This window comes from Dasypus novemcinctus, chromosome 3 (genome assembly GCF_030445035.2).
Source record: "Dasypus novemcinctus isolate mDasNov1 chromosome 3, mDasNov1.1.hap2, whole genome shotgun sequence".
NCBI lineage: Eukaryota > Metazoa > Chordata > Mammalia > Cingulata > Dasypodidae > Dasypus > Dasypus novemcinctus.
Window position 1 is genome coordinate 116,507,936 of NC_080675.1, and position 134,115 is coordinate 116,642,050.

General features: G+C 49.3%; 5 protein-coding genes across 7 annotated transcripts; 2 read left to right on the forward strand and 3 right to left on the reverse strand.

Annotated features, from left to right (window-relative positions):
• Positions 1-22,493: 22,493 nt before the first annotated feature.
• DUOX2 (dual oxidase 2) lies at positions 22,494-42,310 on the reverse strand. The gene is made up of 34 exons (XM_058294105.2): positions 42,102-42,310; positions 41,543-41,697; positions 41,299-41,388; positions 40,875-41,039; positions 40,129-40,316; positions 39,765-39,966; positions 39,505-39,671; positions 38,582-38,642; positions 38,332-38,428; positions 37,797-37,887; positions 37,394-37,496; positions 36,617-36,780; positions 35,977-36,152; positions 35,630-35,748; positions 34,701-34,838; positions 34,380-34,493; positions 34,041-34,243; positions 33,586-33,765; positions 32,451-32,676; positions 32,270-32,363; positions 30,056-30,237; positions 29,469-29,538; positions 28,985-29,068; positions 28,275-28,453; positions 27,854-28,084; positions 27,607-27,706; positions 26,917-26,966; positions 26,534-26,661; positions 26,117-26,270; positions 24,777-25,009; positions 24,393-24,551; positions 23,935-24,090; positions 23,708-23,836; positions 22,494-23,446 (listed from the first exon to the last, which is right to left on the reverse strand). The coding sequence occupies exons 1-34, from the start codon at positions 42,218-42,220 to the stop codon at positions 23,324-23,326; spliced, it is 4,830 nt and encodes a 1,609-aa protein (XP_058150088.1). The 5' UTR covers positions 42,221-42,310; the 3' UTR covers positions 22,494-23,323.
• Positions 42,311-42,352: 42 nt separating this feature from the next.
• Positions 42,353-45,987, forward strand: DUOXA2 (dual oxidase maturation factor 2). The gene is made up of 6 exons (XM_004466766.5): positions 42,353-42,764; positions 43,724-43,781; positions 43,987-44,121; positions 44,331-44,544; positions 45,077-45,291; positions 45,675-45,987. Exons 1-6 carry the CDS (start codon positions 42,618-42,620, stop codon positions 45,860-45,862), a joined length of 957 nt encoding a protein of 318 aa, XP_004466823.1. The 5' UTR covers positions 42,353-42,617; the 3' UTR covers positions 45,863-45,987.
• A 419-nt stretch (positions 45,988-46,406) lies between these two features.
• DUOXA1 (dual oxidase maturation factor 1) lies at positions 46,407-57,471 on the reverse strand. 2 transcript variants are annotated; one of them, XM_004466764.5, is made up of 7 exons: positions 56,909-57,471; positions 50,143-50,319; positions 49,759-49,816; positions 49,028-49,162; positions 48,534-48,747; positions 48,068-48,285; positions 46,407-47,406 (listed from the first exon to the last, which is right to left on the reverse strand). In XM_004466764.5, the coding sequence occupies exons 2-7, from the start codon at positions 50,287-50,289 to the stop codon at positions 47,150-47,152; spliced, it is 1,029 nt and encodes a 342-aa protein (XP_004466821.2). In that variant the 5' UTR covers positions 50,290-50,319; positions 56,909-57,471; the 3' UTR covers positions 46,407-47,149. The 2 variants fall into 2 exon arrangements, with proteins under 2 accessions (XP_004466821.2, XP_012383799.2); XM_012528345.4 differs by having other exon boundaries at positions 56,918-57,451.
• A 321-nt stretch (positions 57,472-57,792) lies between these two features.
• Positions 57,793-88,244, forward strand: DUOX1 (dual oxidase 1). Its single transcript, XM_058294106.1, has 34 exons — positions 57,793-57,937; positions 59,691-59,797; positions 61,650-61,733; positions 61,886-62,050; positions 62,907-63,094; positions 63,255-63,456; positions 63,550-63,716; positions 64,151-64,211; positions 64,324-64,420; positions 65,264-65,354; positions 66,244-66,346; positions 66,574-66,746; positions 67,789-67,964; positions 68,180-68,298; positions 68,877-69,014; positions 69,691-69,804; positions 70,545-70,744; positions 71,402-71,587; positions 73,663-73,888; positions 74,159-74,252; positions 74,491-74,666; positions 76,489-76,558; positions 76,954-77,079; positions 77,651-77,829; positions 78,020-78,250; positions 78,860-78,959; positions 79,222-79,271; positions 80,643-80,770; positions 83,877-84,030; positions 84,425-84,657; positions 84,918-85,076; positions 86,279-86,434; positions 86,692-86,820; positions 87,474-88,244. Exons 2-34 carry the CDS (start codon positions 59,740-59,742, stop codon positions 87,594-87,596), a joined length of 4,656 nt encoding a protein of 1,551 aa, XP_058150089.1. The 5' UTR covers positions 57,793-57,937; positions 59,691-59,739; the 3' UTR covers positions 87,597-88,244.
• Positions 88,245-89,666: 1,422 nt separating this feature from the next.
• Positions 89,667-109,746, reverse strand: SHF (Src homology 2 domain containing F). 2 transcript variants are annotated; one of them, XM_058294107.2, is made up of 7 exons: positions 109,249-109,746; positions 100,392-100,533; positions 97,551-97,757; positions 96,078-96,218; positions 94,755-94,926; positions 94,487-94,606; positions 89,667-90,428 (listed from the first exon to the last, which is right to left on the reverse strand). In XM_058294107.2, exons 1-7 carry the CDS (start codon positions 109,744-109,746, stop codon positions 90,242-90,244), a joined length of 1,467 nt encoding a protein of 488 aa, XP_058150090.1. In that variant the 3' UTR covers positions 89,667-90,241. The 2 variants fall into 2 exon arrangements, with proteins under 2 accessions (XP_058150090.1, XP_058150091.1); XM_058294108.2 differs by lacking the exon at positions 96,078-96,218.
• Between the last annotated feature and the right edge of the window lie 24,369 nt (positions 109,747-134,115).

Consider the following 134,115-nt stretch of genomic DNA (forward strand, 5'->3'; position numbering starts at 1 on the left):
AAAAATAAAACTCTATTAAAGTTTCCTCTCCATGTTTGTTTAAATGCCACGATGATGTTGAGGAAACTGGGTCATTTGTCCTCTATATACTGTTTTATAAATGATTATTTTCATTTAATAAATTAATAAATTTCTGTGTTAATAATTATATGTGTTGTTTTAAATTCACCATATCCCGTTGTATGGATGAACTATCATTTATAAAGAAAATCACAATATTTTGTGTATTTGTAGTTAAGATTTTATGAAAACCAAAGTTGTGATACCATCCTGTACATACATTTTCATACTCCAGACTTATTATTTTCTGAAGTTATGTTTTAGAATGAACATAACAGGGTTGAAGGGTGTGCCCACTTTAAAGGCAGTTTCGTTGGACAAGAAAATGTTGACATTGAGACTATCTAAGAAAATCTGAGATTGGAGTTTGCCTCGGCCCAAGTACAGTATGGGAGGGTTCTGGGGCCTGGAAAGCAATCAGGGGGCTTCTGAGGAGGGGACCCTGAAGCTGCAGGCTCTCTGGCTTCAGGCCAGCCTTGGGAGAGCTGGGTTTGGGGCCTCACCACCCATAAACTTGGGCATGTCACTTTACTACTCAAGGTCGCAGTTTCCTTATTATTGTAAAATTGTTGGTCCCTTCCAGCTCCAGGACTATTGTCAGGATCATGACAACAAGTAGCCCCTGTAAAGGACTGCGGCTGAGTTACTGTGGAGCACCAGATCCTGTCAGTGAACTTGCACTGGAAGTGCCCCTTACCCCACCTCAACACCAGGGCACTCTGGGCATTATTCACTAAACTTTAATGAATCACTATGGAGAAGCAGGCAAGTGTGTGTAAAATGTTCCGTTTTGGCTCTAGCCTCTCTTAAGTAAGTGCAAACTCATATGACATAAAATGAATTAGATTAGTTATTAAGACGCAAGTCTTAGACTCTCAGACCTCAAGAGACTTGGCTATATTTATGTGTGTGTGTGTGTATACATACATACATGCATACATGCATATATATATATATAAATAAATATATAATGCTCTGCTTGTATATTTAACAAAATAGAGTTTTGAGAGCACTTGTATGTTTGTGCTGTTTGGTTTCACAATCACCAAAGCAAATTAACTCCCTTGTCACACATCACGTGGGGTTGGATAGGGGTGTCAGCACCGATAAGATCAAGAGTTGATGATTCTAAGGAACTTCTTGACAAATTATTACCAGGAAGCAGGAGGCCAACACATGACCTGAGAGAGAAGATGAGGAAAACGATGAAGAAACTAGTAATCAGGGCGTGAAGAAAGTGACTTATTTATGGCCTTTGGGAACCTGGAGCTGCTGGTTCTGGGAAGCTTTCGGATAGCACAGAGAGAGAGAGGCTGCAGCCGGAGCTGTCCTGCGCCACCCGTGGGCTGGGCGTCCCCTGCCACCACACGCTAAGCCCCCACACTTTGCTGCACGCTCATGAAACCTGGGACTGAGGGAGACCATGGCTCTATTCACTGGTCCCCAAAGCCACGCTGCCTTCTCAGAATGGGGTTCCATGGGAGTGATGCTTCCAAGGGGAGGACAGGCTTTGCTAGGAGGTTGGCTGGGGAAGACTTTCTTTCGTCCAGTTTACGTCTTGTCCTCGGCCAGTGACTGACTGGAGGAAAAGTGCTCCTGCATTAGGAAGAAATGGTAAAGAAAAGGCCGGTGGGATATTTCGATGCCTTGAACTTCCTATTTCTTTATGACCTCTGGCAACTCACTTAACCTCTTCAAGTCTCAGGTTTCTTATCCTTAAAATGGGAAAAGTAAGACCCCCCTCAGGACTGAAGGAAATGATTCTGAAGTTCTTAGCATGGTGAATGGCATTACGGTGGGTGCCCCCACCGTACCCTCACCAAGCCTCGGCTATTCATCTGTTAAATGAGAGGGTGGATGGCCCTGCCTCAGTTTCCTGGGGCTGCCGTATGAAGTGCCACAAACTGGATGGCCTAGGAGGCTCAGAAATGTATCATCTCCCAGCATGTGAAACCACGGGGTCAGCAGTGGCACCCTCCATCTGGAAGCTATAGGGCAGAATCCCTCCTCGCCTCTTCTGGCTCCTGGCACTTGCCAGCAGTCCTTGGCGTTGCTTGGCCTCCAGGTACACGGCAGCAATCTCTGCCGCCTCCACCTTCTCGCAGCCTTCTCCCCAGGTCCGTCTGTGTCTTCTCCCTGTCTTTTTAAAATACCCGTCATATTGAATTAGGGTCTAGCTAATGCAGTTTGGCCTCATCTGAACTCAGCACGTCTTTAAAGCCCCTGCTTCCAAATAGGGCGCGTCCATGGGACTGGGGTTTAGGACTGGAATATAGCATTTCGTTATTGGGGGGGAGCGGGTAAAATTCAACCCATAACAATCCCCAAGACTTTTCTGCCTCTGAGCCCTGAGTCTGCAAAGTAAGGTTCCCAGGTTTGCAGAGAGACCTCAGCCTGTCCATGACCCAGCATCCCCAGGTCTTCCCAAAAAACCTGTGAGGGCCAGAGAGATGACCCCGGACCTGGAGGCCAGTCAAGGAGGAGGAGTGGGGAACCAGGTAACTGCACTCAGGCGCTGCCTTTTACCTGCCGGCCCTGCTCTGCCCCCCAGTGACCACCTAGAGGAGGCCCTGCCCAGGAGCCCTGAGCGGTCATTCCTCCCTGATATGAAATCCCAGAGGCCAAGGGCATGCCTTGTGCCCCCATTAGGGAGGTATCCCCCAGTGGCTGGCACACGCCTGGCACTCGTACAAGGAGCTCTGGAAAGGACTGGGGCCTGATAAGCAGCCAGTCCTCGCTCTCAACTTGGAGCCATTCCCACTCGGCCCGTCAGTCTGAGCTACCCCAGAGCAGCCAGGAGCCCTCAGCAAGATGATCTAAATATCTGGAGATTTGTAGCAGAGAAGGGGAAACCAAATCCAAAGGCCCAGGAGGGGCATGTCTGGAGACCACAGCAGAAAGGGCTCACCTGGGCTAGAGCCCGCAGCCCCGGAGACCTCTCAGAGACAGCCTGGAGTCTAGGAAGACGGGGCAACCAAGCTAGATCTCACCGAGGGACAAGGAGTGGGGCCGGCTCCAGACCTCCTTGGCTTCAAGGGCGGTTGTGGGGGACTCGACCTTGTGCTAAGAAGCACACTGGACCCAGAAGCAGAATGAGAGAGGCTTAGCCCTTCACTAACTTCAGGAGAGCAATTCAGTTTGTGTGTTTTGAGGCATACATAAAGCGGGCCCAGTCAAACCTCTCTTTCAGTATTGTTGTCATCTATACAATAGACCCTACTTTTCTGTGAAAAAGAAATGTGGGAACAATCCTAACAGCTAACTCCTGTTCTGAGATCACTGTGTACCTTAACTCGTTTAATCCTCACAAGAATCCTATGAAGTCAGTACCATCAGCCCCATTTTAAAGCTGAGAAAACCGAGGTACAGAGAGAGTGAATAATTTGCTCCAGATCCCACACACACACACGCTCACAGGCTTGAATATGTGTAGGAAAAAAAATGCCCAGAAGAACCGACACTAAACTATAAATTGTAGTTAACTCTGGAGAAAAGATTTTTGGAGGTCTTGTGTTGTTTGGGGAGGAGAGAAACAGGGGGACTTTTGTTTTTTTACTGTATAAATTCCTGTACTGTTTGAAACTTTTATTTTAACCATGTTCATGTATCACGTTTGTGATTTAAGGAAAGTAATATGGACATCACAACTCACTGCAGCTTTCAGGCTCGAATGCAGAAGAATCCTGAGTGCCCTTTAAAAGCAGTGACGCAGGCCCCAAAGGCAGAGGGCTTTTCATCTCCCGAAAGCCTTTGGTAGCAGCCACATATTTCCCAGGAACAGGGGGTGGAGGTGGTGGTGGTGGTGAGGGCGTGGGGAAGCCTTTCTCCTGCTAAAAACTCACATCTTGTACCACCGAGGCACAAATAATTACAACCACCACTACCCTCCACCCATAGCTGACCACTGGACAGCCTGGGCAGGGCCATCTGTTCTATCATGAACCTCACAGGCCAGTTGTGATTTCTCAAGGACTGTGGGGGGACAGCAAAGCACACCCCGTTCTTGTGTAATCACTCCATTTTTTAATTAGACCATCAATTTTATCTGACGACCAGCAAAGTAACTGCCCACAGTGGGACTGTTCTTGGTGTCTCCCTTTCGTTCTTGTGTGTCTGCATCTTTTGGTCCTTAGCCATGCTTCGTGGGCTCCATTCACTGAGGGGTGGTTTTTAAATCAAGTCAATGACTCTTCTGTTTCCTGGGAAAGTCAGCTCCTCCTCATTTATGGCTGTGATTAATAGGTCTGCTCTTTATTCATGCCTTGTACTTGCCTTTGTTACTTCCTCCTTTTGCTTTCTTTCCCCCTGCATGTAGTTTCTGTAGAGGACTTTATATGTTCCAGGTCATTTAAGATTTAGTCAGAAAAGGATGTTACGTGGGACGTGGACGTGGCTCAACTGATAGAGCATCCACCTGTCATACAGGAGGTCCAGGTTCAAACCCAGGGCCTCTTGACGCATGTTGTGAGCTGGCCCACACTCAGTGCTGAGCACAAGGAGTGCCCTGCCACGCAGGGGTGTCCCCCGCTTAGGAGAGCCCCACGCTCAAGGAGTGTGCCCCGCAAGGAGAGTCGCCCCAAGCAAAAAAAAAAGGTGCAGCCTGCCCAGGAGTGGTGCCACGTACATGGAGAGCTGACGCAGCAGGATGACGCAACAAAAAGAGACACAGATTCCTGGTGCCGCTGACAAGAGTACAGGCGGACACAGAAGAACGCACAGCAAATGGACACAGAGCAGACAACTGGGGGGGAGAGGGTTGGGGAGAGAAATAAATAAAAAGATAAAAAGTAAATCTTAAAAAAAAATGTTATATCACCTTTCAAGCTTTTTAAAAAAAAATTTTTAGCAGGTACCAGGGATTGAACCCAGGACCTCATACATGGGATGGAGGCACTCAACCACTGAGCTATACCCACTCCAGTCCAGCTTTTAAAACTGGTGTTTCACCATAAGAAGTGTATATGGGATATTTTTCATCAATCCTACTATTAATTTCTATTAACAATTAAATCATCTTTTAATCTTGTTTCAGAGAAATATGGGATTTAAGTGTTTCTTCCCTATCTGAAAAACCTTGCTGAAACTCCCCTCTTTACTCCCCAGAAGTTCTCACCACCGTGTAGCTGATACACCCTTTAACTGGATCTCATGCCATCACACGTGGCCTCAGTCTTCCAAATCAGTTCCCTGCATTTACGTCCCTGTTGTTTCTAATGATTACTTCTGCAGCCGAGGACCTCTGTAGATGAATTTGTTCAAGGCTTCCATTTCTTGGAATATTCCTCCAAAGAGGAAACTCAACAATGTTTCTTACCTTTTGTTCCTGATTCCTTTTCCTTCAGGTCATGAGAGTTTTTCCTTCATGCTTTTCTCTTTTCCAAAGTTTAAGAGGTGAGGGTCAAAGAAATTTTATTCTAGCCTCTTAAGATATCTCTTCCTAGACCCCTCCCCCCCCGCCACTCCCTGCCCATTCACCAAGCATTACACCCACGTTTATATGGACCTATTTTATCTCATCTCTGAATTTTCAGAGTTGGCAAGTGGACGTGTAGGAAAGTGTCGTGGAGGATCATATTGTTCTCTGAGCTTTGCAAACATCGTCTCATTTTACCCTCACGTTCAGGAGGAAATTAGGTTCAGAGCAGTGATGAAACCTGAATGATGATAACTGGCACCCCAGGATTTGAGCTCCAGGCTGGTGGCTCCAAAGACCATTCCCTCAACCACAGTGACACTGTGTTTTCTTCATGATATTTTTGGTCACTGCATTTACTTTGTACCTTGTTTAGCTGCTAAGCCCATCATTTCTTTTTGTTTCCTTGGGTCTTTTTTGTTTTTGCTTTTGTTTTTGTTTTGCTTTATGAATGACTCTGTTTAATTTGGCTTTCTTTAGGTTTTCTATGGTCGTATTCTTGGCATTGCTAGTTATTTGCTTTCCTCTCCTCTATAGAGGAGTTTTAACTCAGCTGAAAACTAATAAGTCTTTACCTCACCTCAAGACCCATCTTCCTAGAGGCCTCCACTGTTAACAACTCGGAATATAACCTTGCAAATATGCCCCAAATACTATACTAGATGTACACATAGTTAGATTTAATAATCATATCTTGGTTATACTTCCATGCCAGTGTATCGCTCATTCTTTTTTATGGTAATATATCCTTCCATTGTATGGATACATCACATATCATTTAGCATTCTCCTATTAGTGGACATGCAGTTTCTTCCAATATTTTCCTATAATAAATACAATGAATTTCCTTACATATATTTGTCACATAAGTGCAAATATTTCTGTAGGAGTTTCAGAAGTAGGACTGCTATGCTGAAAGGATATTCACACAATTTTCAAGCATCATCCATCTGTTCCCTTAGGGAAAAGGGCAAAATATTTCCTCTTTTCTTTCTTTTCAGAGCAAATGCCATCTAATCAATGGAATATTTGTTTGTAATACTTTAGCATTTCTCCCACTGTTTCTTCCTTCTTCGGGTTCCTTTTAATCACCTTTTTTCTTTTGGCAGGAAAACACTGATTTTTTAAAATTTTGATTTAGCACTGTCATAATAAAAGAACCATAAAAATTTTAATTTGATAGCAGTCACTGTAAACATATCAATTTTGATTTTTTTTCTGTGCTGGTCTTCAATCCTTGCACATGTGCAGTTATAATTTTTAAATATCTTTACTTGTATCTCTGATTAGAAAAGCAATATATATTTGTTATTTAAAAACCACAGAAATGTGTAATACATTTCTTTTCTTTTCTTTTTTTTAGGTACTGGGGGCTGGGGATTGAACCTGGGACCTCATGTGTGGGAAGCCGGCGCTCAACCCCTGAGCCCCTTCAGCTTCCCTGAGGTGATTTTTCCATTTGTTGAGGTTGGAGCTCAACTGCCTGAGTCACACCCTTTCCTGAGAAAGGGTTCTACTTTTGGTTCTACTTCACCCCCAAAGATAAACACTGTTAATAATTTATAAATAAATATTTTCATAATAGGGATAAAAATAGCTACAATTTACTTTCAATTGATGATAAATCTTAGTTGTTTTATATGTTTACAAAATATTTTTTGTTTGGACTGTAATCCATTTTAATGTTTATTTTTCCCTCTGGTTATAAATATTTTGTGGTTTTGAACCATACATAACAGAAAGAAGAAAATAAGGTCAACCGTAATATCATTACTGTTACCATTATGTGTATTTTCATATATAAATGTACATCTTTGTCCATATTTCTGATTATTTTCCCAGGAGCAAAGGGCTTATACATTTTATGACTTAGGTGTGTTGCCAAACCTCCTGAGTATAAGATCGTCATCTAATCACTTTCATTGAAAGTGATTACATAACATTCCATTTGATTGTGTAATTTACTTAACTTGTCCCTCATTGTGGACATCCAGATGATGACCGCTGCCTCGCAGGGTTGCTGAGAGAATTAAATGAGTGAGCATATTAGAGAACTAATATGCCTGATTCAGGGGAGACACCATTACTATTTGCTTTCTTACCCCCTCCTTCCACTACCCCAGGCACTGGGATTCCTGCCCCCACAGAACTCAGGCCTAACTGCCTCCTCCTCACAACAGACCATCCCCCAAAGCCCGGGACTTCCTAAGGCAACAACCTTCCCGGATCCCTGCCCAGGAGAGACTGGTTTCCCAGAAAGTGAAGTGCTGAGATGACAACCTTGATGGGGGTCCCTGAAACTGAGGAGATAACCATATCCCACTAGGTATTGGCAGCTCCGAGGGTAATAGGAATCCAGTGACAGCCTTTCCTGCTGTAGGAAGGTCTGGCTGTGCAAGGGAAACAGCTCATGTCTTGGCCAGTAGAATGTGAACTCCAGCCCAGAGATAAGTTTGTACATCAGAGGTCCAGACCCCTTTATCTTTCAAGGTTTAGCTCACATTCTCTCCCCTCGAGGGATCTTTCCTCAGCTCCTTTGGCCCTTGCAGCTCTCCCAGTCATCAAGACATTTAGTCTATCACTTATGGTGTAATGCATTTTATTCATCAAATAACCCTTGAGAATGTACTCTGTGCCTGGCACTGCGCAAGACAATATAGAACCAGCAGTGAACATGAAAGGCAGGAGCTGACAGCCGACCAGGAAAGAGGGATGTTGAACAAGCACTGTGCTTGTCAGTGTGATGAGTTCTTGCACTTTCTCCCAGAGCTGGATTGATTTCACCTTCCAGGGGCCTGGGGGCGTGTCTTGCATTCCTTCTGAGCCCTGGAGGACCTATTATGATCTGTTTTCACAGCAGTTGCTCAATAAATATCATTTGAGTGGCTAACAATGATACACAGTGTGAAAATGCTTGACTGCTTCTTGGTCCCTTTCCCTTCCTAGAACTTTAGAATCAGCAGCATGGAAAGACCATAGATTCTGAGATTTTGTGGAACCTGGGTTCAGTGCCTGATTTTGCCAGTTACTAACTACATGCTTGTGAGCAATTTGCTCTCTGAACTTCAGGTGTCTTCTTTGTATAACCGGAACAATAATACCTCCTTCAAAGAGTTATCCTGAGACAATATATGCAAATGTGTTATAGAATATAACATATAGTAAATCTTTAAATATTAGTTCCCTTCCACTGGTCAATTTAACCTTGGATGAGCTACCAAGAAAGCAGTTTTCCAAATGTAGTGTCCATTGATTTGAGGTAGTAAGTGCAGAAGGGTACTGTGAAATTTTAAGTCTGAAAGAGACCTTAGCCAATCCCTTTATTTTCTTGGTGAGAATTTTGTTTCCTACCTGCTAAAACAAATGGGTATCTTAAACAATGGGAATTTATTGCCTCACAGTTTTGAGGCTAAGAGAAGCCCAAAACTGAGGTATCAGCAAGGTGATGCTTTCTCCCCAAAGACTGTGCCATTCTGGGGCTGACTACCAGCCATCCTTGGTCCTTTGCTTTTCCATCACATGGTAATGCACGTGGCGGCACCTTCTCCTTTCTCTTCTGGGTTCTGTGGATTTTCAGCTGCTGGCTGCTCCCCATGACTTTGCTTTCTCTGTCCAATTTCCCTTGCTTATCAGGACTTCAGCCGTATTAGATTGAGGTCCCCCCTCATCAGTTTGAGCACACCTTAACTAATAACATCTTCAGAGGTCCTGTTTACAAGTGGGTTCACCCCCACAGGACCAGGGGTTGAGACCTGAGCATGCCTTTTGTGGGGGACATCATTCAATCCCCAACAGTGAGGAAATTGGGGCCCAGAGAATTCGGGGAACTTCTCCACGGACACACAGTGATTTTGGTAGGAGGAAACAGAATCCCGGTCCCCTAATTCCAGCAACAGGTACACTTTGGGCAGCTTCTCCAAGAATCTCACTGCCAGCCTCTCACTCTCAAGAAAGGGAGTGCCTCTGTGTATCACTTCCTGTGAAGTTGCTGTCTAGGGAAGATAAGGATTCTTGTGATATCCGTTGGAGAGATTCCCAAGCCCTATACAGCTTCCTAGAGACTGGGCAGAGGCAGGTGATCAGCTCAGCTCATCACATTCCTTTCAAGGCAGGGCCAGGATGGAGCGTGTTCCAGAAGATCTGGAGACTTAGGGCCCAGGGGAGGCAGACAGGCCTCTTTCTCCCCCAACCCCTTTCCTGAACCAGACCCTGGTAGGACATAGAGTGAGTGCATAGGGGTTTGGGGAGATGAGAAGGGGTGTCAGCACAGGGGATAGTCCTGAACTAGGAACCACATCACTTAACATTACTCAAGCCCCGACCTCAGATGGGGCTCTGCCTTCTAAAGCCTCAACTTCTCTTAATAATAAAGTATTTATTACTGCTATTATTATATCACTACATGCCAGGCACAGCTAAAGGCTCTTTATATATTATCTTTGCCTGAACACTCACAAGGCAGGATAAAGATGTGGTGAAGAGCATGGTCTCTGACTAGAGCTTTCTGGGTTCAAATCCAGTGCTGTCACTTACAATGTTGAGTAATTTGGGGGAAGTTGTTTAAGCCTCTTTGTGCTTCAGTTTCTTCATCTGCAAAAATGAGGATAATGATAGTCTGTTCTAAGGATTAAATGAATTAATTTTTCTAAGGCACCTACAATAACCCTGGGCACACAGCGAGCTCTGTGAGCATTAGCTATTATAACCTTATTGTTGCCTTCTCAGGGGCCTTCTGTTAATCAGCTTATTTAAAGGATCCCACTCAGTCACTCACTATCATATTATTTTGTTTTATTGTCTTCAAAGCACTTTATCATGATCTGGAATTACCTTTTTTAAAAAACTTTATTGTCCATTTGCTCCTACCAGCATATAAACTCCATAGGAGCTGGGTCTGTGCCTGGGACATCTGTCAAATTGAATTGAACTATATCATTGTATCGTCCCAAACCCCATAAAGCAGACACTTGTGTTCTCCCCATTTTGTGGAGGAGCAGTTTCCTTTGTTTGTTCAAGGTCACCTGGCTAACAAAGAACAAAACTCAATTCGACTCAAGAGCCCTCATTCTTAGACACTATGCTGGATTAGACCCTCCTATTTAAAAATTCTTAGCAGGTGGGTGGGAAGGCTGACACATCTTGTCAACTTTTTCCTCTCTCTGTTGAGGCAGAAGCTGGGGCTTGGAAGTTGGGAAAAGAGGCGATGATCCAGCCTTTGCTCCTCTCAAATCCATGCCATCCAATCTCAAAGCCTTTCTCATCTTTTCCATCCCCTATCCCATTGCTGTTCAATCCCCCTCTGATTTCTTCTCCATCCCATTCCATCCTCACACATAGCCCTATCAGTAAGACAGGGTTTGAGTTGGGCTCTGTCTCTGGGCTAGAGATCAACATCTGTGAGTCAGGACGGAGAAGGCATGCTTTCTTTTACTCTGTCAATATAAAATCTCCCATAAATTTCCTCTGAGTCATTCTTCTTCCACAGTCCCCTTTCTGTGAGGCATTTTTGCAGTGACCTTGTTTACAAATTTTCCAGCGTCTCACCTCTACCCCATATCCATTTGGCCAATGGGCACACTCATTTCTTAACTCAAAGGACACATCACCCAATGGCTGCCTCATCTGGTCACAAAGTCCTGGAGAAGGGTGGGGCCAGTTGAGGGAACTGGTGAATGCCCAAGCCATAAGATGCGTATACTCTCTCTGTAAGTCTTTGACTTTTATCCCAGATATAACTGGCTTTCTGGGAATCTGAGAAGGGTTAGACAGAGCAACAGGTCACATGAGTATGTGCCTAGGGCTGACATCTAGAACTAGGCTGGGGTGTGGGGTTAGGGCTGAGAATAGGGAGGCTGAGCCAGACGTGGACTTGGCAGTGCCTGGGGTTTGGGCAAAAATTGTCTGGAGATACATCTTCAGTGATCAAGGAGTCTTTAGGAAACCTCACTCACATTCTGCCATAGCAGGGAGGGCAGGGCTGAAGGGAGAGGATTATGGATGATCATGGCAACCAGGTTAATGACATTCTCTAGTCTAGCAAGAATAGATGAATTACGATGAGACAGATAAACATTTTGAAGACACTGATGGGCCAGATTTGGGGATTCAACTAAGACTGAGATGTAAGGGGCTGGAGGTTGGGACTGATGAAAGGTTCTACACCTGGTGAGTGGCAGAAGGGCTGGAAACCACTAGGCGTGATGCTGTTAATAAATGGGAGAATTGATAGTCATCACGCATTACAATTGTAGAGTATATTTTCACACATTTTCTCATCTGTATAATTGTCTGGATTGGTATCATTATCTAAGTTTCCAGTATCCACACAGACATTTTAAAACATGAGGAAACTGCTCAGAGAAGTTAAGAGAGTTTCCTCAGTAGCTAGTTAGGGGTAAGGTTGGCTCTGGAATATACGTCTTTTGGCTCCTGATCTAGTGCTCTTCCAGCTCTTTCAGAGATGTACTTTCAATATAGAGGGTTGGGAACCAGAGACTTTTGATCTGGCCAAAGAGATAAGGTAGGGCCACTTTACCCTCCCTCCTTACAGGAGAGGAGCCTGTTGTAGAAATGTGGAAATGGCCTGAAAATCTCCCTACCACACAGATCCTGCTGGCTGGGGAAACACAAGACCCAGGAATTCTACCCCAGGTATATATATATCCATGAGAAATGAGTACATAATGTTGACCAGAAGACATGTACAAGGGAATCACGTGATGTCGTCAATATGGCAATGTAAAATATCCCCTACAAAAGTCTCCCCTCAGAATCACCTGATGAAAGGACAGGTCCCACTTGCTTGAGACTCTGGAGTAAAATCGAGACTGGAAAAGTACTCCACAATTGCTGAATCAAAGAAAAAGAAAATAAAACACCAAAATCAGGTAGGAGATTTATGTCCCGGTTCAGCAGTCTGGACCCCTCCCCCTCATTTGTCCTATTCCGCTTGGGAGTCGCACAGAGGCAGCACGGCCTGGGTCCCTTCTGCCATGGATGCAGACCACAGAGCCACTCACACCCGCCAGTTAGGACTTGGGCACAGGGACCCAAATCCACAGCGACTCGGCAGCACACAAGCGAATGAGCACATACAGAAGTGCCCCTAGGGGGAAAGAAAGAGACTGCAGCAAAACTGTTGACAAGAGGTGCACACACTCAATCCACTTCTCTGTTTGCTGGAACAGCTAAATGCAAATGGACCTTTCTGGAACTGCCCTATCTGGCTCCCCAGGGTCTAATGGGGAAGAAACCTGTGTCAGAAAAGCCTCATGGGGAAAAAACAACAACTGTGGGAAACCAAACTTAAGTAGGACAGGATGAACCCCAGAACTGAAAAGTGTAATGTAAAGGGACAACTGAGTGAGGGGGAAAACTTAAACAAATCGTAGAAGCTGGAAAGAAAATTCTGCACAATTGAACAGAATAGATCAAAATTCCTGGGGAAGGAACAGAGGAAAGGAAGTTTTCTCCTGGAAGTGAAACAATTGTATTCAAAAGGGCAATTTTAAAAATTGAACTGCATATCCAGGGTAAGAATAAGGTGCAGAAGAGCTAAGAAAATCTGAACAAACATGGGCTACTTTAATGGTCCAAAATATGTTGGATCAAGCATCAAAGAAGAGCCTTAACACAAAGCCAATCAACAATAAAACCCTAGGAAAAGTGGAGAAACTGACCATCAGAGTTAACACATCAAAATAATCAGGTGCCCTGGCATCAGCAAAAGATGTACAAGCCATACTAAGAAATGGGAATATATGACTCAGTCAAGGGAGCAAATTAAAATGTCAGAAGAGACAAAGAATTGGAACAATTTATTAGAGAAGCCCTAATAAATCTCTAAATCAGTTCAAGAAGATGATAGAAAATCTGGATAGAAATAAACCAATGGTCAATATAGAACTGAAAAAGATTAAGAAGACACTGTGTGAGCATAAAGAAGAATTAGGGGGTTTATGGGGAAACATAACAGAGGGGCCCAGTGTAGCTCAGTGGTTGAGTGCCAGCTTTCCACATATGGCGTCCTGGGTTCAATCCCTGATACCTCCTTAAAAAAAAGTGACAATCAAAATCATATAGTCTGAAGAACAGAAAGAGAAAAGAGTAGAAAAAATTGAGTGGTGGCTCAGGGGCTTCCATGGGAGCATGAAGCATACAGATAAACATATCATGGGTGTTCCAGAAAGAGAAGAGAAGGGAAAAGGGACTGAAAGAATACTTGGAAATAATGGCTGAAAATTGCTCAACTTTTATGAAAGTCACAAATATATATGTCCAAATATATATATGTCCAAACAGAATAAATCCTAATGGACCTACTCTGAGACACATATTAATCAGAATGCGAAAGGCCAAAGATAAAGAGAGAATCCCAAGAGCAGCAAGAGAAAAGTGATTTGTCACATGCAAGGGATCCTCAATAAGACTGGTTTCTCATCAGACACCATAGAGACAAGACGGCAGAGAGATGATACAATCAAGATACTGAAGGAGAAAAACTGCCAGACAAAAACTCTTTATCTAGCAAAACTGTCCTTTAAAAATCAGGGAGAGTTTAAAATATTCACAGATAACCAGAAATGGAGAGTTAGTCAATAAAAGACCTGCAAGTCTCTTGTAGAGACTTGCCTGAGGAGTGTTCTTCAGATTAAAAGGAAAACAGGAGAGAGTGGCTTGGAGTAGTGGGAGAAGTGAAGATCAACAGTAACAGTAAATAAGGGTAAATGCAAAACCCATTGTAACAGTATCCTCACTATAGAACTCTACTCTTCAAAGTTCTCTAAGAGTCACAATACAATTAAATAAGAAAAGGTTGTATAATGGACATGCAAATATAAAGAGGTAATGTGGGGCAAAATCAACAAAGAGGGGAAAGAAGGGATATGGGAACTGAAAATGCATATGCTATGAAGGTAAGTTGGTATCTTTTCAAATTAGTAGGTTATAGAAGAAGGTTGTGTAATACAAACCCCAGGATAACCATAAAGAAAGTATTTTAAAAATATGCAGAAATAGCCACAAGAGAAGGGGTCATAATCAGTGAGCTTTGGATAGTGTTGACGTTATCCTAAATGAAAAATCCCGTATTGTGTCTAAACCTGACCAGACTTTTATGACTAATCACAGTGCTGCATGCATTGAAAGGCATACTTTAACTTGTGTTGTATTTTATTATTTGCTGTGATTGATTTTCCGCTAGAGTAAGCATGTGCAAAAAAAATTACATGATGAATTTTCCACCAACAGCCTGGGCTCAGGCACTTCTACAACTGAAGTCAAAGATCACTTAGATGATATCCACAAAGAATCAGAAGACTTATTTTTCCTTCCAACATGTGATATGTTGCTTTCCATTCATAAATCTCGCACTGCATCTCGTAACAGACATTCTGTGAATGTCTTGGTGAAAGCCCTTCTCCAAACAGAGTATGCACCACTTCCCCACACTGTGAACTAGTAACAAGTGACTTGTTTTCTTGTAAGTAAATGTCTTAATACTTATGTGTCCATGCAAATTGTGGTCCATTGTAAATACCAATTACAGTGGTAGTATAGAGAGTAAGAAACAGTTTAACAGGAAAAAAAAAAGCTTTAAGTACAAAAATTTAAGAGATTTTATGTTTTAAATGACATTTAGTGCAGTATTTAACATTCTTGGTCACAAAGCTATTTAAGTGGACTGTATTTCAGCTATGTACCATGTTTTATGTGATTAAATTATCATTGTTTGTCCTTTATGTAGTCTCTTCTACAATATAACATATTGACATTGTATTTACTTCTTATATTGCCTTATTTTGCTGCTGAATTTTGGGCGACTTGTACTCTGTAGAAAGTTAATTGGAATACCTATTTAAGAAGATAGTTGTAAATATATTTATCTCCTTTAATATGCCCTTAAAATGTATGTTGGTTTAGCATTGTTTTGTGGTTAAGAAAAATTCTTGACTTTGAAATAATTTCTACTTAAAAGTTGTGGATGAAGACCCTATCCCCCACAAAGGAGTTCCCATTTCCTTGTCTAAAGATTTTTTTGAAAAATTGTTCTGTGACTGATTTACTAACAGTAACTGCTATTTTGTGTCTATGGTAACAGATTGACTTGTGAAACAGTGGATGGTATCGTTGTGCTCTCTTTGTGGATTGTTTTCCCCGCAGGTCATATTCATACCTTCTGATGAAGTATACAACACCAGCAACATCATAATGGCCCTGTAGCCTTGAAGAGTCTGTTAAGATAACTAAAAGGTTGCCCTCTAAGAGGAACCAAGCTAAAAGCCCATAGTTAAATGAAAATTATGTGCAAAAGCCAATATATATGTGTACAGAAACATAAACAAGAAATAGGTGAGTCAGATATATCACAAAAGATCAACTATACAGAAAAGGAGGCTGCAATGAAGGAAAAGAGAAACCAACACCTGCAAAAAAAAAAAAAAAAAGAAAAGATATGACAGATAAAAACCAAAGGACAAAATGACTGAAGTAAGTACTGCTTTTACATAGTACACTCATGCTATTATTAATGAATTGTTTTTTCAAATTTATTTATTTTTATTAAAAAACATACAAAACACAAGAGGTTCCCATATATCGCACTCCCCACCCCCACCCCATCATTTTTGTAAATTGTATTTTTTTGAAGATATATACATTACACAAAAAAATGTTACATTAAAAAATATAAGGGGTTCCCATATATCCCCCTGCCCCCCACCCCACTCCTCCCACACCAACAACCTTCTCCATTGTTGTAACACACTCATTGCAAGCAGTGAACACATTTTGGAGCACTGCTGCACCACATGGATAATAGTTTACCCTGTAGTTCACACTCTCCCCCAGTACATTCAGTGGGTTATGGCAGGATATATAAAGTCCAGCATCTGACCCTGCAATATCATTTAGGACAACCCGAAGTCCCAAAAATGCTCCCACATCACATCTCTTTTTCCCTCTCCCTGCCCTTAGTAATTACTGTGGCCACTTTTTCCACCTCAATGCTACAGTTTCTTCTGTTACTAATCACAGTAGTTTTATAGTAGAATATCAGTAAATCCTCTCTAATCCATATTTTATTCCTCCATTCTGTGGACCCTGGGATGGTGATGTCTATTCCACCTCTAGATCAAGAGGGGGCTTAGATTCCACATGGATGATGGATGAAATTCCTCTGCTTGCAGTTGTAGGCACTCTTGGTTCCCTGGCATGGTGGTTGACCATCTTCATCTCCCTGTTAGCTGACCTGGGTAAGTCCAGTGAACCAGAGAGTAGAAGTCGCAACTCTGCTGAGGCTCAGGGCCCAGCTGGCACATGGGCAGTCCAGAGATTCTAGTCTCCTGAGTATGCACCATCCCTAGTTTCAACCACAGATTCAGTAAAAGTGACAGAAGAGGCATGTGTAGGAAGGTCACATCTAAGTCCAGCTCCATCACACTTAGGAGCACATATTAATGAATTGTTAATGGATTAAATTCCCCAATCAAAAGATATAGAATGGCAGAATGGATAAAAACTTTACCTAACTATATGTTGTTTACAAGAGACTCACCTTAGACCCCAAAACATAAATAGGTAGAAAGTAAAGGATGGAGGGAAGAGGATGTGGCTCAACTGATAGAGCATCTGCCCACCGTATAGCGGTCCAGGGTTGAAACCCAGGGCCTCCTGGCCCACGCGTAAGCTGGCCCACGCACAAGCTGGCCCATGCACAGTGCTGCCGCACACAAGGAGTGCCATGCCACGCAGGGTGTCCCCTGCATAGCGGAGCCCTACGCACAAGGAAGGCACCCTGCAAGGAGAGCTGCCCCACATGAAAAAAGCGCAGCCCACCCAGGAGGGGCGCCACACACACGGAGAGCTGACACAGCAAGATGATGCAACAAAAAGAGACAGAGATTCCCAGTGTCACCAAGAATGCAAGCAGACACAGAAGAACACACAGCGAAAGGACACAAGAGAGCAGGCAATGGGGGTGGGGGTGGGGGGAAGGGGAGAGAAATAAATAAAATAAATCTTTAAAAAAAAAAAGAAAGTAAAGGATGGAAAAAAGATAAACCTTGCAAATAGTAACCAAAAAAGAGCTGGGGTAGCTTAACTAATATCAGCCAAAATAAACTTTAATTCAAAAACTGTTACAAGAGACAAAGAAGGACACTATATATTAACAAAAGGGTCAATCCACCAAGAAGAAATAACAATCATAATAAGTATTTATGCACCTAACCACAGTGCCCTAAAATGCATGAGGAAAATACCAGCAAAACTGAAGGGAAAAATAGACACCTCTAAAATAATAGTTCAATACATCACTCTTATCAATATATAGAACATCTAGACAGACCAATAAGGAAACAGAGAACTTTAATAATATGATAAATGAACTAGACCTAACAGATATATACAGAAAATTGTACCCCAAAGGGCAGATATACATTCTTCTCAAGTGCATATGGATCATTCTTCAGAATAGAACACACATTGAATCATAAAACAAGTCTCCATAAACTTAAAAAGATTGAAATTATACAAAGCATCTTTTTTGGTCACAGTGGAATGACTGAAAATCAATAACAGGTGGAGAACTGGAAAATCCACAAATATATATGAAAGTTAAATAACACACTCTTAAACTATGAGTCAAATAAGAAATTACAAGGGAAATCAGTAAACATCTGAAATGAATGAAAAGAACACAACATATCAGAACTTATGGGATGCAGCAAAGGCAGTGTTGAGAAGGAAATTTATAGTTCTAAATGCTTATATTTGGAAAAAAAAAGACAAGAAAGGCTCCACACCCCTTAGCATTCCCATTTATGAGGTCCCAGGTTCAATCCCTGGTAACTCCTAAAAACAAAAACAAAACAAACAAACAACAACAACTCTCATTGACGAGTGGATGTACCTCAGTGGGTGCCTGCTTCCCATGTACGAGGTCTTGGGTTTAATCTCTGGTACCTCCTAGTGAAAAAAAAAAAGAGAGAAATAAATACAAATAAATAAAATCAGAAATGAAAAGGGGGCGGGACATTACTACTATGAACAATTGCATGCCAACAAATTAGACAACCTAGATGAAATGGACAAATTCCTAGAAGCATTTGAACAACCTATACTGACTCTAGAAGAAATAGAAAATCTCAACAGACAAATTATAAGTAGAGATTGAATCAGTCATGAAAACCTCCTGAAACAAAGAAAAGCACAGGACCAGATGGCTTCACACAGGAATTATACCAAACATTCCAAGAAGAATTAATACCAGTTCTGTTCAAACTCTTCCAAAAAATTTGAAGAGGAAGGAATACCCCCTAACTCATTCTATGAGGCCAGCATCACCCTAGTACCAAAGCCAAATAAAGATACTATAAGAAAGGAAAATTACAAAGCAATTTCTCTTATGAATACTGATGCAAATATCCTCAACAAAATACTAGCAAATTGAATCCAACAACATATAAAAATAATTATATGCCATGATCAAGTGGGATTTATCCCAGGTATGCAAGGATAGTTCAACCTAAGAAAATCAATTACTATAATACACCAGAGAAAATCAATTAAAGTAATATACAAAGGGAAAAAACACATGATCATCTCAATTGAGGCAGAAAAGACATTTGACAAAATCCAACGTAAATTATTGATAAAATCACTTAGAAAAATAGGAAAAGAACATGATAAACATGATAAAGGGTATATATGAAATACCCATTGCTATCATCATAATCAATGGTGAAAGACTGAAAGTTTTCCCTCTAAGATCTGGAAACAAGACAAGGATGCCCATTTTCATGACTGTTACTCAACATTGTATCAGACATTCTAGCTAGAGCAATTAGGCAAGAAAAAGAAAAAAGACATGCAAGTTGGAAAGGAAGAAATAAAATTTTCACTATTTACAGATGACATGATCCTATATATAGAAAGTTCCAACAAACCTATGATATACATAGCTGCATTAGAGCTGAAACAAATTCAGCAAAATGGCGGGAAATGAGATCAATATGCAAAAATTGGTAGTGTTTCTATGCACTAATAACGAGCAATCTGAGGAGGAAAGTTTTTTTTTAAAAAATCCATTTACAATGGCAACTAAAAGAATCAAATATCTAGGAATAAATTTACCCAAGGACATAAAGGACACATACATGGAAAACTACAAAATTTGCTAAAAGAAATCAAAGATCTAAATATATGAAAGGACATTCCATGCTCATGGATTGGAAGATTAAACATTGTTAAGATGTCAGTTCTATCCAAATTGATTTACAGATTCAACATGATCCTGATCAAAATTCCAACAGCCTACTTTGCAGAAATGGAAAAGTCAATCATCAAATTTATTTGGAAGGATAAGGGGCCTAAAATAGCCAAAAACATCTTGAAAAAGAAGAATGAAGTTAGAAGATTCACACTTCCTGACTTTAAAAACTTATTACAAAGCTACAGTGGTCAAAGCAGCATGGTACTGACATAAGGATAGACATATAGACCAATGGAGTCAAATTGAGAGTTCATAAATAGACCCTCACATCTATGGCCAATTGACTTTTGACAAGGCTGCCAAGTACACTCAATTGGGTAAGAAAACTTTCTTCAACAAACAGTGCTCAGAGAATTGGATGTCCATATGCAAAAGAAAGAATGACACCATATCATTAATTACCAAGATGGATCAAGACCTAGATATAACAAATAGGACTATAAACCTCCTAGAAGATGGGAAACAGATGTGGCTCAAGCATTTGGGCTCCCATCTACCATATAGGGGTCTAGGTTTCGATGCCCAGAGCCTCCTGGTGAAGGCAAGCTGGCCTGAGTGGCGAGCTGGCCCATGCAGAGTGTCAGCCCATATGGGAGTGCTGCCTGGCATGGAAATGCTGCCCTTCATGGGAATGCCGCCCCATACGGGAGTGCTGCCCCACACAGAAGTGCCTCACTGCACAGGAGTGCAAGCCGACGTGGAGAGCTGGCGCAGCAAGAAGATGCAACAAGAGACACAGAGCAGAGACAATAAGAGATGTAGCAGAACAGGGAGCTGACGTGGCGTAAGAGAATAATCGCCTCTCTCCCACTCTGGAAAGCCTCAGGATCAGTTCCTGGAGCCGTCTAATGAGAATACAAGCAGACACAGAAGAACACAGCAAATGTACACACAAAGCAGACAATGGGGGGTGGGGAGAAATAAAGATTTTTTAAAACTTTTTAAAAACAAAAGTATCTAGAAGAAAACATAGGGAAGCTTCTTCAGGATCTTTTATTAGACTTTATACCCAAAGCACAAGGAATGAAAGAAAAAATAGATAAATGGTACCTCATTAAAATTTAAAACTTTCATTCATCTAAGGACTTTATCATGAAAGTGAAAAGACAAACTACTCAGCAGGAGAAAATATTTGTAAACCACCTATCTGCTAAAGGCTTAATATCCAGAATATATGAAGAAATCCTACAACTCAACAATAAAAAAAAAAAACAATTTAAAAGTGGGCAAAAACTTGGATAGACATTTCTCTAAAGAGCATATACAAATGGATAAAAAGCACATAAAAGATGCTCAACATCATTAACTGTTAGGGAAATGCATATTAAAGCTACAATGAGACACCATTTCACATGCACTAGAATGACTACTATTAAAAAACATAAAATTACAATTGTTAGAGAGCATGTGGAGAAATAGGAACACTCATTCATTGCTGGTAGGAATGTGAAATGGTGCAGCTGCCGTGGAAGACAGTGTGGCAGTTCCTCAGAAAGCTAAGTATAGAACTATCGTATACAGCAATCCCACTCCTAGGATGTGGTAGTTTGAGATTATTTATGAATTCTCAAAAGACAGATTATGTTTGTAAACTAATCTATTCCTACAGGTGTGACACCTTTTGATTTATTAGATTCAGCTTGGATGTCTTTGAGTAAATTGTGTCAAGGTTAGGGCTTTGATTCGAGCACATTAGTAGGGCATGACTCTTGTTGAGTCCCTGCCCCCTTGGCGGGCTGATGTAAATGGACACTCACTCAAGAAAAAGACACAGAAGAGAGAGAATTTAATCAATTTTCGCCCCAGAGACCTAGGGAGAGATGAGTCCTTCATCTGGTAGTTTGTAGCTGAAGAGAACAGAGCAGCTGAGTGGCTGATAAGGTGTGGAAAGAAGTGAGCCCTATGCCAGACTGATAGGAAGCCCTGAGAGACGAGCCCTATGGCAGCCTACAGCTGAGATGGTAAGAAGCTGGGCCCATGGAGCCTTAAGAGGAGGAAGGAAGGAGAGGCCAGGCAGAGATCACCGACCATCTTGCTTCAGCATGTGGAAACTGAATTTGGTGAGAAAGTAACCCTGAGTTGGACTCTTTAGGGCCTTGGGATTGTAAGCTTTTAACCCCAAATAAATACCCTTTATAAAAGCCAACAGATTTCTGATACTTTGCATCAGCACCCCTTTGGCTGACTAATACAAAGTATTTACCCAAAAGAATAGAAAGAAGGGATTCAGATTTTTGCACACCAGTGTTTGTAGCTACATTATTCACAATTGCCAAAAAGATGGAAGCAACCCCAAGTATCCATGATTCCAGGAATGGATAAAATGTGCTCTATGCATACAATGAAACATTATTCAGCCATAAAAATGAAGTCTTGATTCATGCAACAAGGATGAACCTTGAAGACATAATGTTGAACAAAATAAGCCAGACGCAAAGGACGGATATTGTATGATTTCACTGATATGAAATAATTAGAATAAGCAAACTCATAGAGTCAGAATGTAGAACATAGGTTACCAGGGGTTGGGTTGGGGGTAGGGAATGGGGAGTTAATGCTTAAATTTCACAGAATTCCTACTTGGGCTGATTGTAAAGTTTTGGTAAAGGATGGTGGTGATGGCTGCACAACATGGTGAATGTAATAAGCAGCACTGAAGTGTGTAGGTGAATACGGTTAAAAGGGAAAATTTAAGGTTGTATGTATGTTACTAGACTAAAAACTGAAAGAAAAAATGATAAGTACAAGAATGTTCATAGCAGCTTTATTCATAATCATCAAAAAGTAGAAAACTCAAATGTCCATAAACAAGAATGGATAAACAAATTGTGGTATATCAATACAAAGGGCAACAACTCAGCAATACAAAGGAATGAACTACTGATACACACAGCAACATGGATGGATCACCAAGGCATTATACTGAGTGAAAAAAGCTTGTCTCGTAAGGATATATTCAGTATGACTCAGCCTAATCTGGAGTGATCCAAGTCAGATCTGTGGCTGCTTCTCAGGATTGGGGAAGACTGACAGGGAAGGGGCACAAGGCTGTTCCTGGGTGATGGAAATGTTCTATATGTTGACCTGGGTGGTGCTACCATGTACACAGTTATTTTAAGATTTGTACACATTACTGTCATATAAATTAAAAATATTTTTAAAGCTCAGCTTTTTAGGAAACAGCTGAAGATGGGAGAGGAAGGGTCCCTCATGTATAGGTGACTTTCCAGGTTGGTTCCTGCATAAGGAAGATGAACAACCATCCTAATTTGCCTGGGACTTGGCTTTTCCAGGACATGAAACTTTCTGTGTTCAATCCAGAGAGTCCCAGGCAAACTGGGACAGCTGGTCGCCCAGCTCCTGTGGAAGTGGGAAATCGAGAGGGAGTATCCGGATGTCTCGCAGAAGGGTTGGTTTCCCTCAGTCCCATGAGCCCAGGGGCTGCTCCCAAAGGCCTGGAGAGGAATCTGGCAGGGAGCAGGTAGTTGGCATTGCCGGCCGACACCAGGAATGTCAGGGCACCATGTTTCTTGCCTGGTGCCCTCCTGGCGGGGGAATCGCGAATCAGGGAGGGTGGCTCAGAAGTTCTCATAGTGGTGCATGAAATGAGCGCGGTCCTGCCGGTTGATGAGCTGACAGGCCTTCTCTACATTCTTGGTCATTCCTGGAGGACCACAGCTGAACACCCCAATCTTTCGCACCTGTCAGGGTGGGAGCAGAGAAGTCTGCAGGCTTGAGAGACTCACTCCCCGGGAAGAAGTGGCTTTTCAAGCTTGGCTGGAGTGACCAGGGCATCGACCCCAGGTCCTGAGAAGGTAGCTTGAGCTGCGAGGTCTTCCCTGAAGCTCTCCTTCAATACTTAACCCTACCCTAGGCTGTGGGTGGGTTCCACAGCACTTGAGGGCTAGGGTATCCTGACAGGGGAAGGCCAGAATCCCAGGGTGGGTGGGGGCAGTGCTGACCTGTGGGTGAACCTCCTGCAGGGAGTTGAAGAAGGGCTCAAAGGGAGGGCGGCCAAAGTGGGTGACAGAGCGCAGGCCCGTGAACAGGCTCCGGTTTAGAACCTTCTGGAAGTGCCGCTCACAAATGTACTGGGGAAGGAGGGGGCAGGGAAGTCACAACCAGGCACAGCCAGTGGCGTCAGCCCAGACAGTGGCCCACCTGCCCTGCCAGGCTGGCGCTGACATACCAGCATGGTGGTCCTGAGGTCGAACTTCTCAGCCAGCTGGGTGATGTAGATATGCACAGACACCAGGTCCTGGTGGTCGTTCTCCTCCACCTCCCTGATGATGTCAGCCAGCCACTCGAACTGCCGCTGCGTCCGCGTCACCCAGATGAAGTAGATCTGGGGAGACATGGCTGGAGCTTGGGACCCAGCTCAGCTTAAGCTCCCTCCACCCCTGAGAGGTGGGGAAGCTGCAGTCTATCGGCAGACACCAAGCCTCTAATACGACCTAACAGCCTGAACCAAGGTTCCAACTGACAGATCCCAGCAGAGGCCCTTCTGGCTACACCCCTACCTGCCTCAGACATCTGGAATCTGGCCTTCCCAAACCTTAGGGAGCAAGGGACTTTTTCTGCTGTGATGTGGGCATGCAATCAGGCCACTGGTCCCATTCCTTAGAAGAACAGGGGAGGGGCACTCACCTTCTTACAGAGCATTTGGCTGCCCAAAGATGACTTGAAGACCAGGTCTTTGAGGATGGAGGCAAAGGGGGTGACCCCAATGCCCCCTCCCACCAGCACTGACACCTCAAACTTATGCCACTCCTGATGACCTTCTCCAAATGGTCCATCGAGGTACAGCTGCCAAGGGAAGGAAGAGATGAGATGATCCTGGCCCCACCCCAGTTCTGAGGCCCAAAATGGAAGGGACAGGAGGGAGAGGTTATCTGAGGGGCATCCTAGCTACTTCTGAGACATTCCAGTCTCTCAGCCTAGCCATGGGGTGGATGGAGTTAGGATGGGGGAGGGCAGGGACCCTTTATCAATGCCAGAGGCCCCAAACTGTTATTCCCAGAGATGGGGCACCTTTGGGTATTGGGCACAGCCATTGCCCATCGCGAGTGAATAGATCTGCCTGAGGCGGGTGGTCCAGGGTCCTGCCACCCGGATGTGCAGACTGAGCGTGTCCTCGTGGGGCGCGGAGGTCAGCGTGAAAGGGTGGTACTCGGTGGTTCCCAGAGCCAGGCAGGCGATCCGCACCCACTGCCCTGACTTGTACTCAAAGCCTTGAGGCCGCTGGAATCGCAGGTGAGTCACTCCTGGGTCATGGGGAGGGAAAGGCATGGGTAAGAAGGCCTCCTCCTTGTACCAGAGGACAAGAAGGTACCCTTCCTCTCCACATGCCTGAGGCACAAGGGAGTATACATGTGGTCTGAGCAAGTGGGACTCTCTGGAGCTGGGCCCCCTTCTATTTCCCTGTTAACCCAAGAGCTGGGCTTCCTCGCTTCTCTATTCCAGCCCCTCTCTGCACCCGCTTCCCATGGAGGGGCCAGGCCAGATACCACTGCCCTGGCTACCAACCTGCTGGGTTGGGGGACCTCAAGTTCTTTGGGCTCTCCATGGACCATCTCAAAGCTTACCAAACCTCCACCATTTGAGGGCTTCCTTTATAATTCTGTTCTTATCTTTACACCTCCTTGTACTATCACTTGTCTAATATTTTCCTTTAAATTGGCTTACTTTTTCAATTCAATTTATCATAACAGGAAACTTCAGATCATGAACTTAAGTGACGAACCAACATCGCCTGCTTTGTGCAGAAGGCAACATTTTGTTACCAATTTTTAGCTGGACCCTGTATAGCCTAACCACAGCTGCCCTCTCTTTGTTGAAAAAAGAGATTAGCAGGTGCTGGAGAATGCCGAAGACACACGCCACTCTGAGACGTCCTTAAGGTGATCTTGATTGAAATAAAATTGAAATGAGATGAACTTCCTTACAATGTGAATCCTGTGACATCTAAAATCACCTCCTGCCACCCTCTACAGTGATACAAACCCCCACTTGGGTCAACTTTGGACTCTGACGTCTTCTGTCCCAAAGGGCCTTTATTCTCAGAGAAGAGATGGGAGAGAACACATGGTTCCCTGCCCGGCACTTCCCCTGGACCTAGGCCCCAGTCATGGTAGACTTTCTTGTCTTCGTTTGCGCACATTTAGCCACCACCTCTCCGCAAAGCCATTTCTCATGTCCGCACGTCCTCCCTTGGGGCTCAGCACAGCCCTTACTGTGGCTGCACTTTTACCAGGAAAGCTGTAGGAGTCCACGAGAGGCTGCCAGAGGCAGCAACAGGGTCAGGAGGTCTGGGGAGCTGCTCCCCGGATCCCAGGTGTGGACCTCTGGTGCGTGCCACCCGGGGCCAGTACCTGAGGGCAGCAGCTCTGCCTTCACCACGCCGATCTCCACCTTCCTCCGGCTCAGGCTCACCAGCTTGTCTCCCCCATAGATTAGAGCTGGGACCAGGAAGTAGATGTGGAAACGGGGCAGCTGGATCAGGGCAAAGCTGCCGTGGATGATGAGCTGAAGACACAGACAGTTAGTACAGGTCCACCCCAGCCAGGCCTCCTTCCTTCACTCCCCTTGCCCAGATGCTTCCTGCACATGGGACTGGGCTGGGAAGACCCGGCAGGCGTAGATCTGGGGACTCAGTCAAGCCTGAGACTTTGGGGCTTGGTCCAACTGTGCCTGCTTCCTCCCCCCACCTCCCCGCCTCCCCCACGGACGCACATCATGAGTGCTCTCTCCTGCCCCACGTCATGGTCCCGCCTAGAGAAGTCCCTCACCAGGACGTAGAGCAGGACGTAGAGGTGGTGGGTCAGCCAGAAGCCCCGGAAGCTGCGGCGGCGGAAGTGGTGGGAGGCGAAGACGTACATGATGGCCAGCACCAGGAGCAGCAGCACCCCTGTCATCCCTGCGGGCGGGGGAAACGGGGTCAGCGAGGAGTCTCAGGACCTGAAAATACGACAGCGCCTTCTCCCCTCCTGCCCTGGCCTCTCCCATCCCTCCCCAGCCTCCAGAGCGGCTTGAGAGCCTGGACCTGGGGCTTGTCCTGAGGACCAGAAACGAACCTGCTGGTGGCTACAGACAAGTGTGTATTCATGGGAGAAGGAAACAAAGGCCTCAGCAAGATGCACCCCAATCCTCCCCGCACAGCCCGACCCCCTACCTGGCACTGTCTGGAAGAACCACCAGTAGAACTTCTGGGGAAGCTGGGACCTGGGGAGCAAAGGCACACTGAGCCTCTGGCTCAGGCAGTAGGGGCTCGGCCCTAACTGCTGAGCGCCCTGGGGTCACCCAACGCCAGCCTCCACCCAGATAGCCAGGTGTCAGTCTCTCCTGCAGTTTCTCCCTCTGCACTCTCAGCAAATTTCCCTCCTGTGTTCTCCTGAACTCTTACGATGGTTGGCCCTTGCCTCCTTGAGGGCTCTGTTCATTTTTCTGTCAGCTCCATGAGGGCAGCGATTTGTGTTTTATTCACTGCTCTCATCTGTATGCTTAGAACAGTACCAGGCGCTTAGTAAAGCGTGTGTTTGTTGATTGACTGCGTGTATCTTGGCCTCCCTATTCTCTGGCACCTGATTGGATACATGAGACTTGCCCCGTAAATGTTCGCCCAATGAGCGGATGGTAGGCACAGATAGCAAGCTGTGTGTCAAGTCCATGCAGGAAAGATCTCCAAACCCATGACCAGCTTCCACCCTGAGGCCAAGGAGGTCACCTCTCAGCTCTCCTGAGGAAGCTGGCTTCTTATCCTCACTCAGTGCGGGAGCTGAGTTTCTGTGACCCTCTGTTTCCTGTCTATTGCCCCCTCAGGCCCACCCACAGGTTCCCCAAGGGGGGACTTGCCAGTACTGACCCATCATTCACAAAGCTATTGGGGAAGATGCAGGCCAGCAGGCTGAGGGGGCTGACTGAGAAGATGTAGACATTGACCACGTGGCCGGCACTGTGTAAAACTGAAAGACACAGACCCTGTTAGAGATGGCAACCAGGGCCATGTCTACCTCCGACCCAGGGCAAGAGAGGAGGCACGGGGAGGAGAGACGGAGGCTTGAGGAGCCCGAAGGCTGCAGCAGTGGGGAGGCTGCCCAGGAGCCACATACTGGCCAGGATGAGGGCAGCCATGGCGATCCAGCGGTGGAAGTCCACGGCGGCGTCGAAGGGCACGTAGCGGTTGAGGAAGGTCTCTCGCAGGAAGGTGATGAGGTTGCGGCACATGGTGAGCAGGATGTAGGAGAACATGAAGGAGACGCTGGCCGCCGTGCCCCTCGACAGGATGATGCCCACAAAGGTGGTCTGTGCGATGCCCGAGGATGGTGAGGCGAAGGCATAGTCTGGGGAGGGAGTGGGAGTGGGTTAGCATGGCGCAAGAGGCCAGGCTCCTGGGCCCGAGTCAGAACACCTGGGCACTCCCACCCAGACATTCGGGATCAGGAAGAGCAAGTAGAGGGCGCCCCACTTCTCCCCATGTCTGACTCTCCCCGAGGGTGGGGCCAGCCCACTGTCCAGGACCTGGGCCCTTACAGTAAGCACGTTCTACAAACAGGCCGGCGCAGATGGCTGAGAAGATTGCGACGCACACGATGTGCCGCAGGTAGTTCTCCACGAAGCGCTTGTACTGCTGCAGCTTCTGGGCCAGGAGGCCTCGCTGCATCTTCTCCCGCAGCGCCTCCGTGTACAGCCGGGGAGGGGACACCACCATCCTGCAGCCACAGGGGACAGGGTGGTGGTGAGGACAGAGCACCCTGGCCTCCCCCAAATGCCATCCCAAGAAAGGAGACCTGGTGACCTGGCAGGGGTCAGAATGGGTAGTAACAGGTGAAGGGCAAAAGCATTTTGGGGTCTACCCTCACTCCCCCAACTCTATTCCTCCCATCCTGCTTCATCCACCCATTCTTCCCTCTCCCCACTCTTCCATCTCCTCCTCCTGTTCACTCTGTCCTACCTTATCCCGACTCCCTACTACAGCTATGCCCAAAGCAGATAGGGGCAAGAAGACCCCTTACTACCACCCACGTTTTGGTTCTGCGTGCAAGGACCCTTGCCTGAAGAGCAGCATGCAGAGGCTGGCAGAGGTTGGCGAGTCATTTCGGCTCTACCACCTCCCCCACCAGTTAGGGGCAAATGGAGTGAGACTCGGGATGGCTCCTCATCTGTGTCAAGGTATGGGTAGGTCACAGAGACTCCGAGACTTCTCCCCACGTCTCTCTGTCCAGGGTTTGGGGAACACTCACTTTTTGCCAAACCTCTTCTTCAGCCCAAGGCCTCCCAGTTCGGGCGCTTCTGAGGCAGGCAACCCCTGCCTTTTGGAGCAGGAACTGAGGAAAAGAAAATGGGGCTCATTCTCCCCTTGCCCCTGCAGCCAGGAGAAGAGCAGCCAAAACAGAGATTGAGCGAGTCCTGGGACCCACCCCTGTCTATAGTACCTGCCCACAGAGGGTCAGAGAGAAGCCAGGCAGGGAGGAAGGCAGAGGGAACAAATATGATCCGGCCATCTGTTTTGAGGAATGATTCTGGCCTGGAGTGGCAGGGAGAGAGCCAGGCTCCCAGCAGGATGAGGGTGCAGGAGGCAGCTGGAATCTGGGCTAGGACTGGCCATGCACGGAGAGCTACTTTCAGATGTCTGACCCCAGGGGCTGATTCAGCCAGCCCTACCTCCCTTGTTTCTCTGCAGAGGACCTGGCCCAGGAGACGTCCTAACACCCCCCTCCTACTCACCTTTTCTCAGGAGTCCGAGTAATGAATGAGACTCGACAGCTGAGGTTTTGTTTGAAGATGTCCCCAACACCTGGAGAGGAGAACAAGAGGCTGGACAGGCTTCCCCATGAGGGCAGGGGGCTAGGGTGGAAGACAGTCCCTTCCTCTGTCCCTCCAGGAAGGCCTCTAGTACAGTTGGCAGTGACTTGGTCATGTCCAGATCTCTCAGCCCAGCCTCATTCCCCACACTTCCCATACTGAGCATGCACTGCACACAGGGCAGCCACTGAGTGGATGCAAACTGCAGGTCCACGGACATCCCCTTTACATAAAGAAAGTAGCACCTCTTCTTCTGAGCAGATAAACCCCACACCCATGGCGAGGTGAGCAGCATGTAGGCTTGGTCTCGGCCTGCCTCGACCCCTCAGTTGGGTACCTTTGTGCAGTACACAAATTGCACCTGTACGTGACACCCCTGATTACACGCACCTGACTCTATACTTGGCACTGATGACTCAGAGAAGAATAAGACCTGGGTCCTGTCCACCAGGACGTCTCATGTTGAAAGCATGCCCCTCCCTGACTCCAACCATTCATACATCACACACCTCCACCTTTGACGCAGAGCTGCGTACGGCCGAGATCGCTGTCGTGGTCCCGCAGCATGAAGTGGAAGTCCTCCCACGTCAGCTCCTCCTTGTCCTGGAAGCCCGACTCCCGGAACATGGACTCCACCACCTCGGCCAGCTGGTCCTTGGACAGGCAGTTGTTGGAGATCTCGATGAAGGACCTGAGGGGAGGACCTACAGTTAGCACCCTGTCACTCAGCAAGTTCAGGCTCGGGCAGGTGCAGGGTGGGGCAGGCTCTAGATTATCTAATGTGGTTTCCAGTGACCCAGGAAATGGCACTGAGAAGGCACTAATCCAGCCTGTAGCTGACACTAAGCTGGGTGGGGTGGCCATGGACTCAGGCAGAACAGAATTGAAAGTGACCTTGACCAATTAGAGAAAGCAGCCCTCAAACATGGGAGAATCCACAGCAGGGATGAATATCCACTAAGTGCTGGGTCATCCACATCACACCATGGCCTACTCTCATGCCAGGCTCTCTACCCACTCTCTTCCACTGAAGCCTCCCACACCATCCCTGGGCTCCCGCATTCACAATCCGGTGAGGGTATGAGACAGCAGGCCGGGCAGGATGTGCTACTGCAACGGCTGCTGCTTCCTCATGCCAGCACCCTAAGGCATGGGCAGAAGTGTCTCCATGCCCGATATGACAGTGCCCACAGTGCAGCTGCAGGGGCCAAACTCTTCTTGTGCTGTGCGTTGGGACAAAAATAAAAAGATCATGCATGTCTGTATGACTCCAGAAGAAAAAGAGCCAGGCCCACAAGGCATAGCAGGTACTGTCCTCATATAAACTGTCATCCCACTGAAACTAAACAAGAGCCACACTGAGTTATAGGACAGGAAGGTGGAAGTTCAGCCCTTGATGGGAGGGACCATCTCTAGATTCCCTAGTGCTCTGCCCAGGGCTGGACCCACCATGGAACATCTGGGGAGATATGGACCGTCATCTGCTTTGCCCTAGAGCTTTTAGAAGTTCATGTCCAGTTTGGGTATTCAGACTATTAAGAGGGATGCGGCAGTGAAGAGGAATACCTAAAGCAGTGGAAAGGGTTAAAGGGGTAGACAAGCTCAAAGGATCTGGGCTGTTTCATTCTATTTATTCATTTGCTCATTCATTTTATTTTATTTTATTTTTTGAGTAACTATGTATTGAATGTCTGCTATGTGCCAATCACAGGGTGGAGGGGGTGGATTCAACAGTGAACAAAGAGATATATGAACCCTTGTGGAACTGAAGGGGAAATGTTACTGAAGTATTGTTTTCAGGATTAAGAACTCTATGATGCTCAAAGCTGGCCTTTATCAGGACACCAGAAACAGAAATCATTGAAGGAGAGGAAGAGAGGAAGATTAGAATATAGATGAATTCTCCATGTTTCTCCTGATGACTGTCATGGTGATTAATATTGGAAGACTAACCAAAGTCATCCATCCACCCACCCACCCATCTATCCATCCAATTATGTAAAGCACAATGTATGTAAAGCACTGAATTAAGCATAGTGGGTGATATAAAAAAGTTTACAAAGAAAGATCCAAAGGCATGCAAAATGGGTTAGTGGACTTTTGTTGTTTTTTTTCAACAAGGGAGGTTTTTCTGACCAGTGTAGATGGTGCAGATATAGACCCTCTTGGAGACAGGGACCTGGCCAGGTAAATTTTTGAAGCTGGATGCTCTGAGAGTTTAGGATGCAGTGTTGATCCTTACATTTCATTGCAGATGGTCACATAGCCTCCTTACCTGCCTTCCTCTGACCTGGCCTTTTTTCCTGTCTAAAACATCAGGAGGGGAGGTGGATGTGACTCAACTGATTGGGCTCCCATCTACCATATGGGAGGTCCCAGGTTCATTTCCCAGGGCCTCCTGGTGAAGGCTAGCTGGCCTGCACAGTGAGATGGTGCAACAAAAGAGACAAAGAGAAGAGACAATGAGAAAGACAACAAACCAGGGAGCCAAAGTGGCTAAAGCAATTGAGCGCCTCTGTCCCTAATTGGAGGTCCCAGGATTGGTTTCTGCTGCCTCCTAAAGAGAAGATGAAAAGGGAAGACAGACACAGGAAGCACAAAGTGAATGGACACAGAGAGCAGACAGCGAGTGCAAACAAGGGGCGGGGGATAAATAAATAAAATAAATCTTAAAAAAGAAAACTCATCAGGAAATCTCAGGAGTGGAAGGGCCCACCCCATACCGCATCATGGTGAAGAATTCATCCTTTGAGAGGAAGCCATTTGCATCAAGATCATACATGGTGAACATCAACTGGGATTTATCCTCTGGGGAACCTGGGGAGTGAAAGAAGGATGCAGGTCACCTCCTTGACAAAAGAGACCTGGCTCCTTGAATGGCCACCAAGCCCCCAAGCCTCCTACCTTTCATGAAGACCACCAGGATGTCCAGGAACTCCCGGAAGGACAGGTAGCCATTGCCATCCTTGTCGGCCAGAGAGAACATGGACTCCACGAACATGTCCTGGGGCTTGAGGCCCAGGGACTCGGCAAACTCGGCTCTGCTCAGCTCACAGTTCAGGGCCTCCCGCACCTTCTGTGGTGAGTCCTTGGGCAGGGTGCCTGCATCCACCTGGTCAATATCCAGCACCTGTGCTTGGGCAGCAGCAGAGGGAGTGGGAGAAGGAGGTGAGGCCAGGGCTGAAAGCAGTTCAGTGACCCTTCACATTGTTCCAAAGTCCCAGTCAGAAAGGTGGAGCCCTGGTGGCTGCTCCTGGACCTTGGGGATTCTGACTGGACCTCTGCTCTCCTGCTGAGGGAGCAAATCAAATCTCTAGCAGCCAGCCTATTTTCTCGCTGGACCCAAGAGCCTGGAGCTTCATAAGTGAAAAAGCTGCTGGGCACAAAGCTTGGAATGCACAGAGCCTATATTGGAGACAGAAGACAGTGGACAAGGTGGATGGACAGTAAGAGGTTAGGCATTTTCTCTCTTGCCGATTCAGAGAGCGTTGCCATGTACCTGGTTTGATCTCTGGCTACTGTGCCAAGATTTTAAAAGTCATATACCATTTGCAAAACTCCTACAATGTATCAGGCACTTATGCTAAATGATGTACAGAGACCAGTGTTTTTCAAACTTTAGAGTGCATCAGCATCTCCTCAAAGGCTGGCTGAATTCCAGATCACTCGGTTCCATCCGAAGAATTTCTGTTTCAGTAAGTCTAGAAAGAGTGGCTCAAGAATTTGCATTTCTACCATGTTCCCTGGTGCTAACTCAAGGACCATACTTCAAGAACCACTGATGTGGACTATCTCACTAAATCCTCACAACAACCCTATGGAATGGGTACTGTTTTATAGATAAGGAAACAGATGCAAAACAGAAATGACATGACTTGTCTCAGGTCAAACAGCTGGTAAGTGGCAAAGCCAGCATTCAGCCAAACTGTTTCCAGCCCATATGGCAAAAGCGCAGCTCATTCCACAAGGGGTCCTGTTTGGCCTGAGTTCTCCTCCCACCCCTGGGCAGGCCATCCCCAAAAGGCACAGGCCATGACACCTGGGCAAAAAGGTGTCGGAAGAAGATCTCAAGGATGCGTCCCCGCTGCTGCTTGGTCACGGCGTTCCTGAACAGCTCCTTCTCGCCCATCTCATCAAGGCCCAGAGCCCATTGCATACAGAAGCCCTGCAGGTGCTGCACAAAGGTGCCCCGCTCCTCCTCAGAGTTAAACAGCAGCACCTGTGTGGCAAGAAGGTGGCGCTGATGTCAGAGCTCAAGCTTCCGGTTTACCCTCCCTCAAAGGACTTTGGATAGAGGGAAGGGGAGAAAAGCTGCTCCACATCCATTCAGGTTGGGGCCAGGTGAGCAGCCTAAGGGGGTAAGGGGGAGGGTCAGGTTGAGCCTTCCCAGATGAGCTCTGTAGCTGAGAGGACTTGCTGGGGGATGGGCAGTGTAGAGACGGAAGAAGGGGTGGCGGTGTGTGAGGAGGGCAGCCCAGGCAAGGAAGGCAGTACCAGGTCATACTCCTTGGGGATCTTAAGCATCAGGGCACGGCGTCCAGAATCGTTAGACAGAATGAGTTTGACCTGCTGCAGGGGTCGCAGCTGGACGGTGCGGAGCACAGAGAGATGCCTGTCCAGGACCTGCAGACGTCTGTCTGGGAGCAGCTGGATAGTGACGGGATAGCTCTCCTCGCCGGGGCCCGGCCACTCCATCGCTGCGGAGGAAGGATGCTTGGGCAGAGTGGTTCTGCAGAGGTCCTCAGGCCAAGTCCACTCAGGCTGGGCAGGCACCCCCAAAATCTGGCTTCCTTCCAGGACTCTTCCTCCCTCCCTCCCCTCAGCCCATCTCACCTGGGACCCCATCTCTGACTACTTTCCTCTTCACACTCTCTTTGTCTTTCTTTTGTAGCTTCTTGCGTTCTCGACCTCGGAAGTGGGCCACTACCCCAGAGATGAGCAGACTCACTGCAAGGGGTCAGAAGGAGCTAGTGGGAGGGGCAGCTTCACTGAGCCTTCAGCTGCTGTCCCTCCCTTCCCAAGACCCAGGAGACTGGCCTAAAATGTGGTACCAAGGGGCTAGCCCTGTAGGCAGCAGGTGACAATGGGCGGGGACAGTCTGTGGGAAGAGGGAAATCCAAGACAAGAGAGAAGGGGGTGGGCTGAAGGGCTCACCCAGGGGAAGGAAGCAGAGAGCCACGACGGTGATGCCAAAGCCAGGACCGCTGCCCTCAAAGTAGTCCAACACCGTCAGGGGCGCACAGCGGGGCAAGCCCTCAGTGGTGAGCTGCCGGGGCTGAGGGCAGGGTGCGCCTGAGGGAGAGAGCACGGAAGGCCTCAAAGCCCGAACTTCCCACTCCTTGGCCAGGCATCCTTCCCCAATGTTCCTGTAAAGGACCAAGACTCCCCCTCTTTCCCAGGACCCTTCTTTGGAATTTGCTTCCCTCAAAAAGTCCCCTTCCAGAGGAAGGCCTCAGAGAACATGAAAAATATCAGTTAAGCCTCAGAGGATTGTAGGTTATAAGCACAGTGGAGAAAGCAGGCATCCGGGGTGGGGGAGGTATGGAAAACAAAACCAAACCTGTGTCCACTACCTCTTCAAAGATGCTTGCATCTCGCTCTTTGAGTAGACAACCCACTGTCTCTCAGTATATCTCACATTGGCTAATAGTAAGAGTTGGCAGTATTGCATGTCTATTACTTTAACCCCAAACATTCATTATTATATTTAAATCTTAAAGCAACCCTAACTTTTACTCTACCAAGGTGTAGGTAGGTTTGGTAACTCACCAGATTTCAGAGAACCAGGTAAGGATAGAGTCAACACTGAAACCTGCTCTTAACTTGGACACTCTAACAGGCTGTTAGGTACCTTCTCATTCAGGACAACAGAAAAAGTCCCCTTCCATGGCCCACCTGTCAGCATCCACCCCAGCATGACCACAGGGTATAGCCCCCATGCCAGCCCAGTCCCCACAGTGGGCTTCCTGATGCAGGCTACCCAGCCCTACAGAGACAGGGCCACCCACAGTCGGCTCTCTGCACGGCGCCAGGTGATGTCCACCCCGACTTGGTCCTTCCCTCATTGTTGCTTGGCCACTCACCCGCAAGCCAGACAAAGACATTGGGCTGCAGGTCACTGTGGTTCACGCCAGTAACCGCTACCAGCACGTCCCGCAGGGAGGTGTTCCTGATTTCTGCAATCTCTTCCTTGGAGAACAGCCTAAGTTGGGAAAGGAAGGAAGTTGTTGGATGAGGAAGGGGATACAAGCCTCCAGTACCCCAGGTCCAAGGACCCGGATGAGCAAAGAGACCCAGCAGGGTTGGGGAGGTGGTGGTGGGGCAGGCTGGGCACCAAGAGCCCATGGGGGCTTTCTAGGGCCAGGCAGAGGGTCTGAGGACTAAGTGGGGAAAGGAGGGAGTCTGAGGTGGGGACCCAGGCAGGCCCTACCCGTTCCTGGTGTTCTCAAACCAGTAGCGGTCGCCATCCCGTAACCGCACAAACTGGTCGAGGACGATGGCACTGAAGAGGGGCCCAGGGTCCCCGTGGCTCTCCAAGAGCCCCCCAGGGAGCAGCTCCAGCCGGGACAGGTCCTGGTTGTACAGGGCAGCTGTGTCCTTCAGCACCTGGGACACCACAGGAGGCAAGGCAGGTGTGTGTGGGGGAGGGCAGCCGATGTCACCTCGTCCCTCAGAGTCAGGACCCCAGCAGCTGCCTGGCTCGCTGCTCAGGCCTGGCAAGTCTCCTTTTCCTAGGCAGTGGCCCTCAGGGGTGTCAAATCCGGTGGGAGGACCAGTGTCCCTGTCCATGGTGAGGCCACTGGCAGGTGCCTGAGAACCATATCCTGTGCCCACTTTACCCAGGTTGCCTGGCCCTGAAGATTAGCAGCTTCAGGGGCACCCATGAGAAGGAACCTGCCTGATTCTAAATCCCACCTCTTCAGCTCACCAGCTATGGCATCAGTAAAATGGGGATAATGATAGTATCTTATAACGTTTTGTGTAGATTAAGTGACTTAATTTATGTATAAGACTTGGACGAGGGTCAGCCACAGGAAAACTTTAGCTGCTGTTATTATACTGTTCCTGACCTGGGGCTCCACGTTGGGGTTGAGGTCACTCCAGTTCTTCGGGGCCTCCAGCCCCAAGGCCAGCAGGGCCTGGCTATAGGTGGGCAGCCCCATATCTCGGCCGCGTTGGATGCTGCTAGCCATGTAGTCAGTGCGGGAGAACTTGCCAGGGCCAGGCCAGTAATCTAAGGAGGACAGATGACCAGGCTATGGGGCCAGTCCTCCCAACCCTTGCACTCTTTGCTCTGCAGCCTTGCATTGGGCTGTTGGCACTGCCACACACTGTCCAGCACTCCTCTACATAAACAGTGCCCAGGTCTATCTTGGTAATGGCCTTGGTGTGGGGCCAATGTCACCGTGTGTGACTGATGGCAATTTTTCCAGCAAGACTCTTCCCCTGCAGACTTGAGACAGTTCTAGTCACCAAGTAGTAAGGTTCCCTCTCGGATACGACCCTACCCCCAAGACAGGGCTAGAAGAAAACCTTTAGAAACCTAAGCCTATTTCTAAGCACCAAAGAGTTTATGATGCCATCTTTCCCTTACATAATACACACATACTCAGACAGAAGTCATTTAAAATAAAAGAAACACCAAACTGAGTATATTTTTTTAAAAAACTAAATTAAGTGGAAAAAAATTCAAATCTCATTTTATTTCTAATGGCTCTCTGAATTCTGTGTGTATAACTGTGTTGCTGCATTTCAGGTGCCCTAGGTCTGCCTCTTGTTCAACCCCGCAGGGTACCCAAGTTCCCCGGCCTCTGCCCCACCCCACCCCCATCTGGCTCTGGGCTCACCCCTCAGATCTTCAATCACTATCCTGTCCTCCAGCTCCGAAATCTGGGAGGCCATACCCAGCAGCAGCTGATTCACCTCCTCGGCACTGTTCAGATTGGGGTTCTGGAAGTAAACACCACATGCAAGATAGGCTCTAGGCTCCAGGCTCCCTCTCCCATCCAGTTCCTCCATCTCCTCAGAGCCCAAGCTCTCACCCTGGACAACATGACACCTCACAACAAAAGACCTTTGGCCAGTCCTAGACTCTCTGGAGCTGTTGACCCCAGGTTTTCTGCTCACTCTCTAGTTTACCTCCCAGCAACCTTGAGCAACAATTCCCAAGGACTGAAATTGTTGCTTTCTCAGCTTGTGTGAATAGCTGGACCTTGACCCACCTTTCCCTGACCTTGCCCCCAGACTGACCTCACGAATCCAGTAGTTGTTGCAGACCCTGAGAGCTGGGGAACTGCTAGAATCCTTGTTCTGGACCTTTTGGAAATGACAGCTGGCATTTCTGAAATGGGGAATCAAGAATAAGGTAAAGAGATTCAGGGGAACAGCTACGATGGGGCTGGGTGGGGTGAGGGACTCATGTGGGGTGGCAGGATGAAGGGGACCCATGAACTTCCTTGAACATGGCAGAGATTTGTGTGTGTGTGTTCACTGAAAGTAGAGGGAGCTCTTTGTCCGCACTTCGCAGGAGGGAAGGACGGAAAAGGGCCACCCTGCTGCTGGACAAATCAAATGCTCAGCAATTGAAGTTCAGCCATTAAAGTTGGGAAGATTTCCCTATTAAGACCCAACCTTCTACTCCAAGGACCTGTTTCAGGGCCCCAAATTCTGCTTTCCTTCCCCCATAGTCTATGAAGGTGCCTGAGATGTCCCCAGGACCCCCAATGCCTTATTCCTCACCTCTGCCAGTGTGCAACGCCCCTCCCACCCCAGCATCCCCCCTTACCTCATGTAGACACCAGGGGGCACCATGGTGGAGAAGAACTGCTCAGAGGCTGCTAAGAACTCTGGGGAGATGCTGGGGTCCAGGAAAGGGCGGTACCCTACAGGAAAGGGTTAATAAAAGAAATAGGCTCTGTCCCCCCACACCCTCCAATCGCATGCATCTGGTCTGTCTTCTTTCCCCTACTGGATTCTGATCCTCCCCTTTCCCCCTCCACCCACCCCCAGCCCAGGTGAACCCCATACTCCCTCACCTGCATATTCCGGGGGAGTTTTCTGCAGGAAGCTGGGCAGCCACTCATACAGAGCGATGTTCTGAGCAACAGAAATAGAGGAGGGGTCAGTCGGAGAGGGTGGGGCAAGGAGGGTCTGAACCCAAGGAAGGCTTGGGTGGGGAGATAAACCAATCAGGGGAAGCGGACATGGCTCAATTGACAGAGCATCTGTCTACCATATGGAGGGTCCAGGGTTCGATCGCCAGGGCTTCTTGACCCGTGTAGTAAGCCAGCCCCCAAGCAGTGCTGTGGTGCCGCAAGAAGTGCCAGGCCACGTAGGGGCGTCCCGGCGTAGGGGTGCCCCATGCACAAGGAGTGCACCCCGCAAGGAGAGCCGCCCAGCATGAAAAAAGTGAAGCCCATCCAGGAGTGGGACGTACACACAGAGAGCTGATGCACCAAGATGACGCAACAAAAAAGAGACGCATTTTCCCAGTATGGCCAGATAATGCAAGCAGACGCAGAAGAACACACAGCGCATGGACACAAAGAGCAGACAATGGGGTGGAAGGGGAGAGAAATAAATACAAATAAATAAATCTTAAAAAAACAACAACCACCAATCAGGGCATGGGAGAGACAACCCAAACAGAGCGGTGTAAGAGCCTGTCCCCAAGGTTTGAGGACGGAGGGGTTTTTGAGGGGTAGGGGTGGGGTGAGTTAAATAATTATCACAAGCATAGAAAGTATAAAAAACTCTTTGACTCCTTATAATTTTTAGGGGACTTTTCCCAGACATTAGCTCTCTGGGGAGCAGTATCCTCAAAAAGGGCAAGTCTGGGTGGAGGTTTTCCAAGGGTGGGAATTCTGCAGGGTAAGCGGAGTCGGCTGTGGCCCAGGGCATGGGAGCTGGGGGGGGGGGGGGGGCGGGGGGGGGGCGCTGGGGAGGAGGCGCAGCTGACCTGGTAGGTGGCGATGACCCTCTTGCGCGCGTGCTGGAACAGCTCCTCGTCCCCCCAGCTTGGGTGCTCGCCGGCCAGCTTCTTGGCGCACAGGTTGTGGTAGCGGAACCAGAGCAGGCCCAGCGCCTGCAGGAAGGGCTCCCGGTTCCCTCGCTCGGCCCCGAAGGCTGCCTCGGCCGTGGGGGTGCAGGGGAGGAGATGAGAGGCCGCCAGACCAAGGCGCCCCCCACCCAGCCCCCAGCCCCGGCCCGCGGCCTCACCGTACAGCCCCCGGGGCCCGCGCTGCCCGGTCGCGGGGTCTGGCGCGATCCACATGAGCAGGGTCTCCTGCGCGCCGCGGGGAAAGGCCGGGTCGGACCCCGACGCCAGCTCCCCCCCGGAGAAGCTCCGCAGCGCGTCGCTCCAGGAGTGCGAGGAGCCATAGATGGCGCTGCCGTCCAGCCAGCCGGTCACCTCGTTGGTCTGCGGGGGCCGACCGGTGAGCCGGGGGTGGGTAGCCGAGGGGCTCAGGGAGGACCAGGCACAGCGAGTGTCCGTGGGGGGGGGGGGGGGGGGGAGCTCTCCCGACCCCGCCTGCCCTGTCGGAGCACAGGGTCCCCCATCCCACCGCCTGCCTCATCTCACCAGGTCCCTGGGGTTGCTGGGGCTCTGTCCGGTCTTGGGGTCCCAGCGGCTCCTCTGGAAGGGCAGCACCACGTCCCCGCGCTTCTCGGGATCGAACACTTCGTCTCCGGGCGGGATGCGGATGTTGAGGAACTCGGCGGGGCAGCCGGGTCTCTCCACACTCACCAGGTCTGAGAGCACGTGGTAGCCTGCGGGTCGCGGGGCTCAAACTGGTGAGCAAAATGGTCTGTACTGTGCTCCGCGCGCCCCCCGCCCCCGCCCCAGCCTCGGAGAGTTCTCTGCCATCAGCTCTTCGGCTTAGACTTAATGAGCCGTAATTTTCTAATCTGCAAAGTGAGCACATAGTACCCACCTATAACGCTGTTGTTGTAATCAAAAGTTAATGTATGGGCTTTTCCATCCAGTCCCCATCCTTCTAACAGATCCTGTCTCCCTCTGCCCTCTACTCCGCAAGAGGTTATAATCAAATGGGGAGGAGACGAGACTCAGCTTCCAAGAGCTGTAATGGGAGTCCAGTAACTCTCCTGGGCTTGTGACAAGGGGTGGAAGAAAGAGCTGGTGAAGCAAATACCCTGCAGCAACACCTCCAAATCCCCATGAGATGAAGGCAGACTCGAAGAGGGGAGGAGGTGGTTGGGAGACTCGATCGGTCTACTGTGGACTTGCAGAATAGCCTAACGGACCCTCTCCCCAGGCACTGAGCTGAGCGCCTGGTCAACCCCAGTGCACTCCCCCCTTGCCCTCACCAAAGAAGACCCCCAGCACCGTGCGGTTGCGGCGCGATGGCTGCCCCTCTGTCCCCCGCATCGCGGCGCTGCTAAGCATACGCGGGTTGGGCAGCAGCGGCTCCTGCAGAGCCTGATACACGCCGTCGGCGTAATTGGCCGGTACCAGGCGCTGCAGCCGGGAACCTGCGGGAGGCAGGAAGCAGAGCTTGGTCAGAGCACTCTTGTCCCCAAGAAACCCCCAAACCTCAGCCTATTTCCCCTTTCCTTCCCCCACCCTAACGGGACCACTTCTCTCTCCAGGTTTCCCGGCCCCAGAAGTGCAAGAGAATGCGCTGCGCAGGCAGCGGTCCTGTGCGAAATCCCCGCCTCTCCGCGCCTGGGTTCCCGCGTCTCTGCTCTCCGTGAGCTGTCGCCTCCCGCCCGCCCGGGTCCCAGGACGCACCTGCTGCGCCACGCTCATGGTGCCTCAGGTTGTTGAACCAGCCGTCATAGCGCTGCACTTCCCAGGGCAGTGAGGGTGAGTCCTGGCTGCCTGTAGGCTCAGAGAGTGGCTCATTCACTTCGGCTCTCTCTCTGGGACTCCTCAGGGTACCGGTGGCCTCGGCCCACATTTCCCCAAGTGACCGAGCGCCTCCTACCCGCCTCAGGTAGTGATGCCAGCGTAGTCAGGGGTGCCTGACACTTACCCGCTGCATTCAGGCGTCCAGTCAGTAGAACTCCCAGGAGCATCAGTGCTTCTAGCCTGGTGCGGAGCATGCTGACCCTGAGGTCTGGGAGGGCAGGGAACTGGTAGTGAGGAACTGAACTGGCGGTCCCCCGAGCCGCGACGCCTACTGCCAGCCTAAGGAGAGGAAGCCCCAGATGTTTCCACTTCTGGAATGACGCGGTCAGAAGCTTCATCTAGGACCCGCATCCTCACACTACTTCCAGGACACGCAGAACGCTGGAGGTACTGACATTTGTTCCCCACTCCCCCAACATTTCGGAGAGCTAAACCCGGCCAGGGGAAGCCACCGGGTACTAGTCCTTTGGGGCATGTCAGCTTCGCGCAGGAACTCCCTCCAGATTCCCAGCGTGCGCCCACAGCATCGCATTCCCTCTCCCCCCACCCCCACCCCCGCCACTGTAACCCCCAGACACCACTTCTAGGGAAGGTAGAGAAGGAAAGAGGTTAGTGAACTGGGAGCTGGGAATCCAAGACCCGCAGTCCCCAGTGCTCTTCAGCCTCCCCAGTGGCATTCTCACCTTCCTCCCTGGATCCTCAGGTCGCCGCGCAGATGTTGCCTCTGGCTCGGAGTGCGCCAGATGTGAGCTGCGGTACGCGGGACTCGCCCTCCTGTTGCGGAGGCGGGGCTCCCAGCCATTGGCACCGCGTCATCCGCGCTTCATTTGCATAGCCTCTTCCTGCCCGCACCTTCGTGGCGACCCGCTACTCCCGAAAGGCATGCAGACTACGCTATAAAAGGGATCTTGGTCCCGCGCGACTTAAAACGCAGCGCAACGCCCAGAAAGTAACTGGCCAGAGCCAGTGAGAATTAAGTGCGCTCACTCGCTAACCCAACTCCGGGGGGTCCAGCCCAGAGCGCTTGAGGGCTGCGCTCCCTTAGGGGTGACGCGGGCGTGTCCTTGCACACGAGAAAGAATAAAGACAAGTGGAACCGCGGCGCGGGTGCCAAGGACGCGGTCGCTTTTCTCCGGGAAGACCCAGCACGCCCGCCGGTCCGCCAGCTCTCCGCACATAGCCCTTGGTCTGGTGGCAGCATGACCCTATGGGACAGCGAGCTGCCCTTCTACCCCCAGCCCCGGCATGCCGCCGGCTTCAGCGTCCCGGTGCTCATCGTCATTGTGGTGTTCCTGGCCCTAGCTGTTAGCTTCCTACTCATCTTGCCAGGGATCCGTGGCCACTCGGTAAGGGAGCGTTGGAAGCCCCGGGCTGGGGTGGGGGGCGTCATGGGCACCTGCCTCACGGGGACCCAGGGCAGGTGAGATTGAGGCAAGGACTTCCATCCTTAATCAAACGGAGATGCAGATGGAGCAGTCTGGTGCTGTTAGCACCCCTTCCCAAGGATACGGAGCGCTCCCCGTCAAAACATCCTGGACACTGACTGCCCCCGAGTTCGTCTGGGAGGATGCTGTAGAGTTGGCCCTCACTCACTTAATCTTGGGGTGGAATCTAGGCTTCATGAGCTGCAGGGGCTTCCCACTTCTCCCCGTACTTCAGCTGCACCGTCTTCCAATAGGTGACACGGCCAAGAGCTCAGGCTGCTGTGTTTCCTTTGTGCGCTGGGTTAAGGCTCATGTGCATGGGTTCCCCCTTCCTAAGAGCACTGAGAACCCCTAACAGGGCTAGGAGTTGTAACAGACTGGGTGCATTTCCTTAGACCCCTCCTCCCACCTCCAGCTTAAGCTGTGCGTTTTTCTAGTCCGGGAGGAACCATAGTGTCCGCATCTAGATTGACAGGTTTCCCAGGGAACTGGTGAGGCTACTAGCATCTGAGAGCCTGCATTCTCATCTCCGCTCCTGGGCCACCATGCTCTGGGGCCTCCCTCTCCTGGGGGAGGTGACCCCTACCTGCCTAGCACTTCTCCTGGGCTCACTGAGCTTCACCAAACAGTGACTCAAGTGGAGGGTGGAGGAGAACTGCGCTGCGGACCAGAAAACGGGGCTGGAGACACAGAGATACTTGGCCAGAACACATAAGAAATGCGAGGGGCCAGTGGCAGAGAAGGACTTGCAGGAAAAGCAAGTAACTGGGAAAAGGGTGTGGAGCAAGAGGAGCAGTCTCAGAGGGCAAAGAGGAGTCAAGGGAGGTCTTGGGGGATCCCGTGGGCCGTACCCAGGTCTGACCTGGTGTCCCTTCCTGCAGCGCTGGTTCTGGTTGGTGAGAATTCTTCTCAGTTTGTACATAGGCGCCGAAATTGTGGGTAAGTATGTGATGCATATGAGGGGGAGAAGACCTTGGGTGTGAAAGGAGGTGGGAAGAGGGCAGCTCTGGGAAAATGGGGAGTTGGGGTTGGTTTCCTGCACCACAATGGACCCCCAGATCCTCCAAGTCTGCAAATTCTCACCTCCCATCACAACTCTCCTAATGCTATCTTCCCAAACCTCTCCCCACTGTGTTCCTCACAGCTGTGCACTTCAGTGCAGAATGGTTGGTGGGTAGAGTCAGCACCAACACATCCTACAAGGCCTTCAGCTCAGAGCGTGTCCAGGCCCGCGTCGGTCTGCTCGTGGGCCTGGAGGGAATTAATATTACACTCACAGGTGAGACGGCTGGGGCAAATGAGCTCCTGGGGCTGGCAGACCTTAGGGTTTGGGGGAATACTGCGGGAAGTTAGGGTACCCCCCTCCCCCCAGATCCCTCAACCACCGTCTCTCACTGCGGGTGTCCCACCCTTACTTTCCTATCTGAATTCGCCCAGTCGTTCCCTCCCTGGGTGCGGGCAGCCCCATGACCCAATCGCCCTCTCCAGGGACCCCAACGCAGCAGCTGAATGAGACGATCGACTACAACGAGAGGTTCAGCTGGAGTCTGGGCGAGGACTACGCGGGAGAGTACGCGGAGGCACTACAGAGGGGACTGCCAAATCCGGTGCTTTACCTGGCAGAGAAGTTTACCCCGAGCAGCCCCTGCGGGGTGCATCGCCAGTACCGCCAAGCGGGACTTTACGCTTCCGCTACGCTGTGGTGAGTGCTGGAAAGGAGGCCGCGTGTGCGCGCGCGAGCAAGAGCGGGGTGGCTGGTGAGCAGGGGGACCGCGCCCTTTGCGGCGCGCTCCAGTTACAGCCCGACCGATGCTCAGCGGTAAGAATTACCCCCTCGAGGAGTCAGAAGGTCAAGAAGTACGCTTAGCCCTGAGGAATCCGGAAAGACCCAGCAACCGCCTAGAGCTAGGGAGCCCGCTTCTCGCCTGGGGGCTCCCCTGCGCCTTGCCCCACCCCCACCCCCACCCCCAGCCCGACCCCCAGCCCGACCCCAGGCTTTCGTTCTGGGTTAGGGACCCAGGGGAGAGCGGCTGTGGGAACGCGGCCGGCGGCGTGGTAATTAGCACGTCCCTTGAGGGCTTCGGCTCGGAAAGAAGCGCCCTGGGCTCTAGTTCATCCAGGCAGGTGCAGGAAAAGTCCAGCTTCAGACCCGGAGTGGTCTCTTTCCTCCAAGGCCCCTTGGGTGGGGCCGGGGCGCGTCCTCCGGGCTAACAGGGCTGCGGGTGCCCCCGCAGGGTGGCGTTCTGCCTCTGGCTGCTCTCCAACGTGCTGCTCTCCATGCCGGTGCCGCTCTACGGGGGCCTGGCGCTCCTGACCACCGGCGCCTTCGCGCTCTTCGCGGTCTTCGCCTTCGCCTCCGTCTCTACCGTGCCGCTCTGCCCGCTCCGCCTCGGCTCCGCTGAGCTCACCACTGGCTACGGCGTCGCCTTTTGGGTCACACTGGCCACCGGTGAGGACCCCGGCCCCGACCAGAGGCCGGGCCCGGAAGGGGTGGGAGGGGGACTGGGGACGGGGATTTAAGCCGGGGCGCGCTTTCTAGTTTACGGAATGCGTCCCCGTCAGTTGTTTATTTAGCCACGCTCACCAGTACGTCGAGGCAGGCACAGTTCTATCGTGCCCGTTTTACAGATGAGGAGAGGAGGCCAGAGGGGTTCGGGTTCTTGCCCTCGATAACGAACGTACCCGTGTGCCGCGTAACCGGTGTCAGAACTTTCCAGCATGTGGGTCAGGAAAGGAAATGCGAGGGGTGGGCTCCAATAGATGGTGGAGGGCAAGCCGGATTCTGGGCGGAAACCTTGACCGCCCCCTTTCTTCCGGTCGGCGCCGCCGCAGGCGTCCTGTGCCTTTTCCTCGGAGGAATCTTGGTGACTCTCCACTGTGCGCGGCCCAGCGCTCTCCGCATCTTCTTGGACCAAAGCGGCAAGGACTGCTGTGGCCAGGCGAGAGGGGGCTCTCCTCTTGTCCTCAGCAGCGCGCCACACACGCAGTCAGGAGCCCCGCACGTCAGCACTTACCTGTGAGAGGGGCCAAACCGCGGACAACTACCCCAACAGCCTCAGGGCCCTCACAGGCCAGGAAGCAGTGCCTCCCAGCCTGGGCCCAGAGAACTCGGAAGGGGCGACTGCGCTGCATGCGCCTGAGGGTGTGTGTGTGTGTGGGGGGGGGGTGGGCAGCCTCAGACCCAAGACACCCGCAGGCAAGTGGGAAAGAGTTGCCCAGTGTGAACTGTAAATAAATATTTTTCCTTTTGTTTTTTAAAAACGTGTAAAAATTAATTCCCATGGCTTCTCCGGGCTCTTGGGGACCCGTGCTCTCCAGGGGCTTCACTGGCCTGGAGCCTGCCTGGTGCACTTTTTTCCCCCCCGCCTTGCTGCAAACCCAGGTTCTCTCAGTGTGGAGGACCCGGAGTAATCTAGGAAAGGCGCCGGGAGAAGGGTGCCCTCTAGTGAGGTGAGTGGGGAACCGACGGGTTATCTTTCTGAGCCGCCCCAGAGCTGGGAGTCACGGGCAGGTTATCCTCCCACCAGAATTTCCCTCTGCTCGCCAGTTGAGCAGGCTAGAAAAGAAGTGGATTTTGCAGTTTATTCACTAACTCCCCGCACCCAACTCCTTTTGGGATGGTGTCCAAAGGCCTAGGTAGATGTCTGCAAAGCACAAAAATATAAATATAAGTCCTGGAATTTTAAAGACCCCTGGCAAGTCCTACAATACTATTTGGTGAATTTGGGAACTGAAGCTCAAAGAGAATGTAGCACAGCAAGTTAATGTTAGACTTGGTTTAAGAAGTTTGGTCTCTTCTCCCTCCCAGTGCTGTCTTTCATTGCACCAAGAGGTCACACAAGTTGGGGAAGTAAAGGAAGAACAACAAAAGGGACCCAGGAAAAAGGAAAACAAGAGGTGCAGAGGGCTGAGGGACCAAAGAATAATCACACTGTAACCCCCGCCCCCCCACCCCCACACATATGCCCGTTATATGGGTGAGGTTGAGTTTCAAAGAATGTCAAGGGCACCTCAAAGAGGCCAAGCAACAAGGCAAGGCAGGCTCTCTGTGCAAGAAACAGGTGCAGCCTCTGTCTGGTCTTGACTATGGCTGCAAGGTTTCTGTGCAGGCTGAGAGTCTGTGTTGCACCTTAAGGCTTTGGGGGGAAAATCAACAGCTAGAGCCTCCTTTTTCTACTCCTCCTACAGATTGGAGCTGGGGGCCTGACACAAGCCCCTCTGAGGGTGGTTCTGTTGGTTTTATGGGGCTCTGATGAGGACTGGAGCTGGATTGGAAGTCCAGGTGGTCAGTGGAGGAGAGAGGACCATTATGGGGCACAGCCAGGCTCTCTGGGGCACTCCTCCTTACAGCACGCTTCTGGGGAAGCCTCTGACAGAGGAATATCCTGAGATTCGCAACTCTCAGCCATGGATCGGTAGCGGGGGCTCAGGAGCCCCCCTTCCTCGGGATTCCAGTCCAGCACGGGGTCCTCTCCAGCACTCTGGTTGAAGAAAGCCTTCAGCCTGTGGGGCTGCAGCCTGTTGGCCACCGCCACAGCCAGGCCCAGCAGCACACACAGGAGTCCTGGGGAAAGGGCAGCAGGCATCCTGCCTTAGTGCTAGTAACAGCCTCCCAAAGACACCTTCTTCTAGGAGCATCAGAACAACTCTAAGGGAGGCCTGGAGTCCCTGCTTCAGGGCAGTCCGGACTCCGAGAGGTGACCACTGTTTAGGGTTCTGTTGTTCTGAGTTTCCAGACCCCAAGCCCAGGGCACTTTCAATCCCATCCCAGCAGAGAGTAAATTCCGACAACAGAGAAACCCTGGGGGAGGGGCAGGGCCCCAAGGAGGAGGCATGGGAAGGACACGAGGGGGCCGACACAGTGGGACAGGAAAGGGAAATAAAACTGCAGGACAATTTAAGGCTAAGAGGCAGGGACAGAAGAAGGCTCTCAGAGTGGGGGACAGAGAAGGATGTTTGGTGGAGGCAGGAGAGGACATGGGGGTAGAAGATTTAGGAAGGAGCTGGGCGAAGAGAGAGTTGGGGTATGAGGAGCAGGAGACAGAAGATACAGGGAAGAGGATATTTAAGGAGAAGTGGAATTGGGGAGCGAAAACCAGGAGATTGAGTGTTAAGAGGGTTGGGGACTCCTTAAAGAGAAGAAAGGCAGCCCTGGCCCCCAGGGGCAGACCCTTTATCCTTATCCTACCAGCATGACAGTCCCTGTATCCAGGGCTGGGCCTCACCTGAGGTCAACGTGATCCAGAAGGCAGGCCCGTGGCGCGTGTGCAGCGTGGCAGTGCCCGGGTGCAGGGTGCAGGGTGGGGCGAGGGCAGTGGCCGTGGAGAAGAAGAGCAGGGCCAACAGCTGGAAGGCACCGGTGGCCAGCAGCATGTGGCCGCCATAGAGCAGCACAGGCATGGACAGCATCACGTTGGCCAGCAGCCAGCAGAGGAATGCCACCCTGGAGAGCCAGGACCTGGTGAGGGCTGGCCCATGCACCTCTACCTGCTGGTGGAGCCGAGGGGCCCAGGGACGCCCCAACGATGTGAGCTAGGGATTCCTGCCCACGGGCCGCCTAACCAAGTACCATGGTGACTGGTGCCGGCCCGTCCCACCAGGATCTCTGGGTAAGTGGGGAGAGATGGGCAGAAACCCCGTTGCTGGGTCTAGGCAAGCAGGGCCTCCATCCCACCCCCTTCTCACCCTCACCACAGTATAGCTGAGGTGTAGTATCCTGCCAGACGGTACTGGCGGTGCAGGCCGCAGGGGCTGCTCGGCGTGAACTTCTCGGCCAGGTAGAGCACAGGGTCCGGCAGCCCCTTCTCCAGTGCCTTTGCATACTCCTCAGCATAGTTCTTGCCCAGGTGCCAGGTGAACTCCTCATTGTAACTGATGGTTTCATTCAGCTGTTGCACTGGAGTCCCTACGAAACGGGGCAGCTGTGCTCGGCAGGGACCCAAGGGCCTGTGCTCGCCTGGCCAGGGGCTCTCCCGCACCGGGCAGAGCAACAGGAGCTCGTCTCAGCTGGGAGAAGGCTGCTGCCAGGTCCTCTTAACTTTCTTCCTTCCATCCCCCCGACACCCACCCATCCTTTTAGCCCCAGTGCCAGGCATCCTATAGCTCTTTGGACCAAACCCAAACATCGATTCCACAGACACAGAGCAAAGCCCACCCCTCCCTCCCGGGTGAGGACCCTTCCTCACCTGTGAGCGTGATGTTGACTCCTCCCAGCCCGACCTGCAGCCCCACGTCGGCCCTGATCCACTCAGAACTGAAGGCCTTGTACGACGTGTTGGTGCTGACCTGGCCCACAGACCACTCAGAACTGAAATTCACAGCTGGGGTCGGGGAGTTGGACATGTGGGAACTCAGGGGGGTGGGAGTAGGTGGGAGGTCTGGACATCGCTGGATTAGAGTCAGAAGGGGTCCGCATCTGACTCGCTCATAATTGTATACCCATTAACTAGCTGGGGGTCACTAGCTCGGGGTCATTAACTAGCTCGGGGTCTGGCTCGTGGTAAGTCTGCAAGCAATATGTATGGGATGAATAAATGGGACAGCAGCCAAGATTTCCCTTGGTCACGCTCCGCTTGCCCCTTGCCTCCCTCCCTGCCCCCATTTAGGGAGAGCCTCAGACAACCGGGAGACCTCCCACCTCTCCTGTGTGCCTCAGCACCGAAGCAAAGCAAGCAGCCCTCTCTCATTTCCTCAGCTCCTGTCTCCAGAGACCCACTCCCTACAGACATTCATTCTGACGGACTTTCACCTGAGTGAAAATGTTAGGAAGGTTGGGAGGCTGGATCCCACAGGGTTTCCTCAGGCCCCACCCCCCTGGCAAGGGCAGGAGCGAGGGGCTGCGGGCAGAGGAGAGGCGGGCCGAGGGGAGGCGACAGGAGGGAGGCGGCTGCCCACGTCAGCTGTGCGTCACACTCACCTAGGATCACAGCGCCTATGAATAAGCTGGTCACCACCCGCAGCAGCCAAAACAGCCTCTGAGTCACAGGGGGCGTGGGTTGAGTAAGGAGCACCCACCCTCCAAGGCCACCCTTCCTCTTTCCAAACCTGGTGGTGGTGGTGGTGGGGGGGGTGTCTCTAAAATTGAGATCACTTGGTCCACTGGGATCAGAGCTTCTGACACACGGTAGGTGCTCAATAATTAGTTACCCGTTGAACCAGTGATGGAGGGGCATGCTCCCTGCTGGGGGTGCGGCACCTTCTCAGACTCTTTCCTGAGTCTGGCTGTGGTCAGGGAGATGGGATGCCACCGCCCCGAGGTCTGTCCAGGCCTGGGGTCCCCAGGGCTGGGTTTGTTTCTCACCGTCTTGCCCCGAATGCCAGGCAGGATGACAATGAAGGTGACCAGGGCAGTCAGAAAGACGGTGATGATGATGGCTGAGGTGGTGTCCAGGGGGAAGGTCGGCTTCAGGCCACCATAGAAGGGGAAGGTGTGTCCGAAGGCAGCCATTTTGGTGGGGCTGGGCAGAGCAGAGCGATGCTGCACAACAACGATAGGTATTTATTGAGTGTCCTCTATGTATCCAGCACCGTTAGTGGTGCTGGAGATACAGCAGAGAATAAAACAGATCTGGCACCTCTTCTCCAGGCCTTGCCAGCCTCCACCGTGACTGTCATTCTTCTGTCTCTTGGCCATCCGTCTCCCCATCCTCTGGCTGTGACAGAATGAGCAGTGTCTGCCATCCTATGGTCCCTTCCTAGCCCCTAGGTCCCGGAAAGCTGTGCCACTGCGACCCTCGAGGCGTCTCTGCTTCCTCTGGGATGGTCTTAAAAAACACTAATTCTCTTTTATCTCCCTCAGGCCTCCAGCACAAGCAGGCAGATCACAGAACATAAAAAGAGCTATATATATACAATCAAGTAAAAGCAGAAGGGTTAAAGATGGTACAGATTACAGAAAGAATGGTTTGCTTCCTCCGTCTCCAAAGAATCAAAGGCCACACGGCTTGCTTAAGTATATACCCTAACTACATCATCAGAGAGCCGATTCCCAGATCTGGCCCTGCCTGCACTGGTCTGTCCAGCTTTCTCAGGCACCCTGGCTCCTGCCAATAGGGAAACTCTGAAAAAATCTAGCTTAAATTGAATTCATCTCAATAAGCACTGAAAGAACACCTGCCCTCCACCAGGCACAGTCCTGGAACCAACTGTCCTTCTGCCCCACACATCATCAACACTGGTCCTTCTCTACTATTCAAATTCCCAGGCCTCAAACCATGGCTTTGGTTTTCTCTGCCTCTCCCCTGATTTCAGAGCTAGTTTAGCCAACTTCCCTTTGTACTCAGGATATTGGGAAAATGGAACCTGAACTTACTATATCTCATTAAACCTAAGAAAAAATTTCAAGATACATTATTATTTCATGTACACAAAGAAGGAAAAAATGCTGACAATCATAACCACCACTGCTTGTTAAGATACACCCCAATTTCAGAGATATTAAAATGTGAGAAAAAGTGCATCTTGGAATCAATGCTCTCAGCTCTGCTCATTTATCTAAGTGTGATCTATACTGGTGTCTTAGTTTTCCCAGGAAGCTACATAATTTATAATCTGACTATGTAGAGCCTTGTTTAAGCAATATAGTGAAAAAATAAGCTTTGAAGTCAAGCCGCTATGGTTTTGAATTCTGCTTCTTGCAAAGTGACTTAATCTCTATAGAGACTTGGTTTTATTTAAAGATGGTGGAAGCAGATATGGCTTAAGTGACTGAGCTCCTGCCTACCACATGGGAGGTCCTAGGTTCCGTTCCTGGTGCCTCCTAGAGAAGATAATAAGCAAGACAGTGAGCTGATGCGATGGGCTGGGCATGGCAAGCTAACTCAACAAGGTGATGCAACAAGAGACACAAGAAGGAAAACATCATGGGAGACCCAACAAAACAAGGAGCAGAGATGGTTCAGGTGATTTGCAGTCTCCCTTCCAGGTGGGAGGTCCCGGGTTTGGTTCCCTGTGCTTCCTGAAAGGAAGACGAGCACACAACGAACAGACAGTGAGCCCAAACAATGAGGTGGTGGGGAAAATAAATAAATAAATAAATCTTTAAAAAAAGAGAGACAAGGATAATAGTGTCTGCCTCATAGGGTCATTGTGAGTATGAAGTGAGATTGGGTGAAGTGCTAAGAATAGGTCCTGGAACAAAGTTATATCAATAATAAAAGCTACCAGGTTGGGAAGGAGGGGTCATTCCCTAGTCTGTTTAGCTCTTTCTCCAGTCCTTCATGGAAAAAGCCCTGGACTCTCGGGATCAGTTCTGGGTCTAGTTCCAATTCTTCACTGACTTATTTTGTAAAGTTGACAAGCAAGTGATAGCCTCTCTGGTCCTCCATGTCCTCATCTACAGTTTGAATATGATAAACCTCCAGGTCCCTTCTGCTTCTAAATGCTGTGATTCTCCTGCAGTATGCCCCAGCTCCAGCCTGCCTCTCTTCTTTCCAGCTGGCCACCTTCCTATGCTCTCTCCAGGGGTAGCAGGGTGTCAGGCAAAGAAACAGATGGACATTTAACTTTTAATCCTATATTTTGAGCAAGTGACATAACCTCTGAGTCTCAATTTTTTAAAATTGGATATGTTTTTTGTTGTTTCTGTGGTGTCAATTTTAGCATCAGGTTTTTGCTTCCCTCTCCCCCCCAGCCCCCTTCCAGAGGAACAAGTTTGTTCCTCTTTCCGATGCTGTAAATCCATCCTCCTGGGCTCTGCCTGCCTGCCTTTACTGCCCTTCTGATCAGATCCCCCTTCCCTTTCATAGTTTTTCAGCTTCTCCTGCTACACTGGCTCTTTTCCCCAAGAATATGCTTACATTTCTCTCCTCATAAGAAAATAGAGAAAATGAATCTTCTTCCTTGACCTTTTGGGTATCTCCGCCACCCCCAGGTATCACCTTATCCCACTCTTTCCCTTTCATATGCAAGATTTCTGAAAGAGTAATCTGTATTGGACTTTCCACTGCTTCATGCCTAAACCCGTTGCAGTCTGGCTTCGTCAGATCCCCAGCTTCTCTACTAGCTCACTTAGAGTTAAATCCAAAGCGTAGCCGTAGACTCTCTGGGTTCCCTGGTGTGGTGGTTGACAACCATGTGGGATCTAAGCTCCCTCTCTATTTAGAGGTGGAATGGACATCCCCATCCCAGGGTCTTCAGGATGGAGGAATAAAATATGGATTAGAGTGGACTTACTGGTATTCTACTATAGAACTATTCTGACTCTAACAATGGAAGAAAGTATATCATTAATGTGGAGACAGTGGCCACGGGAGTTGCTGAAGGCAGGGAGAAGGAAAAAGAGGTGTGACATAGAGGCATTTTCAGGACTTGGAGTTGTCCTGAATAATATTGCAGGGACAGATGCAGGGCACTATATATCCTGCCATAACCCACTGAATGGCCTGGGATGTAAACTACATCATAAACTATCATCCATGCTGTGTAGTAATGCTCCAAAATGTACTCATCAAATGCAATGAATGTACCACACTAATGAAAGAAGTTGTCGATGTGGGAGGAGTGGGGGGTGTGGGGAGTGGGGTATATGGGAACCTCTTATATTTTTTAATGTAATATTTTGTGTGATCCATGTGTCTTTAAAAAAAAAGATAAGAAAACGAAAAAAAAATTTTTTTAATCCAAAGTGCAGTTTTCACTTTTCATCTTGCCCTTTCTGTGGTACTTGGCACTGTGGACCACTCTGTCTCTTTCTTCAAACTTCTCCTCCTTGACTTTCCATAATATCTTGTTCTCCTGGGTCTCCTGTCTTTTCTTGACTGAAAAACATGGTCATCCCTTTCTTGATCTTTTTGCTAGTTCTTCTTCCTCTCTCTTAAATGTCGATGCTCTTCAGGATTCTGTCTAGGCTCTCTTCTCTTATCACTCTTCAAGCTTCTCTGGGCAATATCATCCATTCCCATGGCTGATGAGCTTTCAAATCTATGTCTCCAGGTCAACCTCCTACCTGAGTTCCATACTCAGAAGGCCAACTACTGAGAGGACATTTTCAGTTGGACGTTCCACTAATGCCTCTGATTTAACAGGTCCCAGGCTGAATTCATTGTTTCTATCCTGCTTTTTATCCTGTCTTCTTTTTCTCTTTGTTGGCATCACCACCCTGTCAATCAAATAAGCCAGATCCCTGGAATATGGTACCTCCTAAATATTTCTCAAAGCCATCCATGCATTTCCCTCCTTGCTATCTCTGCCCTAATTCAGCCTCATCATCTGTAACCTGGTGCCAGAATAATGTTTATCAACACGCAAATATAATAATTCACTTTCCTGTGCATAATGATTTCCAGGTAAGATCTAATTTTCTTACAATCACACATACTGTCCTTCATGATCAGGTCCCTCCTACCCCTCTGTATTCATCTTTGACCCAGACTAATCTCTAGTCATAATGAACAGCTTGCCTCTCCCTGGATATGACATGCTCTTTCAAGCCTCCACACCTTTGTATAAGCTTATTTCCTCTCCCTGGAATGCTCTCACTCTCTTGGCAAACTCCTTTTTACCTTTCAAGTCTCAGCTTGTATTACCTCCTCTGTGAAGTTTCCTCTGACACCACTGGGCCAATTTGGATATTCTCACCTCTAACATTCTGATTGCATTTTGAATATACCTCCATGATCACAAAGTTTTCACAGCAATTGTTGGAACAACTGTATCCCCATTAGACTGTAAGCTCCTTGAGGGCAGGGGCTTTGTCTTCCCATCTTTGCATCCCCTGCACATAGCACACAGTAATCAGGCTCTGGATGAATGAACATATGAAATTATGAATGAATATATGAATGAGTTTCTTTGCCAATGGCTCCTGATTTTGCACACAAGAGGGAGCTATGCTATACTTTCTTACCACAGTTAACTGAGTATCACCATTGCAGGGCTAAGGACTGGGCAGAAATGGATTTAACCAACCCCATCAATTTTTGGTCATTTCACAAAACTTTCAGAAAGCCTCTTCAGAAATCTCGAGTCTCTAAAACTAGCAAAGATCTAAGCTGGAATGTTCATGTTTAATTAAACTGAAATATATAGTTGAATTCTAACTGAAAATGAGTAACTTAAGAAATTATAGATTGAAATATCTTGTAAAATTTGTGATAGTGAGATTTATTTATTTATTTTAGGAGGTACTGGGGATTGAACCCAGGACCTCATACATGGGAAGCAGGTGCTCATCCACTTGAGCTACATCCACTCCCCTGATATTTATTTTAAAGCAGATGTTTTTCAGTCTTAAAATTCTTCCATTTATGACACCTAGACTGAAGCCATTATGTTTTGAGGAAAGGCTATAAAAAGAAGTGCTATAAAATATAGGATATCTTGATTAATAATATGGGATGATAAAGCAAAGTTGCTAATAGGAAAGATGAATGCTATTACATGCTGGAATTTCAAAGACAAATATTTGCAACGTAAGCAAATAATAGTGTAATACATTTTAGCTGGGGTCATATATTAGTACTAGACCCACGTTTCTTTTAAAGGGGAATTATAAAATATTTTACAAGAATGGCTCATCTCTAGTAACATGGCACTTCAAAGAAACACTAACAAAAATCTTTCTGTATTTTAAGTACAGGAGAACACTGTTAACTTATTTTCAGTTCTCCAAAATATTTATTAAAGATGACTAAACAAAAAAGACAGTTTATCTTGATAAATTTCTTCTTTTCAGTTTAATGACTTAAGTCTTCTTTAATCCACATTGCCTAATTAATTTTCTATGAACCTCATCCTAATTTGGTTTTCATTATTAATCAGGCCACCTGCACGTCGAGGTGGGATGGAAATGAAAAGTTCCCAAACATCGTGATCCTGCTTTCCTAAAAAACTTGTTGCCACCTGAAAAATCCTCCTCCCTGGCTTCACAAGGGACTGACAGTGGAATTTCTTCCAATCTGAGAAAAATGTCATGTCAATATCCATTCAACCCACTTCGCTAGCTCACCACCATGATTTGTGTATACAAATGTAAATTGGTATAAATATGTAGACGCTTACAAGATACAGGCAGACACACACACACAAGTTCATACAAACACAGAGACACAGACATAAAATGAGGAAAGCACAGTCTCCCTCATTCTCAGTGATATAGATATCTAGACACAAAAAGCACTTCATCAGAGGACCCTGTGACAAACTGGGTGTACTTTCTCACTGGGTGGGCCAATCCCCACAATTTGGGTTATCCATTCTCAACAGGGTTGGGGAGGAGAGGGACACCTTTTCCTTTTCTGGACTCCCTTCAAGTATCAAAGCTTTCTGTCACGTTCAGTTGTATCTCAGACACAGTTATCCAATCCTCGCCTACTGCAGGATGAAGTGGTATTCCCATGTGTGTATACAGATATAGTTACAATCTTTAAGAAAACTTGGCATAATATAAGCATCAGCCTTCAGTAAAGTTAGTTATATGCTTAATCAGTGCTCTGTGGCCTCTTTCGTAGCTTACCAGAACCTTCCTGTTTTTCTGCCTACCTCCCCCATCTGCCAAAACCTGTAGAGTAAGGACTACTGATTTTCCTAGGAAGGGAGAGTGGGTGATATGCCTGGAGTTGCCAAGAGCTCTGATTGGTGATGTACAGCTACTGGAACTTAGTGGTTTGTGTTTCTGGTTACGGCTGACCTGGTTAAAGATTTATAGTTCTGGCTTAATAGGGGTACCCTGACAGGAATTCCTGTCCTAGCTTCTCTTCGAGGAAGGTGTTTGTGTGTATGTGTGCATAGGTACATTTGTTGATGCATTAAAGGAGGGGTTAGATAGGCAAATAGAACAAGATCTGAAAAGTGGGTTGGGGCAGGATTTCCCAGGAAGGAGTTAGGTGGGTAAGGAACTCGAGTGTTGAATCAGACAAGGTTAAACTACCCGGCTATATGGCCTTCTGAGGGTTTCCTTGCCTCCACTTAGTTTCTTACCAAACGTTCTCTCTGGAGAACTCCCGCTTGATCTAAGCTTAGTCTGGATGGATGTAGAAAGGGAGCCCACTTCAAGGCCCCCTCCAAATCCGCGCGGACTGCGCCACCCCTCCACCCCAGCCCCAGCCGCATGCTTGCCACCCACACACCTGTTTTACCTTCTCCTCTTCCAAACAAAGTGAGCGTGGCAGTCCCACCGCCTTTCGCCTCCTGGTTGAACTTCACACTCGAAGCTCCCGGGGATGTTTGGGGGAAGGAAACTGGGTCCCGACGTTTTGTCACCAAAAGCGCGCGCCCTTTCCCTCCATGGGCCTCCCTCCTAACCCCCACTTTCTCCTAACTCACTTAAGGACCAGGCTGTGACCGGACAAACCGGGTCAGGAGTGCTTCCCTGCCTCCCACTCTGAGTTGCTCTCAACCTTGAAACGCACGCGAGGTTCTGCGGCGGCGCTGCCGTCCACCCCCGGGCGTCTGGCCGAGAAGAGGCGGGTGCGCGAGGACCTCGCTGCCCAGCGTGCGCCCGCTCCGCAGACCGCCTCCGACCCTTTCTTCTCCGCTACGCCCCTCCTCTCTCGGGCGGCTCGCGCGCAATCCTGGCGACGCGGTCCGGGGTCGGCGGGGATCGGGCGCGGCGCATAGGGGGATGAGACCCCCGAGATCACCCCGGGAACTCCTGGAAGGGTACGACAAGATGTCTTGCTGTGACGCCTGCCCTGCCTGCGGGCGTTGCTCGATCTTCTCTGTCCTAGATTCCGGATCGAACGGTGTGGAAAGGATTTGGGGAGCGCCTGCCCCCCGCACTCTCTCCCTCTTCCGAGGCCGCAGAGCAGACAAGTAGAGGCAGACCTACCCTTTCCTCCGCCCACGTGGCCACACTAGCGGGGTCCTCGGCACCGCGGGACGTCTCCCGGTACCTGAGCCCGGCGAGCCAGCATACGGTCTCACCTTGCGCGGCCTGGGCCACTACGACCACCTCGGCGGGTCCGGGGCGCGCCGGCTCCTCTCCTGCCCCACCCTGCCTGGCCCCGCCTCTGAGCCGGGGCGCGTCGTCCCTTCTTCAACCCCCAGCCCCGCCCGTCCTGGGGCATTGCTGGAGAGGGAGCCAAAGGAAAGCGAGCGTCAGGGGCCCCGCTCAGAGCCGGACGCGAGCCCAGGGCCCGGGAACGCCGCGGCCGCAGGTCAGATCCCAGAGGACTTCTCCGGCCCACGCGCCTAGGCGCTCCGGGGGAGGGAGCTCTAAGGGCAGGGCCCCAGCGCCACCAAGTTTCTGAGGGAAGGGAAATTCTAGCCCTGGGCCCCCACCCCCATCTCCTGTCTTAGCCTAAGGCTAAAATGGGTCAAGGTAGGGCCTGCCCGTCACCCCAACAAGGCTTTGGGAGACAGGGCTCTTTGGCGGGTGCTGAGTGGCCTGGCTTGCTTGGGCTGAGGGGATCTCTTTGGGCCTCCTCCTGACAGCAGCACATGGTACCAGGGAAGGAACCTTGGGCCTTTAGAGTCTAGAGTCCTTTATCTCTTCCTTGAGACCAGATTGGTGCCTATGGGCTGACTCATCTTCCCTCCACTCCAGGGTCCCCAGGGTCACTACTCTAGGACACTGGACTGGAAAAGTGGTCATGTGGTACAAGGCCTGTTGCTCTCTCCCTGGCGCTGCCACAGGCCTCACTAAAGGGTTGTGCTTCCCTTTGGGAAGATGCGGTACCCACATTGCCATGTAAATCATTAAGGGCTACCTACCCACAAGGAGTGGTTGTAGAGCATGCCCATCTTCCCCTTCGGGTTGTTCCCACAGCCTGGTCTGAAGCCCACTGCATGCCTCTAGGCACTGAGGAGTACACTGGTGTTTGGAGCCAGGTTCCTGAAAAAGCCCTGCTCCCAGGCACAGGACACGTATGCACATGCGCATGTGCGCACACTTGCACAACACATGCTAGCAAAGGCGGGCATCTAGGCAGCTTTGTGGGATGGAGCAGGTGGAATACTGAGCTTTCTGAATTATGGTAGGGCCTTGGTTTCTTCATTTGTTTGATGGGAGATGGGGGATGGGGATGAGGTCACCCCCCAGGATTCCCTCCTCTGTGATTAGAGAATGTGTCCAGGAGCCCTGAGAGTTTGACTGGAGATGAGACTTTCCCTGAGCCTCCACCTTCTTCCAATAGATAGTTCTTTACCCCCAGTCTCCAGCTTGTCTTTAGTGGGCTCTTCAACTGGCCTTGCACACTCTCTGTGCTGCTCAGGAGTCTCAGCCTGCTGCTTCGGTTCCCCTGTTGTCCCTGGGTGGTTTGTGATCTGGGGAGAGAGAGCCGGAATTCAGCACCAAACACATGAACACCTGGTTCTGTATCCTTTCTTAGTGCATCCAGAGGGCCAAACTTCAGCCCACCTCTTCTATATCACATTTGCAATAATACTTGTCACTTTCCTTGCTTTAAATTCACCTCATTCACACATTTGATTCTGGCAATCATGCTGGGAGGTAGGCAGAGCAGGAATGTTTATGCCCATAGCCAAAGAGGAAACCAGGGTCCAGATTGGATAATTGAGTTGTCTAGGATCATACAGCAGACCGGCAGCAGTGCTGAGCCCCTAGCTCAGTTTCCTGGTCCCCAAGAAAGGCCCTGTCCAAGGAAGACACTCTGAAGAAAGTTGTATTAAAGAAAGGTTTTCCAACTAATCCTAGAAGGTAATTTTCACAAAGCAGGGATTTCTGTTTGCTTAATCCCTGATGCCTAGATCAGTGCCTAGGATATTGTGGGGACTTATTAAGTATTTGTTGAATGGATGAAAGACTCTTGAGAGAGAGTGAGTCTCCTGCTCATTGCTACCCACTGTGGCCCAGACTCAGGCCTAGATTCACAGGAACCTGCAGAAGCCTTGGCCTGATTTCTCCTGAGCAGCTGGGGTTAATCCTCTCTGTCCTCTGTCTTTTTCTAGGACATTTCTCCATTTCAGGGTATTCTAACACCTGGGACCTGTTATCATCATGGGCTGCCAACTGGCTCTGGTATTGACCCTCCTCATTGGTCCATGGACCCCCATGGGTGAGTATCCATGGATAAGTGTGGCTAGGAATAGAGGAACCCAGCATCTTCTGAGCTCACCAAAGGACAAAAGCTGTGCCATATTCACCCTGGTGTCCCTAGTCCTTAGTTAACACAGTGCCTGGCATATGGATGGTGTTCATTTCAAGCTTGTTGAATGAATGGGTGGATAATAGAATGCATTTTTAAGAATTGGGGTGTCTTCATCTGCTGTGTTAGCCTTTCCTGTTTCATTCTTTCTGGTTTGGGGGCTCTTTCTGTCTTCTCTATCTTCTTTCTTTTTTTCTAGAAATTAAGGGCCTCTGAACCCAAATAGGAAAAGACTGATTAAACACACAAGACAATAAAGGACACTGGGGGTCAGACTGGACCCAAAGTTGAAGGGAAGCCACTAATGTTTTAAAACTATATAATCCACAGGAGTTTTGCCTTGCTACCTTCAGCTTACTAGAATCTGAGCCACTCTCTGTAGTCTGGGTCTTAAGATGCCACAAGTTAGGGTGGCAGATGCAAGAAGAGGAAGCAGAGGAAGCATGTGGAATCCTCTGTCCTGGCTGGAGGCAATAGAATGTTGAAATGGCCCCTACTGCTCCTCTTTTGCCAGAACTCCTCACATTTCCATTCCTTCCCAGCCTTCTCCCTGCTTTGGCCTTGGATGTCCCTTTCCTCCTCCAGCTCTTGCTTTTTATCCCCAAGAGGCACTCTCCCCACATCCTCCCCCAGGACCTGCCTCTGTTCTGTGACCAGCTCATATTATTTTGGAGATCACATGTATGTGGCTGCTCTAGTCCCTGCCCCAATTCCTTAGCTGGCTTTTTTACTCAAACAACAGGGCTGAGTCATCTTTGCTCCCTGTCTTCCGGCGTGTGTGTGTGTGTGCGCACATGCGTGTGTGCCTGCATTTCTGTGTATTTGCTCTCAGATCCTGTCCTTGGTCAGAGTGAGAAGACAATTAGAGGAGTGGGTTTCCCTCTGGCTGATGGAAGTCCTTTTCTTTCCTCTGTTCACAGAGACAGAGCATCAACCCTGGAGCCTCCTAGTTTGGGGGAAGAAATCCAACTGGTCATCTAATCTGCTGATCAGAAGGATCCCCTCTCCACCCCTGATTCTAGCCCCTTCTCTCTGCTGCCACTGCTTGGGCTCTTCCCCAATAGCTGAGTGCACCTTCCCTTAATCTAGTTTTTGGAGAGCAGTTCGGTGGGGTTGAAGGAGGAATTCTGGGGCTATAGTACCCCAAAGAGGGAGGAGATGAAGTCATCCACATAACCAACCCTGTCCCTGACCTCATCCAGAAAAGTGGAGAAACGTCCAGAGCAGCAGCAAGTCCCAAGGCTACAGCCGTATGCCTGGGGCTTGGCTCTGGCAGAGGGCCAGGCCCCTCTCTACACTGCCCCTGCCCAGGCATGGGTCACAGAATGACACGTCATTCCCTGGTGCGGGGTGGGGCTGACTCTTGCTTTGTATGGTGTCTTAGGACTGGGAATGGTTTCTGTCCTGCTGTGTCCCACTGGAAGCTGACATATGTGGGGAGTGGGAGACAACAGCACCCCCTTCCCATTGCCACTGCTCTCCTTCAGGCCCTCTCTTTCTCTCTGAGGCCACTTATCTGCACACACTGCCCCTAGCTACTTTAGGGCTCCCTGCCAGGTCTCCCTCACTGGATGGCTTAGGGATTGGGTTTGAGTTTGGACATCACTTTGCCTTGCTTCTCTACCTGTACCCCTTATCTCCCACACTAGTGCGGGGTGCCCACGCTCTGCTGTTCCAACACCAGGCTCACAGGACCCATACCCTGCAGAACCCCCTTCTCTGCGCCGACTTACCCAGCTGCCCCCCATCCCTTCTCTCACAGGGACTCAGAACCCTATTTCGTGGGAAGTACAGCGATTTGATGGGTGGTACAACAACCTTATGGAGCACAGATGGGGCAGCAAAGGTAGGCGAGGACCAAGTGGGGACAGAGCTCCATGGCCAAGGTGGTACCCATGCCTGAAGGGCAAGGGCTGGCAGGTGGAGGGAAGCCTGGGAGAGAGGAAGTCAGGGAGCCCGCCTGAGGATTCCTCTTGGTCCCTACCTCTCCCACCCCAGGCTCTCGACTGCAGCGCCTAGTACCGGCCAGCTATGCAGATGGTGTGTACCAGCCCTGGGGAGAACCTCACCTGCCCAACCCGCGACTCCTCAGCAACACTGCCATGGGAGGCCCTGCAGGGCAAGCCTCCATGCGAAACCGCACAGTGCTGGGGGTCTTTTTTGGTGAGAGCCTCAGCTGGATTCTATAACGAGGGGGATGGGAGGTCACGGAATGAGGGAGAAAAGTGATGGTGGGTCAGAGAGATGGGGGGCAGCAAGAGATGGAAGGGGAGGCCATGGGATAGGGAGCAGAGGGAGGAAGGATCCTGGATGAAGTGAAGTCTAGGTTGAGGGAGGCATAAAGCTGTCCCACACAGCAGACAAGATGGGAAAAGGGCATGAAAATAATCTTCTGGGATGCTTGGTGGGACCCTGTTCTTGCTCTTCGGTCCTGTGGCTCCTAGGATAGGACAAGGTTCTGATTTTGGCAAAGGGTATAAGGAGGGGTCAGAATGGGAGTGCTAGGGAGGGGTGGCCGCAGTGGCTAAGAGTCAGTGGTTAGCTAGCCCATCAGAGGTGCCGGGGTTCTGCTGGCCATGCAATGTGCCCATACTTGCTCCCCAGTGTCCAATATCCCACTGAAGCTGGCGGCCTTCTGGGCAGGATTCCAGCTGCATGTTGGAGCCTGTGCTGCCAGCCCGCTTGCCTAGGCACACTCATTGGGCCCCTCCCAGTAACCAAGGAGAAGGCCAAACTGGCATTGTCAACAGCTTGGACCAAGGTGTAGACACGGACGGGCCAGGACAGAGACAGGATTGTAAGGTTGGGCTGAGGGTAGGTCAAGGCTTGGACTTGCCCATAATGGCTGCTGAGTCTTTTGAAACTTCAAGGAGCTGAGTAGGGGTGTGGGATGGTGATGGTTGGGGTGGAGGGAAGTGGGGTGGTGGGCTTGTGTGTGTAAGATGTAGGTACGCAGGGCAGGAAGGGAGTGGCCCTCAGCTGACTCCAGCATCCCATTCCCTTCCCCATGGGTGGGCAGGCTACCATGTGCTCTCAGACCTGGTGAGTGTGGAGAGACCCGGCTGCCCTGCCGAGTTCCTCAACATCCGCATCCCGCCCGGAGACAAAGTGTTCGATCCCGAGAAGCGCGGGGATGTGGTGCTGCCCTTCCAGAGGAGCCGCTGGGACCCCAAGACCGGACAGAGCCCCAGCAACCCCAGGGACTTGGTGAGATGAGGCAGGCGGTGGGATGGGGGACCCTGTGCTCCGACAGGGCAGGCGGGGTCGGGAGAGCTCCCCCCCCCCCCCCCCCACGGACACTCGCTGTGCCTGGTCCTCCCTGAGCCCCTCGGCTACCCACCCCCGGCTCACCGGTCGGCCCCCGCAGACCAACGAGGTGACCGGCTGGCTGGACGGCAGCGCCATCTATGGCTCCTCGCACTCCTGGAGCGACGCGCTGCGGAGCTTCTCCGGGGGCGAGCTGGCGTCGGGGTCCGACCCGGCCTTTCCCCGCGGCGCGCAGGAGACCCTGCTCATGTGGATCGCGCCAGACCCCGCGACCGGGCAGCGCGGGCCCCGGGGGCTGTACGGTGAGGCCGCGGGCCGGGGCTGGGGGCTGGGTGGGGGGCGCCTTGGTCTGGCGGCCTCTCATCTCCTCCCCTGCACCCCCACGGCCGAGGCAGCCTTCGGGGCCGAGCGAGGGAACCGGGAGCCCTTCCTGCAGGCGCTGGGCCTGCTCTGGTTCCGCTACCACAACCTGTGCGCCAAGAAGCTGGCCGGCGAGCACCCAAGCTGGGGGGACGAGGAGCTGTTCCAGCACGCGCGCAAGAGGGTCATCGCCACCTACCAGGTCAGCTGCGCCTCCTCCCCAGCGCCCCCCCCCCCCCCAGCTCCCATGCCCTGGGCCACAGCCGACTCCGCTTACCCTGCAGAATTCCCACCCTTGGAAAACCTCCACCCAGACATGCCCTTTCCAAGGGAGATACCGTTCTCAGAGAACTAATGTCTAGGAAAAACCCCTGAAATTAATAAGACAAAGAGCTTTTTATACAAGGGATTTTGCTTGTAATTATTTAGCTCTGCCTACCCGGCAAATCCCCTCCATCCTCAAGTGATCCACCCAGAGTGGCACCTTGGGGCCAGGCCTCCGCATCGCCCTTGTTTGAGTGACCTCTGTCATCACTGCCAGTGCCTGGTCCTCATCACTCCACCTGGGCCTACCCGGGCTTAGATCTCTCATCCGCACTAATTGTGCTCCCCCTCTTCCCCGACTCCTCCGCTCAGAACATCGCCCTGTACGAGTGGCTGCCCAGCTTCCTGCAGAAAACGCCCCCGAAGTATGCAGGTGAGGGGGTGGGGAGAGAGGATTGGAGTTTGGGAGGGCAGTATAGGGGGAGTTGGGGTGTTTTAAGGGCTAAATTCTACTGTCCTTTCTCTCTCTTCTCCCCTCTCCCCAGGGTACCGCCCTTTCTTGGATCCCAGCATCTCCCCTGAGTTTCTGGCAGCCTCGGAGCAGTTCTTCTCCACCATGGTGCCTCCTGGCGTCTACAAGAGGTGAGAGAGGGACTGTAGTGTGCGGGCGTTGGGAGAAGGGTCAGGTGAGAAAAATCTGCCCTCAGGAGCTCTCAATTACCAGCCTGAAGAGTGCTCATTCCCCAGGGAACAGTGAATGTAGAGAGGAAGAGAAACAAATTAAAAATAGGTACATCGTGGTTTCTAACCACATTTATGTCCATTTTTTTTGTGTCCCTGCAGATATTAACCCCCTGATTAAAGAAGGGCTGACTGAAGCCCAGTGGGTGGGTCACATAGCCCACTGGGTCTGAACTTCAAGTCTTGACACTATACTGGGAATATTTTTAGCTATAAGCCCAGGGTCTGAGGTTTACAAGCTTTGGGAGAAGTTATAAAACTGTGAGATTTGAGGAAAAATATTGGCTCCAAAATAATGAAAAAGAAACTTTAACATCAAAATGTACATATTTAATTACATTTTTATGAAACAGAGCATGTCAGCTTCTTTGTTTAAAATTGCATTCTGATTTAAAACAATTCATAGGCTGGATTTTCAGGCTCTGGAACAATTTCTAGGTATGCCTGATGATGGCTGAGGAATCATAGACAATTGAGTTATCTAGAGATAAGTAATTTCAAAAGACCAATAAAAATATATATTATGAATTGTATTTTTAGATGTTTGGTTTGATGTGGGATGAGCCTGTCCAAAAGTCAGATTGTCCAGACTCTACCTTCCAATATCTTCATGTGGCTTGACCATGTACCACCTCAGGGAGGTGATGGCCTGGCGCTTCTGGCTATGGCTGTGGAAACCAAAGCTAATGCCTGACATTGGGACCCCATGGCCTCAGTCACTGCTCCCTGCTCCCTGCATTTCAGAAATGCCAGCTGCCACTTCCAGGGGGTTGTCAGTCGGAACTCAAGTGTCTCCAGAGCTCTCCGGGTCTGCAACAGCTACTGGAACCGAGAGGTCAGGGCTGGGGGCACATTGTGTGAATGTATTTGTGTGTGTGTGTGTGTGTGTCTGAGGGTATGTGAGGAAAGTGGACCATAGGGCTGAGGCAGGCAGCTGAGATGGGTTGGGGTCAAGGAGAAAGTCCTAGGGGGTCTGAACCATCTCCCCTACAAATGACCAAGATGACCAGGTAGCTGTACATGGTCAAAAGTTCAATCCTGCGTCCTTACACAGAGCTGTGTGGGGGACCAGCAGACAGGTGTGGCTCTACATTAATTGCTGTCCCTAGGTCTTCCTCTCTCCTGACTCTGGGTCCCTTGTAGACCTTGGGGGACCTCAGCCATCCCAGCCCCTCAAGGAAACTTCCCAGTTAGACATTCCTAAGGAGGTGAGAATGTGCATGTGTGTTAGGGAGTTGGAGGAAGGATTCTAAGAGATTACCAGGGATAGTCTGTCTATCCAGATCAGATGAGTGTGTGTGAAAAACATTGGCCATTAATTTAAAATACAACCAGATGCTTTATTCTTGTCTTCATAAGATGGGAAGGGGAGGAGGAAGAGAAGGATGATGTTCGAGGAAGGCCTAGAACTGGAGTCATGGAGCCAAGCTGAGAGACACCTTAACATCCTCCTAGTACTGTTCCCTTTATTTTAAGGGGAGGATGCTGTGATTCAGAGAGGTTCTGTGACTTACCAAAAGCCACACAGCTAGTTAGTGATAGAGCAAGGACCAAGACCTAGATTTTCTAGTGCCTTTGCCAACCATACTGTCAAATCTCCTGAGACAGAAGAAGTAAAGTTTTAAGGCCCTTTGTGCTAGTCTCCCAGCAGTGTGGGAGGGAGCCTGGCTGCCCAACCTCTGGCTCCGTCAGTCATGTCCCTTTCCCTCTCCCTACTCCCAAAGCACCCCAGCCTACAAAGGGCTGAAGATGTGGATGCGCTGCTGCTGGGCATGGCCTCCCAGATTGCGGAGCGAGAGGACCATGTGGTGGTTGAGGACCTGCGAGGTGAGGCTGAGGCTGCTCCTGAAGGCTGTGCACCCCTGAGCCCGGGGAGGAGGTTTGGTTGGAGTCCAGGGCCAGGCAGGGAGGGGTGGCCAAGCCTGGGAGCCTATACTACACTTGCTGCTGAGAGAGCTTCTGACCCTCTGGGGCTGGGTGGAGCCTGGGGCCTGGGCTGGAGGCCACTGTGGTGGACTCAACCTCTCTCAGATTCGCGGGTGTCTCATTCCCAGATTTCTGGCCCGGGCCATTGAAGTTTTCCCGCACAGACCACCTGGCCAGCTGCCTGCAGCGGGGCCGGGATCTGGGCCTACCTTCTTACACCAAGGCCAGGGCAGCGCTGGGCCTGCCTCCCATCAGCCGCTGGCAGGACATCAACCCTGCACTCTCTGGGAGCAACAGCACAGTGAGGAGGGGTCAGGACCTGGGCGGTGAGATGGGGGGCCCAAGGCATGGAAGTTGGGTAGCAACACAGGGGCACCAGATACCCGGGCCAGGATTCTGCTTAGGACTCTGTGTGATTGTGCCTATTCAGCAAACATTTATCAAGCTTCTAGTGTACTCATATACTCTTCCCAACAACACCCTGAGGGAGTCTAGAAGGTCCTCGACTTTGGAACAAGCTGTGTTTTTTTTGTGCACTGGTGGGTGGAGAGGCCACTGTCACACCCTGAGCTATCATCACCCAGACGAGTGTCACTGCCTGCCAGCCAATAAGCCAGTTTTGGCCACATTATATCTTGACTCAGCAGTGTTTCTACAATTGAGTGCCTACTGTGTGGCATTTTATCCTATTTTATAAAATCGTTAGAAAGTGGATAATTGGAAAAGACCGATACAACAGTAATATATACATGGAGCTCATAAACTTATATAAAAGCAGAACGAAGGTAGGAATCATTAGGTACACCAAATAGCAAGTTCTTAGCTTCAGCTGGGCCTCATTGGAATTAGGCTGGTCAAGTGCTTATTAAATTGTATTAAATTGTGAGGAAAAGAACTAAAGAAAAGATCAGGTTGAAAAAGATGGCAAATCTATTGATTGCTGAAGACTGTCTAAAAACCAATGCGTTAGCAAGAATTTCATCTTTATTTTTTTAGTTCTAAAGAATAGAATCCTCTTATAACGCATCATTCTACCATTCAACTTTTGCACTTTCTGATTTTGCCCCTTCAACTTTCACACCCTTCCGAGAATGAGTTGTGAGCAAAATTTGGGGACCGCCTGCCTGTTTTCTTCCACCTGTAAAAGAGGCAGCTGAGTCTGTGAGAGGGTTCTGTTAGAGGAGTTAAAGCACTCAGAGCGATGCCTGGGGCATAATATGCACGATAGAAGAGTGAGGTATTGCTGTCATTGTTAACCCCCAGGCTAATCCCTGGGATCTGCCTCTTTGCTCAAAGGCAGGTGCCTCATCCTCCCACTTACTACTGCCCCCTCGCGGTCCCAGGTGCTGAAGGCCATAGCCGCCCTGTACAGCCAGGACCTGTCCCGGCTGGAGCTGCTCCCCGGGGGGCTCTTGGAGAGCCACGGGGACCCTGGGCCCCTCTTCAGCGCCATCGTCCTCGACCAGTTTGTGCGGCTACGGGATGGCGACCGCTACTGGTTTGAGAACACCAGGAACGGGTAGGGCCTGCCTGGGCCCCCACCTCAGACTCCCTCCTTTCCCCGCTTAGTCCTCAGACCCTCTGCCTGGCCCTAGAAAGCCACGGAGGGGGTCTGGAGGCCCCATCAGCCCTCCCCAGTCCCTGTGGGTTTCTTTGCTCCTCTGAGTTCCTGGGCCTGGGGTCCTGCCTCTCTCTCTGGCCACAGCAGCTCTCCCCACCTCTGCCCAACTCCAGGCTCTTCTCTGAAGACGAGATTGCAGAGATCAGAAACACTGCCTTGCGGGACGTCCTAGTGGCCGTCACCAACCTGAATCCCAGTGCCCTGCAGCCCAACGTCTTTTCCTGGCATGCGGGTGAGCAGCCAGGCGTGGCTGGAGGGGTGCTGGGTCTGGAGCCTGGCTGGGCTCAGCGTGGCTGGACAGGGGCCTCCAAAGCGGGGAGTGATCCCTGGTTCTGCCCTTGGGAACTTTGTTTCTGGGCTCCAGAGCTGCCACATACAGCTGCAGGGGTCCCCAGCAGAAGATGCCCTGCTGCCTCCAGCTTTGCTAGGCCATGGAAGTGCCTAAGTGAGGGCAGGAATGAGACTCAGAGAGTCCTGGTGAGGTGGCTCGTATTTGAGTTGGGATGGGGCTGGCGAAGGCGTAATTTTAGGAGTGCTGAGTATAGTAAGAATAATCCAACCCCTCCACAGTGATGACTCTGTGTGCAAACACATGTGTGTACACATAATGGCATTTGAGGGAGAGACAGGGATCGGATTTTGCTTTTGACCACACTTGTTACACAAGTAGACAAACTCCACGTTCTTGGTACAATGGTGGCAGTAAGGAGCCCCCTCTTCCCCTTCTGCCACCCTAACTTCCTCAGTGATCCTGTGCCAGAGTCTGAGGGCCCAGCACCCCCAGGACTCTGGCTCTCTCTTCCTCCCCAGGAGATCCCTGTCCACAGCCAAGACAACTCAGCACCGAGGGCCTGCCCACCTGTGTTTCCCTGGTTGTTCGAGACTATTTTGAGGGCAGTGGCTTTGGCTTCGGGGTTACCATTGGGGCCCTCTGCTGCTTCCCCCTGGGTAAAGTGATGGGCAGGGTGGGGCAGGGTGCAAACTGGGGGTGCTGAGGGTGGTTCCACCTATGACGACTGCACCGAGTACCATCCCTCCGGGCAGGTGAAGGAAACATCAGGGGAGAAGGGGACACAAAAAGTGTCTGGCCTGCAGATACATCAGCTAAGGGGAGAATTGCCTCATAATTCTCCTGAGGTCCCCTGAGTACCTACCTCGGTCAGGAGCCACGGGGAGTCAACAACCCACAGCTGTTAGCAGGAGCCGGGGCTGGGGGACTGTCAGAGGCAAACCAAGTGCCAGAGAGGGGGCAAGCATAGACTCTGGGGCAAGGGCTTGGGACTTAGTCTTCAGCAAAGTTGGAGGGTAGGGGGTCGACCAGCAGCCTGGTGGGATGAGTCCAGTCTCTGGCCCAAGGATTCTGAGTACATCTCTGATGGGGAAGAAACTCAAGTGGTGGAAGCAAGGGAGGCCAGGCAGGCATCTCAGATACTACGCAGAGCGCCCTCTGGGGTGCAAAGCAGCTCCTGGGGGAGGGTCACCTTTTGATACAGGTGAGAGAGGGCAGAGTCAGGAGCGGAGGCAACAGGGAATCTTACTAAGGAAAGGAGCTGGGAAAGGAGCCTCTTCCAGCTCCCCAGACCCCCATCTTCCCTTGAAAATCCTTCTGCCCCTGCCCCCCCAGTCAGCCTGCTCAGTGCCTGGATTGTCGCCAGGCTCCGGGTGAGGAGTACCAAGAGGCTCCAGGGCCAGGACCGCCAGAGCATCAAGTGTGAGAAGCTCGTAGGAGGTGTGCAAGGTAGGCCTGCGGCTGGCCAGGGTGTGGGGGGGAGAACACGGCTCAGGGCTGCAGCTCCGCACCTTCTCCCAGCAGCTTAAGGAAAAGGCCTCCTATTTTTAGGGCTGCAGGGCAGTCCAGCGCAGGTGGAAAATGCCTCAGTGGCATTAGGAAGAAGTTTGGCCTGGAATTCCCCATCTTCCATAGCTCCTCCCAGTGATCCCAGATAACCAGAGTATGGTAGATGGCTGAGGAAGCAGTCAGGTGATCCTGCCCTACATTTGACAGGGTTATTAGGTCTCAAATCCCTGAGAACCACTGCTCTGGGCATCTCATACTGGAATTTCAGGTAACAGAGAAGTCATTAAGGACAGTTTAGTGTCAGACTGACATTGTGTTGGAATCTTGGTTCCACCAGCATAGGCTATGCTATGGTGCCTTGGGCAGATTTTTTAAATCCCTCTAAAGCATTTGTAAAATAGGAGTAATAGCTCCTAGCTCATAGACTTAGGAAGGCTGAATGAGACCATCCATGCGAAGCACTTGATACAGTCTTGGGCTCCCAGGATTCAGGAAACGGTAGTTCTCATGGGCTATAGATCCAGCAGAACTATCAGGGAGGAGATGATCCTCAGGACCCAGGAAGGGGACAGGGAGCTGCGGGAGGCCTTGGGCTGACCCCAGCACTGAGCTGGCCCTCTTCCTCCCCACGTACCTCTGGGCTCAGCGGGCCCCGGCTGACCCCCTTGGTCTCTCCCCAGCGCTGGAATGGCAGGGCCGCAAAGAGCCCTGCCGTCCTGTGCTCGTGCACCTGCACACTGGGCAGATCCACGTGTTAGACGGCAGGCTCTCCGTGCTCCGCACCATCCAGCTGCGGGCCCCGCAGCAGGTCAACCTCATCCTGTCCAGCAATCGCGGACGCCGCGTCCTGATGCTTAAGATCCCCAAGGAGTATGACCTGGTATGGCCCCACTCTGCATTAGGCCTTCTCTCCACAGCCACAAGCAGGGAGGCAGCCAGGGGGAGGGGAAGAAGCCCTGGGTCAGGGGGTCAGGGTTTCTGGGGTCTAGTCCCTGGCGATTGTACCTGACATCTTGATAAACTTGAACGTGCTTGTCCTGCTCTGGGACTGCTGGATGATATGACCTCCACGGTTCCTTCTCACTCTCCCAGGCACAGCTCCCTTTCTAAGGACGTCCAGGCCAGTCCTAGCTGGGAGTACTTGAAAGAAGCTGAGGGAAAAAAAAGAGTAAAAGAAAGAAGCTAGGCCCTCCTCCCTGTCCCATTATTTCAGGACCTAATGAATTTTTAGGGAATTTGGAGCAAAGTTAAATCAGAGGCTTATCTTCAGCTCTGGCTCTGGCTGGCTCAAGGTTGCTGCCGCTGACCTCCCCTTCTCCCCTTCCCATCTCCTGTAGGGACTAGAGGAAAGAATGGCTTTGTACACTTGTCTTTGAATGCTAAGCAAGCCACTTAACCCCACTGAGCCCATGTCCTCTTCTGTAGAAGGTGCTAACAATCCCTCTTTTGTAAGGTAATCTCTTTCTGGTGGCCCACTGGCATGATCCCTGTAAAGTGCCTAATTTCAAGAGGCCTTGACAAGTGGCTGCCCCCACAGGTGCTACTATTTAACCTGGAGGAAGAGCGGCAGGCATTGGTAGAAAACCTCCGGGAGGCTCTGAAGGAGAATGGACTGAGCTTCCAGGAGTGGGAACTGCGGGAGCAGGAGCTGATGAGGGCGGCTGTGACGAGGGAGCAGCGAAGCCACCTCCTGGAAACCTTTTTCCGGCACCTCTTCTCACAGGTGGGCTCACATCTGTCCTGTGTATCTGCCTACAGTGATGCCTTTACAAGCATGAGGCCATGGGGTGACTCCAGGGAAAGTTAGCAGCCCTGAGTTCTCAGCCAATAATCAACTTCACTGAAATTTGGGCAAGGCACCTAACCTTTCTAGAAAGAGATGATCCTGCCTCCTTCCTGGCCCTACTCCCAGCTGTGAAGTGATGCCTAGGAGGGGGCTTCTCTGCCTGTGTCACTCATCTCTCTCTTCAGGGCTGCCCAGGCTTTCTGCCCACACTCATCCCAACCTGCCCAAAGGGCTTCAGGAGCCCAGGGTGAGACACGCCCGGCGGGGGCAGCGAGGGACCTAGGTTCACTTCTCTTTGGGGGAGTGCAGCTGCCATTACTGCCCACCTTGCTTACTTCCAAAAACTACTGGCGGGATGTAGGGAAACAAGATAAGAAGAGAAATGCAAGGGCTTGAGTCCACATCTGGCATGAAAATGAAAGGAGCCTGGGAGCAAAATACCAGTATGGAGGGAATATGGTCGTTATCGGATAACTACTCCCCACTGGGAAGATGGATGTGCACAAAGAGGAAGACAAAGAATGAGGGCCACAGAAGGGGTCCAGGAAGTAAGTGGTCTAGGAAATCAGAAAAGGTAGCAAAGCTTCAGGCTGATATAAAGTCATGGTGGAGGTGAGACTTGGCAAGGCCTCAAAAGTTGAAAATGTTTTGGCTCAGAAGAAATTAGAGAAAGGACTGAGCTGAGGTGCCCCATGGAAGGGCAGAAAATGAATGTTTGAAAAGAAGGAGCAGGTTTGGCTGGCTGGTGGAAGAATTCTCAAAGGGAAGCAACAATTTAATGAGCATTTGTTATGTGCCAGGCACATGCTTTATGCCATTTAGTCCTCAATCAAGCTAATGTGAACACACATAAAGACAGAGAGAGAACCAAGGAAGATCAGGTGGGCGGCTTGGCAGCCCCTCTGAGGCCTCTCACTGGCAGCCCTCAGCTGGGGTGATTCATTGTCAGGGCCACCACTCAGTTCAGGACCCTTCAGGGAGATGGGAACTCCCTGCCTGTGCTGGGAGGTGGGGGCCAGCTGCTCTATCCTGGGGGGTGGCTGGCACTCCCTGATATCTGCAGTGCTTTCAACTTTTCAAGCCTTCCCCACATCCCTTTCTGTTGGTTCTCAAAATAACCATGTGAGATAACTGGGGTAGAGACTTGCCTGAGGTCACACAGGGAGCAGAGCAATGAGGCAGAGTAAGTGAGGCAGTGGTAGGGACAGGAACCTCAGCATCTTGCCTCCAGCCCCAGGCTCTTTCCAGTAAAGCACCTGGTTTGAAGCCACAAGGTTTACTTCATGAAGCCATAATCAGGCTTGGACTGGGGAGGGGGCAGCTGACAGGCAGGAAAGACAGGCCCCATGGCCTGCAGCCCAGTTGCGTCCTTCGCCATCAGTTGTCCGCACAGTTCTCTGCATGCTGCCGCAGCTCCTGGATGGGCTGGAGATGGCCCATGAGGGGAAATTCCCTCTTCCTCAACTCAGCTGAGGTTCTGTCTTGGTCAAAACTCTTTTGGATGCAAGTGACAGAAACACCCTCAAACTAGCCCTGACAAAAGGGACCTGACTGAGTATATAGGGTAGATCGGGGTCCCTGAAGGAAAGACAGCAGACTGGCCTTGAAGGGACCAGGGAAGGGAAAGCTGTCAGCAAACAAGGCTACTCCTCTCTGAGACTGCCTCAGTTTTCCCTGTGCCTCTGAGCACTTGGATGAAGACAGTACACAACTTGTGAGTGTTTTTGTGCTGAGGTCAAGTCAGCAGCTGGCTGGGACCTCTTAGTCGCAATTCCAGATCCCCAGCTTGGGACAAGTGTGCACCCATGGCCCAGTCAGCTGAGGCAAAGGGCCAAGGCTCTGTAGACCAAACGTGGCTCCGGGAACCCACCCAGAGGGCTGCTGGGGTAGGGCTTAGGGGAGGGAGTGCCGGGCAGACTTCTCCAAAGTGGCTCGTACAAGTCTCAACTGGCCTCCAACCCAACCAAGCCTCGTCTCTTTCTCTCCCTCTCTTTGCTCATGTGTGAGCGCAGGTTCTGGACATTAACCAGGCAGATGCAGGGACCCTCCCCTTGGACTCATCGCAGAAGGTGCGGGAGGCCCTGACCTGTGAGCTGAGCAGGGCCGAGTTTGCCGAGTCCCTGGGCCTCAAGTCCCAGGACATGTTCGTGGAGTCCATGTTCTCTCTGGCCGACAAGGATGGCAATGGCTACCTGTCCTTCCGGGAGTTCCTGGACATCCTGGTGGTCTTCATGAAAGGTGGGGGGAGGAGGGTGTGACTGTCGAGATGAGAGGATGGCAGGGGCTGGGGACAGCGGCTGGAGTGTGCCTGACCTGCTGGAGGTGGGGAAGCACTGGGGGCAACTCCCCAGTCATGGCAAATGCCTGGGAGCACCCAAGTAGGGGTCAGGTAGCAGAGCAACTCTTTGCCATGTCCAGCAGTGGGTCACTCTGTGGGGAGGCCCCCTCTGGCCAGCTGGGGGTTCAGGCCAATGGGCTGGGCTCCTCAAGGAGTCCTCCTTCTCCCAGGCTCCCCTGAGGAGAAGTCTCGCCTTATGTTCCGCATGTACGACTTCGACGGGAATGGTCTCATTTCCAAGGCTGAGTTCATCAGGATGCTGAGGTTGGTCCTATGGGACAGCCAGGAGAGTGGGCCAGGGCAGGGGCTGCCGGGAGAAAGCAGTGGGAAAAGAAGGAGCAGAAGGGTAAGTGGCAGGGGCCTCCTTCTTACCCATTTAATCAGAGACTCTTAGAGCCAGTGAGGTTCCACCAGTCTGGGCCCTTGCATTGGGCTCTGAAGGCCACTGGGAAGGTCAGTGGAGCCTTGTGTCTGGGTCCCAGGCTCTTTCCCCCCACCTCAGGTCCTTCATCGAGATCTCCAACAACTGCCTGTCCAAAGACCAGCTGGCCGAGGTGGTGGAGTCCATGTTCCGGGAGTCGGGCTTCCAGGACAAGGAGGAGCTGACGTGGGAGGACTTCCACTTCATGCTGCGGGACCACGACAGCGAGCTCCGCTTCACGCAGCTCTGCGTCAAAGGTGGGGCTGCCTGGTGGGCAGCGTTGATGTGTCCAGCAGGCAGAGGAGGCACAGTGCCTAGGGCCCACATACTTTTAGGAAAACGTGAAGATGTTTTAAAATTTCTTTTAAAATCAGGAGGGGAAAATGAACATCATCATAATAATGAATATGTAATATTAACAAAGCCATCCTGGAGTATAGTCTTCTTTATACCAATGCCATTGTAAAGTATAATTTCTCTTTTATTTTTTTGTGGAGGAAGGGGCCCAAGAAGGCAAAAGTGCCTAGAGACCACGGAGGTCATAAAATATCCCTGCCAGATGATGGGCTGGGTCAGAATGGGGTTGGGGAGGGCAGCTGGAACCCTTCTCTCCCTGCTCCAGGTCAAAGGCCCTTGCGCCTGGTGCCCAGGGCAAGGATGAGACACTGTCTCCTCCTTACAGCCCCATGGGGCCACTCCTCCTTCAACTGGGGTGTTGGGCTGGGGGGCTGCTCTGGTTGATTCTGCCACACATCCCCTGGGGGAGTGCTCATTAAATGTTTCCTTACTACCTGAAGACCCACTTCTGTTGTTCCTCTCCCGACACCCCCACCCGCCATGTCTGACTCAGGAGGGTGAGGGCTAGAGTCAGGAAGGGGGGTAGGAAGGAGGTAGGGGGTCTGTCGGTGGCCTGCCTTGATTGGGGGAGTGGGGGAGTGAGAAAAGGCACAGATGAGCCTCTGGTCAGGGTTCCCCCCATCCAGGGAGTGAGGGGGAGATGGGAGAGAGGAGGCCCAGTACTCCTGATTCTGCAGCACCTTCACCTTCCCAAGGCAGCCTGGGTGGCAGGGTAGCTGAGGGCAGGGGCAGGGGCCTGGCAGGGAGCCCATCCCAGAGTCCCTGAGAACATCTAGCCCCTGGTAAGCGGAGTAGAATCGGGCTTGGAGAATGAGGATTAAGTAGGTTAGCACTGAGAATTGTTTTGTTTTGCTTTTTAATTGTTATTGTGCTTTTTCGTTTTTCCCAAATTTTATTTTGAAAATTTAAAAAAAATCTTCAGAAAAGGTGCAAGAATAGTATAAATAACATCCCTATATACCCCTCACCTATATTTGCCATTTGATACCATTTTGCCATGTGTGCTGAACCATTTAAGAGCATTTAAGATTTAGTATATTTGAATGTAACATTAAAAAAAGACAAAAAAATCATTAAAAAAATAATTAGTATAGAAATCTATACTTTGTCTCAAATTCTCTGATTTCATTGTGTCCAGTTCAATCACTTTTGGCTTCTGGGTTGTAGACCAGAGTAATCGTCAGGGTTTAGTTTTGCACTTGGAAGTGACCTTAAGATTCCCAGGCCTCCTGTGAGAACCTGTGTTTGCAGCTCAGCCTTGCCCTGCTCCTCAGTGCTCAGCTCAGACAGGGAACAATGGGGTGGCTGCTGGGAGGTTATTCCCTACCCCATCCCCAACATTTTATTATGAACATTTTCAAAACTAGAAAAGCTGAAAGCATTTTACAGTGATCACTTATTTGCCCACCACCTTTATTCTATGTTTAACTCCTGGGAGGTTTTACGCTGGAAGGTTTTAAGCAGGGTTTTTGTGGGCAGGTTACATACATTTCCTGAACTCTCCCCCATAGGCCTGACACCAGTCCCAGGAGTGGGACTTTTCTTTGGCCTTCTCCCTGCTCACCTGTGACTGGGTCCAGCTCTCATGTGGGACAGGGCTAGGCTGGGCCATCCAGAGGCAGGACCTCCCCTGGCCAGAGCTCCTTGGCAGTGTCCAGACATGGCGGGAGGTGCGGTACATTTGAGTCCTGAGCTGTTCCATAGCCTGGCTCTGCACTGCAGGGGTGGAGGTGCCTGAAGTCATCAAGGACCTCTGCCGGAGAGCCTCTTACATCAGCCAGGACCAGCTCTGGTGAGCCCCCATCTGGGATGACTGGAGGTTGGGTGGGACCAAGGAGTTGCTGTTTCTGTCCTCAGAATGGCTGGGATCCGGGCTGCCCTTAGCCCATGGAGTGCCTTTGTATAAATTACACAAGTTGGACACAGAGAGACATCTGGATTTCAGCACTCACTTGCTGCCTGGGCCAGATGCCTGTGTGAAGGCCACTGCCTTCTTCCTTCTTTGTTGGCTTTGGCTGGGACCCCCAGGGGCCGACTCGTTCCCTCAGTGAGTCTGTGGGAGCACCTGCTCTCCCCAGCTGAGAGCTCTGACCCCTTCTCCAAGGAGTGAGTCTGGAGAGAGACCAGGGGCAGAGAGGACAGAGGCTCAGGTGGTTAAGGCCCTATCTCCTGCCATTCCCATCACAGTCCTTCTCCCAGAATGAGTGCCCGCTGTGCACGAAGAGAGCTCGAGGCCGAGCTGATACCCCAGAGACTGCAGTGCCCCATGGACACAGACCCTCCCCAGGAAGTTCGACGGAGGTTTGGCAAGAAGTAGGTCTGCTCCTCTCCTTAACCCCAGTCAGTTCATCCCTCCTCTTAGCATAGGGCATTGGTTACTTGGTCCCAGGCACTTTCCTACATGGTGGGGGTGTAGGCAGGAGGAACAGTTCCTGCCCAAGAACGTCGCTGATAAATGTTGTAAGGGTGGTAAGAGCAAGGGGCTTTGGAACTCAAAAGGACTCACCTCTGCCTGGGAGGTCAGGGAAGCCGTCCTGCAGGTGTCCTTTGAGCCTCCAGTAAAGGCTGAGAAGGAGAGCTGGGTGGGGGTTGGGAGCTACAGACCTGGGAGAGGTCTGGGTATGAGTGGGCAGTGGGGTAGGTGGAAGGGAACCCCTGAGATAAGCTGACCCCTGAAATGAGCTGACCCCTGAAATGAGGTGACCGTTCAATGACCGCTTGAGAAGCCGCTGCCTCCACCTACAGTCTATCCTTTGGAATCCGAACCCTGCTTGGGCGGGAGGACTCGGCGCCCTTTCCTCCAGTGCCTGCCCCCCTCCGGGGAGCGGGGCTCCACTGGTGTTGGGTCCGTGGGGGCAGAGGGCCAAGGTTCCCTGTCTCCCAGGGTAACGTCGTTCCAGCCCCTGCTCTTCACCGAGGCGCACCGAGAGACGTTTCAGCGCAGCCGCCGCCACCAGACAGTGCAGCAGTTCAAGCGCTTCATCGAGAACCACCGGCGCCACATCGGCTGCGTGGCCGTGTTCTACGCCATCGCCGCGGGCCTCTTCCTGGAGAGGGCCTACTGTGAGTGCCGCGCGCGTGCGGGCCCGGGTGCGACCCAGAGGCGCCCCGGGGCGGGGCCTACTGTGGGTCCCGGGCCTCCCTGGGAGCGGGGCCCCTGGAACACAGACCCCGCCCCGAGGCCTGTCCGTGGGTAGCGGGTGGGGGGGCTGCGGGCCATGACCGCCCCTCACCTGCCTGGGCCCCTCGGCAGACTACGCCTTCGCCGCGCACCACATGGGCATCACGGACACCACCCGCGTGGGCATCATCCTGTCGAGGGGCACGGCGGCCAGCATCTCCTTCATGTTCTCCTACATCCTGCTCACCATGTGCCGCAACCTCATCACCTTCCTGCGAGAGACCTTCCTCAACCGCTACGTGCCCTTCGACGCCGCCGTGGACTTCCACCGCCTCATTGCCTCCACGGCCATCGTCCTCACAGGCAGGGCCTGGCGTCCCGGGCTTCTTGCCGCGTCCCCCCACCCCCCGATGGCTTGACCTCCTCGAGAGCCTCCTCCCCATCTACTTTCCCTTTGACCCTGCCCTTTCCTGACCCCTCCCTGTCTCTTTCCTCTCCTCCCCCCCAGCTGCACACACCCCTTAGTGTAAGTCTTGGAAGTCGTTCTCTGTAAGGATGGCGTTGGCCGGGGAAACCGTGTGCACTAAGCCAGGAGCCCCTCATGGGTGCCTCTTCTCCTGCTTTCATGGGTACCTCACCAACCTCCAGCTCCCTGGTTACTAACACCCCAGAATGGGAGCACCAAGTGTTTTCTCTCCCAGGGTGTGTATATTTTAAAACATGACTCCAGCAGAAAGCAAAGGAATGAACTTCTAATGGTGTCCCCTCACCCTCGTGGTGGTGGTCATGTGTGGTGAGCAGAGGGCGGGAGGGGGAAGGCCAGGAGGTGGACTAGAGATCAGAAGTGCAGGCCTGTAGGCTTCTTCCTCAGGCTCCCACGTCTGGGTGGCCCGAGGTCCTCCCTGGGCTGAAGGGGTTGAGTCCCTCTGCTGCTCAGTCCCCACGTAGCCTCACCCTGCTGGTCTTCCTTAGTCTTACACAGCGTGGGCCACGTGGTGAACGTGTACCTGTTCTCCATCAGCCCGCTCAGCATCCTCTCCTGCCTCTTCCCTGGCCTCTTCCGTGACAATGGGTGAGTAGGTGTGTGGGTGTGGGAGGGGGTACAGTAGCCCTGTGAGGGGATGGGCCCAGAAGAGAGTGTCACCTCCTAGGCTATGGGACAGACTGAGGAGTGTCGGTGCATGTGAGGGAGACTCGACGGCCAGCCAGGTCCCCTTGCCCATGTCAATAGACAGGGAGACTGGAGCTGGGCTGTGGGCCTCCCCTGGAGGGTCCTTTCTGGGAGTCCCAGGGATCTCTTCTCAGGCTTCTTCCTTGCTCTCCGTTCCTCACAGGTCTGAATTCCCCCAGAAGTATTACTGGTGGTTCTTCCAGACAGTGCCAGGTAAAAGTCTTTCCTCCCTGCTCTGGGGATGGCTGGGCCTGGCTCTGAGTTCCAGAGTCTGGATTCTTTCTGCCACAGGCAACCCAGATTCACTTGCTCAGCTTTCACGGTGAGTCAGGTTCTGCTCTGGCCCTGAGACGACTCTCCAGGGCAGTAGGAGACTCTGAGTCTCCTCTCTGGAGCTTGACTGGGCTCCCACGCCCGCAGTGGACCAGTTTCTCCCACACCACACACACACACCCCTACCATGCCGGGGCCCCAGCTGCATGGGAGAGGGACCGGGCTCTTTGTCAAGCCCGACGGAGGTGCACCTCCCCTCGTAGCCTGCCTTGACAAGGGCTGTTTAGAGGCATGTTCCTAACTCCCCATAATCACCATTTTAGAGCTATTAGCTGTGAATCTATTCAAACTCTTCTTGAGCCTATTTATATTTTCAGTCTGTTCCCTCCTTGGGGTAACATTTTCTACACGTGCTCTTCTCTGTGAAACACAGCATGCCTTTTTTTTTTTTTTTTTAAATCTTAAAATGATCTGCTTTGAAGTTCAGAGGATGCTTGCTAATTCTTGCACTCTGGGATTTGGCGGATAAGGCTGTGCTCATGCGCTCCTCTCCTTTCAGGACTTTATAGGCTTTGATTAGATCCCTTCTTAACCTTTGCTTTTCCATACTGAGGAGCTCTAATCTTCCTAATTTCTGCCACTCTCCTCCTTGATCACCTGAGGGGCTCTTCTCCCCTCACCCCCACACATGTACGCGCACACCCTCCCAGCAACCTGAGTGGCCTCACAATACCGTGAGCCTAGACTCCCTCTGGGAGGAGGGGCCTCCCATGCACTCAGGGCTGGGCCCACGTGGGCCCTGGTCCATGAGCAGGGACAGGGTGGTCGCACCCACTCACTCACTGTGCCAGGACTCATGCTGTGTGCAGTGGCAGCCGAGTGGAGTGGTGCAGAGATGTGGACCCAGCCTTGACTCCATAAGGGCAGAGCCTGCAATTTCCAGCATCCGGCCCAGAGTAAACAGTCCCTGCATTCATTCATTCACCCCTGCACAGGGGCCTGGGGATCCAGTTGTAAACTAACCTAGCCTGGTGTCTGCCCTTGTGGACCTGAGACTCAGGAAAGTGACAGAGAGGAAACAAATGACACAGGTGCTTGAAAAATGAAAATTGCAGCAAGGGCTATGAAGGAGGAGTAGGATCTGTTGAAAACTGCCTGTGACCAGTGGTGTGGGGGAGGGGGACAGAGGAGGGTGCTGGGGCTGTCCCCAGGCAGTGGGGTGAAGAGGGGACCCTGACCCTTAGAAGCCTTGGAAGAAGTCCCCTCTGCAAAGCACTGTCCTCTGCCCTTCACCTACACGTTTATTTGCAGGACTCACGGGGGTGCTGCTGCTCCTGGTGCTGGCCATCATGTATGTCTTCGCCTCCCACCACTTCCGCCGCTGCAGCTTCCGGGGCTTCTGGCTGACCCACCACCTCTACATCCTGCTTTACATCCTGGTGAGGGCTGTTGGCTGTGAGCCAGGCCAGTGGTGTCTGGGCAGGATGTTCCCACGGAGGCAGTGAGGGCTAGGACATCAGTTCTCCACTCCCTCTTGAAAGGTGCAGATTAGTGTGGGGCCCTCCAATAGGGTAACCCAATACGCAACACTTGGAAGGATGACTCCCTGGCACGGGGTTTTGCAGAAGCAGCCCTGTGAAGTTGATCTACATTCCCAGCAGACACCCCCACCTCATTTCTGCCCAGTCAGACCTCACAGAGAAGCTAAACCAAACCCCTAAGTCCCAGCTGTGTCCACCAGTTGATGGCATGGCTGCCAGCCTTCAAGAGGCCCAGGGACCATATGGACCTGTCTGTCACCTGCCTCCAGGCAGAACTGCACTCCATCACCTAAGTCTGCACTCCATCACCTAAGTCAGACTGGCTCCTCTTGTCTGCCCGCCTCCTCCCTGGTGCAGTCCCCTCGTCACTGACATGGAGGAGGTCTCTTTCCACTTCTCCTGTGCCTCAAGCCCTTCATGAGTCTGAATCCCCATGTGCTTTCAGAACAGATCTGTCCCTTCTTTGGCAACTGTGGCTAAGTTGTCGCTTCCTCCCCACTCTCCTGATTAAAGGTGGAGTTCCAGGAGTTCCACTATCCTGGTATCCGGTAGTGGGTGGAGATGATGTTCTTGTTCCTGGTAATAAGATACCCTCTTTCACCTAGACAGGAGACCCAGAAGAGTGGCCGACCTGGCTCCCTAAGGTCAAGAGCCCCTTCTGATTTATCCTTGTATTGTGGGGATCACTGGAGTTCAGAGTTACCACAAGTCAAGAGTATGGAAAGCGCAGGCCCCTCTGCTGGGCAGTCAGCCCTGGCTGCTTGGGAGCGTCACTCCTGAGGAGTGATCAGGGCCAAAACACTCTCTTCCTTCCCATTCACCCCAAGCGTGGCCACTTGACTGCAGGCAGAAAGAGGTTATAAGAAAAGGACTCCAGTGTAGAGTGGCCCGGGGGAGGATATCCAGGCTCCTGATCCAGACAGACGAGGGCAGGGCTAGCACATCAGAGATGAGGGGGCTGGCTGTTCCCCCAGCCCCTCGGCCAACCATGAGTCTGCTGCCACTTCATGGTTTAAAAGGAAAGCCAACACAAAATGGCGTGTGAAAACAGAGGAGGAGTCTGAGGTCACTCTGCCATGGTATTCAGCCTGGTTGGATGTTCAGAAGCAGGTGTGGCTCCACAATGAAAGACAAGGTGGGGAAACCAGAGCCTGTGCTGGGACGAGCTCGGAGAGGTTTAAGGTAGACTTGTGCGGAAAGGTTCAAGAATTTGGGAACACTCAACCAGGGGAGTAGAATGAGGAACCAGAGTTCAGCTTAACAGGTCTCTATTGAGGGTCTAGTATGTACTGGCTCTGCACTAGGGCCAGCCAAGGAGGGGAGACCTCTCACCCTTACTCTTGAGGAACTTTTGCTATAGAGATAAGTACCACACATGTGAAATGACCAAAATGGACAGACAGTGTAGGAGTCATTGCCAAACTGATAGCTCCAAACAGTAAACTACAGGAGCTCATCAAAGGGAATTTCATTTGGGTCAGACTGGGTAGGGAAGGCTTTGGGGAGGAGATGGGACTCAGGCCAAACCTTTAAGGACAGGTAAGGTAAAATTTGACTGGGCCAAGTAGAAACCAAAAAAAAATTCCAGGTAGAAGGAAGGGCACGAGCCCAGGTACAGAGGTGGGAAGGATGATAGAATATTCAGGGGACAGAGGAGATAGGCCTGGCTGTGGAGCGCCACAGGGAAATAGGTGGCAGCAGGACTTGCTGGTGGATGTGTGCAAGCTGTAGCTGAAGAGCTGCATGCAGCTCAGTGGAGAGGCCTTGCGAGGATGTAGGAAGAAAGGAGCAGAGGATGAGGAAATCAGGCTTGGGTAACACCCATGCCTGGGGTGGAAGAGGCAGGGAGCCCAGAGAGGAGATAGAAAGTGAATGGTCCCAGAGGGAGAATGAGTAGAGCAATGCTGCAGAAACTAGAGTGGCAGGAGGGGGTGGTCTTTAGGGCTACAGGCTGCAAAAGTGGGGAGCCAATATGGTCAGGAAGGAGACTTTGGCCATGCGTGGTTCCATGGGCCCTTAGTGAGCAGGTCCTGAGGCGTGGTAAGGCCAGAGCCAGACTGACCTGGATTCAGGAGCAAGCGAGTGGGAGGACAGGGGACAAGGAGTGTCTGATCACCTCTTAGACAAGTTTGTTAGGGAAAGGACCAGAGCTGGACAAAACCTGCCAGTTATTTTATAGGCAAGAGGGGACTGGCTAGGTGTTCTTAGTCTCCAAAAGGAGAGGATAAGTGGAGGAAACTCCTTTCTTTGACTCAACGTTGTTTAAGTGCTCGCCATGTGCCAGGCAGAAACCATGAGAGCCTGAGAGAATAGTGGCAAGCAAAAAAGGACCCACAGTCCTTACTTCTACAGTCCAATGGGAAACAAAAGTAAACATGTAAGTGAAGACTGAGGGAAGGCTGGTGAAGGTAGCGTTTTTGCAGGTACCTGAAAAATGATTTGGAGCTAGCCATGGGAATAAGCATGGAAAAGCATTCTAGGCAGAGGGAATAGCAAGTGCAAAGGCCCCGAAGCAGAAAGCACATGCCACGATTGAAGAACAGGCAGAGGCAAGTGCTGGCAGGCAGAGGCCAGGGTATTGCAGCACCCCATAGTACAATGGGAATCCACTAAGGCTTTTAAGCAGGGGATGACATGATATGATGAACTTTAAAAAAAAAAAAAGAACCACAGTGGCTGCCATGAGAGATTGGATTATAGTGGGGCAAGAGGAGAAAGGAACAGACCAGGTGAGAAGCACCTGCATGAGTCCAGGTGAGAGATGACCTGGCTTGGCCTAGGTGGAGTCAGCAGAGATGGAGGGAAGTAGATAGAGTCACATTCACCATGGAATGTTTTGAGAATGGAGTTGGGGGTGGGTAGATTGTCACCTGGAAGAAGCACGGTAGATGGTGAAGTGGGGTTTGTCAGTCAGTACAGGGAGGATGCAGGCAACAAAGGCCCAACCTGGCCTCAGACCTTGTGGCTGCAGCTGGGTCTGAGATGTTCTATTCGCTGTATCCAGCTCATCATCCACGGCAGCTTTGCTCTGATCCAGCTGCCCCGTTTCCACATCTTCTTCCTGGTCCCAGCGCTAATCTACGTGGGAGACAAGCTAGTCAGCCTGAGCCGGAAGAAAGTGGAGATCAGCGTGGTGAAGGCAGAGCTGCTGCCCTCAGGTACAAAGCCTGAGGCTGTTACGGGACCAGCTTGATGGCACTGAGGATGCTGACCGAGCAGGGACAGAGCCTGAACCACACAGTCTCCTGGCCTGGCCCCATGGCATTGGCTCAAGGACCAGGGTAGCAGGCATGAGGGAGGGGGAAGAGGAGCTCTTTGCCAGGGGACCTCAGTCTCTCTCACAGCAGAGCGAGGAGGAGCCCAGGGCTCGTCCCTGCTGACCACCAGCTCCAGTGCTGCCTAGCCTCTTCTCAAGGTAGACGTGGCCTGGGTGGGGGAGGCCTTCCCTCTCATGTTCTAGAAGCAGAACAGGCTACGGGTAGGGGAACTCCCAGGAGGCTGCAATGTTGCTGGATTCAGGGCAGCAGACTCTCGCCCACCACTCTTCCCCAGGAGTGACCCACCTGCAGTTCCAGCGGCCTCAAGGCTTTGAGTACAAGTCAGGGCAGTGGGTGCGGATCGCCTGCCTAGCTCTGGGAACCACCGAGTACCACCCTTTCACGCTGACCTCCGCGCCCCACGAGGACACGCTCAGCCTGCACATCCGGGTGGCAGGACCCTGGACCACTCGCCTCAGGGAGATCTACTCACCCCCAACGGATGACAGCTGTGTCCGATACCCAAAGGTGCCCAGACCCGGGCCAGGCATGCCACATGCTCCCACATCCCCTTAGCAGGCCTTGGCCCTACAGCACCAGATACCACTGTGTTCCTTCCTGTCCCCATCCAGACACTGAATAATGCCACAAACCCCGACTCCCCCTCACTTTATAATGCTCGGTCAGGCTGCAAGGGATCTAAGGTATCTGCCTTCCCTGCCTCTTATTTCTGCCTCAGAAGTATGGTAGGGGCCAAGCCTAACTCAAACCCACTTCCCTCCCTGCAGCTGTACCTCGATGGACCATTTGGAGAAGGCCATCAGGAGTGGCATAAGTTTGAGGTGTCAGTGCTGGTGGGAGGGGGCATTGGGGTCACCCCCTTTGCCTCCATCCTCAAGGACCTGGTCTTTAAGTCATCAGTCAGTTGCCAAGTGTTCTGTAAGAAGGTGAGCCCCCTACTTCCACCAGCCCAAGGTTGCTGCCTCCTTATCACTGTGCCCTTCAAGCCTCCAGTTCAGGCCTCCATTATTTGGGCAAGGACTAGGTGGCCTGACACCCAGAGCAGGCCAGGATATCCCAGACCTTAAGGACAGAGTTGGTCCATTGATGCCCTAAAGCTCCTGCTTGGTTTACAAAGGCTCCTTCTCTGTTGTGAGGTACCCCAGGTAGGATTTGCTTCCAGGAGATCCTCCAGTTAGGATCGGAGGGAAGTGAAGAAACCATTCCTTCTTACAGAGAAGACCAGCCCTTGGAGCATTGTCAAGCTGGGTTTGGGAGAAGAAAAGGAATGCTTGGGGTGTGGCACAAGTAAAACTGGCTCTGCTCTCAAGAGGGAGAGGAGGGGAGCTGGAGGTGACAAGGTAGGGCCGGTGGGTCAGGTTGGCCCCAGGAACACAGCCAAGGCCCTCAGGCCCTCGGGCCCCTCCACACTGGGCCCTTACCCCTAGTGTGGACTTGATGGCAGGCTTCTGCTTGCCTGGGCTGGCAGGTGAGTCAGGGGTGCAAGAATGCAGCGGGCAGAGGCCCAGCCCATATGCTGTCAGCATCCAGAGGGTGACAGACAGCTCCCCTCCTCTGTCCATGCCAGGTCTGCCTCTGCTTCTTACCCACAGAGCCCTTTGTCTCCCCCTCAGAAGCTGGAGATGGAACTCCCCTAGGAGCAAGGCTACTAGGGCAGCCCACCCCCCTGCCCCCACCCACCCCTGCACCGGTCTCTTTGAGCCCATTCCCATCCCCTCCCAGGGAGCTGGTTGGGACTTCCCTGAGAATCACCCTTCAGCTGGACCCTCTCCCTCCAGGCAGCCTCTAGGTGAGGTACCTTACAGCCTGAGCAGGGCCCATTGGCAGGACAGGTTCAGCGTGAAAAAGCCACCTCCCACCTGGGCATCTCTTCAGCTCACCATTGCCAAGGGTCCTTTCTCATTCCCCCAGGATCTCTCTCACTTCCACCTCTCCATGTCCTAGGGCAACCCCATCTCTGGCCTCAGAACCTAGCCCTGTGGCCCCCACACTTCATCTCCCCAGGCTGTCTGGGGGAGAGGCACATGCTGACCGAGGTCAGAAGGGTCCTAATCCTCAGGCTGGCGACCCCTGAGATGTGGGGAGCCTGAACTGAGCTGGGTCCCAAGCTCCAGCCATGCCTCCCCAGATCTACTTCATCTGGGTGACGCGGACACAGCGGCAGTTCGAGTGGCTGGCTGACATCATCAGGGAGGTGGAGGAGAATGACCACCAGGACCTGGTGTCTGTGCATATCTACATCACCCAGCTGGCTGAGAAGTTCGACCTCAGGACCACCATGTTGGTATGTCAGCGCCAGCCTGGCAGGGCTGCTCAGTGGGTAGGTGGGTTAAGAGGGTTGGCTGGGTTAGGCAAGGTGGCCAAGGCAGGTGGGTGGACAGGCAGACCCAGCTGGCAGGGGACCAAGAGCGGATGGCTCCTATCCTCAGCCTCCAGCTTGATCTCCACCCCCGTCCCTCTCCTGGGCTGTGGACTGGCTCTGACTGGGTGATGACCCTGGTTGTACCTGGTCATGAGCCTCCCGCTCCCCTCCCTCTCCAGTACATCTGTGAGAGGCACTTCCAAAAGGTTCTGAACCGGAGCCTGTTCACGGGCCTGCGCTCTGTCACCCATTTTGGCCGCCCTCCCTTTGAGCCCTTCTTCAACTCCCTGCAAGAAGTTCATCCACAGGTCAGTTCCCCCTGGCCCCCAACTCTAAGTTTTCTCCACCTTAATCATATGGGGTCTCAGCCAAACTCCCAAACCTGCTCCATCAGGGAAGGAACTGGCTGAAGAGAACTCATCTCCTGGGAGACTGGTGGGTAATGGAATGGAAAAAGATAGGTGGGGGTCACCCTGAGGGACTAAGGGATGAGGCAGGGGACATGCACTTGCCACCCCTGAAGCCATGATGCCTGTCTGAAAGGAAGAACACAGTGACTGAGCTAGTCCTTGGCATAAACTCAGATTTACCCTCACCATTGACATTGAGCCAGCCCTCACCTGGACCCTGAGTTAATCTTCATCTCAAACACTGAGCTAGCCACTAGTCTCATAAATGCTGGGCTTGCTCTCAGTGAGACCGTAAGCATCCCTCAACTTGAACACTGGATAACCCAGCTTCTAGAAGAACTGCTGATCTAGCACTCACCAAAACTAACTTATAAACACTGAGTCAACCCTCACCATGCATGGCACAAAACAGAGCTTCAAGAACCGGGTGAGCCCTCACTATGGACTCCTGCTGGTCTTTAACAAGAACAAGGAGTTGGCCCACACTGTGAACTCTGTGCGAGCCCTTAGTAGGAACAGCAAGCTGGCCCTCACTTCTTTCCCCCCAACAGGTTCAGAAGATAGGAGTTTTCAGCTGTGGACCCCCTGGCATGACCAAGAATGTGGAAAAGGCCTGTCAGCTCATCAACAAGCAGGATCGGACTCATTTCTACCACCATTATGAGAACTTCTAGGTGTTCTGCCCAGGGTCTCTGCCCACTGCCCAGACAAGGTTTGGGTCCACACCTCACCTTGGTACTTCCTGCTTCTGGCTGCCTTGGCTGACTCCCCTTCCACCTCCCAACCTGGACCTGAGTGTCCAAGGTCATCACCATTTGGGCTCAGGCCCCCCCCCCCCCAGGCCAGAATGTGTATCAGCATGGTGGGGGGCGGGGGGCAGGGAAGAAGGGCACTGCCTGGGGACTAGAGGTTGGGAGGTGGGAAAACTATTGCTTCAGGGCAAACTGAGGCCTCTTCTTCCAAGCCAAGAGAAAACTCATCTTAGGCTAACGGTGTGATGTGTGTGCATGTGTGTCGGGGGCTGTGGGCAGAAAGATGAAGGATGGGAACATGGATGCTGGCATCTTAGAATCCCTCCAAACCCCCCTTCCTCTCCTATGGGCTCCCTACTTTCAAAAGGGCTGGAAACGCCTTGGAGGGGGTAGAGGCTAGACCCACCATGATTTATAGAGATCTCCTGAGCACCCCAGTCTAACACCTCAAATGATCTTCTCTCTCAAGTTTTTAAATGTACAGTAGTCAGGCCCTAGTCCAGTACCTATCTGTGCAGTGCTCCGGTCCTTCTCTTCCTCTCCCTGCTCCAAATAAACCACCTTTCTGTCCTTTTGGTTTCCTTATTCTGCTCTGGGATGGGTGAGGTACTGGCAGAGGAAGCCACACACCCAGCCATCTCACTGAGCCTGGTCCAGACATTCTCTCTGAACCTGCCAAGCATCCTCTGAATAAAGGAACTGACCAAGGCCAAGTGTCCCAGCCAGAAAGCCTCTTAGGGTGGCCAGTGTGAGGCTCCAAACCCTGATCAGGAGGGGCACAGAGAAGGGGACATGATGGTGGGTTCTGAAGCAAGCTGGCAGGATACAGAGATGTACTGAGAGAGACACCAATGGCACTTGCTCACAGGGGGCCAGCGTTCACCTGTTACTCCCTGAGCTTCCCTGAGCAATGGGAGAGCAGGGCACCTGTGCCTACATCAGTCTTCCAGGTAGTGAAATGATGGGGAGGCAGATGAGCACATCACCTAATCTCTTTGGGCAAAATGTCTGGGTGCTCTCCAGTTAAGTCTCCTTAAAGATAAGGCATCCCCCTGTGGGAAATTCTGGAATAATGCCCGAGTGCAAGTGATCCGTTCTGTTGTCCCCATATAATTCTTAACACTGGTCAGATCACATATGCTGGATTTAGAGAAAACAGCTACTGGATTAGAAACTCCAAAATCCTGTGATTCACACCACGCCTGGGAGTTGTTCATTCAGGTTCTGGAAGAGGCACTCAGACTCTCCTTCCCAGGGCAGCTATCCCCTGAGGGTGTTTGTCCAGTGGTGTGACAGGCATTCTTTGCACATTGGGGAGTCTGTTCGGCTTGCCCATGGGAGGAGGGCGCGCCGGGAAGGTCTGACTGCAGCTCCGCCTGGCGGGCGGGCGAGTGGGTATCCCTGGGGCCCACAGGCCTCCGGCGGGTTCCTGCAGTGGCCTCAAGCGGGGGCTTTGCCACAGCCTCAGGCGGGTATGGCCCTGCGCCCCGGGCACGCGGCTAGAGGCGCGGCGACGAGCCCGGAGCCGCAGCCGGCCCCCACTCCTCCGGGAAGGAAACAAGCGAGGGCTCCCCACCCCCGCCGCACGCCCCCAGATTTCCCGCCACCCTGGACGAGCTGCTTCCAGCCTGACAGGGCCGCCCGCTCCCTCCCGCCTGGCGCGCGGCCTCTTTGTCTCTCGCCTTCCCCCTCCTCCCAGACAAATGGCTGTTGGCAGGAAATTGGACGCGTTCTTGGGAAGTCGCGCTCATCCGCGCGGCGGGGAGGGCGCGCCGAGAGGCGGGCGGAATCCGGGTGCCTCCAGCCCGGGCGGGGGGCGGCGGGGGATGTTTTGACATCTCGTCAAAGAAAGGAACTTGATTCTTCGAAAATGCTTTTTCACAGCCGCCCCGTGGCTGCTCCGAGCTGATTTATAAACAGAATCTGCTCGCTTTGCAGTTCCCTCCCTGTCAGGCCGGGAGGCGGCGCCGGAGGTGCGGACGAGGCTGAGGCTGGCATGGCTGGGTTTATTTATTGCCTCTGGCCCGGAGCCGGGACGGCCTGGGGACTGCACAAGTTCCCTCTGGCTCGAGCCCTCCCCACCTCTCCCCACCTCCCAATGTCTCCCTCCCAGGGGTCTGCCTTCCCCAAGCCCCGCACCAGGTTCTGGGCAGAGCCCTATGGGTGATTTGGGGGTGAAGGCGGAGAGATGGTAAGGGTGCCCAGTGGGCCTGCATTCTGTTCCACCGGCACTGACCCGGGGTGGGAGGGGTGGTAGCGAAGGGCAGCGCCACTTCTGCCCTAGCGGCCAAAAGGGGACCGAATTGTCAGTGCAGCTCTGGAGCCCCCTTCCTCCAGGATTGTCCTTTCTTCCCAGGGTTTCCTGTATCCTCAGCTCCAGATATCCCCTACTCCATAGGCCGTGGTAACCCTTTCCCTTTAAAATAAATTAAGGAATCTCCAGCTTCTACTGGATCCCAGGGAGAGATAGGAGTTTGAGATGTCATAGCCCCAGAAAAAGCCACAGCCCTTGGCAGGGGATGTGCACAGAGCCGGGCCCAGGTCGATCAAGATACCCGGCCTCACATCTACAAAGTCCGGATGGCCACAGGGTAGAGCAGGGACATGTGCTCAGCCCCCTTGATGGGCAGCTTGCGGCTGGCATAGTGGTGCACGATTTCAGGGACGCTGCTGAATGGCGGGCTGTTCTGGCCCAGCACGTACTTGTGTTCCTTGGTCCGGGACAGCTTCATGTGCATGAAGCCCTGACTGCTCCTGAGAAAGGGAGAGGAGACCCTGGTTGAGTGAGGGTTCACTTCAGCCACAGTCCTCAGCCATCCAGTGACATTCCCACTCCCTACCACCACCCCGCAGCAAATGTGGTTGCAAAGTCAGCTGAGAGTAGAAGATGAAAGGGAACGGTGGAAGTCAGTCCAGAGGGCTGTGAGGGAGCAGAGGGGATTTTTTAAGTAGGCAGCAGTAGGCATTGGCTTTGTGGTGAGGGCACTGGCTGTCCCACAAATGTGTCCAGGGTTGTGCAGGTGGAACCTGGCACAACAGCATACCCACCAGCTTCCCTGGGATCCAGGCACCCCTCTGCCCTCCAGCCTGTGGCCACAGCTGCCTTGTACTCGCCCTCCCTGAGCTGTCAGAGAGGATGCCTGTAAGGGGCTCCTGGAGACTCATGTGGAACCACAGATGCCTTGGATGGGAGGCGGGGTGGAGATGTGACATCCAAGCTATTCTGGGGAGCAGCTGAGATTCTCCCTTGCAAACTGGGGGCAGGGGCAAGCTACTCTAGGAGTCCCAAAAATGTTCAGCTGCCTCCTCCTGGGGACATCCCTTCACCCTCCTGCTATCTGGATCTTGGCCAAGCCCCCAGCTCATCTGTCCCACCCTTCAGCCTGAGATGACATCATCGGCTCTTAAGGCTGCAGCTGATTCCCTCCCTCAGAGAAGACACGCTCCACTGCCTCCCCCATCTCCCAGCCACAATCTAGACAATTAGCCTTAGTGCCTGGCCCTGCCCACAAGACAAGGACCCGGCTGCTCAGAGCTCTGGCCAACTCCTAGGTATCCAGGCACCCTCAGCTTTAGAGAGGGTGTGTGAGGCGGAGGCCCTAGGAAGAACAATGGCCAAACATCCACAGGGTTGTTCTCCCAGGCCCTGGCTCCGAAGCTCACCCACAGATAAGGAGAAAGCAATGCTTGTGGGCGCCCTTAAGTCTGAGTACTTCTCAGTGGCTGGCCAGAGCCCAGAGGTTAGAGGTCAAGCACAGAGCTTAGAGGTTGGTAGAATGAGGGGACTGCCTCCATCCTGAGACTCGCCCCACCCCAGCTCAGGAGATGACAGTGGTCAACCTCCTCACTTGACTCCCCTGCCCTAGTTTACAGGGGACCCTGCCTGGACCCACTTCCCCAGGCCCACAAGGGAGAAGGGGGGAGAATAGCGAGACGGAAGAAAGGAAGGAGGTGGAAGGAACGAACAATCAGGTGCCCAACTCCACCTCTCTCCTCCACCTTTCTCCTCCAGGCATGGTGCCCTCAAGTCTTGGTTAGGAGACCAGCAGCCTGCTGGGAGGCGGCCTGGGGGCTCCCCTGACTTTCTTGCTCTAAGTGCCAGGGGGCCCCAGGGCTGGGTGTAAGTCTGTTGGGATGTGGGACATCCATCCACATGGGAGTCTGAGATAACGGCTCAGGCTGACTGTGACCACTCCCTGGAGAAAAGGAGCCAAAAGCCTGAGGAAAATGTGCAGTCAGAGAGGCCTGTGGTGGGTGGAGTGGGGAGGCAATGAGCCGTCAACCTCCCTGACTGCTCAGGCCCCAGGCCCGCTCCCAATTTGGGGATGATCCTTTCCCCACAGACCACCTGGGAGAAGTGTCTTCCCCAAAAGCTGCAAATTCTTTCTTCTTCTCAAGGAATAGATTTGGCCAAAAAGGGCAGCAAGGGACTTGGCCTCTGTCAGTATAACTGACCCCCCAAGAGGGGGTGGCCGTGCTTCCCAATCTCCTGGAGCAAAGTCTCAAGGATCCATTAGGAAAGAGCAGGGCCTGCGCCCAACCCCCGGTGGGCAGGGGGAGGCCCAGCTGGGCCGCAGGTCTGTGGTTGGCATGGCTTTCTGAGGAAGCTGTTTAATTACCAGTGAAAGCCCTTCCATTACAGAGAGAAGAGAAACCATAATTGTATTTCAGAGAAGCCATTTATATGCAAACGAGGTTCTGGCAGACAGAAGCTGGCGGGGCCAGATCAGCCTGGGCAGGAGCCCAGCGTCCAGGCCTGCAGGCCTGTCCCAGGCCAGCCTCCCGATTAACTCCCCAGGTTAAGGCCGGGCCTAGCCCAGCTAGGCTCAGTCCCAGGAGCCAGATCCCTGGCAGTACCAGACTACACTGCCCTTGATGAAGGGTGGAGCCCTGCAACGGAACAGTGTCAGTCTGAGCTGAGTTCAAATCCTGGTTTTGGCACTGTACTAGCTTGTGGTCTTTAGCAAGTAATGTACCTCTTTGAGTCTATTTTCTGTCTATAAGAGAAGGCATCTACCTTGCAGGGTGGTAGTGGTTTTGGAGATGATGTATGCACTGCCTGGCATGTAGTAGATGCTCAATGGATCTTAACTGTAATTTTTTTAAAGCAATACATATTCCTGAGATTACGTACATAAAATTTTTTAACAACTAAATTCTTCCTAAGTGTTTTGATTTTATGATACTTTGCAGAATCTCAGAGTTTGATAGAAGAAACCTCAGAGGTATCTATCAACCCATTTTTGCAATGGAAAAACTGAGGCCCAGGAAGGTTAAGTGATTTGTCTAGGGTTCTATAGCTAGTTTTACCCAACACAAGACTAGAACCGAGGTTTTCTGACTAGTCTGGCATTTCTTCTATTATCTTTTAGTGAAGTTGAATAATTAATCCTAACAGTCCCAAATTTCCATAAATTGGATTTACGTGTGTGGGAGGGGGGGGTTGGGGGAGGTACACCTGCGCTCTAATGTCCCCAGGGAACACTGGGGAGTGCTGGTGGGGAGTTTATAAGTATGATGGGAAGCAGTCCAGATGCTCTGGCAGTGTGTGTATGTTGTGTGTGTATGTCTCTGTTTATGTGTGTGAGTGGACCCACTACCCCCACTGGCTGCCTCATGTCAGGGGCAGGCCCTACCAGGCTTAACTCCTGGGTGCCAAGGGGAGGGTTCGCCATCCTGCCAGGGGAGCCTAGCAGGCTACTGCTGGCCTGTATATCTCTGCTCCTGGGCAGGAGGGCTAATGAGAAGGAAGGCCCCTGCCTCCCCACCTCCCCACCTCTTCCACAACCTTTTAGAGCTCAGTCATTAGCCACTAGCACCTAACCCTTCTTCAGAGTATGCAGGCACAACCTTGTATCCACTGCCCTGCGCTCCTCCCAGCACCCAGACCCCTATCTCATGCTGCAGACTCCTGCAGGCAAAGCTGCTTACTCCTCGCCTGTGATTTTGGAACATCTTGGACTTCCATTAATAATGATGATAATTTATTGAGCGCTTAGCACCAGGCTAAGTGTTTTTCATGCATTATTTCAGTTAATCCTTCTCTATAAGGTAGATATTATTATTCCCCCATTTTACAAGTAAGGAGACTGAGAAAACCTAGAGAGCCTAAGGGGTCCCAGGCCTGTAAAGGTAGTAAGTGACAGGACCCTTCTGACTCAGTAGTGCAAATGTTGGTTTGCACTTGTTACTCCCCGTGGACTCTGAACTCCTTGAGAGCAGGGTCTGAGCCTCAGACCTCTCGGCATCTCCAGTGCCTGGCTCAGAGTTGGCAAATGTCCATATGAACCTCCAGTGCTCACAGGCGACAGGGACCTTCCCAGGTTGGGGAAAATATTAGGAGTTCCCTTGTGGTGGTTTGGAGCTAGGTACTCTAGAAAAACATGTTCTTAATCTTAATCCATTCCTGTGGGTGTGATCCTCTGTAAACAGAACCTTTTGGTGAGGTTACTTCAGTTATGGTGTGGCCCAAATGAACCAGGATGGGTCTTAATCCTATTACTGAAGGCTTCAGAGGAGAACTGCACAGAGAGAAAACCACACGAAGAAGCTGTTAAGTCCATGGATCCCAGAGAAGCCAGAGGCCATCAAGTGCAAAGCCATGTGACCAGAAAGCCAAGGACCAAGGACCAGCTGCAGCCCCCAAATGCCAGTCTTCTGGGAGAAAGCATCGTCTTGACGATGCCTTGATTGTGGACTTCTCCCAGCCTCAAAACTGTGGGCCAATAAATCCCCAACCCACTGCAGGAAACAAAAACGATCCAGCCCTGCTGGCTGTCCTCCCCCACCTCCCTGCGGCTGCCCAAACTCACTTGAGGGAGAGGGAAAAGTCATTCTTGCTGGTCCCGCTGTTGCGTACCAGGTAGCTGGCCTCTTTGCACAGCCGGAGCAGGTTCTCTGCGTCGGTGCGGCTGATGGCCCCGTGGTACCAGCTGAGGATGAGAGAAGAGGGGAGCATTTCGGCTGGGTCCCTCACCATCCAGACCCACCCTTTCTGGGTACCCCCTGCAGGCAGGCCAGTGCGGGGAGGGGAGGAGTGCAGGGGAGGGGAGGGACCCTCGGCTGGACACAGACACTCACACCTGGTTTTCCAGTGGCAGTGCTGGGTCTGTCCACTCCCCCAGGGGGCTGCTGGGCTCCACGCTTGGGGGCTTGGCTGGCTTGGGGTTTCCTGCAGAGAGTCGGGGAGGTAGCCGCCCCTTCTCCTCCCGGCCGGGCGACAGGCAGCTCTTCTCAGATCCTTCAAACTGGGCTGTGGGGAACATAGCAGTCACGGACGCAGAGGACCCTAGAGCTAGAGGCCTACTGAATGACCAGTGCCCTGTCCCCGACCAGCACCGAAAGGAGTCAAAGGAACATTCTGGAAGGGTGGGACATGCTCATGGGCCTGACTGGCTCTGGGGACATTATCCTGGGTCCGTTCCCACACAGGGCCTCCCAGTCCCCACACTGCAGGAGGTGGGGAGAGGAGCAACAAGAGAAACCACTTAAGCTTCTCCACTGCCTCCTCCTATTCCAGCCCCCTCAGGGTGGCTTCAGCGTTGATAATATTGTTTCTTTCTCCTCCTCAGAGTTCATTATCGTTCTCCAAATCACCCTGCCAAGCGATTCTGTAGAAATGACTTATTGATCTGAGAACAATTACCTGATTCCCCTTGGTGCCATCCTGACAGGCTAATCCAGCCCAGCGCCGCCAGCCGCGGCCTCCCGCCCCTCCCCCAAGGTCGCGGGCCACAGGCCTCCGTCCCCCCCACCGAAGCCCAGGGCAGGCCGCTCAGCTCTGTCTTCCCAGATGGCTGAGCCTGCACAGGGTGAGGGCTGGTCCCGCGGGCCACACCGCCACTGGCACACGCACAGGGGACACCTCATATATCAAAAATCTACTCACACTCAGGGACACAAATACACACACATGCACCCCACCCCCCCGGGGCAAAACTGTAATCGAATTGTTCAGTGCTGTCTTTCTCCACACTTGATCTCCTTTTCTCTCCTTGTGACGCTTTCAAGCCCTTACTGTCTTTCAGGCACCAGATCTGAGGATCAGATCCCCCCTTCACTCTGACTGAATCAGATACTTCCTATGCTAGCACCGCCCCCACCCTGGGAATATCTGCATGCCTGAGGGATCTGGTCAGGCAAAGCTCAACCCAAAGAAGTGAATTTGAAAGAGTGGACTTCTGTGGCAGGGTGGAAAAGATCTTTGGAAGGAGCCTCCCGTAGGAGACACCTTCCCCACTGCTTTGGGGAGGAAGGGAATGTGCACTTTGCCTCTTCCCTCTTCCTCCGGGTCAAGGAGGATTCTTCCTGGGTTTGTCTCGCCCTCTCGGGTCAGACCCAAGCCCTGGCTGCTGAGGGGCGAAAGGACATGGCGCCCTGGCTGGAAACCCCCACAGAACCCACCGCTGCCGTCCTCCAGGCTGGGCTCAGGGAGGGGTGAGGCTGGACCGGAGACGTCCCTGTCCCCATCAGGCAGGGAGGGGCTGCTGTCCAGCTGTCCCACGGGCGGAGGCCAAGGTAGGTCTTTGATGACCTTAATGTCAACTGGAGCCAGTAGCAGAAGAGAGCAGAGACAGTGACGGAGACAGACACAGAGAGAGGCAGAGGTTGAGACACCAAAACCTGGAGCCCAGACACAGGACAGCCTAGAAAGGAGGAGGGTCAGAGGCAGACATGGGGACCTTCGAGGAGGGGCGGGACTGGAGGGCTGGGCAGAGCCAGAGCGGACCACGCTAGGCTTGTCTCCTTTTCTCCTTCCTGCAGTGAGGACGGGGCAGCCCAGCCGCAGGTGGTCAGGTGGGAAATTTAGTCACCCTCTGCCCCCAAACCCCCAACCCTGAGCCTCTACAGTTAGAAGAGTGATGCCACTGGCGGCTGTAGGACTGCTAACGAGGTTTCCTAATGACGAGCATAGATTTTCCCATTAAGAAATCCAAACAGTATTGATTCTCCAAGGAGACTTCTGGAGATAAACGGCCCATCTTCGATGGTGTATGCTTTACAGGAAGCAAATTAGAAACCGGTGGTTTCCCAGTCTGGCTGCCAAGGTGGGAAGACCAGAGCAGAGGGCTCAGTCCAGCTCCAGGATGACCCCCTTGCCAAAGGAGGCGTGAGGGGATGTGGGAGTGGGAATGAGGTCCAACGGCATTTAAGCCCTTTATGTTTTCCCATGAATGGAGGATCCAGAGGCTGAAGCACCCTCGGTATTCCAGGCTCTCGCTCCAGCCCACCTCAAGTCACTAACACGTGCCTTTCCACAGAGGACTCCAGGCTGGTATGGACACTGGTTGTGTGGTGAAGCCTGATCCCCAGTCAGCTCCCAGGGGTTCTCTCACAGGTTCCCTCTCCCCACCAGTTCTTGCTCCTCAGAAAGCCCCTGGGGCCAGGCACCACGCTTCTGTTGGGGGGGGGGCCTCCCACTAGGAGACACAGCCCTCCTGTCCAGGGCGGTCACCCCTAAAGGTTATACACTCAGCTGTTTACATAGTTTGAACAGTTAAAAGCCTTCTTTTGTTAAATGTAAGTATTTAACACATGCCACAATTTTTAAAGTTTTTGTAAGTTTTAATTATCATTTTTATAAGTTTTGGGCTCTCCTTATTTTTAAATATATCTAGCCTCCCAAAGATGGAAGTGGCCTAGGCCTCTTGGCTTCTGAGAGCTTGTGCTGCAGGGAAATGCCTGCCTCCTCCTCTCATGCCCACACCTGGCCCTGCACACAGCGCTGTGCCCACGTGGATGAATTCACCTATCTTCTCTGGAGCCCAGCTCCTGCCCCACCCCACCCCAACCCCGTCCCTGGAGTCTGCTCCTTCCATTCCCCTGAGCCTGGCTCAGAGGCCCCAGCAGAACTGCCCTCTTCACCCAGGTACTCACCTGCAAAGGCTTTGGAAATTCGCTCCTTCTTCCACTCCCAGGGCTGGTCATACTCCTCAGGGGGCCTCTCATCATCCTCGGGCAGGCGAGACTCCCGGGGCCAGGGGGCCCCCTCGCTCTCTGGGGTGGCCTCCTCCTCCTCTGGCTCGTAGGGCGTGTCGTACAGAGGCAGGGGCTGAGCGCCCGTTTCCTTGGAGCCTCGTATCTCTGCCAGGGCAAGAGGGGAGAGGGGTGAGAATAGCTCTGGCTGCCTAGCTCCGCTCCTCTGGCTCTTCTCCCCAGCGATGAGCTGAGCCTCCTTCAGAGAAGACACCCCTGGTTCTGGGTGAAACCCAGCAGCCACACATCCTGGGAACTTCACCCTCCAGATAACTCTGGGGCACCAAAAGGATGGAACTCAAGAGAGGCAGATAGGTGCTAGAGCAAAAGATGGAAAAGGGATCGTGCAATGGCCAGCAGGGGCTGGGGAGCTGAGGTTAACACAATTAGAAACTGAGGCAGGATCCTGTCCTAGTCTACCTTCTCTTTCCTGTCCTCACTCCATGTATTTCCTTGTGTCCAAAGTGACATCATTTCAGAGAGCCCTTCCTTGTTTTTCATACACTGCTGACCACCCTCTTTAATGCACTGTCCTCCTCTCTGATCACCCCTCTTTTGTCTGTTCCTGAATCGTCTCTTGGCCTCTCTTCCCCGAGCTCAGGTCTTATTCATTTCTCCCTACCCGCACTCCTTCAACTACTTGCCCAGTCTCCTAGTCACATGTTTCCAACTGCCATAAGGATACTTCACTTCGACATCACATCATTTTACACTCACATCATCCCCAAAGTTAGTAATTCAATGAAAATTTTTCTCAATGAAAATCTGATGAAAGATAAGGACCTACTCCCCAGAAAAATGTGCACTCATAATTTCACATACAGTTTCAGAGCATTCATGGATCTCCTATGGGTCCACACCCCTCTGACCTAATGGGGGTAGCTGTCCTCTCACTTTTTCCATTTCTGTCCACAAAAATACTTTTTGGACCTGGTCCTCCTTCATTCTCGGAATACCATCTCTTTATTGCCAAGACCTGATGACATTCAGCCTCATCTCTTCATGTGTTTACTGGGAGGAGGAACCTCCATTCCACTGGCTCATGTTTCCATGGGATACATGCAACCTCATTTCCAGAAGACCATTCTGGACTCTTCTCTGCCTGCTGGCCCACTTCTCCCGAGGAGCAAGAGCAGGAAGGATAATAACTGTCTGGCCAGTGGGCACTTGCTCTCTTTCTCAGACCTGCCTTCCTGGAGAGAACATTCTGGTCCACTCTGCTCCAGGCAGTGAGTGGTCCTCCATGCAGATGTCTTTAGCTGTCCTGCAACGCCCAAGCCTAAGTGGGCAAGTTTAATTCTGTGGCGAAGTATTAAGAAGCCCATTGTGGCGGTGGACTTGGCCCAGTGGTTAGGGCCTCTACCTACCACATGGGAGGTCCACGGTTCAAACCCCGGGCCTCCTTGACCCGTGTGGAGCTGGCCCATGCACGGTGCTGATGTGCACAAGGAGTGCCTACCACAGGGTGTCCCCGGTGTAGGGGAGCACCACGTGCAAGAAGTGCGCCCCGTAAGGAGAGGTGCCCAGCGTGAAAGAAAGTGCAGCCTGTCCAGGAATGGTGCCGCACATGCGGAGAGCTGACACAACAAGATGATGCAATGAAAAACACAGATTCCCATGTCATTGACAACAACAGAAGCAGACAAAGAAGACGCAGCAAATAGACACAAAGAACAGACAACCGGGGTGGGGAGGGGAAGGAGAGAGAAATAAACAAATAAATCTTTAAAAGAAAAAAAAAGAAGCCCATTGTGGTAACATGGCCAAGTAATGCTCTCCAGTCAACTTTATCAGTAATGAAGCTGACATTTTAGTCTCCATCTGTTTTGCTTCCTTAATCTTATTTCTCAGTTATTTCCAAAGTCATAAGGGGAAGAAAGAGGTGTAAATTATTGGTCCCTTAAATCCAAACAACTTCCAGCATGGCTTCTGAACTCATCTTTCTGATGCCCATTTCTTTCACACCATTCTACATACCAAAGTCACAGCAGTCCTCTTAAAAAGCCAGATTTGTCCTCCTCTTCTCTTGCTCAAGAATCCATTCTGGCTCCTCTTCCCCTTTTGGATTAGTCCATATACCTCATTCCAGCCTTTGAGGCCCCTCATTGCCCCCACACGGCCTCTCTCATCTTAGTGCCCATATACAACCAGCACTAATATTATTTGCCCCTGAACAAATCTCTCTCTCATCGTGCCTTGGGGTGTTGGCTTTAGGCTGATCCACCCCTGTCTTCTTCTCTGACCACCCCCATTTGGTCTCTTTCCCTCAATCATTTACTTGGCCTCTGTCCCACAGGTCTTACTCATTTCTCCCAACCCTCGCTCCCCCACTACTTGCCCAGTATTTATGGTACCCATTACCTTCATATTTCTAGTCATATGTTTCCAATTGCCATAAAGATATTTCACTTTGACCTCATATCATTTCCCCAAAGCTAGTGATTCTCTTTTGGGGATCACTGGCCCCCAGCCACATTGTTATCTTGCCCTTCCTGACCATCCCAAATGCTTCTGTCAGCTTTGGTTGCAGGGCCTTCTCTACTGCCTCAGGTCTCAGAGGGCACAGCCCCTCCTCCAAAAGGACTGAAGGCTGTGGCCATCTTCCCAAGAACTTGCCAAAGGCTTTCCCCGTATTTGCAAGAAGTTAGGAATCAAGGAATCAGCCTTAGATTTGTGGGTCCCAAAGCCCATTCTGTAGACCCCAGGCCTCAAAGAGTGCCTCCCCTGCTGCCCAGCACTCACCAGCCATCATCTTTTGGGCCTCATAGGGCTCCATGTAACCATCATTCTCAGGGATCTTCTCTGGGGCTCCCGAAGCTCCTGCTGTGCCTTCGCCACTTTCCTGAACATCAAATGGGTCCGCATAGTCTTCTAGGATTGCCAACTGGGAGAAGAGTGCAAACAAGGGTATCAGACACCTGAGAGGCCACTCTGCTTCCCCCCCAGATGCTCTGTGCACAGGAGCAAGAGTCCTAAGCAGGCCTCCGAGACCCAGAGCCCTGGAGACCCAAGGGTAGGCTCTGGGTCTAGATGAGGGCAAGGTCAGGCCCTTCATTTGCAGGGTCCCTACTATGCTGCCAACTGAGTGGTATATGTTTCTTTCATGTGTCCTGGGCCATCCTCTAGGCTTAAGGGCCAGGGAAGGGGGGCGTGGAGAATTAAATAAATCTTTAAAAAAGGGCAAGCAGAGAGTGGTGAGGCAACCCAGAGATTAGCCTGGTCCACGTAGTGCTCACCCAGACACTGAACAAATACATATTTCCTGATAATCGAGAAAGGAAAGGCTGAGCACTCACTCTGTCACGATTCTGCTGATTTAACCTCATGACATCCCTGTCAAGTGGTATTATTATCCCCATTTTAAGAAGATGGAGGCCCACTGTGGTTGGGAAACAACATGCCTAAGGCCACTCGCATAAGGAGAGAAATCAGGACTGGAATCCACAGGCTTTATGTAAAATCACACTGCCAACCTGCCACAAGTGGGCATCTCAATTGTCCTGGAAGAGAGACTGCTTTGGGACAGCCCTGAGGAAAGCCAGGACTTACGATCTGCTGAAATCCCCTAGGCGCCTGAGGACAGGAACAGGAAAGGCGGCCGCTTGGCCTGCCACTTCCCACACTACCCCTTTCTTCCATATCAGGGCCCTGCTCCCAGGCAAGGTAGGGACCGAGAGCTGCATGCCCTGGGGAGGAGCTTGAGGTGCTCAGGGCCGGGTGCAGCCAAGGACAATAGAGCCTTTCTCCAAGCTGGGCTTGGGCTCCTCGGGCTGCCAGCTCCTCAGGAGCACTGTGCCACTGGGCTGACGGGTGATGACGACGGCAGGGGTGGTTCCAGGGCCTGCAGCATGAGGGGCCACTTTCGCTGTTCTCCAAGTCTCGGTCTAGACTTTTGTCGGGGGCTGGATCGGGGCTGTAGAGTCAGCTGGGGGTGACTTCTCTGACCTGAGTTAGAGAACCTAGAAATGGGAACCCCTAGCAAGGCAGAGATGGGGAAAGGAAACCTCCCTACTCAGAGACTCCTTCATGTTCCTTGGACCCCCTGGGGTCTCTGAGGCATCTCCCAGGGGCTCCTCCTGTCTCACCTTCAGCTCCCACCTGGTTCTAGTCACCGCGCTCAGCTCCGCTGCCTCCCTTGCATCTCTGCCTGCCTCTGAGATGACCAGAAGCCAGATCAGCCACTAGCCTGGCTCACAGAGGGCCCGAGAAGGTTTCTACCAGATCACCCACCTATGCCCTCTGAGCCCTCCACTCCTTGTTCTCCTTCCACCAGGAAGGAGAGAAAGGACATTCACTTACTCCCACTCAAGGTGCTTCCTCCCAGGCTGACTGGCACCCACAGGCCCACCCACAGGACCAAGGGGGCTCTGGAGCCAGCCTGTTAGCTACTCTGAGTTTCACATCCGTACATGGCAGCTACTCAATCAACAGTAACTGAATGAACCGCGTTATTCCTTTTTTTTTTTTTTCAGAGTTGAGGGCTTTATTTATTTATTTATTTTAATTTTTTATTGATTTTGTAAAAATATTACATTAAAAAAATTATATGAGGACCGCGTTATTCCTTAAACCTTGCATTGGCTCTCTGGGGCCTTGAGGCGGAAATCCAAAGTTAAAGGGATTTGAAAGATCCCATTTTCTCTCTGGTTTTTCTCTACCCACCTGAGATCCATTTATTTCCTGAAAACTCTATGCTTTCTTACCTCAAAGGCATTCCCTCTACCTCGATCAAGATCACTTCCCCATGCCTCCAGGACTGGCTAACTCTCATTGATCCTAATTGTTTTCTTTTTTTCAGAAAACTTTCCTGATTCCCCTAGGGCCTGGTTAGGTACCTCGGTGTTGGGCTATTATCACAATATATGGCAAATATTTCTTTTATTGTCTTTCTTCCAGTAGACTGTGAGCCTCCTAAGGACAGGAGCTGTGATTACTGCTCAATTCCCATTGCCTATGAGCACTCAGTAAATACTTGTTACACCAGTTCACATGAATCAGGAGGAATAGTCAAAGGAGGTGCTCTTCCCTGCTCACTGGGAAGAGGAAGGAAGTGTGAACCTGGGTGGGACGGGAGGGATGGAGTCTTTCCAAGTGAATCTATGTCCCCAGGAGCTGCCTGTGAACAGAGTCATCCGACACAAGCCCTGGACCCCAGCAACAGAGGACAGACCTCCACCCCTCTACAGAGCCCCTCCAGCCCCTCCCTCACCAAGCTTCCGACTGGAGACCTGGGCCCAGGTCTGGAGCCGCGACCCCTCCCAGGCTGGCGTGGGCCTCCCTAGCCGCAGCCTGCCATGCCCGTGGGGGCCCAGGTGGCAGCTCTGTGGGCAGCTCAATGGCTCCTCTGTTCCATTCCTGGCTCCACACCCTGCTCCGGGAAGGCCTGGCCCCCCGCCTGGTGCTCAGAGGAACCACCCACGGACTAGGAGTGGGCAACGGCAGCAGGAAGGCTGGCAGGGTAGGGGCCCTCCCTGGGCACAGAGGATCCCAGTCAGGGCCCTAGTCAGGGCCAGGCTGCTTCCTCTGGGGCTTCTAGAGGCTCACTCAAGGAGGCGAAGCTCCTTCTTCAGGCTTTCTACACCCTTGACTCACCAAGATTTGTGATTTTGTTTATGGTCTACCTGTCCCACTCTGACGTGTTCTCTGCTCCTTTCCTGTATCCATAGGGCCTGGCACACGTAGATGCTCAATGCATACCTACTGAATGTATGACAGCCTTCTCCCCAGACTCCAGACTTGATCTTCTGGAACGATGAGAGTCTCTTGAGTCTCAGATCCTCACTCACCCTGACCTCAGATCAGTAGTGGCTTTAGACTCAGGCTCTCAGGAGAATCTACAATCCAATAGGGATCCCAGCCTCATGCCCTGGGAGCGAAGGGAGGAATTGGGAGCCATGACCTTTCCAGGAAGGCACCAGGGCCAATATATAGGCATATCCTCTAGTAGAACCAGAAGAGAATGCTTGTGGAAATGCCGAATGACTTCCAAATTACAGTAGGTGAACAGCTGTTGCCTACAGGGTCCCCGTGCCCCCAGGCCTCCTGACAACCAAGCCCCTTCCTCCTGGGCCTCCCAGGCCCTGCTCTTGGGTCTACTCCAATTGGGTAGTGCCCCTCCCAGAGCATCTGTCTTACTCTGAATATCCTTCCTGCCCAAGCCTTGTGCCCATCATCTGGTTCCGTGGCCTTCCACTCCACAGGTGGACAGTGCTTCACTGACAAGACTCTAAGGAGGACAAGTCCAGGGCAAGCAAAGGAAGCATACATTTCAGGAGGTTGGCTCTGCTAGGTCCCCAAAGCCTACCACTACCGCTTTCCTCTGTAGAATGGAGTGTTAACAAGTATCTATCTTACAGGTTCATGATGAGGAGCAAATGGGATGATGCATGCAAAGCTCTTAGCCCAGAGTTTGGCACAAGTCAGTGCTCAATAAACGTTAGCTCTAATGATAATCACTATATTTAGACATTAAGGTCTCAGAATTTAGATGTTTGCCAAGGCACACAGTTTGTCAGCAGCAGAGACAAGACAGGGATTCTCAGCACCCTGCCCAGTTATTCCCAAAATCTGAGCAGTTTAGCATCTTCTCTCCTCTATTTGTAGATTCAAAACACACTTTAGCATGTCAAAGTTTCTGAAAAGTCCTGCAGGGGAAAAAAAAGTCTAATCTTGTTTAAATCAGCTTTTCTCCAAAAGTATCTAACCAGGGGAACCCTCTTCCACTGAAAAACTATCAACCTGTCACAGCTTGGGAAATGACCTCCCCTGAGGTTGAATTTTTTGCACCCACTCTTTCCATTCACTATAATGCCCTTCTATTTTATCTGCCAGAAAAGCTTTTTCACATGAAAAAAATTTATCATCTTTCCTAATTCCAAACGTAATGCCATGCTTGTCGTAAAACATTCAAACAGCACAGACGTGCAATTGATGTCATCTCATCATAAGACCCTTGTAAAGTGAGTCTGTGGCCACTTTGGGATGAGGTGGCAAGTGCCAGTCCCCAGCATTTGGGAACGGTGAACTCGGCACACAGCATGCCCCTCATTTCTTATCTACCACTTTCCCTCCGCTTCCTCACTGGCACTTCCTCTCTATGGACACCTGATGGTAGGTGCTTACTGGCTGCCACCTGGCTGCAAATCTCGGCTCTTCTACTTACTAACTGTGAAACCATACAAGTGTGACTCAACATTCCTGGGCTACAGTTTACCCATATATAACATGGGGATGGTAATAGAATCTTCTTCACAGGGTTGTTGTGAGGATCAACTGCTCTAACACATGTCAGCTGCTTCAAAAGGATGTCAGGCACAGGGTAATGACAGCAAATGTATTACTCAGGAAGAAAATACCAAATTCCTGTGTCATCCAGCAGCTCACAGTGCCAGATACAAAACAATCTCCAAGAGGGTGAAGCACCTCAAGGTGCTCACCACTGGCTCACTACAGGCTGGGTCTGGGCCCCCATCTCTGCTCTCACAGAATATTTTACTGGTTCTGTGGTGAGGGGAACTGAAGCAGGCAGCAGGAACCCGTCCAGGACCCAGGTCTCAGCCAGACTTGCCCAGCCCAGCCAGCATCTCCCACCCATGGACTGCGGTAAACCAGCTCTTCCCAGTCCCCCATGGGCAGAGTGTCAGGGCTGAGGTGTCACTGAGTCACTGGCCAAGCCAACAGGCCACAGATGTCCTTCAGAGGGAGTGAGTGTTGAAATGTGAGTAGGTGGCACTGGGCAGAGGGGCTGGGCCTGCCACACAATCCAGCAGGAGTTGCCAGGCTCAGCCAGCCTCCAAGCACCAGCGGCAGCACAGACGGCCAGCCCAAGGCACCAGGCACCCCAGGCAAGACTTCTCTCTGCTTAAGAGGCCTAACCAGTGCACAAAGGACCTTTCTCTTCTCCTTCCACCCTCACCCAGGACCTTCCCCCACTCTCCATCTCCATCTAAAGACACATGCAGAAGTACACAGAGCCTAGAAAGTCATAAGAAGTAAAATGAAAACAAACTCAACAAAGGCACGGACCAGGTCTTCTAGGTGGTGTGTCCCTTTCAATGCCTGGCTGCTGTCAGTTAATTACACAGCTAACACTCAATGCACACTGGCTATGAGGAGGACTTGGTCCTACTTTGGTACCTCCTACCCACCCTCCTAACCGCAGGACAAGCATGTCTTATTCAACTTCAGACACCTTGGCCATCACCTTCACCTTACTCTTCCTATCTAGACTGTTCACTAGTTTCCAGTTTGGACCTGGAGGATCGAAATCCATAGTCATACTGTATATTAGGTGTATCTATTTTTAAAGTTCTTAATGTTTTTGGGACTATGAACCCTTATGAGAATCTGAGTATTGTGAGTTTCTTCCCAGGAAAATGCCCATGCATCCATATATCAGTACATACTTTCTGGAAGTGTATAAACCCCAGGGGTCCCTCTCCATAGGCTCAGAACAAGAGCCCCTGGTTTCAATAGAGTGTGCCTGACTTACTGTCCATGTCACCATACATGCACACTCATGGACGTGCACAGGCAGGCATAGCTTGTCATGATGGAGGCAAAGGACACTGTGCAGAGAGTCACAGTTGGCCAAGAGCCGCATCCAATCAGGACCCCTATCCCGTATCCATCCCCTCCCCTAATTAGACCAGGCTTTTCCAGTTCAAGGTTTGAGAAAAGAGAGCAAAGCAAGAGAAACCCCTCTAGCCCCTTTTCCAGAGCTTGGCCTGGAAGACCGACAAGGGCCCAGTGCCACAAGGGAGTTCTTCCCACACCAGATGGCAGGGCCCTTGCCTGCCCATTGCAGGGCATGGCTCCTGCTGCTCCCACACCTGCCCTACCAGGCCTTCCAGATGGCCACCCTTATACCCTGCCAACTGCAGCAGTGGGTCTCAGGGTGGGCTGGCAGCCAAAACCTTGCAGGGGGAGAAGGTTAGTGGTCCCGAGCAGTCAGTGGCTGACCTAGTGGAAGGGTTCTCTGTGCCTCTCAGGGTCCTTTCCAGGTCCTGTTCTCTCCTGTTCCCATACTCTCTGGGCTCATTTCCCCCAATCTCTGTCTCATCGCAGAAGCATTTCTACCCATTTCCTTACACCTCATGAGCCAGCCCCTCTCAGAAGGTTCTGACCTACCCAGGCATCAGTCACTGGGCTCTAGGAGAAGTAGAGAAGTGGGCCAGCTCAAGGCTCAAATGGGTCCCCCATCTCCACCTCACCCCAGGAGAAGACATGACAGCAGCAAGCCAGGGGGGCCTGCAGAGTTGAGGGGAGGGGGAACTAAGAAGGGAGAGGAGGGAGCCACAGAATACAGAGACAGGGGCAGGCCTCTGGGCAGAGGCAGGGGCCAGGCTCACAGGCACAGGCAGCATCTCTGTGTGAGCACGGCAGCCCTGGATCACTCGGGAGGCCAGAAGAGTGGCCTGACACTGGGTTTAGGTAAGAGGCTCAGGCACCTTGTCTGGGATTTTCCTGGGGAAGACTGAGATTCCCTGAACTCTGCTCCTAAAGAGGTGAGAGTTACCCTCTCTGAATGGTGGGAGGCCCCAAGTCCGGGCCTGGGGAGACAGTGTTCCTGCCCCAGGGCCCACTCAGAGAGCATATGGGCTCTTCTCATCACACCCACTAGAAAAACCACAGATTGTGTGGCTCCTGGGAGCTCCTGCTGGATTTCATTCCTGTCCCTGTGGCTGACAAAGCAGTCAGACATCTCTGGGCCACCACGGTGTGAGCAGCCCAAAGATCACAGGGCTAACCCAGGTTGAGGCATGAATGCCTTTGGTAAGAAGAGGCTATAGGTCTCTGCCTGGTCCGTATGGGTACAGCTTCCTCCTTGGCGTTCCAGTGGGGAAATACACAGGGGGAGCTTAGCTATGGGAGCCCCTGATCCTCAGGCTGCCCTGGCAAATGGACAGGCACCATTCAGGAAATACTTATGCACCCCTCTTTATGCCGAGCATTGTGACAGGCACTTGGGAGACAGATATGAAAAGGACACGGGCTTTGTCCTGGAGGAGCCCACAGCTTAATGGGCAGCCTATTAGGCCAGTCCAAGCCACTGCAGAGAGAAGGCCCAGGCCCAGCCTGGGCCCACGTGCCAAGGGGTGGTCATCAGGAGGAGGGGACTAACTGGTCAGCGGTAAGAACAAGGCTTAGCACTCCCCTCCCTCACTGCACCACCATACCAAGCATCACCCAACAACAGGGGACAACTAGGAGAGGAGCCTGAGGACTAGTGAAGAAAAGCACAGCCTCTGAAAGTGTCCCCTGAACCACCTTCTGTGGGCCAAGTTTCCTGGCCCAGGATGGGCAACCATGCCCCATGGCAGGAACTAGGGGGAAAGAATGTGGCTTCTGTTATGACCCTGACATATCTCTCTCACCTAGGAAATTTGGAGGAACTGTGCTCTCAACTGAAAGCCTCAACCCTGGAGCCAATGGATTCGGACAGCAACTCTGCTCTCCAATCAAATAAAATTGTGTTTTCCTCTGCTGAGGGGAAGGGAGGAAGTCCCAGAGTTGAGCTCCCTAGGATGAGTGAAGAGGGACAACAGAGCTACGGTGGCCCACAGTCATTTCAGATTTTTAGGCTAGAGGACCCTGATGATGGCTTTCAGCTCTCCCTCTATCAGAGAGGGACAAGGCTGAGCTGGGGGCTGATCATGGGGAAAGGGGGCTGAGGGGGGCAATGGCTTCTCTGAGGCATGGTAGGTGTCCTCAGGAGCAGTGAATGTCCGGCTCTCCTTTTTATCCCAAAATGCCTGCAGATCCACAGAAGGCTTTAGCCTCCTCTGGAATGGACCCGGGCAGGGGCTTTGACGCCAGGCGGAGAGGAGTGGGCTCAGCCACTCAGCCTGGGCAACAGGTCCTGCTCATCGACTGCTCCCAATCCTGGCGGGACAATGGAAAGGGTGCGGAACTGGGCCTGCCTGGACCCCAGAGGTCAGCCTCCTTGGCACAGAGCTGCACATGGCCTACCCTGGCTTCCTGAGAGGCCAGCTCCAGTCCCACGGGGTAAGGCAAAGGCTGGCTCTTGCTGCCTCCACAGGGAGAAACCCTAGTCTACATCTCCTTCCTGGGGCTTCAGGACCTGCAAGGATGCTTGGGCTCCCTGCGGAGGAGGAAGAAAGCCGAGCTTTGTGCTGGCTCTGCTCTTGGGGGAGGGGTCAGAGATCAAAGGGCAGGGAGCTGCTGCTCCCAAGGGGCAGAAAGGCTATAAACCAGCAGGGATGGGGGGCCTAGGAGTGGGTGCGCCTCAATTCCCGTTAGAAAAAGGCTCGCTGATCCGGGCTGGGGGGCGGGGGTGGATCTGAGGGGGGATCTGAGATGCCAAAAGCGCAGCCGGGGAGGGGCAGGGTCACCAGTGATGGGGCAATGATAGAGGTTAGAGGCAGAGTTTGGGGCTCCTGTCCCGGATTAGTCGGTCGAGAATCTGAACAAAGATGGGTGAAGGCTCGGAGCCCCGGGGTCAGGGATGAAGCTCGTGTCCGCCAGAGGCCCTGACACCAAGGGGCCAGGCCCCAGCAAAGCCACCTTTGTCCCTCTCGCCACCCCCAGACCTCCGACCACCTCCCCCGCTGGCCAACCCCCCCAGCGCGGCACTCACCCGGTCGCTGCTAGCGGGGGGTCCGGAGATCCGCTCCTCGGGAGGGGGAGCTGGAGGCCCCGGGGTCTCGACCCGAATAAGGCGGTGCGGGGGGGAGCCGTGGCGCGGGGGCGGCGTGGGGCCGGGGGCGGTGGGGGTGGCGAGGGCTGCGGAGCCGGACGGCCCCCCGGAGTAGGGATCTTCGAAGTCGCGCTCCCGCTGCAGCCGGTAGGCGGCCAGGATGTCCGGGGGCGGAGCGGGGGGTGCGGCCGGGTTGGGAGCGGGGGGGCGGTAGTCGGGCTCAGGGGGCGCCGGCTTGCCCCCCCCTCCGCCGCCGCCCCCCCCGCGGAAGCCCAGGTGCTCCCGGAGCCACCTGGCCACCCCGCCGCTGCCGCCCCCTCCCGGGCCGGCTCCAGCACCCCCGGTGCCCCGGCGCGAGCCCCCCGGGCCGCCCCCCGCGCCCCCTTGCGCCCGCGGCCCCGGGCCGGAGCCCGCCGGCGGAGCTCCGCTCAGTAGCATGGGGCCCGGCGGACTGCGCGAGCGGAGCGCGAGCGGAGCGCGGGGCCCGGCGGGGCGGGGGCGCGGGCGGGCGCGGGCGGAGCCGCGCCGGGCGGGGAGGGGGCGGGGCTCGCCGGCAACAAGGGAGGGGCGGGGTTCCGCTCCCACCGGGGGCAGGCCTCCCCCAGCCCCCGAGCGCGGGGGCGCGGGCTTCCAATCTGCGGACGCGAGGAAAGTGGGCCAGCCGGGGCAGCGGATGCGACTCCTGGACCGTGAGGGCGAAAACTCCACGCGTGGTCGCGCATGTCCCTGTGGGGGCTCCCCGTACCCTCTGCTCCCCCTCCCTAGCTCCCAGCTCGCGGGCGACGCGGAGAAAGGAGCCCCCAGACTCTTGCGTTCCTGGCCCTCTGGCGCCTTCCGCTCTTACGCGCCTCCCAATCGGGAAGCAAAATTCTAAGAGGAAAACCGAAGGAGAGGGAAAAAAGGGGCCCTTGTTCCTTAAGATGTGTCACTAACAGACCCCCAACTCCACCCCCGTGTTACCTTGGGAGACCCACCCGCCTCCTGACAACCAGCTGCTCGCAGCGCACATATCCGAACCTGGCAAACACATTTCACATCTTACACAATCAACTCCCTAGAGACACCCGCTTCTCCTGTGTCACTTCCACACAAGCCCTCCTAGCACGCAAACAGCCCTTGCACGAACGCCCCCTCTCTCCCTGACGAGGCCCACCCGGCCGCACGCACTGCACAGAAATCCCTTCAAGTCTCCTCCCGGTTTCATTGTCAATCGGATTAGTGACAGAATGGAAACAGACAAGTCAATAAATCAAGTCTAGAAACAGTTCCAGTGTTGTCTATCACAACCCCTTATCCTCTTGAGGCTCCACGCTGAAGCGCTAAGCATTTTTTGTCTTAGAAATAAAACCAGTTCCTTCCCCAGAAATATTGTAGCGCTGAAGCCAACGCCAGCATATGCTTTTGGATGCTCTGGCTCTGCTGGGAAGGTGGCGCCTCGGGCAGCCTCATCTCCCCATTACTACCCTGGGCACTGCTTCCGGGCTGTCCCCGTTCCTCAGTTCTTCTTTACCTTCTGAGAGAGCAAAGAGCCAAGTGAGGCCCACCCTGGAGGAGGCCCCAAAGGAAGGGGCAGCTCAAAGCCGGGTGTATAGAAGGGAGTTATAGCAATGCTGTGAACCCCTAGGATTCCCACGGATCCAGGTCTCAAAAGTGTGTGGTGAGCGCCTTCTTTACAAATTCCACTGGGTGCTTCTCAAGCTTTAACGTAAACGCGAATCTCCCGGGGATCTTCTTAAATTTAAGGTTCTGGTTCTGTAGGTCTGGCTGGGGCAGGGTCCCCCACTCTGAAGTTCTAACAGGTGTCTAGGTGACACTGCTGCTACTGGTCCCCCACCATATTTGAAGTAGCAGGACTGACAGAGATGCTGAGAAATCTGTTATTATGCCCGGCTATGTGAAGTATACCAGAGAAAATATGTCAACATTTTAAAGTTATGCAATGAGAAAAAATTGACTAACAATGTAAAGCTGGACATAGAGATGACAAATACTGGAAGAATGGCCCAGTTGGTCGATACTGGAGGGTCTCTGCAATCACCAGGTGGGAGAACACAGAAACTTCACTAACCTACGAATCCAGCGGCTGTGGGCTCTAGCCAGATCTCTGGGCAAGGTACTCAGTGCCACTGATCCTCACTTTTCTTATGGCTGGATAAGGCATGATGATAGATGGTGAGGATTAAGGGAGATGATGGATGTGGACAGGCTTTGAAAACTGTAAAATGCTTACAATGGAAGGTGTCAATTGAGGCTGCATATGTTTAAGAAGTTTGAAGTTAAGCTGTTGACAGCTCAGAGGAATGGAATCAATCAAGTTCGCACAAAAGATGGCAGGCTTCCTGGGAGAGGTAGACCTGAGCTGGGTAGGATTTAGACAAAGACAGCAAAGGGGTGAAAGGTCATTCAAGCTAGGAGGTCAGCCAGAGCTGAGCAAAGGCATGGAGGTGGGAACCAGCACACAGTAAAGTAGGGGAGATACATTGCAGAGAAGAATAGGAAGTAAAATTAGGTTGGGGGATGTGATAGCCAGGCCCTGAGCCTCAACAGATTTGCAACTCCTACCCTCTGGTTTATTGGACTTACCCCAGTCAGCTAACAGGGAGGTGAAGAAGGTCAACCACCACACCAGGGAACCAAGAGTGCCTACAACTGCAAACAGGAGAATTGCATCCATTATCCAAGTGGAATCGAAGCACCCTCTCGATACAGAGGTGGAGTGGACATAACCATCCCAGGGTCCACAGAACGGAGGAATAGAGTATAGATTAGACTGGACTTACTGATACTCTATCCTGGAACTAATGTGATTAGTAATGGAAGTAAATGTAGCACTGAGATGGAGAAAGTGGCTATGGTAGCTGCTGAGGGTGGGAATGGGAAGAAGAGATGTGATGTAGGGACATTTTCAGGACTTGGAGGTGTCCTGGGTGGTACTGCAGGGACAGTTACTGGACATTGTATGTCCTCCCATGGCCCACTGGGTGGACTGGGGGAGAGTGTAAACTGTAATGTGGACCATTGACCATGTGGTGCAGCAGTGCTCAGAGATGTATTCACCAAGTGCAGTGAAGATCCCATGATGATGGAGGAGGTTGTGGTTATGGGAGTGGGGTGAGGGGGGTGAGGGAGTATATGAGGACCTCATTTATTGTTAATGTAACATTAAAAATAAATTTAAAAAGAATATATAATGATATATAAAATACATCTATAAGATTGAAAATTAAATATTCACTCAATTTACATTTTTGAAGACGTTAAATAAAATACAAAAAATTCATGTGACATGTTGAGTAAGAAAAGTAGATAACAACTGTAGGGGAAAAAACCTCAAGAGAAAAAAACCCTAAAATTTCTTTTACCAAAATAATAATTTTGATAGTCTCTCTGTGTGTGGAATTCAGGGTAGTTTTGTTTCCATGCTTAGAAATATTTTGTAAATAGTCTCCAATAAATCTGCATTAAATTTGTTTTAAGGAAAAAAATAAAAATAAAAACAATGCAAAAAAAATTAGGTTGGGGGGTAAAGAATTTTAATGATCACTCAAAAGTGATAATAAATTGTATGCACCATGCGTTTATTCTTGTTTTAAATGATCTGTTAATGCTCTTTCCTCCCCCACCAGAGAGTGAGCTCTCTGAGGCAGGCATTGTTGAGTCCTTCCTGGGGGCCAGGAGCTTGGTAGGAACCAAGGATACAGAGGTGAGCCCACTCTAGCAAGGCTCCTTCTAGGTTGGGTGGGGTTTGCCAGATCTCAGATCTTGCATGGTAAGCAAGTTAAGCAATACACCACAGAATCAGGAGTCTGCTGGAAAACAGGGGTGTTCCAACCCTCATGCAGAGCCTGTCATGTGGCAGGTGCTTAACAGATATTGAAATGAGTAAAGATAGTTTTTCTTGTTCTTATTATTATATGGCTTTAATCATGGTATACACCCAATTCTCCTGATTTTTTTTTCACTTTGCACTATATAATAATTTCCCCATTTTTGTTTTGTAGGCTTATTTTTTTATTTGAAAAAAATTCAAAATCACTGAGAATTTGAAAGAAAGGACAGTTGGAAATCTGTATAGCCCTTAACCAGATTTACCACTTTTTAACATTTTGCCCCATTGACTTTCTCCCTCACTCTCTTTTTGCTAAACCATTTAATATAAGTTGCAAATACCATGGTGCTTTCAGCTGTAAATAATTCAGCAGGCATTTCCTAAGAATAAGGAATTCTTCTACAGGGCCTTAAGGCCATTATCACAATTAGGAAATTTAACATTAATTCAATAACATTACCTGTTTTACAGTCCATATTTAAATTTTTATATTTTTACCATAAATGTCTTTTAGAGGATTTTATTTTTTAGTCATAATTCAATCAAGGTTCACCCATTATATTTGGTTGTTGTTTCTTTAGTCTCTTTTATTCTTAAACATTCCTCCATTTTTTTGTTGCTAGTTTGTTTTTCATGACATTCTTTTAAAGCACCCAGGACAATTATCATATAGAATGGTCCACATTTTTCCATAGTTTCCTCATGATTAGATTTGGTTAGCTGAGGGATGACATCATGAGACGTTCTGACTATTAACTCCCAACAAATTTTCATCCAGTGGTTTTAGCCTTCTTTGATAATCTATGCTTGCATTTATTATTACACTGGGGACTACGACAAAATGGTGACTTTCTAATTCTATCATTTCTTCCATATTCATTAGCTGGCATTCTTCTGTCAACAAAAGCTTGTTCCTTCTCTCCCTCCTTTGTATCTCTTTCTCTTGAGTATCAACGTGGACTCAAGAATTCTTTTTTTATTCAAATTTTTTATAATCCATTACCATCATTATTCATTTTTAAATATGGTTTTATATATATCTCATAAAATTTTCCACTTTAACCATTTTTAAATGTACTCTTCAGTGTCATTACTTTAATGCTGTTGTGCTACCATCACCACCTTTCCTTTCTAAAACTATATTTCATCACTGAAAACACAATCTTTATCCATTAAGGAATGACTGTCCATTCACTACCTCCACCCCAGTCCCTTGTAACCTCTAATCTACTTTCCATCTCATGAATTTTCTTATTCTAGATAATTCACATAAGTGGAATTATACAAAATTTGTCCTTTGTGTTTGGCTTATTTCACTCAGCATAACATTTTCAAGGTTAATCCATGTTGGAGCATGTATCAGAACCTCATATGTTTTCTGGTTAAATAGTATTTCATTGTACATATAAACCACATTTTGTTTAAACCTTCATCTGTTGATGAACACCTTTTGGCTATTGTAAATAATGCTGCTATGAACATTGCTATATGAGTATCTGCATGAGTCCCTGCTTTCAAAGCTCTGGGTATATATCTAACAGTAGAATTGCCAGTTCACATGGTAATTCTATGTTTAATTTTTTGAGGAACTGGCAAATTGTTTCCCACAGTGACTGCACCCTTTTATGTTCCCACCAGCAATCCATGAGGGTTCCAATTTCTCTACTTCATGGTCAACATGTGATTTTTCCATTTCAAAAATAATAGCCATCATCCTAGTATATATGAAGTGATATATCATTGTTATTTTTGATTTACATTTCCCTAAGGCTAATGATGGTAAGAATATTTTCATGTGCTTATTGGTCATTTGAATATTTTCTTTGGAGAAATGCCTATTCAAGTCCTATGATTATTTTTTTCAAGGTATTTTCATATCTTTTTTCATTTAAAAAGTTTATTGATATATATCATTTATACATAAACATACATAAACAATAAACATATTGTAAAAATTGTGAACTTACAAAACAAACATGCATATTATCATACAGGGCTCTCATACATCATCCCACCAGCAACACCTTGCATTGTTGTGAAACATTTGTTACAAACTATGAAAGAATATTTTCAAAATATTACTCCTGTGAAGCAGATGTAGCTAAAGGAGTTGGAAGCCCACCTACCAAAAGGGAAGCCCCAGGTTCAATTCCTGGTGCCTCCCAAAGAAGACAAGCAAGACAGCGAGCTGATGCAACAAGATGATGCAATGAAGAGACACAATGAAGAAACACAATGCGAGATACAACAAGCAGGAATGGAGGTGGCTCAAGTCATTGGGCATCTTCCTCCCACACGGGAGGTCCGGGATTCGGTTACTCGTGCCTCCTAAAAAAAGAAGATGTGCACACGACCAACAGGCACAGAGAGCAGACAGTGAGCACAAACAATGAGGGGAGGAGAAATAATTTTTTAAAAAATTACTACTATCTGTAACCCATATCTTACATTTGGTATATTTTCCCCCCAACCCCATCAATTATCAACACCTTGTATTAGTAGCAGTATAATACTACTACTAATACTGAATTAGTATTATACTTTGGTTATAGTTCTTGAAAGAATGTTGTCATATTTGTCCTGTTAGCCACAGTCCATCTTCCACCACTGGATTCTGTATTATTCAGCCTCATGCTTTATACAATCCATTCAAAGTGTATACTCAGTGGCTCTGATTTTCATCACAGAGTTGTGCTGTCATAACTTCAGTTAATTTTAGAATGTTTTCATTACTCCAAAAGGAAAAAACCTATATCCCCTAATAGCCCCCATTGTTGCCTCTTAGAATTGATATATCTTCTTTGCCATTACTGCAAAAATATTATAATATTTCTGTTAATGATTGTCCATAAGTTATATTAGTTATAATTTTCTCATGTATCACCATATTTATAATGCTTTGTACAAATGTTTTATATTTATATTATTAACTGCAATCTTCATCCACCACCAAAATCATTGTTATACATTCCTTAGATTATTCTTCCTTTCAATTGACATTTTGTCCACAGACTACACCTTTCAACCACAATCACATTTATAAATCAGCAGTGTTGGTTATACTTACTATAATGTGTTACCATCAACTCTATTCATTTCCACACTTTTACAATAAACCTTATTAAAAATTCTATACAGTAGTATAGTAACCTATACTCTAGAGCAGGGGTTCCTAACCAGGGGTCCACTGAACCCTAAGGGATCCATGGAAAGGTTTCAGGGGGTGAATGAGCTTGGATTGAAATTAAAAAAAAAAAAACATTATCATCAGGACACGTTGGTTCAGGGGTGATATATTTTATTAAATAATACACAGAATAGTGTGGACTTAGTAAGGGCCCATGGTTTTCACCTGACTGGCAAAGGCGTCCATGGAACAAAGAAGATTAAGAACCTCTGCTCTAGAATTTACCTCTGTGAGCTTGCTCATCATATTTAGTTCATATTAGTGAGACAATACAATATTTGTCCTTTTCTGTCTGGCTTATTTCACACAACATAATATCCTCATGGTTCATCTATGTTGTCATATGCATTCCAATTTCATTTCTTCTTACAGCTGAATGGTATTCCATTGTGTGTGTGTATATATATGTATATATATATAAACACACCACATTTTGCTTATCCATTCACCATATTTATCCACCTTTGATGGACATTTGGACTGGTTCCATATTTTATAATTGCTAATAATGCTGCTATGAATATCAGTGTGCAAATAGCAGTTTGTGCATCCTTGCTTTAAGTACCTCTGAATACATTCCTAGTACTGGATTGCTCATCATATGGCAGTTCTATATTGAGCTTCTTGAGGTACTGCCAAACTGTCTTCCACTGAGGCTGCACCATTCTAAATCCCCACCAACAGTGAAGGAGTGTTCCTAGTTCTCCACATCCTCTCCAGCTCTTGTAGTTTTCTGTTTTTTAAATAATATTCATTCTATAAGGTGTGCAATGGTATTTCATTGTAATTTTGTCTAATAACTATGATGTTGAGCATTTTTTCATGTGCTTTTTGCTTATTTGTATTTCCTCTTTGGAAAAATGTCTTTTCAATTCTTTTGCCCATTTTTAAATTGGGTTGCTTTTCTTTTCATCATACAACATGGATATAAAACCCTTATCGGGGAATTGGACTTGGCCCAGTGGTTAGGGCGTCCGTCTACCACATGGGAGGTCTACAGTTCAAACCCCGGGCCTCCTTGACCCGTGTGGAGCTGGCCCATGTGCAGTGCTGATGCGTGCATGGAGTGCCCTGCCACACAGGGGTGTCCCTCGTGCAGCAGGAGCGTCCCCCGTGTAGGGGAGCCCCACACGCAAAGAGTGTGTCCAGTAAGGATAGCTTCCCAGCACAAAAGAAAGTGCAGCCTGCCCAGGAATGGTGCCGCACACATGGAGAGGTGACGCAGCAAGATGATGCAACAAAAAGAGACATAGATTCTTGTGCCAATGACAACAACAGAAGCAGACAAAACAACACGAAGCAAAATGGACACAGAAAACAGAAAACAGAAAACTTGGGGGGGGGGGGGGACGGGAAGAGAAATAAAAATAAATAAATCTTAAAATAAAAAAAAAAAAAATAAAACCCTTATCGGATATGTGGTTTCCAAATATTTTCTGCCATTGAGTAGCCTGTGCCTTTTTATTTTCTTGACAAAGTCTTTTGAAGAACGAAAGTGTTTGATTTTGAGCAGGCCCCATTTATCTGTTTTTTCTTTCATTGCTCATGCTTTGGGTGTAAGGTTTAAGAAACTACCCCCTACCACAAGATCTTGAAGATGTTTTCCTACATTTTATTCTAGGAGTTTTATGGTTCTAGCTTTTATATTTTGGTCCTTTATCTATTTTTAGTTAATTTTTGTATAAGGCATGAGCTAGGGGTCCTCCTTCTTTCTTTTGGATATGGATATACAGTTCTCTCAACAACATCTGTTTTGCCTCAGTTGGGTGGGCTTGACAGCCTTGTCAAAAATCACTTGACCATAGATGTGAGGGTCTGTTTCTGTTTTCTCAGTTTGGTTCCATTGGTCAGTATGGCTATCTTTATGCCAGTACCGTGCTGTATTTTTTTTTTTTTTTGGTCGTTTTTGTTGTTGTTGTTGTTTGTTTTTATCACTGTAGATAACTAATATGCTTTAAAGCCAGGAAGTGAGAGTTCTCCAACTCTGTTCTTTTTAAAGACATTTTTGGTAATTTGGGGTCCCTTACCCTTCCAAATAAATTTGATTATTGGCTTTTCCATTTCGGGGGCAAAGGGGAGAGTGTTGGTATTTTTTTATTGGGATTGCATTGAATCTGTAAATCATTTTGGGGAGAAATGACATCTTAATGATATTTAGTCTACCAATCCATGAACATGGAATATCTTTATATTTTTCTAACTTCTAGATTGCTCATCAATATTGTATAGAAACACTACTTGTTTTTTTGCATATTAATCTTGTATCCCGCCACTTTGCTGAATTTGTCTATTAGTTCTAGTAGCTTTGTTGTGAATTTTACAGGATTTTCTATATGTAGAAGTCGTTCTTAACCAGGGGTCCATGGAAAGATTTCAGGGGATCCATGAGCTTGAATTGAAAATTTAAAAAACATTTATTCCTGTGGGGACATGTTGGTGCAGGTGTGATAAATTTATTAAATAGCACTAGATTTTGAGAAGCAGTCCGTGGTTTTCACCTGACTGACAAAGGTGTCCGTGAAACAAAAAAGGTTAACAACCCCTGATATATAGGAGTATATCAGCAAATAGTAAAGCTTTTTCTTCCTTTTCTATTTGAAAGTCTTTTATTTTTTTATCTGGCCTAATTGCTCTAGTTAGAACTTCTAACACAATATTGAATAACAGTGGTGACAGTGGGCATCCTTGTCTTGTTCCTGATCTCAGTAGGAAAGCTTTCAGTCTTTCACCATTGAATACAATAGTAGCTATGGGTTTTTCATATAGGCACTTTACCATGTTGAGAAAGTTTCCTTCTATTCTTATCTTCTGGAGTGTTTTACTTTTTTTTTTTTTTAACTGAGAAAGGATGCTGTATTTTATCAAATGCTTTTTCTGCATCAATTGAGAGGATCATGTGATTTTCTCATCAATTTATTAATGTGGTTTTTATAATAATTGATTTTCTTGTATTGAACCACCACAGCACTCCTGGGATAAAACCAATTTGATTGTGGTGTATTTAATTTTTTTATGTGCTTTTGGATTGGGTTTGCAAGTATTTTCTTGAGGATTTTTGCATCTATATTCATTAGAGAAATTGGTCTGTAATTTTCTCTTTTCACAGTACTTTATGTGGTTTTGGTATTAGGTGATGGCTTCATAGAATGAGTTTGCTACTATTCCTTCCTGTTGATTTTTTTCTTTTTTTTTTGAAGAGCTTTAGCAAGACTGGTATTAGATCATCTCTGAATAATTGTCTTTGACCATTTTTTATTTGGGCTATTAGTCTTTTTGTTGTTCAATTGTAGTTCTCTATATATGCTCCATATTAAATCTCTATCAGATATATGATTTGCAACTATTTTCTCACATTCTGTAGGTTGTCTTCATGTTCATCAATAATATCTTTTGATGTACAAAAGTTTTAAATTTTGATGAAGTCCATTTTATCTATTTTTTCTTTTGTTGCTTGTGTTTTTGATTTCACATCTAAGAAATCACTGCCAAATCCAAACATTTCTTCTAAGAATTTTTTGGTTTTAGCTGTTGTGTTTAGGTCCTTGATCCATTTTGAGTTAATATTTATAAATGGTGAGAAGTAGTGGTCCAACTTCATTCTTCCACATATTGACATCCAGTTTTTCCAGCACAAATTGTTCAAGAGACCATTCTTTTCCCATTAATGTATTTAGCAGCCTTGTTAAAAATTAAGTGGCCATAAATGTATGAGTTCATTTCCAGGCTCTCAATTCTATTCTAATGGTCTTTCTGTCAATCTTAATGCCAGTACCACACTGTTTTGTTTACTGTGGCTTTTTAGTAAATTTTGAAATTGGAATGTGTGAGACCTCCACCTTTGTTCTTTTTTGTTCAAGATTGACTTGGTTGTTCAGGGTTGCTTGTGATTTTATGTGAATTTGAAGGTCACCTTTTCCAATTTTGAACAAGACTGGTGGTTTTTTAATAGCAATTAATTTGACTCTGGAGATCACTATGGGTATTATTACCATTTTAATAATATTAATTCTCCCATGAATATGGGATATCTTGCTATTTCTTTGGGTCTTCTTCAAATTCTTTCAGCAATATTTTATAATTTTCAGTGTAAGAGCCTTTTTCTTTTTCACGTCCTTGGTTAAATTTATTCCTTCGTTTTATTCCTTTGGATGCTATTTAAATGGAGTTGTTTTCTTGATTTCCTTTTTAGATTGTTCACTGCTGGTGTACAGAAACACAACTGATTTTTGTGTGTTGATCTTGTACCCTGAAGATTTACTGAATTTGTTTAATAGCTCTAGTAGCTTTCTCATGATTTCTTTGGAGTTTTCTATACATAGAATCATGTCATCTACAAATAGAGATAGCTTTACTTCTTCCTTTCCAATTTATTTCTTTTTCTCGCCTGATTGCTCTGGCTAGAACTTCTAGTACAATATTGAATAGCAGGGGTGATAGTGGGCATCCTTGTCTTGTTCCAGATTATAGGAGGGATGATTTCAGCCTTTCACCATTGAGTATGTGTTAACTGTGGATTTTTCACATATGCCCTGTGTTAGTTTCCTATGGTATTTACACAAATACAATGAAATGGTTCTGTTTAAACAATGGGAATTTATTCACTCACGGTTTGAGGATAGGAAAAAGATTTCAGTCTTTCACCATTGAGCATGATACTGGCTGTGGGTTTTTCATATATGCACTTTTATCATGTTGAGGAAGTTACATTCTATTCCTATCTTTCAAAGTGTTTTTAATCAAGAAAGGAAGCCGGATTTTGTCAAATGCCTTTTCTGTATTGATGGAGATGATCATGTAATTTTTCTCCTTCAATTTGTTAATGTGGTGTATTACATTAATTGATTTTTTTGTGTGTTGAATCATCTTTGCATACCTGGGATAAAACCCACTTGATCATGGTATATAATTCATTTAATGTATTGCTGGATTTGATTTGCAAGTATTTTGTTGAGGATTTTCACATCAATGCTCATTAGAGAGATTGGTCTGTAGTTTTCTTTTGTTGTAGCTTCTTTATCTGGCTTGGTATTAGGGTGATTGTAGCAATTTGATATTATTGATGAATTCCAAAAAGAAATATTAGGTTATGTTTGTAAACTGGTCTTTTCCTCTGGGCATATGAGATTATATTGGATTCAGAGGTTTACTTGATTAAGTAACAAGTAAACTTTTTGTGTCAGTAGGGCGTTGAGAACCTACCCCTTGGTGAGTGGGGACTCGCAGATAAAAGGCACGGCAAAGGACAGAGTTGAGGGTTTTTGATGTTGGAGTTTAATGCTGAAGCCTTAAGCTGGAATCCCGTGAAGTAAGCACACAGAGAAAAGAAAAGCAAGCCCCAGGAAGGGAGGAACCCAGGAAGCCTGAACCCTTGCAGACATTGGCAGCCATCTTGCTCCAGCATGTGCAAACAGACTTTGGTGAGGGAAGTAACTTATGCCTTATGTCCTGGTACCTGTAAGCTCCTACCCCAAATAAATACCCTTTATAAAAACCAAGCAATTTCTGGTATTTTGCATCAGCACCCCTTTGGCTGACTCATACAGTGATGTTGGCTTTAAAGAATGAGTTCAGTAATGTTCTAGTCTCAAATTTTTTGGAAGCGTTTGAGCAAGTTTGGTGTTAGTTTGTTTTGGAATGATTTGTAGAATTCACCTGTAAGCCATCTGGTCCTGGGCTTTTCTTTGTTGGGAGGTTTTTGATGATTAATTCAATCTCTTTCTTGTGATTGATCTGTTGAGGTCTTCTATTTCTTCTTTAGTCAATTTAGGTTGATCATGTGTTTCTAGGAACTTATGCATTTCATCCACATGCCTAATTTGTTGGCATGCAGTTGTTCATAGTATCCTCTTATGATCCTTTTTGTTTCAGTGGTGATTTCTGATTTTATTTATTTGCATCTTCTCTCTTTTTTTGTTAATCTAGCTAAGGGTCTGTTAAAATTTATTAATCTCAAGAAGGCAGCTTTTTAAATTCTTAATTTTATTTATTTCTGCTCTAATCTTTTTTTTTTTCCTTCCACCTGCTTTGGGATTAATTTGCTGTTCTTTTTCTAATTCCTGCAGGTATGTTATTAGGTTTTAATTTTAGCTTTTTTTGAAAAATGGAAATTGTATTAGTTGAGAATTTAAAACCAAAAGTTTAAAGAGAGTTTTATATAACAATTATTTTATTCTATATTTTAAATATCACTGGATTCTCATATGGTTTCAGACTTTTTCAACATGAATGATCATTTTAAACTATCTCACTGCCTTTTAGTTTGTCCCAAGAATTAAGAACACGATTATAATCACATTAGTTTCTAGGATGAGAAGAAGAAAGTAGGCCCATAGCATTGTTACAACATAAAAATTTTCATAGGTTCAAAAGGTCTAATAATAACCCCTAAACAAAGGAAATAAATGAAACCCTAACCAACTAAGGACTTGGACACTGAAGGCGGACTCAAAATTAATTCATATTGCTTCATTTGTTATTCATTCATCTCAAAAGTACTTTAAAAGTCGTGTTCATTTGTCCTCTACTTAAAAAGAAGGGGGGGAAATGGTCAGTGTTTACCTTCTATGCTTACTGATACAATAGTAAGCATATTAAGTATGAGTTTGTTTTCTAAACTAGAGAAAGACTGTCTTGTTCAGAGCCTAAGTGAAAGTCCAGTTTCTGAGATTTTTCCTAAGCTTGTCAGATTACGGAAGAAGCTTGAGCTGGATGGCTAACATCAAACATGCAAAAAGTGGCGTTAAAGCAACAGCTTTCACAATTAGCTTTACCACTGCACATCGCCACATTAATTTGATCTTTAGGTGCTTTAATAATAGCAACATCAAAATTTACCAAAATTACTGGCAAGGTTACTTTGGACAACATGTAGAATTAAAATTTCCTTATTAAATACATACTTCATTGGTTAGGAAAACTCTCTATATAAAAGAATTCATCAAAAAAGTATGCATTATAGTAAAAAGTTTCACTAAAAAGCTCACAATTAAGTTTGGGTTTTCAAAGCTCAGTACGGTTATAAGATGATAGTTCTAAGAACTGAATATAATACTTTAAAGACTCATTGTAAAAATATCAATGAAATACTCATCTAATACCAAATTTTCATTCACACCTCTTGTAAAGAATTTGAATACTCACCTCCTGGTAGATTCCTGTCTCTACTAGATAGAGAAGACCTTATTCTTCGATGAAAACCAATATTTTTTAAAACAATTTTTTCTATCCCTAAAGCAAACACACTAAAGAGAAGAAGCACTACATTTAAATTCTTACTTCTGTGCTAATACACACACTACATTTTCACATTAAGTTCCATAGGAGATGTACTGACTAGGAATCAAATAGTAATGTATTTCAGCCACAAGCATAAATATTTTACATAATCAAGACTGTCATGACTGGTATTCTACTATAAAACTATTGTGACTCTAGCAATGGAAGAAATTGTATCATTGATGTGGAGATGGGAGTTGCTGAGGGCAGGGAGAGGGTAGAAGAGGTGTGATGTGGGGGTATTTTTGGGACTTGGAGTTGTCCTGAATGATATTGCAGGGACAGATGCAGGACATTATATCCTGCCAAAACCCACTGAATGGACTGGGGGAGAGAGTAAACTACAACATAAACTATAATCCATGCAGTGTAGCAGTGCTCCAAAATGTATTCACCAAATGCAATGAATGTGCCACAATGATGAAAGAGGTTGTTGATGTGGGAGGAGTGGGGGTGCGGTGGGGTGTGGGGTATATGGGGACCTCATATTTTTTAATGTAACATTTTTTGTGATCTATGTATCTTTTTAAAAAAAGACAATTAAAAAGGAAAATTTGCTATAAAAAATAAAATAAATAGGAGAGAGAGAGGAAAAAAAAAAGACTGTCATGTTAAGTTCTGTAGAGGAAAACATAGAGAAAGTGGAGGTGGGCAGCATCTCTCACATATCTTAAAATTCTTCCTGCATCCTCAGTGGCCAGACAGTCTTCAGACTGGAAATGCCACTGTCAGTTACTATGCAAGAGGCAAAAGCCCATAAAAAGTTCATAGCAGGTGTACACCAAGAGGCCAGACTCCAGAAGTGATAATTCCCCATTATTTATTCTAAACATCCTTATAATATTTAGAAAAAAATTATAATGGGTCAAACTCTCCTTTTTTTAATTCAGGCATTTATGACTATGAACTTCCCTCTCAGCCCTGCTTTTCACTGCATTTCATAAATTTTGATATGTTGTGTTCTCACTTTTATTCACCTTGAGATATTTAATGATTTCTCTTGGAATTTCTTCTTTGATCCACTGATTGTTTAGGGGTATATTGTTTAATTTTTCTACATTTGTGAATTTTCCAGCTCTCTGCCCTTTATTGATTTCCAGCTTTATTCCACTGTAGTCAGAGAAAGTGCTTTGTATAATTTCAATCTTTCTAAATTCTTTGAAACTTGTTTTGTGACCTAACATGTGGTCTATCCTGGAGAACGATCCATGAGCACTCAAGAAGAATGTATATTCTGCTGTTTAGGAGTGCAAAGTTCTATATATGTTAGGTCTAGTTCCTTTATTGTATTGTTCAAGATCTTTGTTTCTTTACTGATACTCTGTCTTGATGTTCTGTCTATAGTTGAGAGTATACCGAAGTCCCCCATTATTTTTCCAGAGGTATCTATGTCTCCCTCAGTTTTACTAGTGTTTGCTTCATGTATTTTGGGGCACCTTGGCTAGGTGCATAAATATTTATGATTGTTTTTTCTTCTTGGTAGAGTTCCCCTTTTATTAATATTTAGTGTCCTTCTTTGTCTCTTGTAATAGTTTTAAATTTAAAGTCTATTTTGTCCAATCGTATAGCTACCCCACCTCTTTTTTTGTTACTCTTTGCATGGAATATCATCTTCCAGCCTTTTACTTTCTATATGTGTCCTTGGGTCTAAGGTGAGTTTCTTGTAGACAATATATAAATGAATAATTTTTAAAAAATCCATTCTGTCAATCTGTATCTCTTAATTGGGGTGTTTAATCCATTAACAGTCAGTGTTATTACTGTAAATGCAATATGTACTTCAACCATTTTATCCTTAGGCTTTTATATGTCACAATTAATTTTTGTCTCTTTTTACATTTTTTCTTACCTTTACTAATAATCTTCGTTTCTACACTCTCCTCCACATCTCTCTCACCTGCTGTTTCCTTTCATCCTGCAGAACACCCTTTGGTATTTCTCGTAGGGTGGGCCTCTTGTTTACAAATTCTCTAAGTTTCTGTTTGTCTGTGAATATTTTAATCTCTCCTCATTTATGATGGACAATTTTGCTGAATACAGAATTCTTGGGCGCCAGTTTTTCTCTTTTAGTACCTTAAACATGTCATACCACTGCCTTCTCAACTCCAAGGTTTTTAATGAATGATCAGCATTTAATCTTATTGAGCTTTCCTTGTATTTGAAGGATCACTTTTCTCTTGCTGCTTTCAGGATTCTCTTTATTTTTGGCATTTGACAATCCGATTAGTACGTCTCAGAGTATTTTTGTTAGGATTCGTTCTGTTTAGAGTATACTGTGCTTCTTGAGCACGTACATTCATATTCCTCATAAGAGTTGAGAAATTTTTTATCATTATTTCCTCAAATACATTCCTTTGCCCCTTTACCCTTCTCCTCTCTCTCTGGGACACCTATAATGTGTATGTTTGTGCACTTCATGCTGTCATTCAATTTCCTGAGACTTCAATTTTTTCCATTTTTTTCTTTATCTGTTCTGCTAATTATGATTTTGAATGTCTTATCTTCTAATTCAGTAGTTCTTTCCTCTTCTTGTTCAATTCTGCTGTGGTGTGATTCTAATGTATTTTTTAAAAGTCTCTTCTATTGTGCCTTTCATTACCATAAGATCCACTATTTTTTTTTAATGTTTTCAATTTCTTCTGCATGCTCACCCAGTATTTCATACTATCTTTTTTCTTTTCTCTCATCTCCTTGAATTGATTTAGGAGATTTGTTTGGACATCTTTGATTAGTTGTTCCCAATTCTGTATCCCCTCTGACTTATTAATTTTTTCCTTTGATTGGGCCATTTCTTTCAGTTTTTTCATATAACTTATTATTTTTTGCTGGTGTTTAGGCATCTGCTTATTTTGATGAGTTTACACTGATGGTCACTTTCTCTCGTCTAGGGTTTTATTGTTTGGTTTTGTGATAAGGTTCTTCATTGACACTTGTTTCAGTTTATTCTAATTCTTTAGACTTGACCATCTTTTTAACTGATCAAAACAGGGCCAGGGACCCATGAAAGGGGCACAGACCAGGTCCAAAGAGCCAGTTCGTTTGTGGCAGCCTTTCCCAATCTCCCCGTCCAGCTCCTTCCTTAATGTTGTACTTTAGTACCCTGTCCTTGGGTATCCAAGCACCAGTGTCTAGCTTCCCCCTGTGCCCACCTGTACCTAGCTACACCCAGTGAGAATTCCCTCATGGCCATCTGTGCCGCTCCCCCACTGCTCTCCTCATGCCCGGCAAGGCCACACTCACCTCCCCAACCCCCACAGCTTCCCCTTCTGCTGCACCCCCAGTGCCTGGCAAGATTGTATTCACCATTCCTTATTTCCACAGGGCAAGGCCACCTTCATGGGCTGCCCATGCTGCTTCCCTGCTGCTCCCTCATCCTTTCCCCATGATTGTCATTGCCATCCACGTGGGTTGTGCACACCACTCAGGCACCTCTCACTGGCAGCTTCTCCCACTATTTAGCGGGGCGGCCCTCCTGGGCTGCCCACCTCTGTTCCATTCCCCTGTGCCAGGTGATGCCACTCCCTTGCTGTTTCCTCCACTACTGGTGGGGCCACCCGTGTGTGCTGCTCCTGCCACTCCCAGCCCAGCAAGTCTGCCTGTCATTTCTAGAGGATGAGTGCACCTTGCTACTCTCTACTCTGCCATCTTGGATTCCCCCATCATTTTTGAAAGACAGTTTTGTTAAATTTAGAATTCTTGGTTGACATTTTTTTCTTTCAGCACTTCAAATATGGCATCCTGATTCCTTCTTGCCTCTGAGGAATTGGTACTTAATCTTATTGAGGATCCCTTGTACATGGTGAGTTGTTTCTCTCTTGATGCTTTCAGGATTCTTTGTTATCATCATTCTATAGTATGATTATAAAGTGTCTTAGTGTGCATCTCTTTTGGAGTTCATCAAGATACTTGAATGTTCTAATTCTTGTCCTTCCTTACATTTGTGATATTTCAGCCCTTATTTCTTCAAGTATTCTTTCCTCCAATTCTGCAACTCCCACAATGTGTACGTCATGCACTTGATGGTGTCTCACAGTTCCCTTAGGCACTGTTTACTTTTATTCTATTTTTTTCCTTTCTACTCCTCAAACTGGATAATTTCAATAGCTTTATCTTCAACTTCATGGATTCTTTCTTTTTCCAGCTGAAATCTGCTGCTGAACCCCTCCAGAGAAATTTTAAATTTCAGTTAGTATACTTTTCAGCTGCACTATTTGTTTGGTTACTTTTTTAATAAATTCTCTTATTGAAATTCTCATTTTGTTCATATATCCTTCTCATGATATCCTTTAGTTCTTTATCCACATTTTCCTTTAGCTCTTTTTTTAAAGCAGTTTTATTGAGATGTATTCATATGCCATATAGTCTATCCAAAGAGTACAATCAATGGTTTTTAGTATAATCACAATATTGTGTATTCATCACCACAAAAAATTTTAGACAATTTCATTACTCCAAGAAGAAAACCTCCATACCCCTTACCAGTCACCTCTTAATCCCTCTATCCTTCCCCAGTCTTACATAACCACCAATATAATTTCTTCTTTATAAATTGATTTATATTTACATTTTATATAAATGGGATCATACAACATGTAGTACTTTGTGTCTGGTTTCTTTCATAGCATAATGTGTTTGTTGTGGGGTTTTTTTGCCTAATATTAACAACTTGTAATATTAACATACATTTGCTCACTTTTAAAGAAAAAGTCTTATATATACAATATTACCCATATTCATATTTCACATGAGGTTTTACTATGCTATACAGTCCCATGTTACATTTTAAACTTTCCTTTTAGTAATACATGCCCTTTGACTTTCCCTTTCAACCAGTGTCATACCCATATAATAGCATTGCTAGTTACAACACTGCATTGTGTTTTCACCTTTTCTATTCATTTCCAAAGATTAGCACACATCATTTTTACCAGTTATGCACAAGTTAACCCTCAGCTTTGCATTCTCTAACCTCATTTTATTTTCTAGTGAACCATTCAAGTTATTAACTCCATGAAATTACACAATACGTTTAGTTCCTAACAGTGCAACCATACCATATTTGTCCTTTTCTGTCCTGCTTGTTTCACTCAACATAATGTCCTCCAGGTTCATCCATGTTGTCATATGCTTCACAACTTCATTTCTTCTTACAACTGCATAATATTCTATCATATGTATGCACCACAATTTGTTTATCAATTCATCAGTTGATGGATACTGGGCTGTTTCCATCTTTTGGCAATCATGAATAATGCCACTATGAACATAGGTGTGCAGATGTCTGTTTGTGTTACTGTTCTCAGCTCTTCTGGGTATGTACTCAGTAGTGGTATTGCCAAGTCACATGGCAAATCTGTATTCAACTTCCTTAGGAACTGCCAAACAGGTCTCCGCAGTGGCTGTACCATTCTGCATTCCCACCAACAGTGACTACGGGTTCCTGTCTCTCTACATCCTCCCCAACACTTGTAGTTTTCTGTCTTTTTAATAGTGGCCATTCTAATAGGTGTGAAATGATATCCCATTGTAGCTTTGATTTGCATTTCCTGAATCACTTGTGATGAACATTTTTTCTTTTCTTTTCTTTTTTTTTCTGTTTGTATTTCTTCTTTGGACAAATGTCTATTCAAATCTTTTGCCCATTTTTCAGTTGGGTTTTTGCTTTTTGTTGTTTGTTTGTTTGTTTTTTAAGGAGGCACTAGGGATTGAACCTGGGACCTCATATGCAGGCACTCAACCACTGAGCTACATCCACTCCCTCATTTGTCTTTTTATTGTTGATTGTAGCATCTCTTTATATATCATGGATATTAAACGCTTATTGGATATGCGATTTCCAAATATTTTCTTCCATTGCACTGGCTGCCTTTTCACCTTTTTGACAAAGTCCTTTGAGGTCCAAAAGTGCTTAATTTTGAGGTGGTCCCATTTATCTATTTTTTTCTTTTGTTGCATGTACTTTGGGTGTAAGATCCAAGAAACCACAACCTACCACAAGATCTTTAAGATGTTTTCCTACATTTTCTTCTAGTAGTTTTATATTCCTGGCTTTCATATTTCAGTCTTTGATCCCTTTTGAGTTGATAATTGCACAGGGAGGTAGATTCCTCTTTCATTTATTTTGGTTATGGATATCTAGTTCTCCCAGCATCATTTGTTGAAGAGACTGTTTTGTCCCATTTACATGGTCTTGGTAGGTTGGTTGAAGATCAGTTGGCCATAGAGGTGAGGGTTTATTTCTATTCCACTGTTTGATGTGTCTATCTTTATGCCAATTCCATGCTCTTTTTTTTTTTTAAGATTTATTTTTTATTAATCCCCCCCCCCCCAGTTGTCTGCTCTCTGTGTCCATTCGCCGTGTGTTCTTCTGTGACCGCTTCTATCCTTATCAGCAGCACCAGGAATCTGTGTTTCCTTTTGTTGCATCATCTTGTTGTGTCAACTCTCCGTGTGTGTAGCACCATTCTTGGGCACGCTGCACTTTCTTTCACGCTGGGAGGCTCTCCTTATGGGGCACATTCCTTGCGCATGGGGGTCCCCTATGCGGGGGACACCCCTGTGTGGCACGGCACTCCTTGCGCGCATCAGCACTGCTCCATGCTCTTTTGACCACTGAAGCTTTGCAGTATGTTTCAAGTTCAGACAGTGAAAGTCCTCTCTTATCACTCTTCTTTTTTAGAATGCATTTGGCTATTTGGGGGCACTTTCCTTCCAAATAAATTTGGTAATTGCCTTTTCTATTTTTGTAAAGTAGACTGTTGGAATTTTGATTGGTAATGCATTGAATCTATAAAAATTAGTTTGGGTAGGATTGACATCTTTAGGATATTTAGTCTTCCAATCTATGAACATGGAATGTCTTTCCACTCATTTAGATCTTTGATTCCTTTTGGCATTGGTTTGTAGTTTTCTACATATAGATCTTATACTTTTTTGGTTAAATTGATGCCTAGGTATTTGAGTCTTTTTGTTGCTATTATAAGTGGAAATTTCCCCCTGATTTCCTCCTCAGATTGTTCAATACTTGAGAAGAAAAATATTACTGATTTCTGCATGTTGATCTTGTATCCTGCCACTTTCCTGAACTCATTTATTAGCTCAAGTGGCTTTATCATAGACATTTAAGAATTTTCTAAATATAGGATCATGTCACGTGTGAAAAGTAAAGTTTTTACTTCCTCTTTTCCTATTTGGATGCCTTAAATTTTTTTTCCCTTGTCAGATTGCTCTAGCTAGAACTTTTGGCACAATATTGAGTAATAGTGGTGACAACAGGCATCCTTGTCTTTTTCATGATCTTAGAGGGAAAACTTGCAATCTTTCCCCATTGAGTACAATGTTGGCTGTGGATTTTTCATATATGGCCAGTATCATGTTGAGGAATTTTCCTTCTTTTCCCATCTTTCAAATTGCTTTTAGCAAGAAAGGATGCTTTTAGCAAGAAACGATTTTGTGAAATGCCTTTTCTGCATCAATTGAGATGATCATTTGGCTTTTTCCCCTTCAATTCATTAATGTGTATTTAAAAAAATTTTTTTTTAAAGATTTATTTTTTATTTATTTCTGTCCCCTTCCCCCATCTGCTCTCTGTGTCCATTCTCTGTGTGTTCTTCTGTGTCTGCTTGCATTCTTGTCAGCAGCACTGGGAATCTGTGTCTCTTTTTTTGTTGTGTCACCTTACTGTGTCAGCTCTCCTGGGCAGGCTGAACTTTTTCCTGTGAGGCAGCTCTCCTTGTGAGGCAAACTCCTTGCACGTGGGGCTCACCTACACGGGAGACACCCTGCATGGCAGGGAACTCCTTCCGCGCGTCAGCACTGTGCATGGGCCAACTCACCACATGGATCAGGAGGTCCTGGGTTTGAGCCCTGGTCTTCCTATATGGTAGACGGATGCTCTATCCATTGAGCTCAATCTGCTTCCCTGTTAATGTTGTGTATTACTTTCATTGGTTTTCTTATGTTGAACCACCCTTGTATACTAGGAATAAATCTCACTTTGTTGTCGTGTTGTATAATTCTTTTTATATGCTGTTGGATTCTATTTGCAAGCATTTTGTTGAGAATTTTTGCATCTATGTTCATTAGAGAGATTGGTCTGTAATTTTTCTTATAGCATCTTTATCTGGCTTTGATATTAGGGTGATGTTGGCTTCACAAAATATATTGGGTAATTTTCCCTCCTCTTCCATTTTTTGGAAGAGTTTAAACAGAATTGGTGTTAATTCTTAAAATGTTGTGAAGAATTCACCTGTGACCATCTGGTCCTGGATTTTTCTTTACTGGGAGATTTTTTCTATGACTGATTAAATCTCTTTAAATGTGATTGTTTTGTTAAGTTGTTATATTTCCTGTAGTATCAGAGTAAGTGGTCTGTGTGTTTCTGGGAATCTGTCCATTTCATCTATGTTGTCTAGTTTGTTGGCATACAGTTCTCATAATATCCTCTTATGATCCTTTTTGTTTTTGTGGGGTCAGTCATAACTTTTGCACTTTCATTTCTAATTTTATTTATTTGCATTTTCTCTCTCTTTTTATTTTCTTATCCCTCCCCCACCCCCAATTGTCTGCTCTTATGTATCCATTCACCGTGTGTTCTTCTGTGTCTGTTGTATTCTCATTAGGCGGCTCTGGGAACACATCCTGGGACCTTCCAAGTGGGATAGAGGGGATCATTCCCTTGCATCACCTCAGCTCCCTAACTCACTGGGTCTCATACTGTCTCTTCTCTGTGTCTCTTTTTGTTGCATCATCTTGCTGTGTTCTCTCTCCGTGTAGGTGGCACCACTCCTACACAGGGCTGCACTCTTTGCCCGGGGGGCACTCCTTGCTCAGGGGGCAACCCTGTGCTGGGCACTCCTTGTGTGTGGGGGCACTCCTTGTGTGTGTAAGCACTCCACGTGGGTCAGTGTGCCACAGGGATCAGGAGGTGGTATCGGAAGCTCTATCTGTTGAGCCATTTCTGCTTCTGTCTCTTTTTTTCTTTGTTAGTCTGGTAAGGGTTTGTTAATTTTATTGATCTTCTAAAAAAAAAACCGAGTTTTTACTTTTGTTGATTTTTCTCTGTTTTCTTAATTTTATTTATTTCTTCTCTAATCTGTATTATTTCTTTCCTTCTGCTTGTTTTGGGAATGGTTTGCTGTTCTTTTTCTAGTTTCTCCAGTTATTCAGTTAGATCTTTCCTCTTTTTTAATATAGGAGTTTAGGGCCATAAATTTCCCTCTCAGTCCTGCCTTTGGTGTGTCTCATAACTTTTGATAAGTTGTGCTTTTGTTTCCATTTGTCTGAATATATTTACTAATTTCAATTACAATTTCTTCTTTGATCCACCGATTGTTTAGGAGTGTGTTGTTCAGCCTCCACACCTTTGTGAAATTTCCCCTTTCCCAACTATTATTGATGTCGTTTCATTCCATTAGGATATGAGAGGGTGCTTCGTATAATTTCAATCTTTTTGTGTTTATTGAGACCTGCCTTGTGACCTAACATGTGGTCTATCCTGGAGAAAGATCTATGAGCTCTTGAGAAGAATGTATAACCCACTGTTTTGGGATGCAACGTTCAGTACATGTGTGTTGAATATAGCTCATTTATCATATTATTCAAGTTCTTTGTTTCCTTGTTGATCTTCTGTCTAGTTGTTCTATGTAATGATGAGAGTGGTGTGTGGAGGTTTCCAACTATTGTTGTGATATGTCCATTTCTTCCTTCCATTTTGCCAGAGTTTGCCTCATATATTTTGGGGCACCCTGGTTAAGTGCATAGATATTTATTACTGTTTTTTCTTCCTGGTGGATTGTCCCTTTTATTAATATATAATGGACTCCTGTAACTCTTATAACCTTTTTGCATTTGAAACTGTTTTGTCTGATATTAGTACATCTACCCCTGTTCTTTTTTGGTTACCATTTGCATGGAGTATCTTTTTCCAACCTGGTACTTTCAGATGGTTTGTATCCCTGGGTCTAAGGTGAATCTTGCAGGCAGCATGTGGATGGCTCATGATTTTTTTTATCCACACTATCAGTCTATATCTTTTAATTAGGGAGTTTAATCCATTTACATTCAATGATATTACTGTAAGTACACTGTTTACTTCCACCATTTTATTCTTTGTTTTTCATATGTCTTGTCTTATTTTCATTTGTCTTTTTTTACTCTTTTTGTTATCCTTTAATCTATTCTTGCCTTCTACACTCTCCTCCATACCTTCTCTCCTGTCTTCTTCTCTTGAGCTCTAAGGCTCCCTTTAATATTTCCTGCAAATATGGATTTTTTTTTATGAACTCTTAGTTTCTGTTTATTTGTGAATATTTTAAACTCACCTTCATATTTGAGGGACAATTTTTCTGGATAATGAATTCTCGTTTGGCAATTTTTCTCTTTCAGCATCTTAATTAGTATAATACAGTATAATTGTATTATACTAATGTCTTCTCACCTCCATGGTTTCTGATGAGAAACCCCAACTGTCTTATTGGGTGCCCCTTGTATGTAATGGTTTGCCTCTCTCTAGCTG

Bases quoted from the DNA above. Each gene is read 5' to 3' on its own strand.
- DUOX1 (XM_058294106.1), top strand. From the start codon at position 59,740: ATGGGCTGCCAACTGGCTCTGGTATTGACCCTCCTCATTGGTCCATGG. The intron at 64,421-65,263 runs GTGAGAGAGGGA...CCTGCATTTCAG, and splicing joins CCTCCTGGCGTCTACAAGAG to AAATGCCAGCTGCCACTTCC. The intron at 77,080-77,650 runs GTAGGTCTGCTC...CCTGTCTCCCAG, and splicing joins CGACGGAGGTTTGGCAAGAA to GGTAACGTCGTTCCAGCCCC.
- DUOXA1 (XM_004466764.5), bottom strand. From the start codon at position 50,289: ATGGCTGCCTTCGGACACACCTTCCCCTTCTATGGTGGCCTGAAGCCG. The intron at 49,817-50,142 runs GTGAGAAACAAA...CCTGTGACTCAG, and splicing joins CTGGCATTCGGGGCAAGACG to AGGCTGTTTTGGCTGCTGCG. The intron at 48,286-48,533 runs GTGAGGGTGAGA...CTGGCTCTCCAG, and splicing joins TACACCTCAGCTATACTGTG to GGTGGCATTCCTCTGCTGGC.
- SHF (XM_058294107.2), bottom strand. From the start codon at position 109,746: ATGCTACTGAGCGGAGCTCCGCCGGCGGGCTCCGGCCCGGGGCCGCGG. The intron at 97,758-100,391 runs GTGAGTGCTGGG...TTGCCCTGGCAG, and splicing joins GGCCCAAAAGATGATGGCTG to AGATACGAGGCTCCAAGGAA. The intron at 94,607-94,754 runs GTGAGTGTCTGT...TCTCATCCTCAG, and splicing joins CTGCCACTGGAAAACCAGGT to CTGGTACCACGGGGCCATCA.
- DUOXA2 (XM_004466766.5), top strand. From the start codon at position 42,618: ATGACCCTATGGGACAGCGAGCTGCCCTTCTACCCCCAGCCCCGGCAT. The intron at 42,765-43,723 runs GTAAGGGAGCGT...CCCTTCCTGCAG, and splicing joins CAGGGATCCGTGGCCACTCG to CGCTGGTTCTGGTTGGTGAG. The intron at 44,545-45,076 runs GTGAGTGCTGGA...GTGCCCCCGCAG, and splicing joins TACGCTTCCGCTACGCTGTG to GGTGGCGTTCTGCCTCTGGC.
- DUOX2 (XM_058294105.2), bottom strand. From the start codon at position 42,220: ATGGCTGGGAGCCCCGCCTCCGCAACAGGAGGGCGAGTCCCGCGTACC. The intron at 35,749-35,976 runs GTAGGGCCTGCC...TTCCCAACTTAG, and splicing joins TTTGAGAACACCAGGAACGG to GCTGTTCTCCAAGGAAGAGA. The intron at 26,271-26,533 runs GTGAGGGACTTC...CTGTGTCTTCAG, and splicing joins ACGTCCTGCTCTACGTCCTG to CTCATCATCCACGGCAGCTT.